General features: G+C 46.5%; 5 protein-coding genes across 11 annotated transcripts; all 5 read left to right on the forward strand.

Moving 5' to 3' along the window:
• Window positions 1–7,809: 7,809 nt before the first annotated feature.
• MSL1 (MSL complex subunit 1) lies at window positions 7,810–20,646 on the forward strand. 2 transcript variants are annotated; one of them, XM_024573339.3, is made up of 9 exons: window positions 7,810–9,232; window positions 11,793–12,016; window positions 13,046–13,428; window positions 15,338–15,385; window positions 15,849–15,913; window positions 16,784–16,851; window positions 17,279–17,403; window positions 17,576–17,648; window positions 18,058–20,646. In XM_024573339.3, exons 1-9 carry the CDS (start codon window positions 8,465–8,467, stop codon window positions 18,146–18,148), a joined length of 1,845 nt encoding a protein of 614 aa, XP_024429107.2. In that variant the 5' UTR covers window positions 7,810–8,464; the 3' UTR covers window positions 18,149–20,646. The 2 variants fall into 2 exon arrangements, with proteins under 2 accessions (XP_024429107.2, XP_045038344.1); XM_045182409.2 differs by lacking the exon at window positions 15,338–15,385.
• A 1,046-nt stretch (window positions 20,647–21,692) lies between these two features.
• On the forward strand, window positions 21,693–42,518 carry CASC3 (CASC3 exon junction complex subunit). The gene is made up of 14 exons (XM_024573083.4): window positions 21,693–22,017; window positions 22,412–22,439; window positions 22,782–22,819; window positions 33,584–33,742; window positions 33,833–33,972; window positions 34,505–34,681; window positions 34,829–35,514; window positions 37,486–37,550; window positions 38,058–38,172; window positions 38,405–38,503; window positions 38,733–38,947; window positions 39,557–39,679; window positions 39,840–39,903; window positions 40,884–42,518. Exons 1-13 carry the CDS (start codon window positions 21,787–21,789, stop codon window positions 39,861–39,863), a joined length of 2,100 nt encoding a protein of 699 aa, XP_024428851.2. The 5' UTR covers window positions 21,693–21,786; the 3' UTR covers window positions 39,864–39,903; window positions 40,884–42,518.
• A 3,075-nt stretch (window positions 42,519–45,593) lies between these two features.
• RAPGEFL1 (Rap guanine nucleotide exchange factor like 1) lies at window positions 45,594–59,047 on the forward strand. Of its 2 annotated transcripts, none has more exons than XM_045182506.3 (15): window positions 45,594–46,515; window positions 49,282–49,360; window positions 50,244–50,379; window positions 50,611–50,708; window positions 52,645–52,757; window positions 53,010–53,177; window positions 53,879–53,976; window positions 54,088–54,210; window positions 54,768–54,946; window positions 55,047–55,137; window positions 55,603–55,653; window positions 55,983–56,070; window positions 56,261–56,325; window positions 56,703–56,757; window positions 57,004–59,047. In XM_045182506.3, the coding sequence occupies exons 1-15, from the start codon at window positions 45,996–45,998 to the stop codon at window positions 57,126–57,128; spliced, it is 1,989 nt and encodes a 662-aa protein (XP_045038441.2). In that variant the 5' UTR covers window positions 45,594–45,995; the 3' UTR covers window positions 57,129–59,047. The 2 variants fall into 2 exon arrangements, with proteins under 2 accessions (XP_045038441.2, XP_053767735.1); XM_053911760.2 differs by having other exon boundaries at window positions 45,594–46,316; window positions 49,347–49,360.
• Window positions 59,048–66,761: 7,714 nt separating this feature from the next.
• WIPF2 (WAS/WASL interacting protein family member 2) lies at window positions 66,762–108,792 on the forward strand. Of its 3 annotated transcripts, XM_024572978.4 has the most exons (10): window positions 66,765–66,947; window positions 69,460–69,534; window positions 70,379–70,567; window positions 88,930–89,061; window positions 95,179–95,311; window positions 96,025–96,141; window positions 96,713–97,369; window positions 105,005–105,214; window positions 107,555–107,656; window positions 108,111–108,792. In XM_024572978.4, the coding sequence occupies exons 4-10, from the start codon at window positions 88,999–89,001 to the stop codon at window positions 108,149–108,151; spliced, it is 1,323 nt and encodes a 440-aa protein (XP_024428746.1). In that variant the 5' UTR covers window positions 66,765–66,947; window positions 69,460–69,534; window positions 70,379–70,567; window positions 88,930–88,998; the 3' UTR covers window positions 108,152–108,792. The 3 variants fall into 3 exon arrangements, with proteins under 3 accessions (XP_024428750.1, XP_045038234.1, XP_024428746.1); XM_045182299.3 differs by lacking the exon at window positions 69,460–69,534 and having other exon boundaries at window positions 66,763–66,947; XM_024572982.4 differs by lacking the exons at window positions 69,460–69,534; window positions 70,379–70,567 and having other exon boundaries at window positions 66,762–66,947.
• A 6,741-nt stretch (window positions 108,793–115,533) lies between these two features.
• CDC6 (cell division cycle 6) lies at window positions 115,534–126,932 on the forward strand. 3 transcript variants are annotated; one of them, XM_024572869.4, is made up of 12 exons: window positions 115,534–115,660; window positions 116,373–116,563; window positions 117,304–117,585; window positions 117,711–117,910; window positions 118,153–118,328; window positions 118,716–118,822; window positions 119,982–120,121; window positions 120,659–120,759; window positions 121,873–121,937; window positions 124,521–124,723; window positions 125,354–125,494; window positions 126,030–126,931. In XM_024572869.4, exons 2-12 carry the CDS (start codon window positions 116,386–116,388, stop codon window positions 126,117–126,119), a joined length of 1,683 nt encoding a protein of 560 aa, XP_024428637.2. In that variant the 5' UTR covers window positions 115,534–115,660; window positions 116,373–116,385; the 3' UTR covers window positions 126,120–126,931. The 3 variants fall into 3 exon arrangements, with proteins under 3 accessions (XP_024428637.2, XP_045038342.2, XP_045038343.2); XM_045182407.3 differs by lacking the exon at window positions 115,534–115,660 and adding an exon at window positions 115,748–115,796 and having other exon boundaries at window positions 126,030–126,932; XM_045182408.3 differs by lacking the exon at window positions 115,534–115,660 and adding an exon at window positions 115,882–115,938 and having other exon boundaries at window positions 126,030–126,932.
• The last annotated feature ends 12,511 nt before the right edge of the window (window positions 126,933–139,443 follow it).

Below are 139,443 nucleotides of genomic sequence, written 5' to 3' on the forward strand. Positions count from 1 at the left end.
AAATTACCATTTGTAAACCCCTTACCTCCAGACCCTGGCAGCTGAACCTCTCCTTCTAGCTACAGGCATTCTGGAACAGGGAAGTCAGGTTCTGAAATAGGTGCTTTTTCTCTCTCTGAGTATGAACCACACACAGTGTTCAGGGTGCCCACTGCCTCCAGATCGTGGATGTTTTGCCCTGGCAAGGAAATCCTATTGTAGGGGTAGGAAATTAGGTGGTGGTGACAGAGAATGATAGATGAGCCTTTTGAGAGAGAAAGAGAGAGAGAAAGAGAGAGAGAGAGAGAGAGAATGAATGAGCTCCAGCTGGTGAGCAAAGGGTGGCACTCCCATCCAAAGGGCTTCCCCTCAGCCAAGCCCCACCCCAAAGCCCAGGAAGTCCACAGCTTGGCACCCAGCCAGAATGAGAGCATTTCTCAGGACTCTGACAGGCTGGGGGGATGGTGGTGGTGTTCCCACCGCGAAGATGGGGGAGGGGAAGGAAACGCGCAGGGGAGGAAATGGCCACAGAGAGGAGGGTAAGAGGTAGGGAGCTGATTCTCTGCGCCACGAGTCCCTTTTAGAGAGAGTGGAGGCTGGACGCTTCCCAACGGCCGCAAGAAAGATCTGCCCTTTCAGAGCAGGTGACCCCTAGGTCACCTCTCTGCTCTCAGGGTCATTACTGACGTCCCACACTGTCCTCTAGAGATTGCCTCTCTCCCTCCCTTACTCTGGGGCTGTGGTTGAAGTTGAGCTCGGGAGCCCCCGAGTGGTGAATATCTGGAACTGCAGCTGGGCTGAGGGAGATCCCATCGGGTCTCCCTCGGTGTCTCTCTACCAGCGCCCCTCCCTTTCCTCCCTAAGGCCCAGGACTCTGGAAATAGCACCTGATAATGGGAACGCCGACAGATGGCTGAGTTTCAGGAAAGCAAGTGTCTTCCCTAGTCCTTAACGTTCTAGCTTGATTGTTTTTGAGTTGGTTCCCTAGAAAATAGGACACTATTACCCTATTTGCCCTAGAACTCCTCCCATTCCCTTCCACAAATGTGGAACTTGCCCAGAGGTAGCATGCTTCTTGACTTCAATGAGGTCCTCCTCCTTGACCCCAAGATTTGTTGCTCTTGGGCTACCTACTACTCGTGACTTCTATGATTTTGGAGGGACAAATGGCTCCAGGGATCATTCTGGTTTTAAATCCCTTCCCTACCCTTCCTTCTCTGACCACGGCCTGATACACAACTCTCTCCCAGTCAGCCTCTGACCACATACCTTCCATCACCCCAGTTCCCTTCCCAGTCTCCTAACCTCACATCTCCTGTGGGGAAAAGAAGTGCAGAGGAAAACGGAGAAACCCTAGGTCAGAATTTTCCCCAAGGAAACCAGTTCCCTCTGTTTTGCCTCATTTGACCTATTTTCTAGCTTTTTCTGGTCAGTCCCCTCTTTCTGCGCATCAAGCCTTCCCATTGGACTAATTTTTTGATGTCCTGCCCACTCCTCCTTCCTCTAACATGATCTCCTGGGGTTCTTCCCATCCAGGGCAAATGTTCCCAGTGCTGAAAGGAGACTCTGTTTTGGAAATAATTTATGTCAGCTTCAGGAGTAAGAGCCCATAGACGGATAACTACTTGGTATTGTTGGGGGAAGGGGTAGTAGTGAAGGAGGCAAAAAAAGCAGAACACCCACCCAGAAGAGGCCATGTTCCAGCTATCCAGCCCCTCACTAAAGAACTCTTGGTTTCTTGTCTGGTATTTGAGGATCTCAGAGAGCCCTACCAACATCATGAAGAACTCTAGGGGAAATGAAGGTAGAGTAGAGGTAACCAACTTTGCAACTAGGGGTTAACACTTTATCCAACTATACCCCCAAAGTAGTTTTCTTCTTCTTCTTTTTTTAATTGCTTTTAGAGAGAGGAAGGGTGGGGGTGGAGAGAGACATTGATTTGTTGTCCCCCTTAAAAAAAAGATTTTATTTATTTTTAGAGAGAGGGGAAGGGAAGGAGAAAGAGAGGGAGAGAAACATCAATGTGTGAGAGATATACCCATCTGTTGCCTCTTGCACACCCCTACCTGGGGACCTGGCCTGCAACCCAGGCATATGCCCTCACCAGGAATCAAACCTGAGGCCTTTCAGTTCACAGGCAGGCACTCAATCCGCTGAGCCACACCAGACAGGGCTGCTATCCTCCTTATTGATGCATTTATTGGTTGATTCTTATACATGCTCTGACTGGGGATGGAACTCACAACCTTGGAGCATCTGGACAAGTTCTAACCAACTGAGTTTCCCCTCCAGAGCCAAAGTAGTTTTCTTTGATGATATCCCTTTCCTTGAATTTGTCTAATTTTTTGTGTGATCCTTCATGTTATTAACCAGGGAACTATGTGGATATGAAATCACTTTAAGCAGAAACAGCCACATTCTCCCTATTGTACTCCAGGCCTCAATCAAATTTCATCTCCTCCCCAGGCTGCTGCCCCACACTCACCCTGAAGGGGGCACTTTTGTTCAGTCGTTAGTTGGTGCCAGCGAAAAAGCCGCCCCAGGAAGGAAACATAACAATTGGTCACGTGTTGGGGGTGGGGGATTCTCGCAGAGGTTGCTGGGACAGGGAAGGGAGGTCCACGTGGAGTGGGTGGAGCTCACTGAAAGTTTTGGCGGGGCTGGTGGAGGAAGAAAAATACCCAAATTTGAGTTGTGATTTAAAAAAATAAAAAAGCAACAGGGAGGGTATGCCCTGCCCTCGGAGAGGCCTAGCAGAGGGGAGTAGGGGAGCGGCACGTAAGCTTGCTGCTTGTGGATGCCTGGGATGCAGGGCACAGTGTCTGTGAAAAAGAGTTCTGGAGAAGGGGCGAAGCTTCGGAGCCGGAAACCTCCGTGGCTCTTTGCTGCTTCCCCATCCCCCATCCTCCCGAAGAAGGGAAAAGCGGCCTCTCCACCCATGGCCTTATTTCGGTGCCATGTAGGGTTGGGCTAATGCCAGCCATGCAACCCAGTCTTTATTTACCTTTCCAAGAGTCTCGGGAAGCCGCCCAGATGAATCCTCTCCCTGGGGAAAAAGCCAAAACAGGCCGCCTCTTTTCACTACCCAGTTCTGCCCTACTGTTAGCAGGGAAACACATCTTCATATAGTCTCTGAGCTGGAAGGAGCCTTAAAAATGTTCTATTTCAATTTTCTTTTTGGGCTGGGGAGACCAAGTCCCAGACAGGTGAAAGGGCTTGCAACATGGTATTTTCACCAAATAGGCATTCCCGTGAAAGAAAGTTAATTTCACTATTCCCAAAGTAGAGGAATGGCGAAAGTGGCTTTATCTCCTCCATCTGCGCCCTTAGCCAGAGGGCAAAAGGGAATGATCATTATGTCGTTAGAGATAAAACAGGCAGAAAACTGTTCCGGGACTTGACTTATGCACCCTGCCAGTTTTCCTAGGCTGCCTCGCAGCAAGCAGCTCCACTTTTCCCCTCTTGCCTTTTACTCTTGACGATCTACAGTGTTCTTGTCTATCTTAGTTCAGGGATTACCACGGTTTAAAATCTAACGGTTTGGAAACGAGAATTCTCTGCCCTTCCTGGAAGAGCTTCTGGTCCCAGGTTTCAGTGTTCTGGTGTAACATCCACCATATCCTGTGAATAGAGATCAGGAAGATTAGACTTCCAATCCCCAAATTCCAGCCTTTTGGCTTTAGGGAGAGAAGCATGTTTACTTCAACTGGAGCAGTGAAATCCTAGACTTTGGGTTTCAGACCTGTAAAGTTTCCAGGAAAAAAAAATGTGAGGGATTGATACAAGATTACCAGCTTTTTATTTTGCCAAGTAAGGGCATTAAAAAACTACTGGCACTAGTTGCTATTTACTGTCGCCATAATTTCACAAAAGAAAGTACATTGTAACACACACAAAGTGGGAAGCATGTACTCTTGGAATAAATAACAGTTCTAGGCCACCCTGCCCTGATTTACATGGGTACTGTATAGTGCCATTCCCCCCAGCTGCGCGCCCCCATTTTGTTGAAGATTGGCCCCCTTTTGCTCTATTGGTCTCTTGGCCAGTGGTAGACAAACTACAGCCTGAGTGCCAGACCCAGCCCAATGCCCGTTTTTGTATGTGCCACAAGCTAAGAATAAGCTCAGAATGTTTAAATAGCTGTGAAATCTAGACTATTTCATGACACATGAAAATTATATGAAAACCAAATTTCTGTGTTCCTAAATACAATTTCATGAAATGGTGGGACTGTGATTGTTGCTTGGTCTCACACCAGAGCCTTTGCTCCTGACCACTGAGTCTCCCGCCTGTCATCCCCTCTATTGGACTGGCCAAAAATTTCGTTTAGTTTTTTCCATACTGTGGCTCTAGTAGTGCTTAGTTGCTTTTAACTTCATTCAAAACAATTCTGTTAGATTGTATTATGACAGCTGTCAAATGAATTTGCGTGCATTTTTAAAAAAACATCAAAATTGGTGAATTTTTGTGCAGCCATTTTAATATTGAAGAAGGAAGAAAATACACAATATTTCGGCGTATTATGCTTTATTATTTCAAGAAAGGTAAAAACCAACTGAAACACACAAAAAGATTTGTGTAGTGTATGGAGGAGGTGTTCTGACTAACTGAACATGTCAAAAGTGGTTTGTGCCCTGGCTGGTGTGGCTCAGTGGATTGAGCGCCAGCCTGCAAACCAAAAGGTCACCAGTTTGACTCCCAGACAGGGCACATGCCTGGGTAGTGGGTTAGGTCCCCGTTTGGGGGTGTGCGAGAGGCAACCAATGGACATCTCTCACACTAATGTTTCTCTCCGTCTCCCTCCCTTCCCCTCTCTCTAAAAATAAATAAAATCTTAAAAAGAAAAAGTGGTTTGCAAAGTTTCTTGGTACTATTGACATTTTGACCAAATAATTCTTTGCTGTGTGGCTGTCTTACACATTGGAAGATGTTTAGCAGCACTCGTGACCTCTACCCACTAGAAGCCAATAGTGGGAGGTAGACGACATGCTCAAAAATATCCAAATCAATAAAGTTATTGGTGAAAATGAAGTATGTTTTTAATTTCATGGGAAGAACTAAATGGACTTTTTGGCCAACCCAATATGACTGTCACTCTCAGCCAAGGTAAAGGTCAAGGATAGATGCTTTCTCCTTAATATAACTAAACGGCTCATTCACTCATTTACTGAATATTAAGTGCCTACTTTGCCAGGTATGGTTCTAAGTGCTGAGGACACAGCAGTGAACGAAACATGAAGCTCAACATTCTAGTGAGACAGGACAATAAACAAGATAAATTACATGTTAGATGTTAATAAGTACTATGAATTAAAGCAGGTGCCCTCTCCCTCTTGGGGAGCATACCCACTCCTGTCCCTTCTCCTTCCCCAACAGGCCTGCACCTCCTCAACTTTTAAGGGGCCTCACGTGGGAACAATGAGCGGTGACAGATTGTCCTGGGCTAATCCCAGAACCTGTCTCCAAGGCTCCCTTTTCTATAACATTTCTAGAGAGACTAAGCAGCCCCACCTAGGCTCTCTCCTGTTGCTCCTTCCATCCTAGGTCCTTCTTTGTTTCACTGTCCCCAGTTTTAATAAATGTCCTCTCAGAATCAAAAGTAAAATAAAGCAGAAAGAGAGGGATTTTGGAAGGGGGTTGTGAGTTTACATAGGGTAGCTGGAGAAGATCTGATGAAAACATATTTAGAATGAGAGAGGAAGGCACCTGGGTATCTTGAGAAGTGATCTAGGTGGAGGGAACAGCAAGTGAAAGGGTCTAAGCAGACGTATGCCAGGTGTTTGAAAAACAGCTAAGAGGTGTGTGTTTGGGGTGGGGGGGTGTGGAGTGGAGAGGAAAGCAGTAGGAGTGGAAGTCATTGAGCAGTACCAGGGGGCCAGGTCCTATGTAGGCCATAATAATGATTTTATTTTCACTCCAAGTAAGATGGGAAACCATGAATTTACAGTGGAGGAAAAACATGATCTCACTCAGGATCACTATGGCTGCTGTGTTGAAAACAGATTTAAGTAGGGGAAGGCAAAGGTTGAAACTGAGAGATTAATTACAAGATTACTGCAATAAAAAAAAATGAGATATGGGTACAGCTTAGACCAAGGTTGTGGAGGAGTTGTAATGGTATGGGTTTCTGGATATATATTTTGAAGACTGATTGGACATAAGGTGAGACGGAGAGGAAGGCTGAAGAAAACGCAGGATTTGGGTGGGGGAAATTCAACAGTGTGATTTTAGGTGTAAGTTTGAAATGCCTATTACATACCCAAGTGGATATGTCTCCTAGGTAGTTGGATAAACAATTTTAAGAAATATTTATTTTTAGAGACAGGGGAAAGGAGGAAGAAAGAGAGGGAAGGAAACATCCATGTGTGGTTGCCTGTTATGCGCCCCCTACCGGGGACCCCTGCCTGCAACCCAGGCGCGTGCCCTAGGTTGGGAATCAAACCAGGGACCCATTCCGTCACCCGCCGGCACTCAACCCACTGAGCCACACCAGCCAGGGCTGGATGTACAATTTTGGAGTTAGGGAGAGGATACACATTTGAGAGTTGTCCGTGTAGAGATGGTGTCGAAAGTCTTGCTAATGGAAGAGATCACCCTATGAGATCACCTCCCGCCACACCCCCCTTCACGGGTATCCCTCACCCCAATACTTCCCTTGCACATCTGAGGCCACAGAATCTGGTGGAAGAGGACTGGCCCTCTCTTGGCTTCTTAATACACTCACACCCATTTGTTTCAGTTTCCAGTGCTTCATGCTTTGGGCCCACAAGGCAAAGACATAGTTTTAATTAGAGGTTTCACATTAGGCCAAGGATGTTAGTCATCTTCGTTTCCATATGGATTGAAAAAATACATATACATATATATATATATATATATGTGTGTGTGTGTGTATATATATATACTTCAGCAGAAAAGAGAAACAACCAATTAAAACTACTTAAAACTTTTTCCAGGAGGAATTCTGTGGGGACCTACTGGCTAAAGTTACCTAGAAATGAGACATACACACAATGAACACAGAGATGGGAAAAAGTGCTCAGTATAGCAGAATATCCTAAAGTATTCCTAGTCCCAGTAAAGGTTAAAAAAAAAAAATCCCTTCTGAGACTTCCTTTGCTTCAACCCTTCATGAACCTCTAAATTCTAGAAGATACTAGAAATGACAAGCAGGCTGGGGAGACGGCCATGGGGAGAGAACTGTTGGTAACTGGCAACATTCGCTCAAGGGAGGTCGTGGCAAAGTCCCTCGGCAGCAGACATCATGGGTTTCCCCCCCTCTGGGCACCAGAGGCTCTTCCGTTTCTGGTCTGGAAGCCTTGTGGAGCTGCCGGGGAGTGGAGGGGGTGGTGGGGTTAGAATTCTACCCCTGGGAAACACCCACAGGCTCCAAGAGGAGACTAAATCCTGACGCTGGTTCCGGAGGTTTGCAGGGCTGCGGGGCCGCTGGTCCGGGGAAGGGGCCGCCCAGCGCAGCCTGGGTGCGTGGGGCGATGGGTACAAGTCCACGAAGGGCGCCTGTGACCCCCGTAGCCCCCTTCCTTCCTCTCAACTCCATCCTCTCGCGTCCTCGTTCCTTTGGAGACTCCGCATTCCTCATCCACCGTCGCCATCCTCGCCCTTTCTTCCCTCCCTCGGCGGCCCACCTTCACCCCGCTCCTCCGCGGCCTCCGCGGTCCTCGCCCCCGATCCCCGGCCTCCCCTCGCCAGCCCCGCGCGGCTCCCTCCCCGCCCCCCTGGCGGTGGCGGCGGCGGCGGCGGCCCCTTTCACAATAGCGCGGCCCGCCTCCCTCCCGTCCGCTCCGGGTTCACTCCCGCCCGCTGCCCTCCCGGCGCATGCGCCCTCCGGTCAGCGGCGGCTGCGGCTGTGGCGGCCACGAGCGGCTCCGTTTTTTTAAAGGGAAACGCTGAGGCGCCGGGGGTGACTGTGGGGGGAGGGGACCCCGAGCCGCGGAGACCCCCGGGGGAGGTGACAGACCCCCCCCGCCACTCCCGGAGTAGGAGGGCTTTGGGCGGACCCATTCCTCCCACCCCCTCCTGAGGAGGAGCGGGGGGAAATGGAGGCTCGGGGCGGCTGAGGCGAGCTCCGGGGCGGGGGGCCGGGGCGGGGAAGGGGGGGTGTGGGGTGGGGAGACGAGGCGGGCCCGGCCGGGCCAGGGGGGGCCGAAGCGAGCTCCGGGGATGAGCTCGGGGGCGGCTGGGTGCGAGCTCCTGCCTCTGAGGCGAAGGCGGCGGCGGCGGCAGCAGAGGCGGCGGCGAGGCCCCCATGGGCCGGCGGCGGGCCTCCGCCGCGGCCTCCACTTCGCCGCGTGCCGGCGGGATGGCGCCCGGGCCCCGGAGGAGCCGCGTTAGCCGAGGCCTGCTGCCGCGCTGCTGAGGCGAGCCCGCCAAACTCCCCTCCCCCTCCTCCGTCCTCGACCCCCCGCACCTCGCCCCTTCCCCACCCCCTCCTCCGTCTCGGTCCCCGGCGCCGCTCCGGACCACTATGACCATGAGATCCGCAGTGTTCAAGGCGGCCGCGGCCCCTGCCGGCGGCAACCCCGAGCAGCGACTGGACTACGAGCGGGCTGCGGCGCTGGGCGGGCCCGAGGACGAGCCCGGGGCGGCCGAAGCCCACTTCCTCCCCCGGCACCGTAAGCTCAAGGAGCCGGGGCCGCCGCTGGCCTCGTCCCAGGGCGGGAGCCCCGCGCCCTCCCCGGCCGGCTGCGGCGGCAAGGGCCGGGGCTTGCTCCTCCCGGCCGGGGCGGCCCCCGGGCAGCAGGAAGAGAGCTGGGGCGGCTCAGTGCCCTTGCCCTGCCCGCCCCCGGCCACCAAACAAGCCGGCATTGGGGGGGAGCCCGCAGCGGCCGGAGCAGGCTGCAGCCCTCGACCCAAGTATCAGGCGGTGCTGCCCATTCAGACGGGCTCTCTCGTGGCGGCGGCCAAAGAGCCTACGCCCTGGGCTGGGGACAAGGGTGGGGCGGCTCCCCCGGCTGCCACCGCCTCGGACTCGGCGGGACCCCCACCACTACCTCTGCCCGGGCCGCCACCCCTCGCGCCCACCGCCACCGCCGGGACCCTGGCGGCCAGCGAGGGCAGATGGAAGAGTATGAGGAAGAGCCCTCTCGGCGGTGGCGGCGGCTCGGGAGCCTCCAGTCAGGCCGCCTGCCTCAAGCAGATACTTCTGCTGCAACTGGACCTCATCGAGCAGCAGCAGCAGCAGCTGCAGGCTAAGGAAAAGGAGATCGAGGAGCTGAAGTCGGAGAGAGACACGGTACGCGAGGGGTTAATCGGCGTTCGGGCCGAGGGGCGAGTTGTGCGCATGCTCAGGGGAAGGGGGCTGTAGGAGGTTAAGGTCTCCCTGGGTTAGGGGTAAGGAGGCTGGCCACCAGCAGAGGAGTACCTTAGGTGCCGGGGCCTTCGGAGCCCGGCTCAGAGACACGTTGGGTTGGAGGGAAGGGTTAAAGGGCACCCTCCCAGGGGGGTGGGAGGGGTGGGAAGGCTGCAGGTGCCAAAGGGTTAATTTAAAATGACAGCCCCAGACTTAGGGGAAAGACATGCAGAGTGGGGAAAGACCTGGTGTGTGAGGGGTTGAAAATGAAAAGGTGGGGTGAATATGTGGTGGCTTTATGGAGGGGCGAAATTAAAGAGCTTTTGTGTTAGGCGTGCATTCTGGAGGAGAGGACATAGCAGCTGTTGCTCTCAACGCTGCTGTAGCATCTTTGGATAGAAGAGTGGTAGGCCTTTTCATTGGCAGAGGGGTAGAGGTGATTCACAGTGGAATCCTGTTTTAGTTTTCTTCTATGATATTAAGAGAATTACTGCTTTTGATTGCAGGCAGTTATTAATAGGAGTCCGTTCTAAACCCTGACCCACTGACCAGCTCTCTTGTATCAGAGTGGTATTTAGAGGCTGGAAGATTTTAAGGCACCAGGGGAAAGTAAGCTTATTAAATGTGTTAAGTGGAACCCGCCCCCCCCCCAAAAAAAACCCTGTATATTTTAGAATCTTAAGGTGGTAGGGAAGTCATTTATTATTTCTTTGTACTTCTGAGCAGCGTGACTATTGGCTTGTTTTTACTGCAGCAGGAGTTAAGGGCACCTTATGTGTTGAAACATATTCCTTCAGATATCAGGAAAGCTGTGGTGATGGGGTATTACTGTGCTAGCATACCTTACAGCTGCCTAAAAATAAACATGGTTTCTACAATTGTGTTAAGGTTGCAGCAGCCTCTCTCTCCCCCTCTCTCCCCCTATCTCTCTCTCTCTCTCTCTCTCTCTCTCTCTCTCTCTCTCTCTCTCTCTCTCTCCATCCCTCTCCCCCCCTCCCCCCCCTCCCTCTCCATGGTTTGTGCCAAGGGCTGAGCGAGGGAGCAGAGGGCTATTCATTTTGTCTGCTCTCCAAATGAATCGCATCAGGCAGTGGCTGTTTTATTGGAGAATGCATTCTGCAAGGTGGAATGGGAGCTGGGGCAGGTCTCATTTAAGATATCTCATGGTGTTGATTTGTGGAAGTTACTCAACATGGAGGTGGCACTGCTCAGCTACTGTACTGCAGTTGAGGGGTGTGATGGTACTGTAATTACAACACAGCATCTCCTTACACTGGAGGGGGGTGTAGGAGAAGAAATTAAGGAAATGTCACCCACAAACCGTGGTTAAGTAATGGTAAGGCTGTGAATCAAAACAGAAGGGGATGAAATGAGAGTATGGTGTAGAGGGGGGTTCTCTCCTGATGGTGGAGGTTTATACTCAGTTCCTGAGGTAATGGCCTCTTTGCCGATTTTCCTAGGCAGGAAAAGTGGGGTGAGTTGAGGATAGAGTGTCAGTCTGAACTTGGCACTCACTGCTTCTGTTGTGTATTGCAGTCTTAGTGTTGCTTAAGCTCGATTCTCTTATTCCAGTTGTTTGGCCTCTACTGAAATCTGTGCGGCTAAATAGATGTAACAGAGGCAACATTAATGTCACTGTCTAACCCAAATAAAATTCTTATTATAGGGTATAAGTAGCACAGTTGGCACCTTTTCTCAGAACATTTTAATGTGCAGTTTTCAATGGTAATAGACATCCATTTTCTGTTTGATTATGTAGTTTTCCCTTTAGAGTTAAAAGACTTTGTTTTTCATCAATATTCAGATAAATAGATATAATTTTCTTCGGTTATCTCAAGTGCAAAGCAGCAAGGCAATGTGCATATTTCATCATTGATGGGATGTAGGGGTAATGGTTTCTATTAGAATTCTTCAAAATTGAGTGTTCATTGTTTAGGTGACAGCCCCCCATGCCAGGCCCCATTCAACTAACATTGCAATCCCTGTTGGCACCGTGGCTATGAGAGCTTCTAATTCCTTCTCAATGTACGCTTTGGACTTTGCCCTTGTGTATAGCATTTTGGCAAGTAGAGAGGATAGGATTTGGAGAACACTAGGGTCTCCTTAGAGAACCTAAGGTTAATTCCGGAAACTGCCAAGCTGACTTAGAGCCACATGGTTAGCCCTAGCAGAGACCATGCCATTTAAAAGGCATGTTGTGGCCCCTCCCAATAAAGAGGATCTTCTTTCAGAAGAATGAACTACAAATTCCCCCACGTCCCTGCCCAACTAGGTTAGCCCCTAAAATTAAGCAGTGTACTTTGTCTTCTCTATTGTGTTTAAGGAAACTATTTAGATTAATGTCTGTCTTTAGACATTAAAGACAATCTTACTTTAGATTAAAAGTAAGTTGATTATTATGGTCCATGGAAAGAGATAGAAGATCATACAGATTCCTAAATGGGACTAAGTATCTGCACTTAATTTTTTGTTTTAAGTCTGCATTTTGCCACTCTCTTTTTAGCTTCTTGCTCGGATTGAACGTATGGAAAGGCGGATGCAGCTGGTAAAGAAGGATAACGAGAAAGAAAGGCATAAGCTGTTTCAGGGCTATGAAACTGAAGAGAGAGAGGAAACCGAGCTATCTGAGAAAATTAAACTGGAGTGCCAGCCAGAGCTTTCTGAGACATCCCAGACTCTGCCTCCGAAGCCTTTCTCATGTGGGCGGAGTGGCAAGGGACACAAAAGGTGTGCTGATAACTTTGTTCTGCTGTTTGGCCGTGATGAGGACACTTGTTTCCAGTGACTGACAGTAGGGGATTGGGACTTCAGAATTAGTTTTAGTATAGTCATATTCTGAATTATGAGGTCTTCTGTGTTGAAAAAGTATCTTGAGACATTCTTGTACGGGCTATAAAAATCTGTTAGGAACATTTTGGTCACAGTAGTAATTACAGAATGCAGAGTACATCCTAAAGAGAATGGGCAACAAATGTGACAGCTGAGTTTCTTAAAGAAAACTATAGCAGTTCGCTTCAAGTTAGGAAGTGTTAAATTCCTTCATTGTGTTAGGCATCAGTGGATATAAAAAAAAATAAAATCTAACTGTCCTTGGACTCAAAGAGATTAGCTGTGAGGGTGGCATAAATTTTAAAAACTAAGAATTCAGCTGCAATAAAATAGGCAGATAGACAGCAGTGAGGCAAACTAAGTTTTGTAAGATTCAGGGATATTAAAGATTATTTTGAGTTAGAATAGTGAGACTTTAAGGAGCAGGTGGATCTTGAAAAAGAGGTATAAAATTTAGGTTGGTAAAAAGAAAAGAGGATGGCATTCTAGGAATGTGGGGTGCTGGAAGAAAGAGAGTGGACAGATAGCAAGAAAAAAAATTGAGATTGTAACTAGCATGGTATAGGATGGGGGTGTGGAATAAGAGACTGGTCTCTGGTTGACAGGAATAGAATAGGCACCTAATGTTAGCTAAAGGATCTTGAGTACCTTGAGATTTGCCGTACCTTTCCACCACAGAAATAGGGACCTTTTTAGGTTTAGTAGACAATAGGATACAATAGAGGTTTTTAAGCATGGAAACTCACTTTCCTAAGGGCCTATTACATATACTGTTAAGCACGATGCTGTTTCTGCTCATGACTGCCAGGTGAACCTAGATATTTAGATACCTGAGTACAAGCTAGTTCTCTTACCCCAAAATGAAATCAAATCAGATTTTATCCAAAAGTCAATGAATTGTATTATGTTTTCTTCCCTATCTAATAGGAAATCCCCATTTGGAAGTACAGAAAGAAAGATTCCTGTTAAAAAACTGGCTCCTGAATTTTCAAAAGTCAAAACAAAAACTCCTAAGCACTCTCCCATTAAAGAGGAGCCCTGTGGTTCCTTATCTGAAACTGTTTGTAAACGTGAATTGAGGAGCCAAGAAACTCCAGAAAAGACCCGGTCTTCAGTGGACACCCCGCCAAGACTCTCCACTCCCCAGAAGGGACCCAGCACCCATCCCAAGGAGAAAGCCTTCTCAAGTGAGATAGAAGATTTGCCGTACCTTTCCACCACAGAAATGTATTTGTGTCGTTGGCACCAGCCTCCCCCATCACCGTTACCATTACGGGAATCCTCTCCAAAGAAGGAGGAGACTGTAGCAAGTAAGGCATAGAGAACACTTGCTCTTATACCCTAGTGGTGGCGGTCAAGCTAACAAGTGTGAAAATGCCTTTGGCATTTTTTAAAAAGTGCAATCAATAAAGCAGAGTTCTGTCAAGAATGAGTAAGTTAACAGCCAGAGACAGACACTGTGCAGGCATTGCAAATAGATGGAATTACAGCAAAATGTGCTCAATGTATTTGCCTGCTTACAACACTGGGAGATGTGTTTGCCAGTAAGTTGCTCATCACAAGAGCACCAGACTTGGGGGTGTAATCTCCGGCAACTTGCATGCCCTCTGAAAGAAGGGTTTTCTGTGCTGTGAAACGCATAGAACTTATACTTTGCCGTGCACGACTGTTCCTGCAATTGAAATTGTGTGAAACCTGGGAGGGTGTGGTCTTTGGGTGTTCTCAGGGGCCAATGGCAATTTTTGGGTTGGGGAGACAGCGTGGGGTGGGGAATTTTTCCTGGGCCTCCGCTCTTTAACTATATAAACATTCATCTGTATCTCTGTGTCCCGGTCTGGGGGGGCAGGAGGAATCTGCCAAAGACCAAACAGTCTTACTTTATCTTACTATACTTCACAAAGGTTCTAAATGTGAAGAGTTTACTTGGATTGCAGTAGCCCATTGGTTGTTCATATATTTAAATAAAATGGTCTACAAACTATTTTTCAAACAATAAGGACTATCTTGGGATATCTGAGCTGCTTGGGGAGGGTGTGGGGTGTGGGACCTTGGTCTTCATTCCCTTTTTTTCTTTAAGGCTTCCACACAGAGATGCTCCCCTATCTCCTACATCATTCAGTAACTGCAATGTGCCTTCAATTGTGTAATGTTAGTGTATGACAGTCACTATGCGTGCTCTGGGGTGATGGTGGGGGAAGTTGTGGATAGAGCTGCAGCCCCAAGTTTCTACCACTGTGTCTTGCCCCAGCAGGGATGGGGATGGGAATCCATTCCTGTAAGATAAGAGCATTCTCCAGGTTTTGTTAGGCTGTTCTGGTGACAAAATTAAGCGGGAAAGATGGATTACTTTTCTTAATTATCTAAAATTCATTAGGGCTCACATTTGAGTACATGAAATAGTCCAGGATCCTGATCTAGGTTCAGGTTTTCTTGTTGGTTCAGTCGGTTGAACAGGTTCATCCTTAAGTTAACCTTCTTGCTGCCATGGCAATGCTGTGTAACAAGAGAAACTGTGAAGCAACTTCCCATCCGGGATTGGGAAATGGCTTGGTCCAGAGCTGTTCTGTGTGACTGGCTGTTTTTGAAAACCCTATCTGCCCTAGTACAGAAAATTCGAAGCACCTCTGAGATTGTGTGCATAGCAGTACAGAAGGAGTCTGATTGGGGGGGGAAATCCCAGCCCTTTGAGGAGCCTGAGTTGTGAATAACCTGTGAATCCTTATTCTTGATGCCCTATCTCAAGAGGAAGTCTCAATGGCTTGTTCTAAGGAAGCCAAAGTCTTTGTGCATGTTGTTCAGGCTGGACCAGCAAGGTAGTTTGTTTGGAGGGAGGAGGGAGCTGTTTAAGAAGACTACATATGTAAGTTTTGAGAACACTGATCTTTTATTTGAAAAATAGGGTCAACTTTTACTCACCTGCCATGTTCTGAGTTTAAGGTTTGATATCCTTGGCCATCAACTGTTGCAGGGAAACCACCCTAAATAATGAAGAAAAGAAGTCGTCTCAGTGTAAAAAAAAAAGTGGTGGGCTTATTTTCTTTTCTTTTGTCTGTTGTTCCCTCTTCCCCTCCCCCAGAGAGAAATTCTCAAAAGAACAACTCAAAAAAAAACCAAAATGGCTTCCTAGTGAGAACTTCAGTGATGATCCTTTCCTCCATTTTGGGTATGGGCTTTTTTTCTTTTTACACTGAGATGATTCTTCTCTCCTGCATTATTTAGGGTGTCTGATGCCATCAAGTGTTGCAGGAGAAACTTCAGTCTTGGCTGGTGAGTAGAATAGGAACTGTGCTGGCTGGGCCTGGGTGGGGGTCGGCGGGATGGTGGATGGTGGGGAGCTGCATTCCCCATCAGTTGGATGTGGGAGACTGAGACTCCTTGGTATGATTCCACTATAGACTTCAAAATGACTACACATTTCAGTTGTTTTTCAGGAACCGCAATAGCATCCATTATATGAATTGTCAGGTATTGGCTTAGGGCTTTTTTGTGATCCTGTGTTTGGCAGACTGCAATGGCATTTTAGGTTCTTTTATACCATAGCGAGGACACTGAATATGGCTTCAGGTGAGGCCATAGAATGGATTCCTATCACTTGGTAACTTTGTCTTACTGGGGATTGACCTCTTGTCCTAGTGAATAACAGGAGGGTTGTATGACCTTGGATTTAAGAGTGGTTCCACCCCTCCTCCTTTTCTTTTTCTTTTTCTTTTTCTTTTTCTTTTTTTTCTAGTTCCTTCTTGGAGGGACCACTCAGTAGAGCCTCTAAGGGACCCAAATCCTTCAGACCTTTTGGAGGTAGGTACCCAGGACCTGTCAGTGGAAGAGAGTAAGAGAAACAGTACAAATGGGGGTGTAACTTGAATATGTCATAATACCTGTACGGATGGATTAAATAAAACTTTAAAGCCAGAAGGTAACTTAAGAAATTACCCACTCCAACTCCTTTGGTGTGTAGATGAGAAAACTGAGGTCCAGAGTGGTTAAGTGATTTATTAAGAAATAAATAGTTAGGGAGTGTTCAAAGCTAGATTTCATGTTCAGTAGAAAAGTTAGCATGTACCACCCCTCAACAACAACATGATATATTCCAAACTTACTTGACTTTTGAAAGAGTGATATTTATTTTAAACTCAGATTCTTATAAAATATGGAGGTAGGGAGGGCTTATGACAGTTTCACAGGTTATTTCAGTTTGACGTGACTTTTTAAAAAAAAGATTTTACGTATTTTATTTTTAGAGATGGGAGGGAGGGGGAGAAGGAAACATCAATGTGTGGTTGCCTCTTGTGCGCCCCCTACTGGGGACCTGGTCCGCAACCCAGGCATGTGTCCTGACTGGGAATCCAACTGGAAACCCTTTGGTTCGCAGGGCACACTCAACTCACTGAGCCACACCAGCCAGGGCAGTTTGATGTGACTTTCACTTTGGAAAGTTATAGAAATGATTTTGAAATTTGGAGATTCTACAAGGGTGGGAGCAGGAGAAGGAAGGGGTATGTGTTTTGTTGATTCTGTTACCAGGAAGTTCCCATAATATCCATAGAACTCACAGGCTCAGGTGGGACCTGAAGGTGAAAGATTTTACCTTCCTGGAAGCTGGAAATGAGTTAGTATACATGTGTCATGTGTTGATAAATAGCTTATCAGTTGCTATTCTTTACACAGAACCTAGATGACAGTGTGTTTTCAAAGCGGCATGCAAAACTGGAGCTGGATGAGAAGAGAAGGAAAAGGTGAGGCTAGAGATGTTCATCCTGGGAACAACTGAGCCTTGGGACTCTGACACCTCTCTCATCCATGCTGTGGAGAATCTGAGAGCTCTTAGCACTCTTAAATTACTGGCTTTCCAGGTGGTTGAGTGTCTTTGTCGGAAGTGGTACTCGTAGGTAAAATGTGTGGCCTTTTTCTTTGGGAATGCCCTTCCTCAGTTCTACTCTTTGTGGAACACCAACACATGATTTGGATTGCTAGACCTAAACAGTCTTCCCTAACCAGGCAGGCAGTTCTCTCTAATGTCTCCCACCTCTAGCCCCCTAACCCCAATCAAGAAGAGTCAGCAAAGAACTTCCTAGCATCTGGATTGTGTGAGTTGCTTTTAGAGAGCAGGTTTTCAGTAATGTTGGGTTTGTTTGTTTTGTTTGTCTGATTTGTTTTTCCCAGATGGGATATTCAGAGGATCAGGGAACAAAGAATTTTACAGCGATTGCAGCTCAGAATGTATAAAAAGAAAGGAATTCAGGAATCTGAGCCTGAGGTTACCTCATTTTTCCCTGAGCCAGATGATGGTAAGTTTTGTCTAACTAAAAGTAGATTTTTTTAAAAGAAAAAAAAAAGGGGGTGTAAGGCTCCAGGTTACAGCTTGCTCTGAATGAATAAACAATATGTTGGAGCAGGTATAGTTGCCAGACGTTTCTCATCTATGTCACTAACAAGGTTGCATTTGGCTTTCTTCCATAGTCGAAAGTTTGATGATTACTCCCTTCTTGCCTGTTGTAGCATTTGGACGACCGTTACCAAAATTAACTCCACAGTAAGTATAAAGGGTTCTTTTTCCCCTTCCCTCTCAGGTAGTCAGCACTTCACCTCCCTTTTCAGACTGTATGTAAGCCTAGATAGTAAGTGGAGCCGGTGGCTTAGGGATAGCCATGGTTCTTTGACAGAAGAAGTGAGGCTACCGGGGCAACTGGTTTTTACAGTGATAAGATTCCCAAGCCTGGAATTAGGAGGATTGCTTTTTAAGTTAGAAATAGATTACTGAATCAGTTCAATAGCATACTATTTCTGTGGCTTTGAGACAGGAAAGGCATTCCAAACTTGGGACTTGGGAGTCAGGGCAGTGAGTGGTGAGGGACATTGTATCTTTTTTGGAGTTACTGTCATGCTCACACTGAATCCCTATAGTCTTGGAAGTTGATTTCTTTATCCTTTTTTTTTTCCAGCAATTTTGAGCTGCCCTGGTTGGATGAGCGTAGCCGATGCAGGTTGGAGATCCAGAAGAAGCAAACACCTCACCGGACTTGTAGGAAATAACTGTGCTGGCAAGAACCTTCTGTCTTCAGATAGTTGTAGCATGCCATTCCCAGAGAGTGGCAGAGACCTGTATGTGTGACCTGTGTCCTTACATGTGTTATCATTCACTGATAATGCCCTCCCATACTCCCTTGATCTTGGTTTCGTTTTCATCATTCTGATTTCACAAAATCTCTTTCATTGGGCTAATTGTGAATTATAGAGGGTGATTGGGATATCTTTTCCTCTTTGGGGGAAATGAGCTCTCAAGCCAAATCTCTAGGGTGGCAGATTTGGAAGCTTCCAGGATCTGCTTCTGTACATTTGCCTATGTTAAAGGGGTAAAAGGGCTCTTTCATTAGACTTGTGGAAGATAAAGCATCCCCTGCCTTTGGATCTGTGCTGCATGGCACTCTTGCCCTGGTATACCCTTCCATATAGATTGAATATAGTGGTTTTTACCCTATACGAAACAAAATGAAGAAAAACCTCACCATAAGCTTAAGGACTAGATGAGGAATAATAAGCGAAGTGATGAAGCAAGTCATCTTCACAGGGTAGAAGAGATTGGAGAGTTGGGTAGATGAATGTCTGAAAAGGCAGTTCTGCCTACGGCCATACCACCCAGAACACTCCCGATCTCTACTAAAAAGATAGTTCCCTTAAAACTATTCTGTGATAAGGCCCTGTGGGAAGGGATGTTTGGCTGTGATTGTGTTTTTAGTTAATGGGTAACTGAATTTCTTCCCCTACCCTTCAAAAAGTAACATTTTAGGAAAAGAGAATGGGGATGGTTAATTTTGGACAAGTTATAGCTCTAAAGGAAAGAGTTGGCATTTGGGGATGGCATGCCAGCACCTGTATAGATGTCCTTGTGTCCATCACTTCTCAAGTATTCCTTTTTGGGGCAATATCCTTTTACCTAAGCTGTTGGTGATGGGGTAGAGATTTAGGGAAGGTGGGAGGGTGTATATGGAAATGTGTGCTTCCTTTGGCTGGCAAATGTCTACATCTTGAAACAAACAGATGTACCTAATGAGCTTCTCCACTCACTTTGTAAAAACAGATTTGTATGTGTATGTGTACCACCTTGGTACTCCACCACCACCACCACCACACACACCTCTTTCGTTAAAAAATGGTCAGGACAGCACTCCAGGCCACTTTGGTCTCAGTGTAAGATCCCTGTAACTATCTGGAAGGAAAAGAGAGCCAAGACCTCTGGTCTTAACTATATAGGAATTGCCTTTCTTTAGTCTTCAGGACTACTGTGTGAAAACAAGTAGGGGCCTAATCTCCTAGAAGATAGGGGCTTTTATCCTTGAAGAGAATGTCCCCAGATTATTAGCACTTTTAGAGGAGAAGCCAAGGTATGTAGGGTGTGTGGCCGGCCCATCAGGGGAGCATGAGAGAATGGGATACCATTGTGGGAAGAAACGACAAGTTCCTCAGGGGCCTCCCACTGCTAAAGCTTTTGTGAGTTGTTGGTCTGTGCTCCCTGAGTTTGACTTTTAAAAAGAATTATTCCGGCAGCACATATAGTATTCTTGGATGATCTTGCTGCTCTTATTTCTCTGTGTGTGTGTGTGTGTGTGGCTTTGGGTTTTCATTTGTAACTCCATCTCTTAGGAGAGTGGACTCTCCACAAGGGAACCTGCTGTGAACTTCATTGCAGCAAGAATGTAGAGAGAAATAGGACTTACTCCACTAGGGGCTCTCATCTCACACCTTAAGTAAAGGAAGATTTCTAGAAGAACTGGGCCAGATCGTCCACATTCTCCATCATTTGAACTTGGCAAGTTGTTTGGCTTTCTTACTCTGGCCTATGTTGTTTCTTTATAACGTGCCCAAGCAGAAAAGACCAGTCAGTGTCTCTTTACTTTGTTCCTCGATTCCTCTCAGTTTCTCCTTGATTTTTAGCGTTTGTCGGATTCCTGCTTTGGATATGGATTAGCAAATTAACCTTTTCTTTGTGCCCTACCAAGGTGACTCCTCAGCTTCTGAACTTGAGCTAGACTAAGAAGAATCCATGAGGTGCTATCAGGCCAGACTTAAGTGGATTTTATTTCGTTGGTTCTCCCTCTACCTAGAACCTCTTTCTTTATTGTTTCCTCTTCTAGATTCTCCTTTGATTTGGATTTGTTGATAAGGAGGTTGGAGAGTAGATTAGCAAACTTCCAAAAATGAAATTACAGTGTGTTAGGGTGTGGGGGGAAAATTAGTCTTATTTTTTCCCTACATGGGGTACAACACTGTGAAATTCAATCTTCAACTGAAGGTCCTGCAGTTCTCTTAAAACATAGTTCTTTGTTTCTTTCTTTAACAAAGTTTAAGCTAGTGTTAATAAATTAAAAAGAGAAATTGCTTGTCTGTCCACTGCACCTTTGTTTTAAACCCATTTCATATTGTTGTCTGTGTTGTAATTCATACTTTTGATACCATTTCTGATGTGTAAAATTGGTTGTCTTGTAAATATCTTATAAAGAGTTCAATTGTAAATAAACTATTGTGGCTGTTAATTTTTGAACTTCTGCTTCATTTTATTTCATTGGGAAACATCAAACAATCCTACTTGTAGATTTTTAAAAAATATTTTATTTATTTTTAGAGAGGGGAAGGGAGGAAGACAGAGGGAGAGAAACGTGGGTGCCAGAGATGTCAGTCATTTGCCTCTTGCCCATCCCCCCAACTGGGGACCTGGCCTGCAACCATGGCATGTATCCTGACTGGGAATGGAACCTGCCACCCTATGGCGACCGTATGGTGCCCAGGCCGGTGCTCAGTCCACTGAGCCACACCCTCTGGCGTACAATAATACCTAATACAAGAATAAACTTTCGCGTACTCACAACTTGTAAACCTACTTTTCCGGCACTCTGCGCACCGATTTTTTCACTGCTGACAAATGCCTTGCCAAAATCAAAGCATTCCCTCATCTGGTTAACAAAAAGGAAAATCATGTCAGTATATTGAATCACCACGGTCCCTAATCATCTCTTACAAAATCTTGGTAAGACTAGCATCACACCAGGTGGCACTTTGGGAGAGGTGATGTAGCTGGGGTGGGAAGACACAGGAAGAGACGAGGAAATGAGAAACCAGGGAAAATGCTTCCACACTAAGTCCTCGGGCTTCAGAGCAGACAACTGGTTTTTCCGTCCTTTAGTTTAAAATGGGATGGCGTGGCAAATCTGATGCAGCACGACTTTAAAGTTTACCTTGATTAGTGATTTTGACAAAAATAAAATGATTTGCCTCAAACGTAGGCAGAAACCAGAAATCAAAAAATAAAACCATGAACAGCTCCAATGCCGCAGTGAAGCTCTGACAGGTCGACGCCTTCCACTCGGAAGCCCAAGATGGCCGGGCGCGGAGGCTACGGAAGCTGCCCAAACGCAGATCCCCTATCCCGGAGCCTACCCAGAGGAAGTGAGGGGACGCGCCACGCCCCCGCCTCGCGTAACCGATTACGTAATCCCGCTCGTCCACAAAACAAACGTGCCGCAGGGCGCCAGACCCGCCCCCAGCTCCCTATCTCCCGAAAAGCTAAGCGATCTGTACCGCACGTGAAGCATGCTGGGATTAGCTTTCTAGCCTCCCAGCAGCCCCTGCGACGGACGTACGTAAGGAACTAGCTGGCTACGGCCGTTCTCCGTAAGATGGCGGACCGGCGGCGGCAGCGCGCTTCGCAGGACACAGAGGACGAGGAATCTGGGGCTTCCGGCTCAGACAGCGGCGGTTCCCTGGCGCGGGGCGGCGGGGGCTGCAGCAGTAGCGCTGGAGGCAGCGGCAGCGGCTCTCTACCTTCCCAACGCGGAGGCAGAGCTGGGGCCCTTCATCTCCGGCGGGTGGAGAGCGGGGGTGCCAGGAGCGCTGAAGAGTCTGAGTGTGTGAGTGCGCGCGGGTGGGGTGGGCCGGGCCGGGTGGCTTGCCGGCCTAGGGGCGTGGTGTAGGTGATGTTGGGAGGCTGAGAGCTGGCGGTAGACGCCGGGGCTTATTGTGTCGGAGAAGAGCACGGTTATCCCAGTGCAGTTTCCATCCGGAGCTCCGAGGGAAGAGGAGGGGTTGGGGAGTTCTGGGAGGAGTGCAGAGCCGCCGCGGGTGGACGGCGAATGTTTTATCCAGAAACTACGGCTGATGGTGAAGGGACAGTATCTCCCTTGGAGGCTACTTGATAAAGATGTGCCATTCCTCATTTCCCGTTTTAACCATTTTGTGTTGAGTCTTCATCTCTCCACTCTCTGGAAATTACAAAACTAACCCATGACTTCTCCTTTCCTTCAGGAGAGTGAAGATGGCATCGAGGGCGATGGTGAGTAGCATCATGATGAGTTTTTTTCCCCAAACACCCAGGTCACCTATTTCCAGCAGTTGACATCCTCTCCCGCTTTTGTGGCTTTGGGGGACGGTGCTGCAGAGTGGTTCTCTGTAGCACAGTACTAAAGAACATACAGGTTTTAGTAGCATGATCTTAGTTACACAAGTCAGTCGTTGGGCCTGTTTTCCTTCTGTAACTGGGGACTATAATTTTAACCACCTCATAGGTTGCTCATATCAGAATTAAATGAGAATTTTAGCCTGGCCTATAGCACACAGGAAATGTAATTATAATAATTTGTTACTTTTTTCTTTACATATTTCTGTTTTCTTTCAGCTGTTCTCTCGGATTATGAAAGTGCAGAAGACTCAGAAGTGAGTGTGATAGGTTCTTTTTCCTTTGGTGTAGGTTAGAAGATGTTATGTATATGTGTGTATTTTTTATTTTGAAAATACATTTTAAAAACATGTATATATATGCCTGTGGTACAGAAGTACCATGACCTACTTGCTACTCCTTGTGCATTCTTCATTTATGCTTTTGAAAAACTTACAAAAGGTCTTGTTCAGTTAGAGCAAAGGAAACTTGGTGCAAACCTCTTTAGGCCATGTTAGTGTTCACCCAACTGAAGAAAAAGTTCTACATGAGAGAATGAGAACATCCCTGAAGCCCTTCGCAGGACATAGGACAGTTCATTTAATGCTGCTTGGGTAGTTAAGCCAGCCAGTTGGGTATTTTTTCTGAGCGTATCAGAAGCCCTCGGCGGGATTCTAACTGGCTTGTGTTAGAAACTTCCATCAGTTTATAGATGGGACTTTTCTCTCTCTTTTTAGGTAAAAATTTCCTTAAGCCAAGCTTTACTTGTTTTGATTGGTAAACTACTAGAGATGCTATCAGAATGGCTATTTCTTGGGATTGTCGAATAGAGTCCTGAATTCTGGATTTTGGTAATGGAATTATATACAAGAAGAATTGGATTGTGGATCAAAGGTTCATTCTATAAATTTTATAGAACCCTCACTACTTATCAGGCTTTCCGTTAAGATGCAACAGTGAGTACTAACAAAATTCCTAAATTTAGGATTCTTAGGAGGAAGGAGATCAGACACTCAGGCAGTCATAGGAGTTGAATAGGAACATCCTGCTGGAGTTCCTGCTGGATAGGGTTAAGTAAGGTGTCAGTTGCTGGGTACTGAATGCATCTTAGGCAGTCAGAAAAGAATAGATTGAAGTTAGACGGAACAATGGGCATGAAAGCCCAGAGGCAGGAGAGAAGATTACATATTTGGGAACTTGAAAGAGTTTGGTGTGGCCGGAAAACTGTTGGAACAGGATGGATACATAAAGGCAAATCAGTGAAGGGGCTTACCTGTACTTGCTCTGTGTGAGGAGCTGTGTAGGCACCGAATGCCAGGTAGACATGGTTCTACCTTCATGGAATTTACATTCTGGATCTGAGGGGGAAATCAGCAGTTAAGGAAATAATTACAATCATGTTTGTTATGGGCATGATTTTGGAAGCATAAGGTGTTTCGGGAGTGCAGAGCAGGGGCAACTAACTGAGCTGAGGTTGTTTGGAAAGCTTAGAGGATAGGATGTTAAAATAGAGACTTGACGGATGAGTGGGAGGTAGCCAGGCATAGTTTTCTAAGCAGAGAGAAGGAACAGTGTCTGGGAAGAATGTTTAGAAGTGACTGCATGATGAGTGGTTGGAATGTGATAAGTTTAGTATGACTGATAGTAAATGATAAGTCTGAGTCCCAATCTTAATTTATTCTAGGGAAGTGAAAAATATAACAAGCTTTTAAACAGGAATGAATGTTTAGACTTAAATTTTAAAGCTGTGTTAGTCAGATCCAAGGAGCACCTGCATCAGGAAATTTAGTGGCCAGTCCTCCTAAAACAGACTCTTGCAGAGGGAAGGAAAACTCAGACATTTATATTTTAACAAGATCCCAGTTTGATGCTTACGCACAGTAACATTTGAGAATTATTATTTTTCTGTAACAGTTGTTTTTATCTGTAATGGGGGGAGTTGATCTGAGGGCAACAAGATTGGAGACAGGAAAACTAGTTAAGAAAGCTGTTGTGGAAGTCTAGGGGAGTGGTAAGTGTGGCACGGAGTGGAGTGATGGCAGCAGAAATAGAAGTGGACAGAACCGAAAGTTATTTAGGTTATGGAATTGATAGAATGTAGTGTTTGATGAAGGGACTTACTTTTCTCTCAAGTCAGTGGTAAAGGTATCTGCAAAGAGTAAAACGGATATGAGAGATTTTGGAGTGAGGGATGGTGCAATAGTTCCTGGAGAATGGAAACAGTGGAAAGACTGCAGCCAGTTTGGAGTGTTCAGTGAGGTTTGGTGATTTTGAATTTATACAACTCACCATTCTGTATGTGAGTTTGAATGTTATTCTAAGAGGAAAGAACAACTACTGAAGAGTTAAGTATGAATGATGAATTGCAGGTGAGGCAGGATCGGAGGCAGGGAAAGCTGTTAAGAGGTTTTTAGGATGGTCCAAGGGACATGATGGTACCCTAAAGAAGGGACATGGCAGTGGGACTTGCGAGCTGTAGACAGATTGGAGAGATATTTAAATGGTGTATTAACAGAACAACTTGATTGGTTGAATGTGAAGCCTGAATTAAGAAGGAGTCAGGGGGATGCCCAGCTTAATGAATGGTGGTATCCACTGAGAGTGGGACTACAGGAGGGGGAGGTTTCAGAAGGGACAGTGGTGGGTTAAGTTTTGGATGTTTTGAGATTGAGGAACCCTATGTGAGCCACCAGCTGAATGTGGCAATTTAAATTCATTAAACGAGTTAAAACTTAAGTTCCTCACTTTTAATAGCTATGTTTTAGGTACTCATTATCCATATATGGCTGGTGGTCACTGTATTGGATAAAAACATTTTCATCATCACAGAAAGCCCAGTGGGATTGTGCTGGTCTAGATTAAGGTTAGAGGAGGAGGTCTGATATCCTGATTTTCATAGTAATCTATTACATGGTTGCATTTCTTTTTGGTTACTAACTGTATGTACTTAGATACTGCAGTTTAGCCTTGCCTATTTCTTAAAATTTGATCTCTTAGTCTACAGGTTAGTTTTTCATCCCTTTCTTTTCCCCACAATTTATGTGTTGAAAAGATTTTGATGGTTGTCCACTCGTGGTCCAGTACAATGTGCTCCCTCTGTCCCTTTGTATTTCCTGCAAATGGGTGTTTTCAGATTCTCGAAAACAGTGTGAGCCAAAGATTTTTATCTTGAGCAAAACTGATGACCACCTAGTTTTCTTTCTCTTACAAGTCACTTGCTGTTTTGTCTATATATATTTAGGATATTTTCTTTAAGGTCCAGTAATTCTACTAGAATTTTCTTGGTATTGGTCATTCTGGGTCAGTGTTCACAGATACGAGATGTGCTGCTCTGCAATATGTCATGGGGCTCCTAAGTATTCGTCTGTCTTCACTATTGAACCCTTTCTTTCTGGTCCGTTTTGTCTTTTTCTTCATTTTTTAAAAAAAAATTTTAATTGATTTTAGAGGGAAAGAGAGAAACATCGATTGTTGTTGTACTTATTTAGGCATTCTTTGGTTGATTCTTGTATGTTTCCTTACCAGGGATTGAACCTGCAACCTTGGCATATTGGGATGGTACTCCAACCAACTGGGCTACCCTACTAAGGCTCTCTTTGATTTTTTAAATGTTTTCTTTTCACCTTTTATTTCTCTTATGGCATTCTTGGCTTTATTAACTTTAGTGTTCCTTGTAGTTAGACTGTATTTGAAGTGGTTTTTTCCTTTAATTTTCAATACCTTCCTGAGTTGTTTCATTTCATTTTTGAGTTTTGCTAATTCTGACTGTTCTTTCATGCCTTATATAATTTTCTTAATGTCTTTTAGCTCATTTTGAAATATACTTTTGATATATGTGCATGTCTTTCTGGCATGCTTTTATTGTCTGCAGGAATGCTATTCTACTTTTTTTTCTCATAATTTTATAGGGGATTTGACCTCTGTATTTTTCTGTTGGTTTTTATGTAAAATTAGTTTTTTTGATCTCTTACAAGTGGCTCAGAATAGCTTTTTCTAACCTCACAGAACTCCCTCTTCTGTTATTTTCCTACAGTGTTAAGAAATACACAGTGGCTTGATTTTTGAGATTTCCTGCTTTTATTTCTCTTATTTGTTTTAGTCCTTTCGTTCTTTTTTTTTTTTTCCCTTAATCCTCATGGGAGAACATGCTTATTGATTTTTAGAGAGAGGGGAAGGGAGGGAGAGAGAGAGGGAGAGAAACATCTACACAAGAAAGAAACATCATTGCCTCTTGTATGTGCCCTGACTGGACTTTGAACCCACAACCTTTCAGTTTATGGGATGACACTCCATCCAACTGAGCTACACCAGCTAGTGCTCTTTGTTTTTTTAAATATGTTTTACTGATTTTAGAGAGGGGGGGTGGGAGGGAAGAAGAGAGAAACGTCGATTTGTTGTTCCACTTATCCATGCACTTACATTGGTTGATCCTTGTATGTACCTTGACTGGGGATCAAACCCACAACCTTGGCGTATCGTGACCATTCTCTAACCAACTGAGCTAACTGACCAGGGCCTCCTTCATTTCTTTTATCCCTCTTCTGCTCAATATGACTCTCATGTTAATAGTTTCTCTTCATTTGTGGGACCCTATCCTAGAAAGGAGCCATGGTAGCCAGGACAATTTCAAGGTTCAGTGGGGGTTAGACTTCTCTAGTCCCCGTCAGACCTCCATGTTGCAGGATCCTTAGGTTTGTGTGCTCCCAGAGGCAGCAATTGTCTCCTAGTTTTGACTGTTGTCAGTGCTGCTTTCCATTGAATACCTGTTGATTATTTCAGGGTTCTCCTGTTCTCAGATCCATTTACTTCTCTGATTTTGCTGGCACCGACACCAGTCTGATGCAGGTCTTGTGGCTGTTGGTGCTTTATTCTTATGTGCATATGTTTTGGGTGTTGGGGATACCTTGTAACGTAGTTTTGTTGTAAATCTTGTCAGAAGAGTTTGGATTTTATTGTCTAGATGCTCTCATTTCATGTGGAAATTTAAAGAGATCAAAAACTATGGTACTTCTATTTTCCCAGAATTCTTTTAAGAAAAAAATTTATTTTTTTAAATTTTATTTATTGCCTGCACCAGTCTGGCTCAGTTGGTTGGGCGTCATCCCGCAAAGTGAAAAGTCGTTAGTTCGGTTCCCAGTCAGGGCACATGCCTGAGTTGCAGGTAGCGTAAGAGAGGCAACCACTTGGTAGTTCTCTCTCAGGTTGCTATTTCTCTCCCTCCCTCTCTGTCTCTCTAAAAATGAATAAAATATTAAAAAACCTTTTTATTTATTAATTGATTTTAGAGAGAGAGAGAGAGAGACATCAATTTGTTGTTCACTTATTTATGCATTCATTGATTTACTGTTGTATGTGCCCTGATTGGGGATTGAACCCACAACTTTGGTGTATCAGGATGATGCTCTAATCTACTGACCTACCCATAAAAGGTTTCTTCAAGAAAATTTTTTAAAGAATTTTGACTACAAGGGGAGGCTAGAGAGATAGCTGGAAAGAAGCCTGTGAGGTTGAGAGAGAGTTTGGTGGTGTTTTTGTTGCACTGTTTTGTTTTGATTTGACTTTAGAGAGAGAGAGACATTGGTTTGTTCTACTTTTTAAACAATTAAAAATATATTTTTTTAATTTATTTTTTAGAGGGAAAGGGAGAGAGAAGGAGAGGGATAGAAACATCGATATGCAAGAGAAACATTGATAGGTTGCATCACACACACCCCAACCGGGGACCTGGCCTGTAACCCAGGCATGTGCCCTGACTGGGAATCAACAGAACCGACGACCTTTCTGTTTGCAGGCTCGTGTGCTCAATCCACTGAACCACACCAGCCAGGGCTGGTGAGTGAAGTTTTTTTAAACTCCTTTTAGTGATGGTCCAGTAGTCTGGTCATAGGCCTAGAGAAGGGAGATGTCTGAGTTGCTCCCATCTTGGGCACATGGGAGTGGCACGAGAATTGAGAATGTTATCAGTAGTGATTGAGGTGAATTGGCCACAGAATCTAAAGAGAGGAAAGTGAATGTGGGAAAGGACTGATCAATAGAGAGAAAGTGGGAAGGCCAAGGGAGTGGATATCTTGAGTTGTGGGTGAGAGGGTAAGGGAAAAGCTGGGTAAGAAGAGGAGTAATAGGGGTTTTTTTTAATTGCTTTATTGATATGCCATGCAGTTTATCCATTTAAATGTACAATTCTGTGTTTTTTAGTATATTCACAGATACATGTGGCCATCACCACAGTTTCAGAACATTTCCATCACCTCAGAAAGAAACCCTGTATTCTTTAGTTATCACCCCTGCCCCAGTTCCTCCGTCCGCATCTCTCCCAGCCCTAAGCAACCACAAGTCTACTTTCTGTCTTGAGATTTCCCTCTTCTGGAATTTTATATGAATAGAATCATATAATATATGGACTCTTGTGGCTGGCTTCATTCACTTAGCATATTTCTAAATTGTAGCACGCATCAGAACTTCATGCCTTTTTCTGGTTGAATAAGATTCCATTGTATGGACATACCACATTTTGTTCACCCATTCATCTATTGATGGACATTCAGGTTTCTAATTTTTTGTTATTACTGTGCAAGTTTTTGCGTGGACATACGTTTACATTTCTCTTGGGTATGTACCTAGGAATGGAATTGCTGAGTTATATGGTACCCCTGAATTGTTTGAGGAACTGCCAAACTGTTTTTTAAAGTAGCTGTACCAGTTTACATTCCCCAAAGCAGTGTATGGGGAATCTAATATCTTCACATACTAAACAGCACTTGTTATTGTCTTGATTTTTTTTTTTTAATCCTCACCTAAGGACATACTTATTGATTTTTTTTTGGGGGGGAGGGGTGGGCACGAGAGAGAAAGAGAAAGAAACATTGATTGGTTGCCTCCCATACCTGCTCCAACTGGGGACAGAACCTGCAACCCAGGTATGTGCCCTGATCAGGAATTGAACCCACGACCTTTCAGTTTATGAAACGACACTCTAACCAGCAGGCTTTCTTGATTTTTTTATTCTAGCCATCTTAGTAGATGTGAAATGGTGTCTCATTTTAATTTACACTTCCATGATGACTCATGAGGTTGAACCTTTTTTTCTTGTGCTTATCAGCCAATTTGGTACTTGGAAAAATGGTGAATCAGATACTTTGTCCATTTTTAAATGGGGTTGTCTTTGTACTGTTGAGTTGTAAGGGTTTTTTATATATTTTAGATTCAAGTTCCTTATCGGATATATGGTTTGCAAATATTTTCCTATTCTGCGGGTTATCTTTTCATTTTCTTGATAGTGTGAGGTTTTAATTTTGAAGTTCAACATATGTTTTTTCTTGTGTTGCTCGTGCTTTTGATGTTGTGTCTGAGAAGGCTTTGCTGAATTCATGCCAAATCCAAAGTTGCGAAGATTAACTCCTATGTTTTCTTCTAAGAGTTTCATAGTTTCAGTTATTACATTTAGGTCTTTTTGAGTTAATTTTTTTATATGGGGTAAGATAAGGGTCTAACTTCATTCTTTTAAATGTGGCAGTTTTGACCAAAGTCTGGGGTATTTAAATTTAAGATTTAAAAAATGGATCAGGTTTACTTTAAAATCTGCATAGCAGTACCAAGTATCGACGTTTTATGAGAGTTTTATTTGAACCAAACTGGCCACATATGCCAGGGAGTAAGATATCAAATGCTTCTTTTATGCATTTGAGGTTAAGGACGGAAAGTAAGGAAGATCACGTGGAAGTGGGGAAAAAGCGAGACAGGGATTGGATTACAGGATAGTGAACAAGATTATGTGCTCTCTTGAGGTTGCTTATTCAAAGGTGTATTAATGTAGATGCACAGAAACAATGGACAGGGCTTGCTTAAGGCAAAGGTAAACCTTTTACTAAAGAAGTTATAGACAGACCTGAGGTGTGACTGCCCACCATGCCCTTAGGAATTTATGATCAGTTCACCCTGTGAGGTTACTTTCCGTAGAACCCCTGTTTTCATCCACACGGGTAAGACTGGTCTGGAGTGTGGCTGTGGAAATGGATGCCTGAAGTGGAGGTGAGGGATGTGAATTCATTGCTGAAGGCTTCAAGTGAATGGCTGGGTAAGCCCAGGCAGGGGCATAGAGGTATAGCTGGGTGACAGGAGCGCCAGAGGAGCAGGAGTTTAAAATGAGGCTGGAGGAGTTGAATCTGGAGGAGACAATGAGAACAAGGAAGACACCAACTCCACCCTTTATTCTGAAATATGTGGGGAGTGGAAGGATGAGCTAAAACCTCTACAGTGAGAAATCAGCTAGGGAAGCAGTTGCTTCATGGGAGAGGTAGGCTTTAGAGTTGGGAACAGTGTGCACTGAAGTGGTGGAATCAGCAGTAGGGAAGTTTGTCTCTGGAAAAGGGTTTCTTGTTTGTTTGTTTTTAAAGACTTATTTTTAGAGAGAGTGGAAGGGAAAGAGAGAAACATCGTTCAGTTGCCTTTCACATGTCCTCAACCTGGGACCTGGCCCACAACACAGGCATGTACCCTCATTGGAAATCGTACTGCAACCTTTTGGTTTGTAGACTGGCGCTCAATCCACTGAGCCCCACCAGCCACGGCAAATTCTCTTCTGAGGATATGTTTATTGATTTGAGAGAGAGAGAGAACATTGATCACTTGCCTCCTGTACATGCCCCGACTGGGGATTGAACCTGCAACCTTTTGGTATTCAAGACAATGCTCCAACCAACTGAGCCACCTGGTCAGGGCTGGGATAGCACTTTCGCGTCAGTTAGACCAGACTTTCATTCTGATTTGGAATATTCTCGGCACTATGCCATTTGTATCTTTCTGTTCTGCCCTGGAAACAAAATTCGTTTCTCATTTGCAATAAAATAGTTGCCTCATTTGACACTCCACCACTAGATTAGAGGAGGTGGAGCATAAAAACAAACTTTCCTCATTAATTGTGCTGATACTATTTTAAGATGTTTGAATTCAGTCAGTGTGTGTGTGGGTGTGTAGTGAAATAAGGTCACATATACACACCAAGTAATATTCTTGCAATTTCTGCTGCAGAACCAGCAGGGAAAATAGGATCAAGGAAAGAACTAAATGATTACCACCTACCCATCCCCATCTCAAGAGGAGAGAAAACTTAACCACGGAGGCACAATGGGAAGAATCGAGGGCAGTTGGTGGTTAAGAGGCCCTGGGTAAAGGCTTGATTCTCACAGTGTGCCTGGGGTCAAACAGTCTTCCTCAGTTCTGTAGGTTTCATACCAGTATCACCTTTCTGATAATCTGACCCAAAATACTTAGAGACCAAAATATCCAGAGGTTGAACAGGGGGGAAATGGTGAAGAGAAATTAATTCGCTTATCTGGGCTAATCAGGCTGACTCAGCTCTATTTGAAAAAAGGGCAGAAACCTAGAGCTTCTTGCTTCATTAGGAATCTCACAGTGAGTCTGATCAGATTTCTAAGGCCAGCTTGGGTTGGAGTTACAAGAAGGTCTGGTTCCGGTCAAGTGTCAGACCCAGTGGGAGAATGAGAACAGTTATACACACATTTAACAGGTGGCAGAGGTGTTTGCATACCCTGACATGTTAATCCCTCAATGGGGACCAGACCACCTTCCCTTGAACTCATGTCTTTGTGTTCTCACAGTTCTCTAAACTCTGAGGTCCACATCCTGGGAGGACAAGAAGCTAAGACTAACTCTCATCTTAGCATGAGCCTTAGCTGCCCCTTTTCCCTGCCTAGAATTAACCCCACCCCTGTTACCTGACCCTTGCTAGTGACCCCTACGTAGAGGATGGCCTAAGGGCCCTCCTTTGTGTGGACAGACCCCCACTTTCTTGGTCACAGCAGGATTATGTAATCTTGATGTGTCAAGAGGGGAAAAGATGGTGGAGAGGAGACAGCACTTGGGCTTTCTTTAATTTTTTTTGTTTTGTTTCTAAGATGGAATTTTTGACTTGTTCTCTGAAGGTTTCCCAAGTCAAAATTTTCTGGTTATGTAATTTTGGACGGAGTTATTTGTTAAGGGGATCTCATGCTGCAGAAAATTTAGTGTGCATATCATAGACATCAAAAAGGTAAGCCATGGGAAATCGGAGTTAGGGGGAGTTTGCAAATCCACTAGCTCAGCTCTAGTTATCTATAGACTGACTGTACATCTCTCACCCTTACATACTACTATTTTGAGTATATAAAAATTAATGAAATATAAATTTAAAGTATCATTGAATATATTGTAGTTGTTTGTCATATGTTTTCTTAGTGGAAACTACTGACCCTCTTGTCTCAGAGAGAGTCATGAAAAGTTTAGATCCCTAAAAGGGGTTCACATAATCTAAACTGTTGAGTTAGAATCTCTGTTCTAAGTCCTTTTGAGATGAGAACATTCACAACTTGAGTTACAGCATAGTTATTAAGCACTGCATGTTTAAGAGACAATTCATGGAGCAGGAGAGAAACTATCAACACGGATTAAGCTTCTTCTGTATGCAAGGCACTTTACTTCCTCCCATCCATATTCCCTGGGCTCCTTCCCCAGAGGCTGCCACTGTTACTGTTTGATTGCGTATCTTCCTGGAAAGCTTATGTGGATCTGTGTAAGTGTGTGTATATGTGAATATATTTTATGTGATTTTGTTTTCACAGTGCCCTTATCTTCTAGAAATTTTAGTAAGAATATCTAGAAAATTTAGTAAGAATATTGATGTTTACCTTTTTTTTTTTTTTTTTTTTTTTTTTTTTTGGTCTTTTATTGATTCTAGAGAGAGGGGAAGGGAGGCAGAAAGAGAGGGAGAGAAACATCGATGTGAGAGAGAAACATAGATCAGTTGCCTTTCTCACATACCCTGACTGGGGACTGATCTGCAACCCAGGCATATGCCCTGACTGGGAATCGAACCCACAACCTTTCGGTTAGCAGGACGATGCCCAATCAACTGAGCCACACCAGCCAGGGCAATATGTTTGCTTTTAATTCTTAAGTTCCTTAGAAAATGTTTTCCTCAAGAATGGAAAATTTTAAAATGCACCTTTCAGATCTGACCTCCATAGTTGACAGGGAGACTTTTTCAGGGTGAAGAAGGGGAGTACAGTGAAGAAGAAAACTCCAAAGTAGAGTTGAAATCAGAAGCCAATGATGCGGCTAATTCTTCAGCAAAAGAAGAGAAGGGAGAAGAAAAGCCTGACTCCAAAGGCACTGTGACAGGAGAGAGGCAAAGTGGGGATGGACAGGTCAGTACCCACCAAAGGCCTCCATTTTGGGGGCTGGAAGAAGGGTCCTCAACTTTGGAGAGAGTAAGGAAGCCTTTGTCTGTCCTTCAGGAGAGCACAGAGCCTGTGGAGAACAAAGTGCCCAAGCACTTGGATGACGACGAAGATCGGAAGAACCCAGCATACATACCCCGCAAAGGGCTCTTCTTTGAGCATGACCTTCGAGGGCAAACTCAGGAGGAGGAAGTCAGGTAGTAGTCACTTGCTGCTGCTGTTTAGTGTGTATTTAGTGTGTAGTGTATGCTAGGTGCTTTGGTAAGTGCTTTACCTGTATTTTAATTACCACTCACAACATTTTTAAGGTTAGTATTACCTCTTGTACAAATGAGGAAAGTGAGGCTTAGAATATTTGGTAACTTTTGGTGCATCAGCTGGGATCCACACCTATACTTCCACTGCCTTTCTTAACCTGAGGATCAAGGCCTGTGCCGTATGAAGTACTTGCATAGGCTGCCTTACACGAAAGAAATGTTTTCAAGGTGCTGAGGAGTTTGAAGCGAAATCTTTCCTTATTTCTATTCCTCTTGCACTTGAGCGTGGTAGACCCTGAGGTGTTATGATTCACTCTTGCTCTGGGGAGACCTGTTTTGTACAGTCTATCAGGGAAGATGGAGAGACTACATGAAGTTCCTTCTGTTTCCCTGCCCAACCCTGTTTGTTTCGTAAATATCTTTACTTGACAGATTCTGCCTACCTAAGACACTTTTTCCTGGTTTTATCCAGACCCAAGGGGCGTCAGCGAAAGCTGTGGAAAGATGAGGGTCGCTGGGAGCATGACAAGTTCCGAGAAGATGAACAGGCCCCAAAGTCCCGACAGGAGCTCATTGCTCTTTATGGATATGACATCCGCTCCGCTCACAATCCTGATGACATTAAACCCCGAAGAATCCGGAAACCTAGGTGAGGAAATTTTGGAATCTAGACTATTGGTATTTTAGAAAGAACTCTGCTTTTTAAAATACCATTCCAGCAAATGATTGAATGAGTGAGAAATATGGGAAGTCTTCCTTACCCTCAATTTAAGACCTTTCTTTTCCACGTATTCAGATTTGGGAGTCCTCCACAAAGAGATCCAAACTGGACTGGTGAGCGGCCCAACAAGCCTTATCGCCACCAGGGTCCTGGGGGTGCCCTACCACCAAGGACATTTATCAACAGGAAAGCTGCAGGTACTGGCCGCATGTCTGCTCCCAGGAATTACTCTCGATCTGGGGGCTTCAAGGAAGGTCGTGCTGGATTTAGGCCTCTGGAGCCTGGTGGGCAGCACGGTGGCCGGTCTGGTGAGACTGTTAAACACGAGAGTAGTTACCGGTCACGACGCCTGGAGCAGACTCCTGTGCGGGATCCATCTCCAGAAGCAGATGCTCAAGTGCTTGGCAGTCCTGAGAAGGAAGAGGCGGCCTCAGAGACCCCAGCCCCTGCTCCTGACACTGCACCACCACCCCCTGACAGGCCTGTTGAGAAGAAATCCTATTCCCGGGCAAGAAGAACCAGAATCAAAGCTGGAGATGCAGTCAAGGTTGCAGAGGAGGTGCCGCCTCCACCTGAAGGGCTGACCCCAGCACCTCAAGTCCCAGAAACTACTACTCCTCCACCTGCTAAGACTGGGAACTGGGAAGCTCCAGCGGATTCTACCACAGGGGGACTTGAGCAAGATGTAGCACAACTAAACATAGCAGAACAGAATTGGAATCCAGGACAGCCTTCATTCCTGCAACCACGCGAACTTCGGGGTAGGTACCTTAGGGTTAGTAACTGGATTTTTTTTTCTCTTTGCATCATTGGGTTTGGGAGCATGGGACTTAAGTCTCTCAGGGATGTGGTGTCTGACAAAAAACAGATTCCTAGGTATATTCATCCAAGGACCTCAGAGCAGTTCTATCTGTTACCTAAGACTAACCCACCAGTTTGCCACTGTGAACTGGTTAGTCATCAGTCATGAGCTCCTGGGTACAGGATCCTTTACCACTCTCTGTAGAAAAGTGGAAGAAGGTGGCAGTGTTTTCATTATTGGAACTCATGGTTAAAGTTTGAAGGCAGAAACTTACTCATTTGAATTTGGATGAGAATCTTCTAATCTTTTTGAAAGGAAAGGCTGTCTAATTTCCTTAATTTTCTAGAGCCAGGCTGCTCAAAAGAGCTTTCTGTAATGGTGGTGTTTTTGAATACTTGTAACATCGAGTCTGAGTAACGGAACTTTCCAGTCCATTTTTTAAATTAATTAATTAATTAAAAAGATTTTATTTTTTAGAGAGAGGGGAAGGGAGGGAGAAAGAGAGGGAGAGAAACATCAATCAGTTGCCTCTCGTACACCCTCAACTGGGGACCTGGCACGCAACCCAGGCATGTGCGCTGACTGGGGATCGAACAAGTGACTTTTTGGTGTGCAAGCCAGTGCTCTATCCACTAAGCCACACCAGCCAGGGCTGACTTTAAATTTTAATAATTGAAATTTAAATAGCCACACATGTGACTAGTGGATATCAGATTGGACAGCATCGTTCTAGAGACTAGAACCTATCTACCACCCATTTTGCCCTTCTTCAGTCTTCCTCCAACCAGATAGATAAAAGGATCTTTTCCTTAGCTTCTGAAGTCTCTTTTTTTGTTGTTGTTATTTTCTTTCTTTTTTTTTAAATTTTTATTGTTATTCAATTACAGTTGTATGCCTTTTCTCCCCATCCCTCCACCCCACCTGAACCCACCTCCCTCCCCCACCTCCACCCTCCCCCTTGGTTTTGTCCATGTGTCCTTTATAGTAGTTCCTGTCTGAAGTCTCATTTTAATTTAAAGGTTGGAAGTCCTCATGTAGACTTCCTCATGAGAGTTTTAGCATCCTTCTCTGGTGTGCATGGTTTTTAAACAGCAAAACCAGTGCAGCCTAAACTGAACCTGGAGCTGCTCTTTGGATCAAGGGGCATACCCTTCCACTGATACCTTATTATCATTGGAAGACAGTCTCTAGAATGTATTTTTGTTGTTGTTGTTCTGAGTCATTTTCAGCTGGAGGGGGAATCTCTTCCCAAACTTCCAGGCCAGACCTCAGTGGCCAGAAATAATCAGGTAGATTTGCAGAACATCTCTCACTGTCCACTTGCTGCTCAGAAACTTTTGGGCTGAGATTTTTTTACTGTGGCTGATAATGTAATGTGCTGGTTGTGACCTACAAGGCATTCTGTACAGGAAAGCATTTGGTGGGCAATATTTGAACTTGTATATTCTCACTGAAATAATTTTTTTCATGTTCAGAGGCTTTATTGCTATATTAAGGTGATGGGCAGTGGAGGCAAATTTCCACATAGTGGCATTGGCAGGAAGCAGAGATAGTTTAAAAGGGATTTTGTTGTTGTTTTTTTTAATTAAAATTTTTTTTTAAAGATTTTATTTATTTTCGACAAAGGGAGAGGGAGAAAGAAAGGGAGAGAAACATCAATGTGTGGTTGCCTCTCATGCGCCCCCTACTGGGGATCTAACCTGGCCCACAACCCAGGCATGTGCCCTGACTGGGAATTGAACCAATGACCATTTCAGTTTGGAGACCAGCACTCAATCCACTAGCCACACGTGCCAGGGCAGGATTTCGTTAGTTTAAAAGCAGAAAGCCATTTACTGTGTTGGATTCTTCACCCTGTTGTTTTCTTGATGGTGTCTTTGAGTCTCACTTCTGTCTGCTCTGCAGGGGTGACTTTTTTGGTTTATTACAGGAATGCACAACCACATACACATGGGAGCAGGACCTCCACCTCAGTTCAACCGGATGGAGGAAATGGTAAGGAAAGGGGAAAGGGATAGATGGGGGCGGGGGGTGCATGTAATAGCTTGCTTTTTTTTTTTTTTTAAGATTTGTTCACTTTTATAGAGAGGGGAAGGGAGGGAGAAAGAGAGGGAGAGAAACATCATGTGATGGCTTGCCTCTCACATACCCCCAACTGGGGACCTGGCCCACAACCCAGACATGTGCTCCAACCAGGAATTGAACCCGTGACCTTTTGGTTCACAGGCTGGCACTCAATCCACTGAGTCACACCAGCCAGGGCATGCACGTAATAGCTTTTGAAGTCAGTTTTCCAATTACTCACATTTTGTTTAATTTGGGTCTCAGAAATGCAGGGGGTTTAGGTTCGAATCTTAATGTTTTTCACTGATTATTCAATTCATTTTGCAAATATTTTCTGAAGATATGCCACATACAAAGTCCCACCTAAGGAGGGTGGGGACTTGAATGAGAGTCAGCCATCTGGAAATCTTCTTGCTCAGGCCTGTTTCTTTATTTCAGGGTGTGCAGGGTGGGCGAGCCAAACGCTATTCATCTCAGCGGCAGAGACCTGTGCCAGAGCCCCCTGCCCCTCCTATGCACATCAGTATCATGGAGGGACATTACTATGACCCACGTGAGTTTTTTCCTCATAGTTGGGGTATCTTTTTTTGGCATTTTGAAGCAAACTAAGAGACCAGCCTCCTGCCTCCTGAATTTCCATTCTGACTTCTCACAGTGGTTATTGTCTGATTGCTGTTTTCTTCACACGGAAAATTGAGAACATAAAGGGTTTGGGGGACAGGGAGATTTGTCCATGTGATATGAAGACTGAGAATTTATGAGAATCCCAATGTGATATCCTACAGTGCAGTTCCAGGGACCAATCTATACCCATGGTGACAGCCCTGCCCCACTGCCTCCTCAGGGCATGATTGTGCAGCCAGAAATGCACCTTCCCCACCCAGGTAAGCACTGCACCTCTCCTTGTATGCTTCCAGTACATGAATAGGTGTGTGGGGTGTTTACAAACCCCCTCCTCCTGAGCTCTGTGCTGCTTGCCTATGAGACTGGCCACTCTGACTGCCTGGGCAACAAATCTCTTGGGTCCCTCCTGAGGACTTTTATCCTGAGCCTGTTTATACTGGAAATGCTGGTATTTTTTATTTCAATTTCTGTTTTCCTCTCCTTATCCAGGTTTACATCCTCATCAGACACCAGCGCCTCTGCCCAATCCGGGCCTCTATCCCCCACCAGTTTCCATGTCTCCAGGACAACCACCACCTCAGCAGTTGCTTGCTCCTACTTACTTCTCTGCTCCAGGAGTAATGAATTTTGGTAATCCCAGTTACCCTTATGCGCCAGGGGCACTGCCTCCCCCACCACCTCCTCATCTATATCCTAATACACAGGTGAGATGGCTAATGAGCAGATTTTTATAGGTATACATTCTTGAAATTGAACAGGAATGTGATATGGGGAGAATACTTAAGAAATTTAAGAAAACACTTCAGTGCCACTGATTTGCCTGTGGCTCCAGGACGCCTCTTGGTGGTCAGGAGCTGGAAATGCAGCTTATGTAATGCCCCTTGTCTGTCTATTCTCTTCCGTTTCTTTAATGGTGTTTCATTTAAGTGTTCGGTATATCTTAGGTGGCCATCTATTCAGCTGCATAAAGAAACACTATTCTATTTGCAGTCCTACCTCTCCCTCTGCCGTTTAACTCCCAGTAGGGTGAAATCATCTGGTATCTAGAGTGTCACCGCTGAGATCAGCCATTTGTCAGCTGATGTAGGAATTAGAGGACGTTGGCAGTGCTTTGAAGAAGCAGGAACCGGAGCATAATTAGGACATACTAAGACAGAAATGAGGAGTCGTTTTATTTTTAAGGAGGGCAGCTTAGAGGTTTAAAAAATTATAAATTCCCCAGTTCTTCTGCTTTTGTGCCTGAATGACGTTTTCGGTCCATCATAGTTTGGATGAATTCCTAACTTTCAATACTATCTTATTGGGGTATCCAGGCCCCATCACAGGTATATGGAGGAGTGACTTACTACAACCCCGCCCAGCAGCAGGTGCAGCCAAAGCCCTCCCCACCCCGGAGGACTCCCCAGCCAGTCACCATCAAGCCCCCACCACCTGAGGTATGAGAACTTCTTCCCGTACTTCAGGCCACATCTTACATCAGTGGGCTTTCTTTCTCTTCAGAAGATGTTCCTCCTGTTCTGGGTGTGTTTCTGTGGAAACAGTCTTTTTGTTTTGTTTTAAGTGACCTGATAACAAATTCTAACTTTATTATTTCAGGTTGTAAGCAGGGGTTCCAGTTAATACAAGTTTCTGAATATTTTAAATCTAACATGATACAAAAGTAAGTGTACAACTTCTATGCATCTTACCACATTTTTAAAACTAATGCTCATGCTTGCCTGCTTAACAAACAGTTGCCTCATTAAGCTTTAAGTTGCCATCACGAGTTATTTTGGGGGAGGGGGAGGCTTAAAGGAGTCTCAGAATTTGCCAGTTTCTTTGTTTTGCAATTGCATTGAACAAGATTGAAGTAGAAACCATTGTTAATTTGACAGAATTTCATTTGGGAAGCTGCAAGGAAAAGTACAGGAGGGCATTTTTTTACTAAGGGAAAAGGAAATCTAAATTTGATGTCTTCAGCCATGAAAAAGAATAAAAATCTTACCATTTGCAACAGCACGGATGGACCTAGAGGGTATTATGCTAAGTGAAATAAGTCAGTCAGAAAAGGACAAATACCATATGATTTCATTTATATGTGGAATCTAAAGAACAAAATAAATGAACAAACAAAATTGAAACAGACTCATAGATACAGAGAAGAGACTGATGGTTGCCAGAGGGGAGAGTGGCTTGGGGGATTGGATAAAAAAGGTCAAGGGACTAACAAGTACAAATTGGAAGTTACAGAATATTCATGGAGAATGTCAAGTACAGCACAGGGAATATAGTCAGTGCTACGGTAATAACCATGGAAGGTGCCAGGTGGGTACTGGAAATACTAGGGGGAACACTATGTAAAGTACATGATGGTTTAACCACTATGCTAAACACCTGAAACAATACAAAATGATATTGAACGTAAGCAGTAACTGAAAAACAATTACATATTTCAAAAACTTGAGGTGTTAAGAGCAGAGCCAATTCTAAATTAGGTCATGGAGGAGAAAGACCATCGAAGTTTTGTTTTCTAGGGACATTACTTTAAAACACATTGTTTAGAATGTGGTTTTTGTTTATTTTTTTAAGAAAACATCTTGTAAATACCCAGAAGGTCCACTAACACTTCGGTGGTTCTTCCCCTTTCCCCACCCCTGTCAGGAGAGCAAAGGTGAGAACCCAGGAAAGAAGAGAAATACAGCGGCTGTTTACTACCAGGAGGCCTCAAAGAAAGAGGGCGGCTCCTACCAGGAAGCAGCTAAATGAAGAGGACCCTTGCCTTCCTCTGAGGATAAGGTCTGTCAGAACAAGAAAGGGGGACACGAGCAGACTTGGACACGTCTCCACTCTTCACCTGAGCTAGCTGTGCTCGGAGGAGCAGAGGTCCAGACCGCCCAGACTTGCGCGTCCACTTCTAGAAGCCCAGGTTTTCGGCTCTTCTTCACTTTGTCCTGGGAAAATTTGTCTTCTCCCAGGGAAGCTCCTTCCTGTTTGTTTTGTTTTCTAAGATGTTTGTTTTGTTTTCTAAGATGTTTGTTTTTTAAAGCCTGGCTTGCTATTCTTAAATTAATATTCTTTAAGTTTTTCTTTCTTTCATTCTGTTTATCGCTCTGTTTCTCTCTCTCTCTCTGCCTTTAAATGAGACGTTTATTTTTCTGGTTTACTAGCTTCTCTGGTTCCCTTTTGGTTCTTCCCTGCAACCCAAATAACTGAGGATTTACCAGCTGATCTTTTCCCACCAAATCTACAGAGCTGGCCTTTCACTTTTGGTTGGCCTTTGTTATTATATACTTGGATTCTCTTAACTCCTCGAAGCTCAAAGTTTGTGGTAGGAGCCTTTCTTCTTGACTTGGTGGGCTTCAGGCGTCCACTGAGAGCAGAGTCTATAGTGGGAAGAGATGGCGAATCAAGTGTTTTTGTGGAAAAGGGAGGGTGGAGTGAGAGCCTTTGCACCTTAGGGACATGTATTCACAGAGTCCTCAGGGGGCTCGGTCTTTGAGGTAAGTGGAATAGAGGGCCCTGCATTTATTTCCATCCCTCCTATCACACCCCCTTTTCCAGTTGCTATGGACCAATGCATCTCTCTAGAGGCAAATCCTATCCAGCAAGCAGTCTACCTGACCTTACTATTCATCTCTGTTCTGCCACAAGTGTTGTAGATGTTACTACCTTATTTTTACCAAGTTCTTCTCCTGTCCTTGCAAACAGAAGAAGGTACCGTACCTGGGCTTAAGGCCTAAGGAAGCCAGGCACTTTTGCAGCAAGGGCTCCTTTCCTCCCTATTCATGGCACTGAACCACTCTCCTTCTGCTTCTGTGGAAGAGATTCCTATTATTGCCACACTCGTGTCTGCTGGGATGACTTGGCCACTGTCTCTGTCCTTCTGCAGAACCTAAGGGAGAAGGTGGCAGCTGTGTCTGTCCCCAAGTTGTGTCACTATTTCTATTCTCTTAAGCAGCTGGCCTGACCACTCTGAGTCACAGGTGTGTGGGGAGGGAGGAGAGGCACTCAAGTTGTAACCCTGAAGGAGGAAATAGCTAAGAGATTCTCCCAGAGGTAGCTGGTGGTTGTGCCTTTTGTAGGCTGTTCCTTTGCCTTAAACCTGATGATGTCTCCTCAAGCCTGTGGGCAGCATGCCCAGATTCCCAGACCTTAAGACACTGTGACAGTTGTCTCTGTTGGTTCGCTGTATTTTGTTGCAAGAATTTCTCCATGTGTGTTATTACTGTTTTAAATGATACACATTTGTGATGGGTATTATGACTTGAAGATAATAAAATTTAGACTGTAAACTTGGCTTTTTGCATGAGTTTTGATTTGAGAAGGAGGGAAAATGACTCCTTGGTTTCCCCAAAGTCAGTCACAACTTGTGCTGGCTCAGACTGGTGAAATGGAAGCCCACAGAGGTGGGGAGCCCCTGTGAAGCTTCAAGTCTGTCCATATTCCCCTTACCTTCCCTCACCACGTTGCTGCACAGACCCCAGGGTAGCCTGCCGTGCCTTCGTCTGGAAGTGTCGGGCAGGAACTAGTGAGATGCTGCTCACCCACGTGAACATCATGCCCCTTATGCCTGCCTTTGTCTGAAGCAAGCATGTCTCCCAAGGTGATGTACCAGATGTCAGTACAACTGTACTAGGTCCCAGCAGAGGGCGAAGCGCAGGTAGCTAGTTTTCTTCTTGAAAAGTAAAGACTCACGCTGGCACACTGAACTGTCAGGGACCACAGTCTCAGAGGCCCGTGTCAGTCTTAGTGCAGGCAGAGAGGAGGGGTAATTGAAAGAGCCCCAGCTGTGGCTCATGCTGCCAGGACCTCTGCCGCTTGGCCTCTGACGAGTGCAGGGCACTTCCTACCTTTGAAGGGATCGTTTACTCCTCCAGATCCTGGGTGGGTGGAAGTTCACTACAGAAGCTATCCACAGTGTGGGGGAGCGATTGAATTTCAGGTGGAGCTGGCAGCATCTGCTCTCGAGTCGCACAAGTCCTTGTGCACTGGGGGCATGGGCCTCATGGCACGTCTTAAAATGACAGTTGGGATTCCCCTCCACCCTTCGGTGGTGTTGCTACCGCAGGGTGACCATGGCTTTCCTGACCCCCATCCCCAATTCCTTTTCAAATCATGTCAGTTTGCTTCCCTTCTTCCCCACGGGGTGGTGAGTATGGGCCTGATCTGGGGTCATGCAAAGAATGCAGCCAGCCTTGGGGTGGGTTACTGGCAGGGAGGAATAACCGTTTTAAGATGCTTCCCCCTCACCCCTGCCTCTTGCTTCCTCAGTTAGATCCCATTGCTCTCTGTTGCCCTGGTAACCGGCTCAGCAAGAAGAAATTCAAGCTCAGCAAAGCCCCCAGGTTCTCTGCCTCTCAGTGGGCAGGAAAGAAGAGTGTAAGGGGCAGACAGAATTCGCCTTAGGTAGCCTCACTCCATCCCCTTCTAGAAGTCCGTGAACTTCTCACCTGCATCTCCTCACAGTTGTTAATTATACCACCATCTTTCCCTCCGTTTTTTCCATGATAGAGTATAGGTGCCCTGTCAGGCCTCGTCCCCTTTGGGGTCAGCACACAGGTCTGCTACCTTGTGGGTGACTCAGAACAGCAAAGATTTAGAATACCAAAGTCTCCCAGCATCTGCAGCGTCCTTGGTTTGGGGTGTCCTTCTGGGGCAGTGGTTTTCAACCCTGGCTATTTGAATTACTTGGAGATCTCTTTAAAAATACTAAAACCTTGGCACCATCTCAGTGTTTTTGAAGAGTACCCCTGGATTCCAGTGTGCAGTTGGGGCAAGTACCACTGCTGTTCAAGGAGGACCGTGTCTTGATGTTGGCTTTCCTCTGATTCGAGGTCTTGAACTTAGCCTCTGCCTGATATCCTTGAGTAGTAAAGGGTCCTGGGGTCTGCTCCCAAAGCTCCCAGTTTCTAGAAGTCTCTCTGCCCCTTTTATTTTCAGCCCCCACATTCTCCACACTCCCCAATTCTTCCTAACCGACAATCCCAAATCCTGCCCAGAGAGGAGGTTACCAAGGCAACCAGCTTAATCTGGTAACTGTGGCATGTGCTGGGAGTGGAGCCCTCCCCTCTTCTTATTTGGTTCATAAAATGCTTGGGGAGGTCCAAGCCACTGTAGCCAGTTTCCCCTCTTAACATCAGAGATATTGGGGTATCTAGTAAAGGGAGCCCGGGATGCTGATACTTGGATCTCTATACCAGCTTCTTAGCCAAAATTGTGCTCTGTATGTACTGTTCCCTTTCTAAATCCACAGACAGATGGGTGTGCAAGCTCATTTCTGTGAACACATGCTCTAGCGTACATAGGGCCAGAGATATGCACACACACCAGTATATGTGCAGTGCACGCCCTGTGCAGTTCTACCACCACTCCTAGCCTTCGGCATTCCTGTCCCTGGCTGGTCGCTGTACAGTAAACAGGGGTGTGGCAATGTCCAAGGGGCCTCAACCCATCTGGAACCTGCTGCCACTCCCCAACTTTGTTACCTTAACCTTAATGTGCTTGCACTGAGCGAATCTCTTTACCCACCTCCTCCTTAGGCACAGAATGCTCCTGGCATAGGCATCAGGAATACGGCTAATTTGGTGTGCAAATTTGGCCCCACTTTCCACACTCCATGGTTGTATCAACTCGGGGGGGGGGGGCTTTCTATGCCTGAGGATGTCAGATAGTGGCTCTGGAGCTTGTCACCCTTGTCACCCACCTCCAGTGCCCTGCTACTTCCTGCTGCCAGCCGGACTTAGGTGCCCTTGTACTCCTGTTCTCCTCCCCCTTGCCTACTGTCTCTTCTCACCCCAACTAGACCTGCCACAACCTGCTGCTCCCTGCCTGGCTCCTGCCTGCCTGCCAGTACCTGCCCTTCACAGGCCAGGCCTCCATCATCTATTGTGCCCTGCCAGAAAGGGCAGATGAGTGCCACCCCCAGGCGAGTGTCAATCCACCTAAGGCCTTCCCAACCCTTTTTACAAGAGGAGAGCTAAAGACCACATATTCCTCTAAGTGTGTCAACAGAGCCCACTATCTGGGTTGAGAGTGATCTTTGTAGGCCTCACCCGAGTTCAGATAGGTGAGTCAAGCATGCAGGCCAGACACCTGTCCTGGTTCTTTGAAATGGTACTAGAGTCCCTGTGAGCCCCCCAGCCAGGAATTCCTCTCCATTGGTATCGCTCCCTTACCTTGGCCCTTAATTTCTGCGTCTTCTCCAAACTCTCCACCCAATCCCATTCAGCCCCTTACAATCCCATGTGGCCCCATGATCTGCCCCAACACCCAAGTTCAAGCCTCACACGGCCCAGGGGGCGGGTCCAGGAAGGGCAGGGGCGGGGACTGGGCGGGGACTGGAGGAGGGGGCGCGGTCTCAGTTCTGCCACCTTCTCAGCGGTCAGGAGCGCCGCCGCTGCTGCCGCTGTGTCCTCTCAGCCTTGCACTCCGCCCGCTGCCTCTGTCGCCGCAGCCCGGCCCAGGAGCGCAGAGCCCGGGCACTAGCCCCGCAGCCTACCCACCCTTCGGGCTGCGTGACCACTGCAGCCGGCATGGGGGGCCGCTAAGGACAGGCACCCCTTCCCTCTGGCACCTCCCCCCGGCCACTGGCCACTGGCCACTGGACTCCGGCCAGCGAGCCTCGGGCACCTCTGGCCCCCAGTCCGGCGCCTGGCACGGCCCTCCACTCTGCCCCTCCGGCTCTGAGCATCGTGTCCCCGCCCCCCCGCCCGCGCCTGGGACACCTAGGTCCCCCGGCGGCCCGAGAAGAGGGGCGGCGGGGGGGGGGGGGGCATGAAGCCGCTGGAGAAATTTCTGAAGAAGCAAACGTCGCAGCTGGCTGGGAGAACGGTGGCGGGAGGTCCCGGCGGGGGTCTGGGGAGCTGCGGTGGGCCCGGAGGGGGTGGGGGACCTGGCGGGGGCGGTGGTCCAGCCGGGGGACCTCGGCCACTGCAGCGGCGTCAGAGCGTGTCTCGCCTGCTGCTCCCAGCTTTCCTTCGCGAGCCCCCCTCTGAGCCAGGGCTGGAGCCGCCCGCCGAGGAGGATGGTGGAGAGCCGGTGGGGGTCACGGAGGAGCCCGGCAGCGGGGGACCCTGTTGGCTGCAGTTAGAAGAGGTGCCGGGGCCCGGGCCGCTCGGGGGCGGGGGGCCCCTGCGCTCCCCTTCTTCACACTCCTCTGATGAGCTGTCCCCGGGCGAGCCCCTGACTTCCCCACCTTGGGCCCCGCTGGGCGCCCCCGAGCGGCCGGAGCATCTTCTGAACCGGGTTCTGCAGCGGCTGTCCGGGGGGGCCACCAGGGACAGCGCCGCCTCAGGTAAGGAGTCAGCTAGCTCATCCATCCCGGAGTAGGGGTTTGCCACCTGGGTCCTCTTCCTTGCCCTTGGAACGTGGGGGTGGCGCTATGCTGGAGCCTCGGTGTGGGGTTGAGTGGGCAGCTAAAGTGGGGTAGGAATCATCGGAGGAACAGACCCTTCTGCAGAAGGGAAGTGGCAGTGCCACCTTGCTCCCTGTAGCAGCGTCACCCACAGATGAACCTCTGTCTCTCCTTAAGCCATCTTATCCACAGTCTCTTGGGTCCCTGATGTTGATTACCTCCTTCTGGGGCCCAAAATTAGGGCTTGACACACTAAGATGGAAGCTGCCCAGAACAGCTCGTGCCCCCTCCCCCCACGGAGGTGCCCAAGCCTGAAAGACCTTCCAGGAGCCCCTGTTCTGTTTAGAAACCCAGGGCAGAGGGCTGGCCCACTCAGTGGGGCAGTGCCAGACAGGCACAGGGCATGAGCTGGCTTTGGGGCTCTGGCAAAGGAATTCATTGTCCTTAGCAGCTTGTGGGGGGGGAGGGGAAGGAGGTGCTCTAGTTGGGGGCTGACTCAGAGGTGTTGTTGAGGTGGTGGGGCAGACACCAACGTCTAGGGGGGTCTGAGCCTTTCCAACTCCTACCCTTCCCCTGGCAAGCCTCAGCACATGGCCTCTTTCAAAAATAATAACCACACCCTGAGAGGCTTACTCCCTAAATGCTGATGCTATTTCACCACTCCCCACTAGCACCCCTACAAGGGGACTTTGAGGAAACCAAGGCCCCAAAATGCTGGTTAGGTGCTGAAGGAGACCTGAGGTCTTTAGGTCTAGTTCTTGTCATTTCACTAAGCACAGCAGGGTCTGGTGATTGGGAGCCCTGGCTGAGAATTTCAAGACAGGGGTTTCCTTCTGTGTTCCCAGACCTCGGCAGGGAGCCCTAGTCTAGGTGTGTGAAAGAGGGTTGCCCTCCCCTAGACTTTTCTGAAGACCCGGGTCCTCTCCTGTGGCTCAGGCAGCAGGTGCCCTGGGGAGCTGACACCTTTTGGATTTAATTAGAAAAATATCAGACACACACAGCTCTCCTAACCATAACTTCCCGCCTACACTACACACCCCGTGTCTCTATGACACATTCCCTGGGGAGGCTGTGCATTGGACCAGAGCCTGCCTTGGAAGAGACAGACGCCAAACTGGTGCCCCCACAGCCATATCTCCCCCACTCCACCCTGTGCTCTTCTTCCTTCTCTCTGGCACAGTTCGCCTGTGGGATAAAGAGTATAAGAAGGGTGCTGGGCATCTCCATTCCTAGTCCCTCAGCCCTGGAGCTGGACATCAGGGTGGGAGGCGGGGGTTGACTGTCAGACTCACTTTGAGAACACGGCAGGGTAGCTGGGCAGAGCGGTAAAGGGGGAAACTCTTTTTGGTGCCTGGTGCCACAGACTCTGCTCAGTCTTTCCTGGGGAAGGACTCCTGAATTGATTGTCACCTGTGCTATCTAGCCTGGCAGGCTGGATTCCCAGAGTAACTGGTTTGGGGAACCCTAAACCAGTCTGAGAGAGAATGAAAATCAGCTTAACTTGTCACTCTGATACTCTCCAATACAACCAGTGTCATTAAAGCCATCTTGGTTCCCTCCCAAGGTGTGTGTGTGGGAGGACAGGGCTTACGGAAGGTACCCTACACTAGCCATTCTCTCAATAGTCTCTGCAGCCCCATTTTACTTGACACTGGTTCTCCCTGACACTGTTTGCCTCAGGCATTCTGAGAAAAAAAACAAAGGCTGAGGAGTGTGGGTTCTTAGTCCAGCTCCAGGCAAGCCTTTCCCAGCCCTGGGCCTGGGCTTCTTCTCATTTGTGAAATGAGAGTCGATGTCGAGGCCTCCTTTTCCACCTTCATGGTGAGGATTGGAGGCCAGGGGATGGGAGCCAAGGGCCCACAGAGGCTTTGGTTTTGTCCTGGGGCAGTGCCTGGGGACCTGGCCCTAACCTGTCTTGATGAGGACACCTGGCTCCCTCCCTGCACCCGGCCTGTGTGTGCCAGGCAGCCCTGCCCTGCCCCAGAGCTGGATGCAAGTCAGGGCGACCTAGTACCTGGCTAACTGGCTCAGCCAGGCAGGCCCAGGTGGAGGTGTGGAGGGGAAAGGGATGGTGGGAGGAGCCACTCCCCTCCACCCTTCCATCATTAACCCTACCATCTCTGGGCGTCCAGAGGACACAGGGTTTCTCTTAAAAGCCTTTGGGATCAAAGAGATGGCAGTTGCTCCATCTCCTTTTTAATGGGGCTGGTTCTTACCTGCCTAGTTGGAACTCAAAGTTGTTAGGCAGGGATTGGGGAGGGGGGGAGGGACACACACACACTCTGCTGACCCTGACCTCTGTGTTTAGAAGTTGTGTCTGTCTAGAGACCCTTCTGTGAGCTACGTCTATGGTGGTGGGGGCAGAGCTCAAGCTTGGTGTATTATCTGAATAGCTTCCCACACTCACTGAAGAGAAGTGGGCGTGGCCATCAGAGTGCCCCTTCCTACCCTCCAGCTGCCTTGGCAGCTGCCAATCCCACCCCCGCAGCGGCTGCCCAGAACCTTCACACGTGTGTGTGTGTGTGTGTGTGTGTGTGCGCGCGCACGCGCCTACGCTCGCATGAAGAGCATGATGGGGCAGGCGGCTGGAGCTCCAGTCTGACCAATGAGAACTCGCCCTTGGAGGCAAGAGAGTGGGATGGGGAGTGTCCGGTTGGGTCCTGGAAGTGCCCTCCTGACATCAGTGTCACCAATCCATCTCCACAGATATCCTGCTGGATGACATCGTCCTCACCCATTCTCTCTTCCTCCCCACGGAGAAATTTCTGCAGGAGCTACATCAGTAATATCCTTTTGTGGAGCTTGCAAAAGGGGAGGTCGGGAGGGCGCTGCTCCCACCACCCCACGTTGATGTCAGGACCTGAGCTCTCCCTTATGGAGCATACTTGGGTTTCAGCCCCAGTGTTTCTGCTCAGCAGCTGTGTGTCCTCGAGCAGATCACCTCACCTCCCAGGGCCTCAGTTTCCTCTGCTAGAAAATGAGGGTGAATAGCACCTGCTCTGCCTCCCTACTGGGCTGCTGTGGAGATAGACCTGATCGCAGGTGTGGGAGTGCTTTGGAGATTGCAAAGCCCTGTGCAAATGGGAGGTATCATTATTCTATTAAGAGTGCCTCTCTCCCCACTGAATTGTTGCTCCAAACATCTGGTTGCCCAGTGCATTATTACAGGGTCTGGTGTAAACACCATGTCATGGCCGTGCTTTCGTGGGGCCTACTGGAGACAAGCCTCTGGTTGGGCTATTCATAGGGTCTCATGTAAGCATAGGGCCTCTTACTGAGTTATTTTAGGACCTAATTGCAAATGTCAGGCCACCGAGCAGAATATCATAGGCCTTACACTGAGGTATGGTCAGGTTTGTGGTGAGTACCATTGGCCTTTATCAGCCTGCTGTGAGCTCCAGGCGTGGGCTGGTGGGGGTTGGGTGGGTCCAGACAGGATATCCTCAAGTGAATTTCAGAGGTGGGAGCTGGATGTGGTCAACTGGGTGTCATCCCTACCTACTCTGAACTGGGGCATGAGGGGGGTCTTGGTTTCAGGGACCCCAGGATCTCCTTTCTCCCTGGCCCCAAATCTAGAGAATATTTGGGAGTGGTTTAGCCTCCCATGTCTCCCTCCCAGTTCCCTCAGGTCTGCCTGACCAGGGCGTTTTTCTTAACTCAGGGGTCAGCTTTGTTTGGGCAGGAGGCAAGGAGGGCCCCGAGGGGCTGGGCCAGAAGCAGGCCTGTCTAGCCATGCTCCTTCATTTCCTGGACACCTACCAGGGGCTGCTACAGGAGGAAGAGGGGGCCGGCCGCATCATCAAGGTGGGCCTGGGAAGAAAAGGCGGGTGAGCAGGCTCCTGGTTCTAGAAGGAGGCCCCTTTGAAGGAGCTGTACTTGTCAAGCTGGGTACTAGAAGGAAAAGATGCCAAAGGGTCTTTGCTTATATGGTTCTCCTATGCTCGAAGGCGTGGAGCCCCTGCTCTGCCCCAGTCCTTACAGAGAGTGATGCTTGGGATGAGACCCCTGCCCTTACCACTCTCCTTCTCTCCCCAGGATCTGTACCTGCTGATTATGAAGGATGAGTCCCTTTACCAGGACCTCCGAGAGGACACACTGAGGCTGCACCAGCTTGTGGAAACAGTGGAGCTGAAGTGAGGGGAATGGGTTGGGAAGGGGACAGGAAAGAAGTCCCCCGTGTTCCTCTCTCACAGGGGCTGCCTCTGGCCTTTCGGCTGTAATACGGTTTTATTTCTGTCCCGTCTTGCTGGAGAGTAGCACAAAGCACTGACTCCAGTCACTTTTTTGTTTATTCCAATGGTAAATGGTAAATATTCCAATCGTTTATGCCAATGGTACTGGTAAATATTGAACAACCAGTATTTCGGGAAAAAACCAAACAAACAAACCCTGACTTGTAGCTTTTGCTGATTTCCATGGTATAAATTTTCTCACCGTGGCTGATTTCAAGCTACCAACATGATGTCACTCAGTGTGCAGTTGGGAAGAGATGTAAATAACCCAAAGAGCAGAGATAACAGTGAAATGTAGTAAAACAATGAAGAGACTACATTTTTTGGTAATAATTTGGACGTAAGATTAGAAACCCTCCACACATGCACGCTTTTTAAAAAAACCCTCTGTGCACTGGGTTGTTTAATGTCCGTGCATCTTTTTTTTAAATTGGTTTTGAGAGAGAGAGGGGAAGGGAGAGAGAGACACATTGATTTGTTGTTCCACTCACTGATGCATTCATCAGTTGACTCTTGCATGTGCCCTGACCGGGGATCGAACCCACAACCTTGGCATATGGGGACGATATTCTAACCAAATGAGCTATCTAGCTAGGGTCTCACACACACTTTTTAAATAGCTTTATTTAGAAACCATTTGGGAAAATGTAATGATCCACTTTCTTGAGCCAATATGAACTGGCTTCAGGGCTCCACTGCATCCATCATTCATCCTTCCATCCAACCATCTGTCTGTCCTTCTATGCATCCATACCTTCGGCCCTTTCAATTTCTCTCCCCTCCGTCCCCCCCTCCCCACAACCTCAGTATCTCTCACCTGGATTATTGCCACAGCCTCCAACCCAGGGCTTCAGCTAATGGTCTTGTGTCTGTCTCTCCCTTCTTATGTTGACACCAGAGAGATCTTCCCAACTTGACATCATGCTCCTGTTCCAAAAACATCATGGTTGCCCATTACCTACAAGACAAAGTTGCAACATCCCAGTGCAGCATTAAACACCCTTTCCTTTCCACCTCCTGTTAATCCTTCCCATCTCAATTCCCACATAGCTCTGTGACCACAACACTGCCGATACACCCCATTCCCTGAACTTCTGTGCTTGCCCAGCTTCCTGCTGTCATTTATATGGTCTATTCCAGAAGGACCTCCTCCCACCCCCTCCTCTTCCTGTTGTCCTTCAAGGGCCAGGTCACATGCCATCTTCTCAGTGAAGGTTCCCCAGATCCTCCCTTTTAGGAATAGCATTCTCCCTCCCCCACCCCAACGTAACTCTCTGTTTACCTTTTTTATATCACCTAACACTTGCCTTGTGTTGGAGGTAGCTGTCTGCATGTCTGTCTCCCTCCCAGACTGTGAAGTTCTTGTTGGCAAAATTCAGCAAACAGCTGATGACCTACACTTACCATGTGCCAAGCAATGTGCTAGGCCTGGAGGATGAAAAAAAAAAACTCAGTGAGAACTAATCCCACCAAAAAGCAAGAACGAATGCAGGCCTTGAAAGTGCTCAATCCTGCAGGAGAGAAAAGACACAAACCTAAACAAATATTAAACCATTGTCCTACTTCCCATCCCACCCCACCCCCAGCCAAAATTGACCTTTTTTTGGTGAGTGGGGTGGATCAGACGAGAATTCATGGAAAAGGTGGCATTTGATTTGGGTCACTTGGACAGTTGTCCCCTGCTGGCTCTTGTCCTCACTTCAAACCCCCTCCACTACTCTCTAAACCTGATGTCAGTGCATCCTTGACCCAGTTCTGATGTCCCTGCTTGATGTTGCCTGCCTGGTGCTCCATATGCCTGGCAGGGCTTCCTGATGCCCAGCTGTGTCCATGCCAGGATCCCAGAGGAGAGCCAGCCGCCCAACAAGCAGGTGAAGCCCCTCTTCCGCCACTTCCGCCGGATAGACTCCTGTCTGCAGACCCGAGTGGCTTTCCGGGGCTCCGATGAGAGTGAGTGTGGGCACTAAGAGGGGCAGGGCTTCCTGAGCGGCTCAAGGGGCCCTTTGGGATCTTGGGTCTTGGGTGCCCTCGACGGAGCCTCCCCATGTAGTAGAACCAGTCCTTTCCACAGTATCTTTTTCATAGGCCAGCCAATTTAGGGTTAGCAGTGGGATGAAGTGGGGAACACAGGTTTCCTGGAGGGCACTGTGACAGTGCTGTCATTCTGCCCTCTGATGACAGCCCCTTCCTGTCTCTGTCCAGTCTTCTGCCGGGTCTACATGCCTGACCACTCTTACGTGACCATACGCAGCCGCCTCTCAGCGTCTGTGCAGGACATTCTGGGCTCGGTGACGGAGAAACTGCAGTACTCTGAGGAGCCTGCGGGGCGCGAGGACTCCCTCATCCTGGTAGCTGTGGCCTCTTCAGGAGGTGAGGGTCAGGAACAGCTCAGCTAGGACCCCAGGACAGGGAACTCACAAGCCCGATGCTCTGGGGCTGGGTAAAGACTGACTTCTGGGTCCTGGCTGCTCAAACGGTGGGGCTGGGCTCAGCCGCACAGGCATCTCCTGGGAGCTTATTAAAAACGCAGTATTTCAGACCCCACTCCATACCTGTGGCATCAGAACGTGCATTTTAACAAGACCCCCAGGCTATTGGTTGAAGCACGTTCAAATTTGGGAAGCAGTGGTCCAGGACACTTGGGTGCTGATCGGAGTGCCTGCCTTACTCACTTTGGTATCTAGTCCTTTAATCTCATTGTTTTTGAAGCTAAAGACACAGGTTGGGCCTCCAACCCCTGGGGGAAGGCAAAAAGCCTGCAACGTCGCCACAGCCTTATTTCCCTCTAAGACAGGAGAAAGTCCTGCTTTTCTAGTGTCGCGGGCAGGAAAGACCACAGGAAGAGCTGTGAAAGAACATTGGGAGCAAAAAAGGAGATTTTAAATGCAAAAGAAGTCATTATATGAAAGTTTTCCTAAGAGTAGGGCGTAAACTGGCGATCGCACGAGTCCCGTTAGTCTGGAATCCGTCCACGCAGGGTGAGGCGTTTCTGGATGGGACGGCGACAGTGGCGGGCATGTGTGAGGGTGCAGGTGGCCAGGGCTGAGGCAGAGCAGCTCATTTTTCCGCAGAGAAGGTCCTTCTCCAGCCAACTGAAGACTGTGTCTTCACCACCCTGGGCATCAACAGCCACCTGTTTGCCTGCACCAGGGACAGCTTTGAGGCTCTGGTAAGAAAGCCTATGCCAGGCCTTGGCTGGGAGTGAGGGCTGTGAGGGGCTGTGAGCAGAAATTTGCAAGCCCGAAGGGGAGCCCAGCCCTGTACCCATGCCTACCACCAGGTGCCCCTCCCCGAGGAAATCCAGGTCTCTCCTGGAGACACAGAGATCCACCGAGTGGAGCCTGAGGATGTGGCCAACCACCTTACTGCTTTCCACTGGGAGCTATTCCGATGTGTGCACGAGGTGGGCACAGAGGCTGGTGCTGGGCGAGGGGCCAGGAGGGAGAAATGTGCCAAACGTGGGGGCCAGGAGTGAGGCAGTTTCTGCAGCTGAAGTCCCCGGTTAGAACACTCACTCGCCACATGCTCTGGGGAAATGGAGCACCAGAACCTCTCTAAGCTTTTGTCCCCCTCTTCTGAGAAAAGAGTAAAGAGAGAGACCCCCCCAGCACGGTGATTCAGGGCTCAAAAAGTGTGGCTTACACAGACCCTGAACCGTGGTTAGTGTTTTTCAAACACCCACTATTAAAGAAATAAAATATGGCAGCGACAGTAGTGTCTACAGATGGGGTGAGTGCCTGGCATCTTGTAAGTCTTCAGTAAATGGTCGAGTATTACTCATGTTGGTTGTCCGTCCCCCACCCCCAATCTCTGTTGCATCCTGTCCTGTCCCCAACTTTTCTATTTTCTACCCCTCCCGCCCCCACCCTCCTGCCGTTCCCTCATCACCGCCTTGCACCGCCACCTTCCCGCCACACCATCCATGCCCTCGGCACCCCTCTGCCGCCTCTGCGGGTGCAGCTGGAGTTCGTGGACTACGTGTTCCACGGGGAGCGCGGCCGCCGGGAGACGGCCAACCTGGAGCTGCTCCTGCAGCGCTGCAGCGAGGTCACCCACTGGGTGGCCACAGAGGTGCTGCTCTGCGAGGCTCCCGGCAAGCGCGTGCAGCTGCTCAAGAAGTTCATCAAGGTCGCCGCCATGTGAGTGCAGCTGGTGGGGGGGGAGCACTGAGGCGGGTGGGGGCGAGGACGGTGCCATGGCCACGTGACTGCCCTCTGACCCTCGCTCCCAATCCCGCAGCTGCAAGCAAAACCAGGACCTGCTGACCTTCTACGCTGTGGTCATGGGGCTGGACAACGCTGCCGTCAGCCGCCTGCGGCTCACCTGGGAGGTAATGTGGCCCCTTTCCTTTCCTCTCCTGCCAGCTGTGCTGGCCCACCAGGCGGTCTCAGCCTCCAGCCTCGGTCTTGATAGCCTCGGCTCACCCGAGTGGGAAGGAGGCGCCCATGCAGTCCCAGGGCAGGCCACTTTGGCCTTGCTCAGACTAGTAAGAAGGCCGAGTCCCGCCTGAGTGGGAGGGCAGGTAGCCCAGGCAGTGGGATTTCCGCCAGCACTCAGTGAGATGTCTCCGTGCATGGCAGAGGCCTCAATTTCCCCAGAATAATTAATTTCTCTGGGCTGCTTCTAGCTCCCCAGACCCAGTCAAGGATGCCTCCACGTCCCCAACCACCTCCTGCCCCTGCCACTGCAACACATTCGGGCCCTTTCCCCTCTGACACCTGGGGGTCAGTTCAAAGCTCCCAGGAAACTCAAGGGCGCCACTCTGACATTCCTCCCTCCTTCAAACTCTCTGCAGAAGCTGCCAGGGAAATTCAAGAACTTGTTCCGCAAATTTGAGAACCTGACAGTGAGTGGGTTTGGCTCTTTTATCTGCCCCTGGGCTTGTACACCAGAGACTCTCAGTTCCCGTAAACCTTCCTCAAGCTTCCCTTTCAAGGTTTTTAGTGCCAAGACCCCCCTCCCCTCCGCACCATGCTGGAGGATTGCTACCCTATTTTCTCTGGAGGTGGGGGAGAACAATCAAGGCCCCCAGGGCACCCCCAGCTAGACACCCCTTCACGTCCCTTATCTTGATGGAGATGTAGCTAGGGGAGGGGATGGAGGGAGGGAATGGGGGATGTCTTTGGGGTACCCCGGGCCCATCTGTCCCTTTATCTGTCTTCTGCGGAATGCCAGGACCCCTGTAGGAACCACAAAAGCTATCGAGAAGTGATCTCCAAGATGAAACCTCCTGTGATCCCTTTTGTGCCTCTGATTCTCAAAGGTGAGAGCTGTTCCCGAATTGTGCCCCCCTGTCCGCATTCTTCGTGTGCCAGGTCTGACTCTCGTCCTCGCCCAGCTCAGCTCTGAGTGCCCAGACGAGAGAAGCCCCCAAGACAGAGTGGATTCCAGGGGTGGGGAAGGGCTCTTTGGACTTCCTCTCTTACCCTCTTGCTTCTCTCCCCATCCCCTAGACCTGACTTTCCTGCATGAGGGGAGTAAGACCCTTGTGGACGGTTTGGTGAATATTGAGAAACTGGTGAGTGGCACTGCCAACCCCAGTCCCGTGACTTGGGGGATGGCCTCCTCCCCCTCTCCTGGCACCCCCTCTAAAGACAGCAGCTTTTCTCCATGGTGCCCAGCTTGCCTGACAGACTCCCGACTATCTCCCTGGTAGCATTGCTGTAGCAACCCGCCCCCGGGTGGCAAAGCAGGACAGGCAGCTTGGGGGGCAACTCTACCTCCCCCTCATCTGGCACCCTGTTACACCCACTTCTTTGGTGCTTTGGAGACCCTCCAGATTGGGGGACTGGAGGGAGTAAACCCAATGGAATTGGAAATTGGAGGAGAGGAGTCTAAGTGGGTGGGAGCGTCTTTCTGTGCCCTTTGCAGGGCTCAGTCCTTGTCATCTTGCAGCACTCAGTGGCTGAAAAAGTGAGGACAGTACGAAAATACCGGAGCCGGCCCCTTTGTGAGTACCCAGGGTTCCGGGAGCACGGCAGGTAGAGATGTTGCACCACGGGAGGGTTCTGGGGAGAAATCCCTGCTCAAATGTTTATGTCCTTCAACTCATCAGTTTTCCATTCTCTCCTTGGCCTCCCCGGGGCCCCCTTGCTCAGCACCTGTCCCAGTCTGCATCCTTGTCCTCTGGCCAGTGTGTGTGGAGAGGAAGAAGAGAGTCTGGCGGCCTAATCGCCTCTCTCTCCTTGTACCCCAGGCCTGGATATGGAGGCGTCCCCCCATCACCTGCAGACCAAGGCCTACGTGCGCCAGTTCCAGGTCATCGACAACCAGAACCTCCTCTTCGAGCTTTCCTACAAGCTGGAGGCCAATAGTCAGTGAGAACAGAGGTTTCAGCCGGCCCCCACCAGGGTCCTCGGGCACCTGACACTCAAGCACTTTGCACGATGTCCCAACCCACCTCCAGCACCTTTCCGCTGGAGCAACTTTCCATCCCTCGGGGAAGAGTCGGATGGACTTACCCCTGGACTCACAGGCCTGTTCATCCTGCTGAAGTCCTCTCCCCCCTCCCCGCCCCAGTCCTTCAAACCAAAACCACACTGCTGGTTCCTTCCCCTGCAGGGAAAGGGAGTAGAGAGCTCCTTCCTCTGTCGCCTCCCATTGAGGTCTGTTCCCGATATAGAATTTCCAACCTCCCTTCCCAAGCAGGAAGGAAAACTGCCCACCCTTCCGTCTAGTTTTGCAAAACTGAATAGGAGGAGAGACTGGCAACCTTCCTCTCCAGCACCTGTCCCCTTTCATTTCTCCCTGGCCAGGGCTGGGACCCCTGGGTGTTAACCCCCCAACCCCAATACTATATTGCCCGTTGCCTGTGTGTGTGCGTGTGTGTGTGCACGTGTGCCCCCGCCCCCTTAAGCAGCAGGAGTGAATCTGGTAATTGAGGGAGGGTGTTATGTGCCAGGGTGGGGGGAGGTCTTTATGTTGGTGCTACCCTTGTCTACTCTGCCCCGGGTTGGTGCAGTGTGGGTACTTTCCCCACCCCCACCACTCCCTGCTCAGTTACTCCTGCTGCCCTGCATCCCAGGCTTGTGGGCAAAGCTGCTCTTGAGGACAGGGAGCAGCAGCAGGTGGGAGGGGTTACCCACCACCCCTTGTGAGTCCCCCAGCCAGGCCTCCCGAAGGTCCCTGGGTGGGCTTCAATGAGAGGGTAAAAGATGCTCAGGGAAACACAGGCCTAAGCTGCCTATAGGACCCTCCCTCTGTGTCACAGTGGGGGGCGGCATGGTGGTATCAGGAGTTAGGGGTACCTGCTCCCCACACTCCTGTTTCTGGAGTGTCTCATGGCTAAGAAGGGAGTGGTCATTCCCCTTCTGGCTCTGTCTGACGCAAAGATCGTGATCTGTCCTTTTCCCTGTCCTGACTCTCCCTTGGTCCTCCCCATCAGAGCTGGGGTCGGGTGGATCCCTGTACCTGAGGGCAGGCAGACCCGCAACGTGGTGGGAGGGAACGGCGGAGACTGTAAAGGCAAACTGGACTTTTGCGATGCCTGTATTACCTCTCTGTCTCTCCTTCCTCTCCCATCGTGGGCCTCCAGGGCTGAGGGGTGCAGGGGCTCCTGGCAGCTACGGGGTGAGGTTTCCTGGCGCATCCTCACCCTCCTTTCTGGCACCACCTCTTTCCCTTCTGAAGAGGCAGCAGCAGCAACAGCAGCAGCAGCAGCAAGAGCAAAACGGCCGCTGTTCCTGCTCTGAGGGTGTATATATTTTTTACCAAAAGCTCTGGAATTGTAAATTTATTTTTTAAAACTCAAAGAGGGAAAGAGCCTTGTATCATATGTAAACAATGTATCATAGGTTCTGTTGTACAGTCCCTTTTCTACAGTGGCCTGTCTTGTTCCTGCCGCAAAAAATGTCTATGGACTCCCCACCCCCACCCCCACGGACGCAGTCACTGTGTCCCACCCCCCTGCATCCTTTATAGACAGTGACCAAGACCCCCCTCTTGCTCCCTGCTTCCTCCCTGCAACTGCTGATGTGCCCTCTTCTCCCTGCAGCTGCCCCTCCTCCCCAGCCCCCTCAGCCTCCTTCTCACTCCAGCTGCCACAGCTCTCCTCCCACATTGGGGCCCGCTGGGCCAGTCTCCCCCAAACCTTGACACCTGCCCTGCTGCCTCCCTGGGGCCTCCGGACCTCTCCCCGTGCCCACAGCTTTAACAGAGTGAGCCATGTGCACTGTACGGGCTCAGTTGGCTCTGCAGACACTGCAGGGTGGAAAAAAAGCCAATAAAGTCTATGAATCAACCCTCCTGCTGTTCTCCATTATGTTTCTTTGAGGCTGGGGAAGGGCTGAGGGCGGGGAGAGGGGACTGCTGCAGTGTGCGGGGCGCCTCAAAGACAGTTCTGGAGTGACTTTGAACATGTGGATGAGAGGAGAAGGTGCCGAACTCAGGAGAGAGTCACATCGCGTCCAGAACTTGGAAGACAAGTGTTTCAGTTCCTTGTGTTCCAGGTGCCATGGATACACGATCTTGTTTAATTATAATACTGTAAGGATGAAGATGGAGGCTGGGCAGTCCTAACTTAAGATCCAAGTTACAGGGTAAGCGAGGATGGCAGATCTGGGCACTGCAGACAGCACGCACTACCCACACAACCAATATTTACCAGTTATGTGAAAGCGCGGGGCATCTGGAACCTGAGGTCCAGGAGACGTCATATACGCCAGCTGTAGCGTAGGAGCCCTTCACTTTTCCTCGTCCCGTATCTGTTATTTTCTCAATCTTCTGTATGTCAGAAAAGGGTCTCCTTATCCACCCAGGTTTTCCAGGCAAGAAACAATATAGGACTCACGCTTAATGGCTCTCTCTCTCATCCTCACTCGTTGGCTAGTCCCGTTCGCTACAATTCCAGAATATATCCGGGATTGGCCCGCTGTTGCTATGACTACGACTCCTCTATCACCACCCAGTCCAAACCGCTTTCATAGCTTCCTGGGAGGACTACACTAGCCTTCTACCTGTGCTCTCAGCTTCCTCTCTCCAACCCACCCCTACCCCCAACCCCAGTTAGTTCTCCACACTGCAGCCAGGGTGCTCTTTTAAAAACCTAAATCAGATCGTGTATGGCTGAAATTAAAAAGAGAGGCAATGCCAAGTACCAGTGAGGATGTGGAGCAGCTGGAACTTTTATACACTGCTGGTGGGAGTGCAAAGTGGTGTGACTTTAGAAAACTGTCTGACCTAGCGTTTCCACTCCTAGGCGTACGTCCGAGAGAAACAGTGCTTCTGTCCACCAGAAGACATATGCACCAATGGTCATAGAACTTTTATTTGCAGTACAGAAATTGGAAAAAACCCCAAGTGTTCTTCAACAACTGGATGGACAAATCAGTTGTGGTACAGTCCTTTTTTAAAAAGAGTTTATTTATTTATTTTTAGAGAGGGGGAAGGGAGGGAGAAAGAGGAGAGAAACATCAACATGTGGTTGCCTCTCTCGTGCCCCCTACTGGGGACCTGGCCCACAACCCAGGCATGTGCCCTGACTGGGAATTGAACCGGCAACCCTTTGGTTCGCAGGCTGGTGCTCAACCCACTGGGCCACACTAGCCAGGGCTGTTGTATGGTCTTAAAATGGAATACTACATAGCAGTAAGAAGGAACAAACAACTACTACCTGCAGAAATGAATATTATAGACATAATATTGAGTAGAAGAAGCCAGACATGTAAGACTAAATACTGTAGGATTCCACTTAAGGGAAGTTCAAGATCGGGCAAGATTAATCTATGGGGATAGAAGTAAAAATAGTGGTTACTCAGTGGAGTGGGGGAGAGTATTGGTTGGGAAGGGGCATGCAAAGCCCTCCGTGGCTGTGGGAATGCTCCACAGTCTGACCTGGGGCTGGCACGTGTGTGTGTTCATTGAGTTGTTCATGGGAGATTCATACCTTTCAGTGCAGCTATTTTATACTTCAACAAAAACAATTTGGATCACAACACCCCCTTTTCTGATAATGCTTAGGTTAAAAACCAAATTCCTCTCTCTCCAAACCCGGCTCCTACCCCCTCTCCCCTCACTGACTCCACCCCAGCCACACCGACCGCTTTACTGACCCTAACACACATAACACTCATTCTCGTCCCAGGGAGTTTGCCTTTGCCCTTCCCTGAGCCTTTCCTGACCTCTCTGAGCCCGGCCCTCCTCAGCCCTTACTCTCCCTCCCTGTATCCTTTCTTCAAGGTACTTATACTACCTGGCATCGTGCATACCTTGTGCATTTGCTTCGTGGTTACTCCCCTGCCAGAACGCTAGCTCCACAAGTCTGTCTTGTTCACTGTTCAGCACCTAGAACAATACTTGGCAGGGAGAAGGCACTCAATACATATCCGCTGAATGAATAAACTAGGTTGGTGGCAATAGGAGCTGTGAGAGCGGCACAAGACCTAAGATGACAGGTGCTCTGGGAATTAAGCCAAGAAGACTCACTACTGGTCTGGGGAGGGTGGTGGGCACTACAAGAAAACACTTTTTGGAAGAGATGAGCCAGTTCTCAAAGCAGCATAGGGTTTGATAGCTGAAGTGTGGAAGCGGGAAGTCAGGAGGGCGGAAGAAGGGGTTTGGGTTATTCTCCTCATCCCCATCTCAGCTGTGACCAGACCCATCACACCTTTCAGGGGTGGTGATAAAAGCTTGACATTTGGAAGAATGTCCTTTGCCACTCACTATGCTGGGCATCGTGCGCATTCTCTCATCTAATCTTCTCAAGAAACCCGGGAGGCTGGCTCCACCAGCTCTACTTTCCGGGTGAGAATTGAGGTCTGGAGAGATTTCTCATCAGACATACAGAGAAGCCAAGTCGCCAGCCCTGAGCCTCACAGTCAGCAGGGATTTGAACCCAGTTATTCTGACTCCAGAGCCACAGTTTAAGCTCTGCACAATCCCGGGATCTTGAAGAGCTGAGAGACGTCCACCTTGTGCTCACCAGGCTGCAGTGGCCACCTGACTATCGCTGAGGAGACCACCCTTTCGGCTCCCTTCCCTCCAACCCACCCGTGTTCTGCTTCCTTGTGGGGAGAGTGGCCAAGAGACCTGACAGGTGATCCAAGGGTTACGTGGGATGGATGGGGGGAAAATAAGCTTACTAAGTAGCATGGCACCTGCTAGGCTGTCCTAGCAATGGTGACAATAATTTGGGACGGTCGGAAGAGCAAAGGAGTAAGACGCCTGCTCTCTTGATCAGGTGTTATGTAAAGAGAAGGGTGAAGAATTTAAGCAATGCCCTATTGATCCACTAGATGTCGCTACCAAGACTACTTTCTCACCAGGCTTGGGATAGGGAAGAGGTACCCACAGGGAGAGTGGGTTAGAGCATTTCCTGGGGGTGTCTTGAATCTGTCTGAGAGGATCCGTCCCCAAATATGAGTAAGAAGTTTGACTAGAATAACCTGTATCTTTTACTCTCCTCATTTCTACTGGCTCTTTCCCATTTAGTATTTAAACCCTCTCAGGTCTTTACTTTTAAGAACATGTTCCTTGACCCCACGTGCCTGTTCTAGCTCCTGTCCCCTCTCTCACTTTCATTCGTGGCCAAACTTGTTCAGAGGGCTGGTTCCACCTACTGTCTCCACTTCCTCATCTCCCATTCATTCCTTTTTTATTTGGTCTTGTTTCCCCAACTTTTCATCATGAAATATTTCAAACATAGAAATGTTGAAAGATTAGTACAATGAACACTCTTAAACCTTTCTAGATTCTATAATTAACATTTTGCTAACTTGCTTTTGTTCTCTGTGTGTGTCTTTCTACTTATACGCACACACACACACACATACACACATTTTTTCTTTTGCCAAGTGATCTGAAAGTAAGTCACCTCAGTGATCTCCTAAGCAAAAGGACATTCTCCTACACACACGTCCACCACACCATTATCACACCTTAAGAAAGTCAATATATTTCTATATCATTTAATTTCTAGTCTATATTCACTTTCCCCAGATTGTCTCAAAAAATCTTTTACACACTTAAACCCTCCTGATCCAATCTAGTCCCACGCATTGCATTTGGTTGTTACATCGCTTTAGTCTCTTTTATTCTAGACTAGCTCATTTTCTATTCTTCTTTTTCCATTACACTGGCTTTTCAAAGTCTAGGACAGACACCTTGTGAAATGCCCCAAATTCTTTACTTGTCTGCTCGTTTCCCCGTGCCCTTGCCTGCTTGCACCTTCTTCCCTTCTGTAGAGTGTAAGTTCCGTCTAGAGCAGCACTGCCCAGTACAGCTATTGTGTGAGCCACATATGTAGTTTCAGTTTTTCTAGTGGTCTCATTAAAAAAGTAAGAAGAGGGTCCTGGCTGGTGTAGCTCAGTGTATTCCGTGCAGGCCTGTGAACCAAAGTGTCGCTGGTTCGATGCCCCTGCAGGACACATGCCTGGGTTGCAGGCCAGGTCCCCAGTAGGGGGCATGCTAGAGGCAACCACACATTGATGTTTCTCTCCTCCTCTTTCTCTCTCCGTTCCCCTCTTGATAAAAATAAATAAAATCTAAAAAATAAAAAAGTAAGAAGAAATAGGTGAAGTTAATTTTAACAATATATTTTATTGGACTCATTATATCCAAAATATCATTTCTACATGTAATCAACATAAAAATATTAGTGAGGTATTTTACATTCTCTTTTGTATTGTCTTTAAAATCTGGCGTGCATTTTATATTTACAGCATGTCTCATTTGGACAAGTTACATTTTAATTGTTCACTAGCCACAAGTGGCTAGTGGCTCCCAACTGCACAACATAGTTCTAGTGGTTTCCTGGAGCATTAACATTCTAGAGAAGAACATAGGCAATGCTGTTAACAGCATTGCACTGAGAGGGTGGCCCCTATCAGCGATGTCTGAGTTTGACTCCTGGTTAAGGGGGCACTACCAGAGCTCTCCAGTTAAAAGACACTTTTTTTCTTTGCAGTTAATGTCTGGTAATTTTTGCATCAAATCCCCTGTGTATCCCAACCATTCACTCTTGTTAAAAACTTATTGTATAAGTTTTTGTTATACAATATTATTGTATAACATATTGTTATACTTATTGTTATACATATAAACTTATTGTTAAACATATTGTATAATATTTCGATTACACACAACGTTTAAAGACTAACATGATGAAGACCTGTTTCTCCACCACCCAACTTAACAAATGAAAACTTACCTGGTACCTGTCCCTGATCACATCTCCTTCCTTTCTTGTCAAGGACAACCACTTTCCTGAGTGTGCTATTACTTTCATGCATTAAAAAAATTTTTATTTATTTTTAGAGAGATGAGAAGGGAGGGAGAAAGAGAGGGAGAGAAACATTTATGTGTGAGCGGTTGCCTCTCGCATGCCCCCAGTTAAGGGACACTGGCCCACAACTAAGGCATGTGCCCTGGCTGGGAATCAAACTGCTGACTCTGGTTCGCAGGGCAGCACTCAATCCACTGAGCCACACCAGCCAGAGCTCATTTTCATGCATTTTTGTGAACTTTTATTATATATGTACAGATCTCAAAACAATATAGTGTTTTGCATATTTTTGAGTAGCAGTGTTCTTGAAATATAATTCACACACCATATAACTCACCTATTTAACGTAGAAGTCCAATGACTTTTAGCAAGCCCACAGAGTTGTGCGACCATCTCCACAATCGATTTGAGAACATTTCCATCACTCCCCAAAGAAACTCTCTATACAAGGATGTTCGAAGCAGCCAGAAAGTGGAAACAACTCAATGTCTGTCAGCTGATGAATAAAGAAAATTATTCTGGGTAAAGAAAAATGTGGTGTATCCGTCAAACAGAGTATTACTCGACCATAAAAAGGAATAAGGTACTGATACATGCTACATGGGTATACCTTGAAAATATTACAAGTGTAAGCCAGATACAAAAGGTAATGTACTGTATGATTCCATTTATATGCAATGTCCAGAACAGGTAAACCCATAGAGACAGAGAGTGGATTACTGGTTAATAGGGGACGAGAGGAGGGCAAATGGGTACAGGGTTTCTTTTGGGGGTGATGCAAATGTGCCAGGATTAGACAGTGGTAATAGATGCATAACATTGTGAATGTACTAAAAACCACTCTAAAGTGATTAAAGTGATTTCATGTTATGTGAATTTTATTTACTTGACTTGCAGACACCCTAATCTCCACTTCCATCTTCACACTGTGTTCTCCTGTGGGTCTCCGAGTCCTCTCCTCTTCTTATAAGGACAGCAGTCATTGAATTTAGGGCTCCCCCTAACCTAACGTGACCCCATCTCAATCTAGCGCGACTTCAATTCAACTAATTACATCTGCAGAGAACTAGTTCCAAATAAGGCCAAGTTCTGAGGCTCTGGGAGAACGTGAAGTTTTGGAGGGCACTATTCAAGCCACCGCAAGATCCTTTGCCCATTTTTCACATTTAAAAAAAATTATTGTTAGGGAGAGGGGAAGGGAAGGAGAAAGAGAGGGAGAGAAACCTCAACATGTGGTTGCTTCTCGCCAATACAAAGGCCTTGAGGGACCACCTGGTGTGTTGCTGCAACAGAAAGCAGTTCTGCATAGCCGGGGAGGATGGGTCAGAAGAAAAATAAGGCCGAAGGGCTGGGAGTGTAGATCCACCTATCACCCTAATTTTGGGCATGTAAGACTACATACCTGAAAATCTTTCCCTCTGCACCCACAGATCCCTATGTCTGGAATGTGTTCCCTGCCTTCTCTGATTAATAATAAAATTCTACTCATCCTTCAAAGCTGAGTTTAAAACTGTTTACGAAATCTTCTCCCATTCTTTAGCAGGAATTCATCACTCTCTGGCTTGATGTTCCAGAGCCCATATGTCCCCACAGCACTAATCACATGCTGACTTACATCTCAGCTAGCTGTTGACATGCCAATCTGCCCACCGCACAGAGTGCCCCAGGGCAGAGGCTCTGCCTTAGTCACTTCCGCAGACATCCCCTGGTGCCTAGCCCAGTGCCTGGCCCACAGCAGGTCCTCAATGAGTGCTGTGACATTTACTCGACTAGTGGGTGGTGCTCAGTACGACTCATGGCGAACAAAAATAATAATAACTTCTGGCTTATCATATGCTTTCCCATTCATTACCTGATTTGAGCTCATGGAACAATCGAGACAGGCACTACTAGCTCCATTTTACAGATGGGGTAGCTGAGGCCCAAGGGCACACAGGTAGTAGTCCCAATCCTGTCCCCTTACTTCAGATTCGGAGGAGGGGAAGGATGGTGGAGAGCATTTTGAAAACAATGGACTTGGTTGAAGTAGAAAGGTACTTTCGTGGGTGGACTCGAGAGGGATCCTGTGAACTGGGATGGAGTTAGCAGCCCCAACAGGGAGGAGCACAGTATTCCAATCCCAGACCCGAATAGCCGTAGTAGACTGCGGCACCATCCTCCAGCCCCGGAATCCGGGGAATCTCCGACCCTGGAAAGAGGAGACCAGTGTTCACGGGTGTTCTAGTCAGGTGGTTAAGTTGACGTTAATGATGACTTGTTGGCAAAAGGCCTGCCTCTCAGTTGCTATGACAACCGAAGCTGGACGACTGGGCCCTTGCAAGGTTGACTGAGGCGAGGTCTTCGTTAACTAGAAATTAGGGAAGGACAAGGTGTGTGTGTATACGCGCGCCGTGGGATAAAGAAAAAGAGATATTCAAGACCCTGTTTAGCTCACTGATTCGCCACCTCGGCAACAGTTGAATCATCTGCGCAGTTTTAAAGGGCCGGATGCCTACAACATCCCCCAGACCAATTAAATCACTCTCTGGGAGTGCAACTCGGACATCACTATTTAAGTGTTCCCACGTGATTACAAGTGGAATCAAAGCTGCAAACCTCGCTCTTAGCTAGGAGATGAAATTCTTGCGACCTTCCCAAGATGGCGGCTACCGAACCGCTTCCGCTTTCACAGCCGCCAGCAGGAGGCGGGTTTTTCAGAGACGCATGCGTGTTGCGTCTCTTCGCTCCCGGTTCTCTGCTCCTTTCCCCCCGCCTCCATTTTGTTCGCGGACGCTGGGGACGGTGGGAGCAGATCCATTTCCGGGTTGGCAAAAGGGGCGGTGGCGGCGAGAAAGGGAGCTTGCCGGGCGGGGGTCGAGCAGGACGGGACAAAGCTGGAGTGGAAGTGGCGGAGGATTTGCTTTTGGAGCCGCTGGGGCCAGGTCGGAAAGGGGCGAGGGAGTCTGGGTCTGTCGCCGAGATGACCTGCGGACCTGAGTGGGAGGGAGAGCCGGGGAAGAGGGGGGTTGGGGCGGGGCTTCAGGGGAGAGGGGCGTTGGAGGAGGGGCCTGAAGGAGTGAGGGGTCCTGGGGGCGGGGCCTGAGGGGAAGGAGTGCGGGGGCTGGGTCGGAAGAACCTGGGGAAGAGGGGGCGTGGGGAATCTAAGTGGGGGGAGTGATTGGGAATTGGTGTGGGGAGAACGCTGCCTGTGAAAATGTGGAGGAAGATTATTAAGAGGCAGGAAATAAAGGATCCTGAGGGTTGGGTAAGGTGAGTAAGACAGCAGCTCAGAGCGCGGAACGAGGTAACCGTGCGCAAAAAGGGAGATGGGGAGGGAGGACCTGTTGGGAACAGGTAATTAACAGGATGCTGCGGGTGAGGAGGCCACTGTGACATTTTGGGATTGAGTTGAGTGAGAACCAGTGGTTGAGAGGTTGGTTCGGGAAACTGCTTACACTGGAGGGAATCTTGAGAGCGTTCGTTTAGTAGGAATCACGATTGAGTAAAGGTTGCACTGAGAAATGTTGAGATGCACATGGCCACAGCCGAGTCGAGGCTTCAGTTTGGAGTGGTGCGAAGTGAAGGAAGGTGGAAATCCGAGTGCTCAGCGTGGGCTGTGCGTGCTGTTGAGTTACTAATCAGGAAGGGAAATTCTCAAACGATAACACTGGGGTGACAGACTGGAAGAGCTGTGTGTACTGGAATTGGTCATTTTAAAGGGATTGGAATAATCTGTTATGGCTTTGGACTCCCCCAAGATCCACCTCCTTTTTCATGCTGTTCTTTTTGCCTTAGGCTTGCTCTTTCTGAATGATTTACTGAATGTTTTTGGTGACTCTTTAATCCTTTTACACATCGCAAAAGAACCTCAAAGAATGACTGTTCTGGCCCACCTAAGGATTAACCAAGATTAACAATTTGAGGCCAATTGTTAAACTGTCTCATTTTTTTCCCTTTGAAATACAGGTTTGGTCTCCTCACTGCCTCTAAAAGATTGTGTCCACCAAACGGATCTTTAAAGTGGTTGTAAAGAAGTGATCTCGGAAAACAGGATTGGCATACTGATGTTTAGAAGACAGGCCTTTCTCGTTTTCTTCCTCTCAGCCTTGCTGCATGTCTGTGCTAGAGAAGAGTTGGTGATTTACTTATTTTTTTTACTCCTCCCCCGAGGATATGTTTATTGATTTGAGAGGGAAAGAGAAAAAGAGGGGAAAAAAAGAGAAAGGGAGAAAGAAACATCGATGTGAGAGAAACAGCCACGACCCGTTGCCTCCTGCACATGCCGGGACCAGGGATCGAACCTGAAACCTTTTGGTGTATGGAGCCCCTGGGCCAGGGGAGTGGAGATTTGATACATCTCCATTTTTTAAAGCTTTTCTCAACTTCAACTTATAGTAGCCAAAAATTTCCTCTTACTGTGTTACATTGTATTGGCTGCCATCAAGATCGAGATAGGGAAATTAGAGTTAGGGTGAATGAGGTCTGTTGATGGAGAATATTGGAGAGTGCAGTCTGCCACCAGAATATTTCACTCTTTAAAACTTTTTTTTTTTCACTTTTCAATCACTTTACTCTTGACGAACACTGACGTTCCTCAGGATCTCTTTGAAAATTCACGGGAGTGTAGTATTTTAGACAGTTGCTTTGGTCTAGTCACTTTGGCCCCGTTGCCACTGCGCCTGTGGACAGTTTGAACCCTTCTGTTAACCCTTTGAAATACTGACTGATTGAGCTTTTCCTTTGGGCATCATACCCTAAATACTTCGCTCTAGGTGAACTTGTTTGGCTTAGAAGTGTTCCTGAAAGTCTTGGCATTTCTGAGGTCTGACATGGATTTGCTTAAGAGGGGGCAGTTTCTCACTCTCTCCTACGCTTCCTATCAGAGTAGTGTTTACCTTAGTTGCTGCTGATTAATTATGCGATGTCAGCACAGAGGTGAAATGCAGGGGAAGGGGGAAGGTGTTGAGAACGGTGGAATTTTCAGGTTTTGCTTTTAAGAAGGGAAGAGAGGAATCCTGTTCCTATTGAAGAGAAAATTGTCAGACGTTTTTTCTGGACTTCTTGGGCTCTTTGATAGTCTGTTTTCCTATTGCTCTTGAAATAATTCTGAAAATCATGGTCTGCCGGTTCAGGCTGTTTCAGCAAAACGTAGTCTTCATACCAGCCTAGGAAGAGCTAGCTGTAGGCTATGAAGTATATACACTTACTTGGGAGTAAAAACTTGCTCCGTATTTTGCTATCGTTTCAGCCTACTGTGTGTGTTTTTGGTTTGTTTTTAAGAAGGTTTTGAAATAAGTTATGGAGGCTCAGAGCTTTGGGAAGGCTGTTGGGTATAGCCTGCATGTTTAACATAATTTTTCATTTTTTCCTATCCTGTTAACGTCTTCCATCGCTCTATGTGATCCAGTCCTAAGTGGAAACAGCAAATTACATATTTTTTTTCCTCCCTTTTAGTCTCTGGTGGACATCTTGTCTGTGTCACAGTTTGATACCACCAAACTGAAAGGATTCTTGACTGCTTCACATGAGGTGGGTGACAGAAGCTGCGATGGGTTTCCTGGCCGGAGAATGGGCTCTGTCAGAGCAAAGAATAGTTGCAGAAACGCAAACCGGGACCTTGAAGCTGTGACTAACGTTTTGGCAACATGCTTCTTTCTGCCAAATAACTTCTTTTCTTCTTGAATGTGATTGTTGATCTCCTTCTCAAAGTAGGCCCTTGTTGCTACCGTTCTTCACACAGCTCCTGAGCAGAAGTTGGCAGAGTTCCGGTCGACTGTCTCTTGAGGGATATGCCCTAGATTAGAGTAGATGGGGTGTTCCGTGTCAAAATGAGGTTCACGGGCACATCGTGAGAGCTGCTCTGCAAGGAAGTGGAGGCAGTACTCGTTACTGAATGTTTTTGTACTCCTCTGTTTTTTCTGAATCCAAATCTGTTCCTTATTCATCTCGTGATTAAATGCAGAATCATTGTCTTTGTCTAGCTTTGAAAGTCCAGGGCATTGAGGAAGAGAAAGAGAGTATTTCCGACTTCTTTTTCTCCACTCTCACTCAGCCTTTGGGCTTGGGGAGCCACAGGCTAAAACCATGGGCACTGTTTGGCATCCTATATAGGAGGGTATTTAAAATGCTGCTCAGAACTTTATGGAGAAAAACAATGTTAGTAGGGGGAAAAGGTGATACATTGGCTAATGCAGAAAGAACCTGTGGAGGCCAATAAGTTATCAAAGAGGGAAGCCAGGAATTGGCTTCTAGCTTGCCATTTAGGCTTGGCAAAGTTACAACAATTTAGAATGGCTATGCTAAATACTTTGTTCTGCTTAGTAAATGCTCTTTTCAGTATGTTCTACTTAGTAAATACCCTTTTGTTTTTCAGGGGATAATTAGTTGAAGATAACAGTGTCTGCGATAGGTCTTGGGATGGAGTATGAAGATCATTTCTTGCACTATATGACAGTGGTTCTTGTAACATTGGAGACCCCAAGACGTATCTTCTCGTTGGTGGCCCTGGATTCGGCTTTCTCCTGCCATCATTAGTCCAGCGTATTCTGTTCCTGATATGCAGGTTTGGGAAACTTTACAGGTTCAGAACCAAAGGTTTTAACTGTGGTCTGGGGCTGCTCCTATTTATTTATTTATTTAGCATAGATTTGAGAGAGGGGGAGAAACATCAGTTTGTTGTTCCACTTATTTATGCATTCATTGGTTGATTCTTGTGTGTGCCCTGACGGGGGATCGAACCTGCAATCTTGGTGTATCAGGACGATGCTTTAACCAGCTGAGCTATATGGCTAGGGCTGGTCCAGGGCTTTGGTTGTGTTAACAAATATGATTATTGGAGTTGTGTTTAAATAAGTTTCAGGCCTTTCTTTCCTAAAGAGTATCTTAAAGTTTGGCAAATCTGTACTTTAAGGAACACGTGTAGCTTTCCTCCCTGTTCTTAAAACTGGTTTCCAAAAAATTTAGTTTCTTAAACTTTGTGGATTCAAATTAAGCTCCATTTAGATTTTGAGGCCCTTCAGTGAAAATAATTTATTTTTAGTGTTTATGATATTTCTTCGGTACAGACTCATCAACTTATTTTTGATGCTTATAGAAATGCTGAATCCAATAATCCCTTTTCATTTCTCCCAATAATCCCTTCTGACTGAAAACATTCTCCGTATGTCCAGATTGGGACATTTGGTTCCAAAAAAAATGGAATTTTTCTTCTAAAGCAATGTAATCTAACATGGGGAAAGCTGTCTGAGATTTATGGCTGAGTTTCCCTCCTTTCGACTTCCGCCCTGCCAGTGCTCAGCTAGTGGGCCAGACGTTTGTCATCAGAGATCCAGGTGTAGAACATTTAAACTCTTTCCATGACTGCCTTAGAAATAAGGACAGGACTGTCTTTAGCAAATTTTACTTTTTAAATAGGCTACATTAACGTGGTTCAAATTTTGAAAGATAAAAAAGTTGTACAGTGAATAGCTTACCTTTTATCTTTAGTCTACTCATAATCCAGTTCGTTTTCCCAGAGGCAACTAATGTTACCAGTTTCTTAAGATCCTTTCTAGAGATACCATGTACCTATGAAGCAACTAAATATATTTCTTACTTTTTAAAAAACAAGTGTAGCACACTATTAATACACTATACTTTTTTCTTTTTAATAATAATATAAGAATAAAGTCTGTGTTTTGTGTACTCACAATTATAAACCCACTTAGCCCACCCCTTATAAGTAGAATTGCTGAAGCTGATTTTTGGGGGGGCTGTGTTATTCACTTACTTGGTAAGAATTTTTGAGCTGCTGCTGTGTGCCAGGCACTGTGCTAGGTGCTGGAGATACAGCAGGGAACAAAACTGACTCAGTCCCCACATTCATGCAGTTGTGGTCTAGAGGGGAAGATCCATTAAACAAATAGTTACTTTTGCTGTAAGTGCTGTGGAGACAGCTAATTGGAAGCCTAACCCAGGTTGACTGGGAAGGAGGACAGTCAGGGAAGGTCTATGAGGGATTGACTTTTAAGGCTGAAACCTAAAAGGTGAGGGGAGGACCAAAGACTGTGCTGGGCAGAGGAAATGGCACAGGTGAAGATCCTGAGGAGGGCAAGCACGGGGCTGTTCTGAAGAGCTGAAGGAAGTTCCAGTGTGTCTGGACCTCAGGGGTGAAAAGCAGAGAGGTAGGAGGCAAGGCTGCAGAGAGTATGAGCTCTCCAAAAATGAATAAATAGCATAGTGAACTTTGAGCTCAACCTTTATAGTAGAGATTTTTTTTTTCTGTCAGTTCTTTCCACAGATACTGGTTTACTGGTGTTAATGCTAAACTCATCAATATCATAAGGAAATCTGATGTTATGCAGTGGAACATGTTTTCTATAAGAACTTCCCCGGATAAAGTCTAGTTTAGTCTTGATTTCTTTTAGGTCCTGCAAATTAAACTTGTGTGTCTGGGTTAGGTCTTAAAACTTGGGTGGCTGGATTAGGTCTTAAAATTTTAGGATCCTAGAAATTGGTGAGGAGATGAGTGATTATTGGGGAGCAATTCTTAGATTATGGGGATAATGGAGTGTTAGCTTGCCAGACCTGCTATTTAGGAAACAGAAAACCTATTTACTTCTAGGGAATAGTACTATTTTTTAAGCCTTATGGGACTAGGAGAGAGCACAGATGTTCTTACCACACCCTTCATCTAGGCCATATATCTTAACGTGGCGCATGACTCCTGTTGGACATACAAATGAATTAGTAGCCAAAGGGCTGTTATAAAAAAACATGGGAGCATTTTTATGTGCAGGTATGTTGACTTTTGTTCAGAAATCACAGTACTCTTCCTCCAAGCCCAGATGGACCTGTTTAATTCAGTACCTTGTGTGATTTGATCATCTTGCCCTATTTTCCTAACTTGAAGTAGATTCTTGGTTTAGCTGCCCATCACTAGTGATCAAGGAATGAAAATATGAAAATTTTTCTAGCATTTCAGTAAGAAACCTCCGTGTATCTGATGGCTTAAGGGTGGGAGAGAGAGAGAGAAGAGACTCGTGAACAGTGGAAGTCACAGCTTTGGTTTAGATTATCTGTGGCAAGTTGGAACTTACGATACTATCTTCGAAATGTGGCGTGACACTTCTGTCCGTGTGAAGTCTGGGTCAGCATTTCACGGAGCGTCCGTTTAAGTTTTCTCTCAGGCCTTTTCATATGGAGGCTGTGTTCGCTGGATTTTCCTTATTCCTGACTGTTCTCTGTATGTGCTTCTCTACTTTTGTATTCGGGGTGTGCTAATGAGGGATGGCCCATGGAAGTTGAGGGTGTTAGGAGACCTGGCTAGCCTAGGGTGAGAAGAGTCCTTTTGTGATCAATAACTAGGTTGCAGCTCTCCTTGTCATCACCTTTTTAATCTAATTAATAGTCTCTTACAACTTCTAAAGATGTTTTGTTAGCAGATGTTGATAGTTTTTGTTTTTCAGTTAGTGCACTTAATTAAAAACAAGTCCTAAAAAGGATCTAAGGTGACTGATTTTTAGATTTACCCCTCTTATTTTTGTGTTTACCTTTACAATTAATTTTGGTCACAATTTCTGATGGTGACCTGGAAGTCCCTCACATAGTTGACCTGTGACGTGGGGTGAGCTCTGGGGTGGTGAGCACTGGTCACACCCAGGCTGTGGCAGAGATTCAGGTCACATTAGGCAGCCTGCTTCCATTAGTGCTGAATTCAAGGTACAGGTTCTAGAAGCGAGCATAATAGCCTTTCAGTTATTTTGTTTTGGGGAGGATTTTCTACTGTCCTTAACTATATTGGTAACAGACCCAGTATTTTTTAAAAATTTTATTGATTTTAGAGAGAGAGGAAGGGAGAGAGAAATACGGATTTGTTGTTCTGCTTATTTAAGCATTTGTTGGTTGCTGCTTTTATGTGCCCTGACCGGGGATTGAACCTGCAACCTTGGTGTATCGGGACAGATCGAGTATAGATAGATCTTATTTTTTAAAATGTTGATCAATCTGAAGCTTGGTTTTCCTTATACAGTGTTAGAATTTTGGGGGGTTTTGTAATTAAATTAAAAAAATTTAAATCAAAATAGTAAGACTACATAGTTTAAAGAGTCAAATAGTACCACAAGTCTTATTATTTAAAATATTGCCCTCCATTTCTCCTTGTTTGTCCTCTGTTACTTTTAGTATTTTTAGTGTTTTTTCCTGATGCGTATTTCTTTAAAGATTTTATTTATTTATTTTTAGGGAGGGTAAGGGATGGAGAAAGGGAGGGAGAGAAACATTAATGTGTGGTTGCCTCTTGCACACTCTCCCACTGGGGATCTGTCCCAAAACCCAGGCATGTGCCCTGACTGGGAATCGAACCAGCGACCCTTTGGTTTGCAGGCTGACACTCAATCCACTGAGCCACACTAGCCAGGGCTCCTGATGTGTATTATCTTCATGTTTCTACATAGTATACTTACACTATTATTTCTTGAATTTTTTTTTTTTTTTTTTTTTTTTTTGTGACCAAATTCAACCAATTCCGTGAGCTTCCTGATTGCCAGTGTTTTGAACTGTGCATCTGATAGGTTGGCTATCTCTTCGTTGCTTAGTTGTATTTTTTTCTGAAGCTTTGATCTGTTCTTTCATTTGGGCCATTTTTTTTGTCTTGGCGCACCTGTTATGTAAAGGGGCGGGGCCTTAGGTATTCACCAGGGTGGGGAAATGCTCGTTGCTGCACTGTGACACTGTATGTGGGGAAGGGGTCCAATAGGGATCAGTGGCGCTTGCTCCACACTCTGCTAGTTTTCAGTCACTCCCTCTGCTACCCACAATCGAATTGGGCCCTTCTAGTGTTGCTTCCTGGGGGGGTGGGTTTGTGTACATTCTAGGCCCCTGTGGGTCTCTCCAACGAACTCTCCTGTGAGGCTGGGAGTTTCTCCCACTGCCACCTCAACCCCCACAGGTGTTTTCAGTCAGTGGTTTGAGGCTTTATTTCTCCGCACTGGAGCTCTGGGTTGCACGGTCTGTCACTTGGTCCAACAGCTGCTGCCTCACCGGCCAGCTGCAGCTTTGCCCACCCCGCTCCACAATCCACCACCTCCCTGACTCCGCCAGCCTCCACCTTGTCGCAAGTCCTCTCCTGCCCGGCTGCCCATCTCCGCCCCTCCTACAGGTCTGGATAAATGTTTCTTCTTTATCTTCTTGGTTGTCGGACTTCCATACAGTTTGATTTTCTGTCAGTTCTGGTTGTGTTTGGTTTTTAAATTGTTGTTGTCCTTCGTTTGGTTGTGCGAGGAGGCAGAGTATGTCAACCTACGCCTCCATCTTGGCCGGTTATTTCTTGATTTTTTTTCATTCATAGATACTGCCTCTTGAATTTTTACTATGGAATATGATTTTGCATTCTTATACTTCTACCTACCCTCAAGCCTTTCTGCTAGCTTCCTAATACAGATACATCACAATCTTGATTAAATCAATATTTTGTGTTTTTATAGTATATATCAGGATTCAGTCAGAAAAACAAACCATTCTTGATACTTCAAAGAGGATATTAGATGCTTACGAAACCATTGGAAGGCTATGGGAACATAGGTGAGGAAAAACCATGTTATAGGCATTTGTAAGAAAGTGTTACCTTTAATAATCTTGTCTGCTTTAAACACCAAAGCAGGCAATTTGCAGAATATTGGCAACTGCTGCAAACCACACGTCTCATCTGTCCGACGCTACACACCTTCTCACAGCTATTGGAAGAGCAGTAGTAGCATCTACATGTTTCCTATCTTCCAAATTTTAAGTGAATGACTTGTATTCTCGGAATTTAAATCACAACCCCATTGACGGGATTCTGGGAATGTAGTTTCCAGGCCTCCAGCCGCCTCCCACCTGCCACCCCATGAGTCCAGAAGAGAGTAGTGGTAAATGTTACCATAAGAAAAAAAAATTGGGGCCTGGCTGGTGTAGCTCAGTGGATTGGGTGCCTGCCTGTGAACCAAGGGGTCACTGGTTCAATTCCCAGTCAGGGCACAGGCCTGGGTTGCAGGCCATGTCCCCAGCTGGGGGTGTGCGAGAGGCAACCCATCGATGTTTCTCTCACACATTGATGTTTCTATCCCTCTTTTTCCCTCCTTTCCCCTCTCTAAAAATAAATTAATTAAATATTTTTTTAAATTTTAAAAAAGAAAAAAATTAGCATGCAATAAAATGACTGTGTACTATGATTATAGTACCTTCTTTATACATTTTTCTCTAAATGTAATAATTGCCATTCTTTTCTTTCTTTTCCCCTCTCTTCCCTTCCTCCCCTTCCCCCTTCCTCCCTTCTTTGTTTTTTCTTTTGCTTGATTTACTGACTGTTAATCACTGATTCATCCCTAAACTCAGGCAGAAGTATAAATCTCTTTTCAGTACATTCAAACACATTAGTAGAGCCTCTTCCAGAGGCTTTATAAAAAAGGGGTCACTGGAGGGGGTGCCGTTTTTGAGGCCTTGCAGCCTTGCATGTCTACATCGCCTCTTTTCTACCTTCATGCTAGTTGATATTTGATTAAATATAATATTTTGTTGGAGATCACATCTCATTGGAAATTTTAAGCCTTGCTTTGTGGTCTTACAACTTTCAATAATGGTGTTGTGAAGTTCGATGCTTTTCTAATTCTGGATTCTTTGTGTAGGATCTGTTTTTTTCTCTGAAAGGTTTGAGGATCTTGTCTTTACCTGGAGTGTTCTGAAATACAGTGATGTTGTGCCTTGGTGTGGCTATTTAAAAATTCACCATGTTTGGCATTTAGTGGGTCTTTTCAGTCTAAAACTTACTTCTATTCTGTTAAATTTTTGTGTATTCTATCTTTGATAATGTATTCCCTCTTCCATAATTATTTATTTCCTCTCTCTTTCTGGAAACCCTTGTTATCCAGATGGTGAAACTCCTAGACTGGTCCTCTATTTTCTCCTTGCAAATTTTTTTATTTTTATTTTTTACTTATTCAATTTTCAAATTTCCTTAGCTTTTCCATATTTTTTGTTGTACTAACTTCTAGTAGTAATTTCTTAAATTTTTTTTATGTTGTTGGGAATTCTGTTTGTTTACTTTGATTCCTACTTTCAGAGGTTTTTCTTCAAATATCTGATAATTCTTGGCTATCTTTTCATTTTTAAGAATAAGGCACTAGCCCTGGCCAGTGTGGTTCAGCTGGTTGGAGCGTCCTGCACACCAGAAGGTCAGGAACTCAATTCCTGGTCAGGGCACGTGCCTAGGTTGCTGGTTTGCTTCCTGGTCAGGGTGTATATGGAAGTCAGCCAGTTAATGTTTCTCTCTCACATCCATGTTTCTCTCTCTCTCTCTCTCAATCCCTCTCATCCCCTCCCCTCTTCCCCTTCCTCCCTAATTTTTTAAATTAAAAAGATAAGAACAACGAGGCGCTAATACTCAGAGTATGAAGCCCTGGCTCATCAAGTGATGGGCATCACTTCAGGGTGAATTGGTGGCTTGTTAGTTTCCTCAGGGTGGATCCTCCAGTCTCTTGCCTGGAGAGTATAAGCCCAGCATCTCGTGTTTCTGGAGCCAAGTCTGAGAAGAGAGACGGGAAAGGAGAGTAAGTTAGACTTTTATTTGATCCCTTGTCTTCAGCTTGGCACTCCTGCCCTTAGCTCTGACTGGTGCCTGGTTCAGAGGCCCTCTGATTCAACTTGCCCAATCTTCTGCGTGGCAGAATGGGGAAGGGAAAGAGGATGGAGTTCTCTGTTTCTTACTCAGATTTTCAACCAATTCTCCTATTTTAGCCCCTCATATTCTCCTTCATCCAGAGGAGGTACTGGGTTCCTCCAATTTCTGAGCCTATTCTGAGATTCCGTGGTAGGAATCTGCTGCTTTCCACTGCAGGCGTTTGAAGTTATTTATCACTAGTGCGTCTGCTTTCCAGCTTCCAAAATGTTGTTGGCATCGCTCTTTCCGCTGCTGTCTCCTTTCCTATTTTCTTTGTTTTGCTTTTTATCTTTAAGATTTTAAGAAAAAGATCCCTTTGTGTAATTTTAATGATGTCTTATGATAAAATGCATGCAGCATATTCGTGTTTAACCAACACAGTCATCAGCTTTTTCTCGCTCTGCAGATAGCGTCTGTGTAGTTGATTACTGATACTCCTTTACTGTTTTTCAGGCTTCCCTAACACCGGGAATTGTTGAACATACAGATACCCAGATCTGGAGAATTTATGATTTTAGAAGGTCAAGGTTTAGGGCTTAGGAATCTTTGTGTGTGTGTTTGTTTGTTTAACAAATGCCCTGGGTTGTAGCTTGTCTTCAGGCAAGTTTGAAGACTGTTTTAGAAGGGTCTTCTAAACTATTTATTGCCATCTTAAATCTTCAAAGCAAACTCCTGAGACTTCCCTTAATTTTGCTTTTGTATCCAGACTGTGTTTTAGTCTGTTTAGCTTTGGGCTGGATTTCTAAATTAGAATTTGTCTTCTTAATCTGATTAATTCTTTTCTTTAGTCAAATGTTGGCTGGTGGTAATAACTTTGGCTCCTTTTTTTTTTTTTTTTTAAAGATATTATTTATTTATTTTTAGAGAGGGGAAGGGAGGGAGAAAGACAGGGAAACATCAATGTGTGGTTGCCTCTTGCGTGCCCCCTACTGGGGACCTGGCCCACAACCCAGGCATGTACACTGACTGGGAATTGAACCAGTGACCCTTTGGTTGGCAGGCCTGCGCTCGGTCCACTGAGCTACACCAGCCAGGGCTTGACTCCAGTTTTTTAGGCAACATTTCTAAACCCACTGGTTCCTGGGATGTGTGGGTGGGGAGAAAATATTAGTTATGAAGATTGAGCTACTTTCTGCATCATTTCACTGTCCAAATCCAGGAGTCTTAATTTTTTATTTTTATTGTTTTGTAAAATGAGAAATTAACTCAGGCTTTGAAAACAGATGTACTAGTGATCTGCCTTGGATGTATGCCGCATCGTTTTTGGAGATGTTCATGCACCGTGATTGGAAGTTTATTTTTAACTTTGACAGTATGAAAGGGCATATTCTCTTCTTGCGTGTATTTATAGATCCCTAGGCCTAAAAGGAAACTTTCACTGCCATTCTGAAGCATCTGTAAATGAGATGTTTGCAGCTGTGCCTAGGTTTCTGTGATTTGCTTGGAGGTCAGGAGCCAAATAGTGCCTGTCTTAGTAATGTTGTAGAAGCCAGGTGTAGTACCCTAGTTGTCAGTTCTTGGAAGTCTGGTTGTTACTGGCTGTTGACTATTAGCAGTTGGCTATTTTTCTGTACACGTTCCCCCACCTTCCCAATACTTAAGTGCTTTCAGGTTAACAGGTTTTCTCTTTGCTTTAGGGTGTGGTAGGGGATGGGGATGTTTGGTGAGGTCATTCCATATTATCTGTTTAGGATGATTTTCAGACATTTAATTTACAGTTGCTCTGGCATTAGTTGTCTTTTTATGAAGCTGTTCTTTGCAGCAGTAGTTATTTAATTGAACACGAGAATAGACTTCTCATTGTTTGCCATCATTTTAGAAGAGAGGACTTGGCTCCTGGGTTGCCCTGTATCAGGGAATAACCTGTGGTACCTAATATTTACCACATCAAGTAGTATGTGAATAAGTAGTCTCCTGAGTTACGTTTTTAGGGCTTTTAAAAAATGGGGACAAGAGGAAAGAGTCATATTTTGGGGGGAAAAGCCTCATTGTTGGGATGTATACTTATGTTTTTATTACAGAAATTATATTTGAAAGGATTTCATTATGTAGTTATCTTTCTTCTGCCTTCTTCCTTTTCTCTTCCAGGGTTATGTGCTGTTTGTGACTGTGAAAAATCATTTATCTAAAGAGTTTGCCCTGGCTGGTGTGGCTCAGTAGATTGAGTGCTGGCCTGTGAACCAAAGGGTTGCTGGTTCGATTCCCAGTCAGGTCACATGCCTGGGTTGCAGGTCAGATCCCCAGCTGGGGATGTGTGAGAGGCAACCACACATTGATGTTTCTCTCCCTGTCTTTCTCTCTCTCTTTCCCTCTCGCTAAAAATAAATAAATGAAATCTTTTTAAAAAAAGAGTAAAACAACCAGGTTTAGTTGTAGGAGTCACAGAATTTTCAGTTTGAATATTCACAATGGGTATGTGATATTTTATTATTTGTTGGGTCAATCAGATTTGCTGCATAGTAGAGTTGTCCATGATTGAAAAATGCCTGCAGTTGGAAAAATGATTTTTTCCCTCATGGAGCTAACCTTAGAATTTTGATTAATTCCATCGTGATAGAAATCTGTTTCATCAGAGGTTTGACTGAATTGAACTTCAAGGGGGAAATAGCACCTTCTCCACTCAGAGTGCTGTGGATTATTTTCAAACTGTACAAAGCCTTTGGGGGTGAGGAGGCCTTTGTATAACACAAAGGTTACTCTAGTCCGTTTCCTTGTATTTTAAACTAAAAATGATTTAGTGGAGACCCTCTACGGTATTCTGCCCTAAAGCACATGGAGGTGTGTTCATAATTCTGTGTTGACATGAGTTCCTGTGTAATTATGGGAACCTGTTTGACTCCTGCTGTTTGTTGGCCTCCTGGAGTGGCATGTGAATACTCTTAGGTGGCTTCTGGCTCTTCTCCCATGTTGGGGTTCTTTGGCTTAGGAGCTGGATGCCCTAATGCTACTATGGTAACGAGTTCCTACCTCCCCACACTGTGCTGCTTTTCAGGAGCAAAGGTGAAGGGCAGGTGGGCACTCAGGCAGATTACCATCAGGTAACTTTTAACCCTGGAAAGCTTCCAGTTAGTACATAGGTCCTTAGCTGTGCTTAAGCTACGAGATCAAGTGCAGTCTGGGATTAATGAAATAACCGAATGAATTTATGGTTTCCATGAGGTATGACGCTGTTGGTTCATTTAGACTTCTTTGGTATTACAGGCATAATAAATGGAGAAGGATACTACTTTTGGATTAGGAGGATGATCTGCAAGGCCTCAGATTTCATATCCTACCACTCTCCTCACTGTGTTCTAGCTACCCTGGCTTTCTTACTAGTTCTGTAACACATTGAACCCATTCCCATCTTGTTGGCTTTTCACTTGCTGTCCTAGAGCAGCTGGTTTTCTGTCAAACGTGTATGTTCCATCTCTGATACTGTTAGATTTCTTCCGATTTGAACTATGGGATCAGAAGAATTCCAGTGGGGAGAATGTCTGGAATCTTCTCAAGACACAGCTGTCTTCTCTTTAGGATATCTAGAGACAGTAGGAGAGCCATTGGTCCAACGAAGATCTTGAAATGTCTCTTTACCTATTTCTCCTTTTCTTTATATTAGGAAGAGGTATAACAGGATATTAAAGAATCGAATATGTATCTAAAAAAGGAGAGATACTTTTCTTGTTGACATCCCAAATTCCTATTCATATAACTTCTTTTTTTTTAAAATCCTCACATGAGGACATGTTTCCATTGATTTTTTTAGAGTGAGAGGAAGGGAGAGAAACATCAGTTGGTTGCCTCCCATACGCAGCCCAACCAGGGATCAAACACAAAACCTAGGTATGTGCCCCGACCAGGAATTGAACCAGCAGCCTTTTGGTGCACAGAATGACGCTTCTCGCACAGCCAGGGCCATATAACTTATTCTTGTGAGGTGGAGCTGAAGCCTTTGAGACTTTGCTGAGGGGAGGCAGGCTACAGTTTAAGGTCAGTTTTTTTTCCCCTGTAGGATTTTGTTGGGTACTTCGACACTGTAATTTACTCTGTAGTCAAAGCCAAGATTAAAGGAAAGTGTTGTTACCTGAGATCTGTTGGCATGAAAGTAGATAGCATTAAGATTTAGATTTTTTTGGATTTTTTTTCTTTTTAAACTAACTTGCAATTGAAACTTGAGTTTTATAACAGCAGAATGTCATTTGAATAAAGGTCCCAAATTGTTGTGGTAACTAGGAAACCTCTTATTTTAAACATATGAAAAAAGCAACAACCAAGTTGGATTCTTTATTTCTCAGATGCAAAATGCAATCGTCAGTACCTTTGTACTCAGAAGTCTCCTCCTAAAACAGGAATATTTAGATGAAATATTAGGAAATTTAATAGAAAAATAGTTTTGGTCTTTTGAGGAATAGAAGAAAACACTTTTCAAAAGTTCATTTCATGGTTTTATGAAGACATCTCTGAATTCTTTGATAAATTTGACATCAGGAAGATTTGAAATAATGCTCTCTGATCTATATTTAAAAGAAATTGAGCCCTGACTGGTGTAGTCCAGTGGGTTGGGCTTTGTTCTGCTGACCAAAATATTGCCAGTTCAGTTCCCAATCAGGGAACATGCCTAGATTTCAGGCCAGGTCCCCAGTTGGGGGCGTGCAAGAGACAACCAATCACTGTTTCTCTTGCACATTGATGCTTCTCTCCCTCCCTTCCGCTCTCTCTGAAAATAAATAAATAAAATCTTAAAGAAAAAACCCTGTATCTTAAAAAAAAATCCTGCATTCTTTTCCCTCCCTCCCTCCTGTTCCCTCCCTCCCTCCTTTTCCCTCCTTCCCTCCTTTTCTCTCTCTCCCCCTTTCATTCCTCCCTCCCTCCCTCCCTCCCTTCTTTCCTTCCTTCCTTCCTTAAAAAGAAATTGACTCTTGAGGATGCGGAAAGCTTATTGTATCATGGGGTAGATGGAAGGGCTTAAGAAGGGAATGAAAATTGCTGTATTACTGAACTAGAGGCAGTCTCACAATATTTCTGAAAGTCAAGGACTCTGAAGAGCACAGATGGCGAGGTTTGTTGTGCTAATTTAATAGAAAGGAAAGACTAGAAATTCTGTAGCGAACCCTCTTTTTAAGTTTAATCTCAGGAATGTTAGATTCTTAAAATTGCAATAGACAGTGCTCCAGGAGGCCTGAATTTGTCCTTTGACTAAAAATAGTTGGCCACTAAAATTTATTTCTGTCATAAAACCTTATGGACTGTTTTTGGTTCATTTAAAAATTCTTGTTATTTTTCAATTATAGTTGACATACAATGTTATATTAGTTTCAGGTGTATGACATAGTGATTAGACATTTATATACCTTACAAAGTGATCACCCTGATAAATCCAGTACCCATCTGGCTTTGGTTCACTTATTTTTAAGTAAAAGCAGTTCTCAAAGCAGATTCTCTGCATTGAATTAGTGATGGCATGTGTCAATCCTAAATTCATTGTAATAAAGCTTCTTTGGGACTCTCATACAAAGGAAAGTTGTATTAATTTAATTTTACATAAGTTTGGCTTCTTTTGGAAAACAGAACCAATTGTATTCTAACACTTGGATAGAAACTGGAAGTGGGTTGAATTTTAATTTGGAAAAAATAGTAGAGGATTTGTTAAATCCAACCAATTTCCATGGAGACTTCTTTTTCAGTGATTAATGAAGTAGAACGGGATGAGACGACCTAAACTTGACTCCTAACTTTGTAGTTTACTTCTGAGTGAGGTTAGGCGGTCACCCTCACATCATTCAGTTTTGCCCCTTCTCTCTGGTGTGCACGTACGTACTCCCACTCCTGGGGCTTCAGGGTCCTCACCGTAAAATGGACTTGATACCGTCCTACTGCAGTGATGTACCGTTGCATAGTAAATGTCACTGATTGGAGCATGGCATACATGCAGTCTTTATGGAGGCAGAAGAAAGGTTACAAGCCACTGCCAGTAGTCGCCACTAAAGTCAGTCACGTGATGAAAGTGATATATATATATATATATATATTTTTTTTTTTTTGGATGGATCTATTTTGAAATTGGAGTTTGAATTGAACCTACTTTAAGAAGGCATCTGACTTATGCTCAAGATGGAGGTGTAGGTAGACATGCTTTGCCTCCTTGTGCAACGTCGGAGAGAATTACAACTATTTCTCAAAACAAATAACAACCATTGGAAAATGGAGCCATATGGAAGTCCAACAACCAAGGACTTAAATAAGCCACATTCATCCAGATGGGTAGGAGGGGTGGAGTTAGGGGCACCGAGAGGCGCAGAGACACAGTGTGGCACGGAGAGGCGTGCAGCGGCAGGATGGGCAGTCCCATATTCACTGGTGTGGTGGATAAAAATCGGGAGGGATACCTTGGGAGCAAATGATCCCAGCTTCAGGCCAGACCATACAGCTCAGGGTTCCAGCACTGGGAGATAAATCCCCATAACTTCTGGCTATAAAAATCAGTGGAGGTTGGGGCAGCGGAAGAAACTGCCAGATTTTCAGGAAAATTTGTTTAAAGGGCCTGCATGGACTTACGTGGGGAAACCTCTAGAAGCCAGAAAGCCGCATTGTCCCCTCTCTGAGCTCTCCCCCCACGGAGAGCCACAAAGTGGTGAAGCTGTTTGCCCCAACCTGGAGATTACCTAAGGCTCCACCCTACGTGATTTACAGGTGCCTTTTACAGGGAGTCAAAAGCCTCTCTACCTAAAGCACAGGGATGCTGCCAAATTGAGAAGACAAAGAAATGTGGCCCAAGTGAAAGAACAGAACAAACCCCAGAAAAAGAACTAAACAGAACGGAGATAACCTATCAGATGCAGAATTCAAAACACTGGTGATCAGTATGCTTAAAGACCTCAATGAGTACAGTAAAAACAAGGGAAGAAATGAAGGTTACACTAAGTGAAATAAAATCTACAGGAAACCAACAGTGGAAGGGAGGAAGCTGAGAATCAAGTCAACAATTTGGAACACAACGAAGGAAAAAGCATTCAGTTAGAACAGCAAGAAGAAAAAATAATTCAGAAAAAACGAGGACAGGGTTAGGAACCTCTGAGACAACTTTAAACATATCAGTATCTGAATCATAGGGATGGCAGAAGGAGAAAAGGACGGACAAGAAATTGAAAACTCAGTTGAGAAAATAAGGAAAATATCACTAATCTGATGAGGGAAATAGACATACAAGTCCAGGATGCACAGAGAGTCCCAAACAAGATTGACCCAAAGAGGACCACACTAAGACACATCATAATTAAAATGCCAAAGTTTAAAGATAAAGAGAGAATCTTAAAAGCAGCAAGAGAAAAATATTCCCCTACAAAGGAGTCCCCATAAGACTGTCAGCTGATTTCTCAAAAGAAACTTTGCAGGCAAGAAGGGACTGACAAAAAGTATTCAAAGTGATGAAAAGGAAGGACCTACAACCTAGGTTACCCTTTCCAGCAAGGCTATCATTTAGAATGGAAGGGCAGATAAAGTGCTTTCCAGACAAGGTGAAGCTGAAGAAGTTCGTCATCACCAAGCCATTGTTACATGAAATGTGAAAGGGACTTATTTAAGAAAAAGAAGAAAATAAAAACTATGAACATAAAGAGAGCAACAAACTCACAACTGTCAACAACTGAATCTAGAAAAACAAACTAAGCAAACAACCAGAACAGGAACAGAATCATAGATATGGAGATGATTTGGAGGGTTATCAGATGGGAGGGCGAAGGGGGAGAATGGGGGGAAAGGTGCAGGGATTAAGAAGTATAATTGGTAGGGACAAAATAGACAGGGGGATCTCAAGAATAGTATAGGAAGTGGAGAAGCCAAAGAACTTATATGCACAACCCATGGACATGAACTAAGGGGGTGGATTGCTGGAGGGAAGGAGGTTACTGGGTGGAGGTGGGGCAAAGGCGGAAAAAACTGGGACAACTGTAATAGCATAATCAATAAAATATATTTAAAAAACAAAAAAGAAGGCATCTCTAGCTGTGTGATATATTAGAGGTCTGTCGTATTAGAGGTCGTCTTTTGCTCAGTTTTCAATCAGGTTGCTTGTGTTTTCTTATTGTAGAGTTTTAAGACTTTTTGTATATTTTGGCTAACAGTCCTTTATCTGTTGAAAAAGGGTTGACTTCAGAAAAAGATTTCCCGTGCTAAGGATTACTGCTTTGCCTAATAAGTGGCGCTCACTGTCAGGCAGAAGGTTGTTCCTTTAGGTCATTTCTTACTTTACAGCATGTAAGCTGGATCACCTGGGGATATGGGGAGAATTAGGGGCTTGTCTGAATCTCTTTTCCTTTCATTTCCTGGAATGATCAAGGAGATCATTTCAACTGTGGCAATGGCAAAGGTAGAACTGGAAACTCAAAAAAGTCAGGAATGGAGGTGATTGGAATTAGGTGAAAACATCTGTTCCCGAATAGACTATTATTTTCCCTATGTTTCTTGCTAGCTTTTTAAAAGAATGCTGTGGGGGGCTTTGGAGTAGAATAGTCATAGAGAACCCAGAGAATTGAAATAGAAAAAATTTTTTTTCTTCATGTTTTATTTTCAGTTTGTGTCCTGTTCCACTCCCCCCTCCCCCCCCCCCCCCGCTCCACCCCATGATAAATGGTCTGCTTATGAGAATTTACTATTTTGATCAGTTTTAAAAGCCTAGTGTGTTCAATACTTGGCAAAGAAATGCTAGCCTTAGTTTTGAAAGCAGCACCAGAAGGTATTTCCCCTGGAGGGCAGTTAGCTGCTTGTTTCTTGAGTGAGTTCTGACACCATCCCCCTTGGGAACCATGGAGCTAAAGTGCTGTCCAGTTCTTGTGTGGTTGGAGCCAAAAGCCCTGTTGGCCAGCCAGCCTGTAGTGGCCTTACACTGGGAGGAGTTGGCATTTTGAAGACCTTCACAGTCGTGTTTCTGATCAAATCCTACCCACCTATAAAGGTTCTTGGTTTTATAGAACCTTTGAAATATTTGCCTTTTCCTTTCGTGGTTCCCAGGGCATTGAGAGACGTGTTTAAGTGGTTACTCCTTTAATCACAAAGAGATTTTGATCACCCTTTTAAAGAGTTCAGAACCAAACCTCTCCAATGGATTGCCAGACTGGTTGGATCTTTTAGGCTTGGCTTGGTACACATGGTCACCCATCTGTGCTAGGGGCTGCTTGTGGATTTTCCTGGGTCCTAATTTCATTAATGACCTTGCTTGGGAGTAGGTCTTCCATGGGTTAATTAATGAAGTTGAGTACCCTGTCTTGAAACTTTCCTGTCATATGTAAGTTATAGTCTCTGGTAGTCATGGTATTTTGACTTTAATTTTGTTGGGTGTGAAGATCTGGGATTTTGGCCTGGACAGGGTGGCTCAGTTGGTTGGAGTACTATTCACTGAAAAGTCGCTGGTTTAATTCCCAGTCAGGGCACATACATACCCAGGGTTCAGATTTGATCTCTAGTTGGGGCACATGCAGGAGGCAGTTGATCAATGTTTTTCTCTCACGTTGATGTTTCTTTGTTTCTCTTGTTCTCTCTTTCCCCTCACCCTTCCCCTCTCTCTCAAATGAGAATAAAAAATAAGGCTTTAAAAAAAATAAAGAATTGGGATTTCCTTGGGATAGCTTTTTGGGGGTAGCTATTGTTCCTGAGTTTTGGACTCATTCATTCATTCATTCATTCATGCCTCACATGAGGGCATTTTTTCATTGGTTTTAGAGAGGGGGCTGGAGAGAGAGAAACATCGATGTGGGAGAGAAACATCCATTAGTTGCCTCCTGTGCACACTTGGACCGGGGATCAAACCCGAAACCTTTAGGTGTATGGGACTTTGTTCCAACTGGGTCATGTTGGCCAGGGCCTGAGTTTTGGTTTTATCTTTGCCCCCTACGTTAATATCTTAGGGTAAGACAGCTCACTGGCACAATGAGGGTCACCTACACGCTACAGTAGATGGATAGCTCTGTGTGTGTGTGTGTGTGTAAATATATATATATATATATATGTTTTTCTGGTAACTTGATAACTAGCTAAACTCTCACATGGTATTTATGCTGTAACAAGATTCCAGTGATGTGATTATTTCAGGGGCCAGTAATCTATGGCCAATGAGTCAGATATGATCCATGATCTGTTTCTGTATGGCCCATGAACTAAGAATGTTTTTTACATATTTTAAATGTAAAAGTCGAGAGAATGAGACAGGACACAGACTGAGAAAAAATATTTGCAAAATACACACTTGATAAAGGACTGTTAGCCAAAATATACAAAAAGTCTTAAAACTCTACAATAAGAAAACACAAGCAACCTGATTGAAAACTGGGCAAAAGACGAACAGACACCTCACCAGATACACAGGTGGCAAGTAAGCATATGAAAAGATGTTCAGCCTCCTTTGTCATTAGGGAATTGCAGAGTAAAACAATGAGACGCCACTACACACCTATTAGAACTTATGTCCACACAGCGTTATTCATAACTGCTAAAACTGGAAGCAGCCAAGATGTCCTTCAGTAGGTGAATGGATAAATGAACTGTGGTACATCCAGACAATGAAATAGTATTCGGCGCTAAAAAGAAATCAGCTATCAAACCATGAAAATACATGGAAGAAGGTGAAGGAAGACAATTTGAAAAAGCTGCCTATTAAGATTCCAACTATATGACATTTTGGAAAAGGCATATCTGTGGAGACAAAAGATCAGTGGTTGACAGGTCAGGGGGACGGAGGGATGAGCAGAGCACAGGTTATTTTTATGGCAGTGAAACCATTCTGTATGATACTGCAGTTGTGGGTAGTTGTCTATATTCTTTATCCAAACCCACAGGATGTGCAATACCAACAGTGAACCCTAATGTAAAGTATGTACTTTGGGAGATAATGAGGTGTCAATGTAGGTTCCGTTGTAACAGATGTACCACTGCAGGCTGTAGAAAGTGGAGGAGGCTGTGTATGTGTGTGGTGGGAACGGGTATATGAGTGCTGTCTGTACTTTCTGTTGTTTTGCTCTGAACCTAAAATAAATAAAGGTTGTTAATTTGAAAAATGTCAAAACAAAAATAATGTGTGACAGAGACTATATATGGCCTACAAAGCCTAAAATATTTATTATCTGGCCTTTTATAGGAAAAGTTTACTAAGTCCTGGACTCTGTCATAGTGGAGCTAGGAACAGAGGTGCTTAGTTTCTCTGGTGTCATGCCCCATCCCCTAGTTCTCCTGGTACTCAGTGTCTTTAGTGGCAAAGTTCTCATGAATTTCTGTTTCATTTGCAGGTATATGAGTGACCTAAAGCTGCAAATTAAAAGAGAGAGAGAGCAGTGCCAACTGCAAGCAGGGCAAGGATGCCAATTCCTCCGCCCCCTCCGCCCCCTCCTGGTCCTCCTCCGCCTCCCACTTTTAATCAGGTAGGTAATCATTCCATTCGACTCTCTCAAAACCTTAGCAGATAGTTGCATTTCCATGGTATAAGACTCAAAGACTTGTGATGCGGGAAGATGGAGAATAAACAAGTCAAGTCTGCCCTTATCAACGAGTCTGATTCCCGAGAGGTCCTCCTAGGACAATAACGACTTGTGTTCTTGTTCTGGTTCAGTCTGGAGATTTGGACAGGTGGCATCAGAGAGCAACTGGTGTTCCCCCTTCCCCAAAAAACTGTTCTGAAAAAGGTCAGTGCATGATTCTCTGGCATCTTTGAGAACAGGGATAGCAGTTGCTGGTGCTTGTTTCTTGGTACCATTTCATCTCTTCTTCCTCTCCAAATGAGTTCATTTTAAAGCCAAGTCCATGAAGTCTAACACCCCATCGAGAAAGAAGGGAGTTTGTGGAATGTATTAGTAAGAAGACTTAAAAGGTTTGATAATGAGATTTTAAAAAACAGTGTGGCTCTGAACCCAGGAGGCAGCCACTTTTACTATATTTGGGTGGTGTCACACGAGAAAGAAGCAACCTGGGTGCTTTATTTTTGTAAAATTTAGAAGCAAAAGTAAGTCTAGAGAATGACTCTCGCAGAGGTGTGTGTGTATGTGCCGCTGCGTTAGGTGTTTAGCAGATGAGAAATTGTGCTTACGGAGGACAAGTGACTTGCCTAGCTAATTTATTTCTGACCTAGGACAAGAGTTCGGGTCTGCCAACTTGTTTTTTTCCCCATAACTTCTGCTTTTCAGCCATTTTGTTTGAGAATATGCGTGAACCCCCTTTTTGGGTGAAATTTTATGTGGAAGCCCAGTGAGTAAAGATAAAAGCAGAGCTGCTCTGCTTACAGTGAGATTCAAGGACCCAAAGCACTTCCTTCGATCTCTATAACCTCTTGGACTAATGTCCTGCATCATGCTATTTTAGTCATTCACTCAATAGCCTTTCGTTGGGGGCTTACTAGGTGTCAGGGACTTGGCTAGGCGTGTGTGTGTGTGTGTGTGTGTGTGTGTACAAATAATTAAAAGAGAAGGAAAATATGCAAATGAACAAAAAGATGCAAATAAAAGTCATCTGTAATGCCATTGCCCAGAAATGAGGGAGTTTCTGCCTTCCGGGGCCCCCAGCATAATGGGCAAGACAGAAAAGTCAACAGGCAAATTCTGTGCTAGGCACAGATGAATAGTGCACAAAGCAGGACACCTCACCTGGTGGTTGGAGAGAGAGGAGGCTGTCAAACGAGGTCTCTGGGGGGAAGTGATGCTTGAACTGAGTCTTAAAGGATGAGAGTGAGGTTTAGCCAGAAAGAGAAGAGGGAGAGGACACTCGAAGTTGCAGAAGCAGAATGTGGAAGGGTGCCAATTTGTGAGAAAGCACACAGAAGTTTAGATTATTGCTTGAGAAGGGGGTATAGTGGGAGGTGAAGCTGGAGGTGTAGGCTGAGGGTTTGGATTTTTCTTGCAGCGATGATGGGGAAGTGTTGAAGTATTTACAGAAACAGGAGTAACCTGATTGAGTTTGTATTAGAAAGATCACTCTAAATAGTATGGACAGTGGATTGGGAGTTGAAACAAGGAAGTCAAGACTGGAGAGAGAAGCCAGGTGCAACTGAAAATTGAGGGCCTGGACTGAAGCAGTGAGGATGGAGAGTGGCGATGAGAGACACTTAGAAGGTAAAGCTGTAAAGAGTTTGATGATGGATGGAAGAAAGAGGAAGAGGAGAGAGATTTGAATGACTGGCTGTGGTCTGGGGGATTGACTGAATGAAGGTGCACCCAGGCATTCCCAAATGCAAAATGATGGTGCTGTTTGTGGAGGAGGTTATAGCCTCAATTTCAGTGTGCTTAGTAATTTTTTTTTACTCCTCACCCAAGCATATGTTTATTGATTTTTAGAGAGAAAGGGAGAGAGATAGAGAGAAACATCAGTGTGAGAGAGAAACATCGATCGGTTGCCTCCTGTAAATGCCCCAACTGGGGATTGAACCTGCAACCTAGGATTGTGCCCTGACTGGGAATAGAACCCGCAACCTTTTGGTGTATGGGATGACACTCCAACCAGTGAGCCACCAGGCCAGGGCAATACTTTTTTAATAATATTTTTTTCTCTTTTTATTGTATTTTTTTCATTACCATTTAGGCCTCTTATATCCCATTCTCCCCTCCTCAGTCACCACACTGTTGTCCATGTCCATGAGTTTTTTCCCTTTTTGCTCAATCCCTCCATCCCCTCCCTCCCCTCCCCCTTAGCCGTCATCCTGCTCTCTATCTGTAAGTCTGTCTCTGTGTTGCATGGTAGTTGCAGTTTGTTTTATTAGATTTTACATACGGGTGAAATCATATAGTATTTGTCTTTCTCCAACTGGCTTATTTCACTTAGCCTAACATTCTCCAGGTCCATCCGTACTGTCACAAAGGATAAAATTTTCTTCTTTTTTATAGCTGAGTAGTATTCTGTTGTGTAGATGTCCTATAGTTGTTTTATCCACTCATTTACTGATGGCCACTTGGGCTGCTTCCATATCTTAGCAATAACGTTGCAGTGAACATAGGGTGCTTATGTTCTTTCACGTTAGTGTTTTGGGTTCTTTTGGATATATTCCCAGAAGTGGGATTGCTGGATCAAAAGGCAGATCCACTTTTAATTTTCTGAGGTGTCTCCACACTGTTTTCCACAGTGTCTGCACCAGTCTGCATTTTCACCAACAGTGTAAAAGGGTTCCTCTTTCTCCACATCCTCCCCAGCACTTGTTGTTTGTTGATTTATTGATGAGAGACATTCTGACAGGGGTGAGATGGTATCTCATTGTGGTTTTAATTTGCATTTCTCTCAGGATTAGTGATGTTGAGCATCTTTTCATATGTCTATTGGCCAGCTGTATGTCCTCTTTGGAAAAGTGTCTACTGAGGTCCTTTGCCCATTTTATAATTGGGTTGTTTGGTTTTTTGGTGTTGAGTTTTGTAAGTTCTTTATAAATTTTGGATATTAACCCCTTATCAGATATATCAGTGAATATGTTCTCCCATTGTGGGTTTTTTATTTCGTTGATGATTTCCTTTGTTGTGCAAAAACTTTTTAGTTTGCCGTAGTCCCATTTGTTTATTTTTTCTTTTGTTTCCTTTGCCCGGGGAGATGTATCTGATAAAATACTGTTAGGAGCCGTGTCTGAGATTTTGCTGCCTGTGTTTTCTTCCATAATTTTTATGGTTTCAGGTCTTTAATCCATTTTGAATTTATTCTTGTGTGTGGTGTAAGAAGGTGGTCTAGTTTCATATTTCTGCACGTATCTGTCCAGCTTTCCCAACACCATTTATTGAATAAACTATGTGCTTGCTTCCTCCGCTGAATATTAATTGACTGTAAAGGTGTGGGTTTATTTCTGGGCTCTGTGTTCTGTTCCATTGATCTATGTGTCTAATAATTTTCTCATTATAAAAGTAATATGTTCAAGAAATTTATGAACTGTGGATAAACAAAAAAGAGCAATTACTCATACTCCAGTCATTTATAACAGTTTTGTGTACACCCTTGTACTACCTCCCTCCCTCTGTATCTTCTTAAAAAAAGAAGATGCTTTTTAAAAAAAGAGAGATTGTGTTTTATATACATACTCATTTCTAATCTGTTCTTCTTACTCATTAATACATCATGAATGGTCATGTTATTAAATAGTAATTAAAAATTTTTTTTTACTATACTAGAAATGTGGAAAAAAATTAGAGAATATCAGTAAACAGACAACGTTAAAGTATCTATAATTAACTTTTGTTAACATTTTGTATGTCTTATGTATTTATTGTAGGGAAACTAGGAAATATGGATAAGCATAAATAATTACTACAAGAAGTTAACTTTTGGTAGTATCAATGTGTATTCTTCCAGAAATTCGCTATGCGTGTGTTTTTTCTTCCAGATGTAATCTGGGTGTAGTTTACTGAGCTTTCGTTACACACAAGGCACTGTGCTTAGCTCTTGAAAAGTGTTACCTTGTATGTGCTGGCCGGGTAAGCCAGTTGGTCAGAGCGTCGTCCACATATGCCAGGGTTGTGGGTTTGATCCCTGGTCAGGGCACCTGCAAGAATCAATCAGTGATTGCATAAGTTAAGTGGAACAACACATCGATGTTTCTCTCTCTCTGTTTCTTTTCTCCCTTCCTCTCTCTACAGTCAATTTTTTAAAAAGTATTATCATTTAATTCTGTGAGGTAGGTTCTATTGTTGCTCCTATAGAAGACAAAACTGGAATCATACTACATGTATTATTTTAGAATTTTTTTTTTACTTGGTTGTGGCAAACATTTACTGCCATGAAAAGATATTTACTTACACTTTTTTTTTAGATTTTATTTATTTATTTTTAGAGAGAGGGGAAAGGAGAAAGAAAGAGGGGGAGTGAAACATTAATATGTGGTTGCCTCTCATGTGTCCCCTACTAGGGGACCAAGCCCGCAACCCAGGCATGTGTTCTGACTGGGAATTGAACCAGCCACCCTTTGGTTCGCAGGCTCGCGCTCAATCCACTGAGCCACTCCAGCCAGGGTGATATTTACATCTACTTTAAGAGTGTGGTTATCATTGTTCTTTTTGGTTGAACTTGTAGATAATTTTCAGTTTTATGCTATTAAAAATCATTTTTTGCCACATTATTAACATCTCTATGCACTTACTCAATTATTTTCTTAAAGTTAATTTCTACAAGTAGAATTCTTGTGCTTGACTTTTAAAGGCATTTAATATGTAGGTTACTTTCTAGAAAGATCATACCAATTTATCTTACTGCAGGTAGTGCCAAAGCGAACCTGTTTCCCTCAGTCCTTAAGACCGCCATAGGGCGGTTATTTGTTCTGTGCGTTTTTTGAACATCTGCAGTGTGCAGGCACTGTGCACCGTTGCCCACTGTGGTTCCTGCCTAGGAAGCTAGCAGTCTCTTGTCAAAAATTGAATAACCTTTACCAGTGTCATGGGTAGATAATGATACTGTGTTTTTCCCTACATTTCTTTTGCTATAGTTGATTTTTTTTTTTCATATTTGCTGGCTCTTTGATTTCTCTTACACAGTGTTCGTATTCTTTCATTATTATCCTGTTGATTTCTAAGTCGTCTTTATATGTTAATGCTCAGTAGCAGGGGTGTCAAACTCATTTTCACCGGGGGCCACATCAGCTTCACGGTTGCCTTCACAGGGCCGAATGTAATTTTCGGACTGTATAAATGTAACTACTCCTTAACTGTTGAGTGATAGCTCGGCGCTGCCGCTGGGTAGAAACAAGGTGGCGGGCCTTGTGTCTGCCACCTGTGCTCTGTAGACTTAGGACACTACCTCTGTGCCTCTCATATGTTACATTTGTCACAGATGGTTTCTCCTCCCAGTATATCATCTGTTTACTTATATTTCTAATAAATAGTTTTTACTAAGCAAATCTATCTTTTCCTATATTTTAGTTGTCATGCTTAAAATGTACTTCCCTTAGCTATTTTTTCATATAGTTTTTTAATACTTAAATACAGCTAGAATTCATTTGAGAATAAGCTGAGGTAGGTATCTAACTTTATTATTTTTTCCAAAAATTACCAGTTGTTATTAACCTCTTGTATTTAATAATCTATCCTTTCTGATGAAATACACTTTTATTTCATGTACAGATCTGGGTCTGTCTGTTTCGTCCCACTTACCTAGCCGTCTCTCCCTGTGCTCCTGTTGTAGTTGGACATGGCAATGCCGGTGTTCCAAGATTTAAATGAGATAAGAACATGCTTAGCACAATGCCTAAGTTTAGCAGGGGCTCGATAGATGTTTGCCTTGATGGTGCTGATACACCTAACGCATCTGACACACAACAAGCCTAGCGCGTAAGTACTTGGTATTAGTGCAGGCCTCCTATCAGAGGCCTCTGAATAGGAAGGAGACCTTTACCCATCACAGAAGGCACAACAGGAGAAAAAGGACTAAGAACAATGGTAATACACACTACCATTATGTGCTGTGTGGCACATATATCTGTTTAGGTTAGACAGGCGTCTCATGGAACCCAGTTTGGCTCAAGGCGTTTCTGCTTAGCTTGTGATGAAGGGGACTATTTAGGGTGAACTTACATATCCCTCTTCCTCTAGGCAAATACCGAGCAGCCCAAGCTGAGCAGAGATGAACAGCGGGGGCGAGGTGCCCTCTTACAGGACATCTGCAAAGGGACCAAGCTGAAGAAGGTGACCAACGTTAATGATCGGAGCGCTCCCATCCTCGAGAGTGAGTCTGAGCTTCATTTCCTAGTGAACTGCCGGGATCCTAGGGCTGCTTTGGAGATGTGGCTGGGCTATTGTTTTTATTGTTGGGCTTCAGTAGGAGAGTTTTGTCCTGGGATGTTCTTTGGCTGTCTTCCCATCTCTTCATCTGAATACCTTAGAAACATCTGTTTGACCTTTGGGAAGTATTCTCAGGGTTAAGACTTCATCCCCTCCTGTCACCAGTGCTTGTTATGCTTGTTAGAGCACGTCCTTGGCTGTTCTCTTCGGAGACCACCACAGTCCTAAAAACCGCTCAGCTGAAGCCAGTGATGATTTCATAATTGCTACAAGTGTCCCTTCTCAAAGGCTTCTGTAAAGTCTGTTCATACCCAGGTCCCTGAGCCATTAGCCCCCTTACTACCCCAGGCTATGAGAGCCGAGCCCAGAGAATTCTGCTGAACAGGTCTTTATCCAGGTTGTCCCTCGGGCCCAAACAAGGGAAGATTGGCTCCTTGTTCCTTTTGTTCTTTTTCTTTCATCGTAGTGGAGAGTTTCATCTCTACATGAGGCTGTGGAGTAGAAGGGCTTCAGTTTTTCTTTTTTAAGTGGAAAGGCAAAAGCAAGATTGGTTTGTTTGCAAACTAGAACCCAAGTAGAGGAGGAGTTTCTCGTCAGGATTAACTTGGTCACAGCTTGGAGCATATGAAATGAAAGCTCTAATGGTATGCTTTCCAGAACCCAAAGGAAGCAGTGGTGGATACGGCTCTGGAGCAGGTGCCCTGCAGCCCAAGGGAGGTCTCTTCCAAGGAGGTGTGCCGAAGCTCCGACCTGTGGGAGCCAAGGACGTTTCAGGTACCTGGAAAAGACATGTTTTTTTTTTAAGATTTTATTTATTTTTAGAGAAAGGGGAAGGGAGGGAGAAAGAGAGGGATAGAAACATCGATGTATGAGAGATACATCAATCAGTTGCCTCCCGCATGCCTCCAACCAGGGACCTGGCCCGCAACCCAGGCATGTGCCCTGATAGGGAATCAAACTGATGACCCTTTGGTTCACAGGCCAGCCACCGAGCCACACCATCCAGGGCTGAAAAAGACTTTCTTAGAGTAATTTGCAGGTGCATTAATTTCTGACTGGTCCCACGCTGTCCATCTGGGGTTGAGGAGTGTGGTAGAGGTGGGAGGAAGGAATGGGAGCAGGGGTGGAGTTAGAGAGTAGAATAAAGCAAAGGCATTAAATAAAAATGTATTCAACACATACCAACAGTATTTGTTAATGGTCCCTGCGCCAGATTAAAGACCAGTACTATACAAATATTGTACTTTCCCTGCTGCTGTGCAGGGAAATGAGGCTGGATGAATTAAGAGATCTGACCAACATATCTCTAGCTTTGTTGACCCAGTGCTGTCTGGTGTGTTTGTAGAGAACCTAGCTTGTAAGCCAGCCCTGCAAGTCCCCAGTTCTCGAGCTGCTGCCCCCAGGCCTCCAGTGTCTACAGCCAGTGGGCGCCCTCAAGATGATACAGACAGCAGCCGAGCCTCACTCCCAGAACTGCCCCGGATGCAGAGACCTTCGTTACCGGACCTCTCTCGGCCTCATTCCACCAGCAGTACGGGCATGAAGCACAGCTCCTCTGCCCCTCCTCCGCCACCGCCAGGGCGGCGTGCCAACGCACCCCCTACGTCTCTGCCTATGCACAGCAGCAAAGCCCCAGCCTACAACAGAGAGAAACCCTTGCCACCCACACCTGGACAGAGGCTACACCCTGGTCGAGAGGGACCTCCTGCTCCACCCCCTGTCAAACCACCTCCTTCTCCTGTGACTATCAGAATGGGACCAAGTGGCCAGTCTCTGGCTCCTCCTCCTCCGCCTTACCGCCAGCCTCCAGGGGTTCCCAATGGACCCTCCAGTCCCACTAATGAGTCAGCTCCTGAGCTGCCACAGAGACACAATTCTTTGCATAGGAAGACACCAGGGCCTGTCAGAGGCCTAGCACCTCCTCCTCCCACTTCAGCCTCCCCTTCTTTACAGAGTAATAGGCCACCTCCCCCAGCCCGAGACCCTCCCAGTCGGGGAGCAGGTAAGTGCCTGCAGTACCTTTTCTTCCTATCATACTGAGAGTTGAGCTTATTTTTTCTCTTCACTCTTTTCCCAAAGTTCTCCTTTAGTGATTGAAGATAAGAATTCACTTACTCATTCAACAGGTTTATTGAAAGCATTTTTGTGTGTCAGACACTATTGTTAGGGAAACAGCAATAAATAGAAAATGTAAGGAATTCGTGTTCTCCTGTATAAATAGGCAAATAATTTAGTGTGTGTGTGTATATATATATATAGTCCAGAAGGTATCCTGGCATATAATCTGAAAACTAGAGACATTTATTGAAGAAGGTACAAGATACAAGAAACATTGTACATAGGGCAATGATGCCTCAGTCCCCTTCAAAGTAGGCACCTTGGGACCTCACACAGTGCTCCCAGTCGCCATCAGCTGCCCCGTTGTATTTTCTTGAGTCTCGCTGATGGTTTGAAATCTCTTCCCCTTCAAAGGTGATTTTAGTTTTGGGAAAAGCCTGAAGTCATAGGGTGCCAAAGCTGGGCTGTAGGGGGGCTGAGCCACCTGGGTGATTTGATGTTTTGCCAAAGATCTCTGCATGAGACATGATACATGAGCAGGTGTGTTGTCATGATGAAGCTGCCAATCACCATTTGCCCATAGCTGTGGCCTTCTGAATCATCCAAATAGTGTCCATGGAGGAATGTTCAAGCTTAATGCAAAGTTTGTTGCAGACTTGTTGCTCTACTCACTCAGTCATTTTGAATGCAATGGCCACACAGTACACATGCTCACTCAACAGTGTCTGCCACCCCCACTGATTAGTACAGTAAAGTTGGCATCGTTCACACGTGTACATTCCAGCCTACTCTCCTTGGCTGCCAGGTTACACTGATACTGTGCAAACCATTCTCATTATTTTAACAATGGTTGAACTTTTTCTGGACAGACCTCATATAAATATATATATATATACACACACACACATATATATGTATATACATACATACAGACGTATGTACCTATGTAATACATAGGTAGTAAAGAAGGGGGATAGGATATAGTGGGGTGGGGTGGGGTGAGGTGGGGTTAGGGTCAGGGAAGGCCTTACTGATAGAGTGACAATTTGGCAAAGACCTGAAGACAGTGAGGGAACAAGTTAAGCAGGCATTGAGAAGAGCAAATGCAAAGGCCCTGAGATGGGACTAGAATGAGTGAGGGGAGGAGTGGCAGAACACAGGGGTCGGAAAGCTAGATTTCCACGGGAGAACATTGTACGACTTGGTAAAGACCTTGGGTTTTACTTTGTTGAGATGGGGAGCCACTGAGGGATTGGAACAGAGACGTAGCATTGATTTACCTTTTAAAAAGAGCACCAGCTCCTACATTGAGAATGGATTGTTGCAGGAGGACAAAAGTGGCAAAAGGAGACCTCTTGTAAGGCCTTTGTAAGAAACTGGGCAGGTGGGTAGGACCATGGCAGGTTTGCAGGAAGATAGGAATTTGGTTTTGGACAACTGAAGTTTGAGGTGCTTATTAGACTTTCAAAAGGAAATAATTCATTGGTGATTGGCTATCAAACTCTGAAGTTCAGGGAAGAGCGGTTGGCCTAGAGGGAGAAATCTGAATGATATTGAAAACCACGTGCTGGGTAAGATCACCTAGGGAGAGTATAAAGAAAAGGTCTAAGGCCTGGGGTCCTAATTGGAAGTCAGATGAAGAATACCAAGCAGGGGAAGCTGAGAAAGAGCCTCTAGTGAGGAAGAAAGGAGGGAAGTGAAGACAGTGATGGAAAAATTCCAAGACTGAGCGAGCCAAAATTCCTGGATATAAGAAGGCCCCAAAAAGCTGTCATGGCCTCCCTCACTCTCGACTGTCAGTCATGCTATTTTGTAAAAAGAGTACACAGCCTCATCCACCTCTTCTAGGGTGTGTCCAGTGCTACTGCTAAGTCAATTAAGTTGGAGCCTGAGAATGACATTGGTCTCAGCAACATGGGAGTCATTTCTGGGGACCCCAAACAGCATGGGACCTTTTGGGGTATTAGTGGAATGGTGGAGGGAAGGTGAAAATGAAAGTCTAATTGGGGTGGGTTTGCAAATGCAGGAATAGGAGGGGGATTGGAGATAACAATGTAGAAATCCCTTAAGGAGTTTTCTGTAAAGGGGACTAGGGGGTGCAGATAAATGGAATGGTTGCTGGAGGGGATTGAGAGTTAGACTTTTTTCCTCCCAAGATGGGAAATATTTAAGTATCTGTCTGTCTGTATACTGATGGAGTGATCCAGCAGAGAGGGGGGAAATTGCCTGTGTAATGCCCTTGAGGAGGCAAGAAGGAGTGGAATCTGCTCCATAGGTGAGGGGTTGACCTTAGAGAACACAGGTAATTTGCCCTGGCCGGGTAGCTCACTCAGTTGGTTAGAGCGCTGCCTTGATACGCCAAGGTTGTGGGTCAGCAAATCAATGTTTCTCTCACTCCCTCCTTTTCTCTCTCTCTCTTAAAAAAAAAAAACAACCCCCCCCCCCCCCACAGATCTTACATAGTAACAGGAGGGAAGGCATAGCACGAAGGCATAGAAGCAAGTGGGTCAAGGGTGCATAGTGGTAGGAGCATGTGAAAAGTTTCTTCTTGTTTGCTTCTATTTTCTTGGCGAAATAGAAAGCAAGGTGAGGAAGATTTGAGGAGAGAGAGAAAAGGGCATGAAATGGTCATCTGGGAGCTTGGGAGAGTGCATGGAGTAGGGAAGTGTGCTTAGGACAACCAGGAACATGAAAGGCCCACTCAACACTAGGGTTCACCCATTTCGAGTGAGGCTAATCAGCTCCATATGTGTTCAGCTATGCATTTGCATGTACTGAGTCAGAACAGAGTTGTATTTAACTAGGGATTAGCGTTTTTAGGCACAAGCAAGTGAGGTAAGAGAGTTAAGTGTGTAAGGGAGTGATTATAACAATTGACCGTGGTCCTAGACTGGGTAAGAAGGAGATTAAGGAACCCTAGAAGAAGTAGATGAGATTGTGTAATTTTTTTTCAAACATTTTGTTTGTTTATTTTTAGAGAAGGGAGGGAGACACACATCTATGTATGATAGGCTGCCTCTTGTACACCCCAACTCGTGACCTGGCCCACAACCCAGGAATGTGCCCTGACTGGGAATCGAACTGGTGACCTTTCAGTTCATAGGCCAGCACTCAATCCACTGAGCCACACAAGCCAGGGCAAGACTGTGTATTCTTATTACAAAATAGCCTGACTGAAAGCCCCATGACAGTTCTCTGGGGGCTTTCTTAGACCCAAAAGTTTTGACTCCCTTATCTTGTATCACTGGACTTTGAGCCAGATCTTCCGCAAAAGGCTTTTGAGCTTTTATTTTAAACAGTCAGTCTCTGTAGATGTAGATCATTGATTGAGAAGTTATGTCATCAAGACGCATGAATTAGAAGCCTATTAACTAGTGCTGCTGCTTGGCTAGGTACATAGAGATTGGCACTCTAGGAGCTGGCAGTTCAACACATAAGGTTATCATCCAGTAACCTTGTACTTTCCTGGTTCCATATCTCCCTGGCTTTAGCCATAGTCCTAAAGTGGCCTTTGATTCTACAAAGTTTAGATTAAAATTTTTTTTTTCCAGTTACAAATCTTTTTTAAAAGACCCTTTATCTGAACAGACTCCATATCTTTCTAACTCCATCCAGGAATAGAAGTGGAGAAAAATGTAATTTCTGTGGATTGAACTGAGTAGTTTTAAATGTCTACAGACTTCTTGCTTCCCACTTCTCAGTTCTTTTTTTATTTTTTCAGATTTTATTTATTTATTTTTAGAGAGAGGGGAAGACGGGGAGAAAGAGGAGACAAACATCAATGCGTAGCTGCCTCTGTACCACGTGTGCGCCCCCTACTGGGAACGTGGCCCGCAACCCAGGCATATTCCCTGATTGGGAATTGAACCGGTGACCCCTTGGTTCTCAGGCTGGCGCTCAATCCACTGAGTCACCCCAGCCAGGGCTCTTTATGGTTTCTTTAAAAATATGTGAAGTAATCAACATTGTTTTTCTGTCACCAACTCTGAGGTCTGGCAGAGGCCTCAGCCTGTTTTCCATATCAGTAACCACAACAGCAGTTCTCAAGAGTGATACACTAAAAAAAAAAAAAAAGGCCTAGGGCACATGCCTGGGTTGCTGGCCAGGTCCCCAGTAGGGGGCGCACGAGAGGCAACCACACATTGATGTTTCTCTTCCTCTCTTTCTCCCTTCCCCTCTCTAAAAAATAAAATAAATAAAATCTTTTTCAAAAATTTAGATATTTTAGTCAGAGATCTTTGGCACATTGGCTCTATTTGTTGCGTGACATTGGGCTGGTCACTCTCATTCTCTTTGATTCCTCATCTGTTAAATGGTGTTCACAGTGCTTTCAGAGGTGGCGATAAATAAAAAGGTACCATATTTTGCCGTGTATAATGTGCTGTCATGCATAATGTGCACCCATGTTGTGTGCACATTATACACAAGATTATTATACCCATGGTATGTATCGTTACACCCATATATAATGCGCATCCTTATGTTTCTCTCAAAAATTTGGGTAAAAAAGTACCCCTTACACAGAGCAAAATACAGGTATGTATGAAAGTGCTTTAGAAACTGTTGTATGCTGATGAATGTTAGAGGTTTGATGCAAAGGACGTCCAGGTAGATCATGGATTTATCTCTGTTATTAACTTATAGTACAGTATTATGTGATGATGTATTATTGTTTCTATATGAATTATGTACATTTGAAGGAATATGGAGTCTTTTGCCTTCTCGGGATGCTCAGGGATCAAGAAAAAAAAAACCCTCAAATAATTGGTCCATAGAATTTGTGTCCTGAATTTTTTCCTTTGCAAAGTAAAACACTATTTTTCAGGGAATTTTTTTTTCTTCTTAAAAGAATTGATCCCATCGTGCTTTCCTCAAAGTTAGGTTTATCTTGGGTTATAAAAAGGCATTCTCCTGCTCCAGGCTTTCTTCTACATGTTTCTTAGGGCCCTTGGGTTCCGGCTCTGTCACTTGAAAGACTCTTAAAACTGGACGTTACAAAGAACTCAGAAACTTACTGCAGACGGCAGACCCTGGCGGGGTGGCCATCCCTGAGGCGGGAGCTGAAGGGAGCCAAGTGCTCTTGGTCCTGCTCGCCAGGTCGGCTCTAATCACTGCCGTCTGCTCCGTGTCTGGCTGGTGTCCTTTTGAGCCTAGCTCTTTCTGTCTACCTTACTCTCCCTGGCTCAGCCCTAGGAGTAGATACAAATTCTCAGGGCCCTAAGAAATCTGGGTTTTAGGGAAATAGTTTGAGGATGACCTGAAAGAGCTTTGGTTTGGGCAGGTTTGGAGTAAAAAACAAGGTTCAGAGATCTGGGAGGTGGTAACATTTCCCTTTAATTATTGCCTCAAAGGGCCCCTGTCCATACTTAGACCTTGGAAAGAGCGAGGGAGAGTTGACATTCTGAGTGTGTCTTACGGGAAGTGAAGCTAACACTCACTGGGCCTACTCTGCTGCGCTCCTCGCCTCTGCACGTCATCTCGTTACTGTTTCATGCTTAACTGTGGTTACTCTACAGAAATTCTGGCAATAATTTAGGAGGAATAGTAAGATATGCTCATATTACTAAAACAGTGTTGTCTATTAAACCAAGTAATCTCTTCGTGTATTATTTAGATAACAATTATTTATTGGACAAGGCCTAGGTACCAAAGACACACTTCCATCCCCCTGGGTTATAAATTTTTTGAGAAGATACATACGTATGTGTAATACTTGCAGTAGTTATGAAAAGTAGTGTGGGGTCGTGGGAAGAGCAGACATGCTGGGTCTATTAGATCTGTGACCTTAGACAAATAACCTGAGTCCCAGTTTCCTTGTTTGTAAGATGGAAATGATACCATCATACTTTGTAGGGGTGGCTTCAAGAATTCCTTTTTTTTTTTTTTTTTTAAGACTTTATTTATTTTTAGAGAGGGGAAGGGTGGGAGGAAGAGAGGAAAACATTGATATGAAAGAGAGCGATGGGCTGCCTCTCACATGCCCCCAGCTGAGGACCTGACCTGCAACCCAGGCATGTGCCCTGACTGGGAATCAAACTTGCGACCTTTGAGTTTGCAGGCCAGCACTCAGTCCACTGAGCCACACTGAGCCACACCAGCCAGGGCAAGAATTCTTAAAGATTTAATGGCTATAACTCACCTGCGAAGGTAGTGGATACCAAATGAATAGTAGTTGCTATTGTTAGGTGCCTGGAAGGTAGTGGATACCAAATGAATAGTAGTTGCTATTGTTAGGTAATGCAAAGCATAGAAGTAATATAACTTAAACATATTAGAACTTACTCCAGTGGTGTTTCCATTTCTTCAAACATGCTTTTGATGTTTCTTTCTACTTAGTGGCAAATTTTGTCTTTTAAGGGTGAATTTGATTTTTGAAAGTGTCCAAAAGCAAGAATCAGACTTAGGTATGAATGATTTTGTTATTGGTGCAACCTCAGAGATGAGATATGACCATCGCATAATAATATTTATGGGTTTGTCTCATAAACCGGGTTTGAAGGCAATGCTAATAGAGGTGTTCCCAGTGTTGGGGGGCAATGAGATATATAACTTATGCAGATGTTCCTACTGTACGTATTTTTTAAAATCACTCACTTTAGTCTGTACTACTACATGCTAGAATAAGTGACATACCCTATAATGCCTTGGGACCAGAGAAGGAGGAGGGGGTTGGAATAGAATGGCTTGCTTTGGGAAAGCCTTGAGAAGAAAGAACTTGAGTTGAACCTTAAAGGATAGGTAGAGTTTGGTAGCAAGGGAAGAGAGATGGCATTGCCAAGTATTGTTGGGGAGTCACAAGAGCAAAACATACGGAATTTGGTTTATTCAGCAAAGATTGATTGAGTACCTACCATGTGCTGTATATGTTTGGCTGAGCTTGGGAACTTGAACTTGGATGCAGCTCTGACTTTAAGGAATATACAGTATACTGGGGAAGAGGCACATCTAATGAATAATTATGGTACAGTACCTGTAGAATAGAGTGGGAGAGAGCTACAAAGCAACAGTGAGAGTGCAGAAGAGGGGTCCCTAACCCAGCCTAGGAATTAAGAAAGGGAGAGAAGAAGGTGAGGTCAGGCTGACTGACCTGGTGGGCCGCTGTGTAAGAAAGGGGGTAAGTGGGTGACACCCAATCGGGTTGGAAGCTAAGGATTTGAAACTTGATAAAGTAAGAAATGCAAAGCCCTTAGAAAAAGTTTGAGCAAGTATTTTGGGGAGATTAGTGAGTTGGTGGTGTGCAGAATGGATTGGCAGGGCAAGAGATGAGAAGCAAGGAGAACATTTGGGAGGCTTTTTGCAGTAGAACAGACTAAATATGAGAAAGCCCTGAATTAGAATTGTGGAGGAAGACATGGAAGAGCAGGAAAAAATTCATTAAGAATAGGTAGAGTTCTCGACTCACTTGTCTTGGGAAATGAGAAAGGGCCACGCATTTATTCGGAACTTTGGTATCTGGAAGAATGGCGATGCTGTTGAAGACGCAGGGATGAGAGGAGAGTGAATATGATGTTTAAGCTGATGCTCAGAGTCTCACAGAGCTTCTACATCCAGACTTAACTGCTTTGGATTTTAATTGCAGCCCCTCCACCCCCACCACCCATGACCCGAAATGGTGCCAGGGATGCTCCCCCTCCCCCACCACCACCATACCGACATGGGTCAGAACCTCTGAGCCGAGGAAAGCCCCCACCTCCGCCCTCAAGGACGCCAGCTGGGCCACCACCTCCTCCTCCACCACCTTTGAGGAATGGCCACAGAGATTCTATTACGACTGTCCGATCTTTCTTGGGTAAGTAGCTAGCTGTTTTAGTGTCCTAGGTCCTGTGGAGACTTACTCATTCCAGTGGCTATGGTAGAACAGGAACGGTCACTTGATATCCATTGGTCACAGCAGTTTCTCTCCTGCCTTCACCTCTGACTTCTAGGCCCTACCCATTGATATCCCTTTCCTTATGCAGATTCTAGGCATGGTTGCTTTGGGATAGTTTGGAATGCAATCATTAGGCGTCATGCTAACTCTGAAGCCATCTCTTGCTCCCTAAGGATGGTTATCTGTAGCTACATTTTAAGTCAGAGACTTTATCCTCTTCGGGATTATTCAGACAGGAAGTACATGTTCTCCTAAGGAGGAGAGCTCCTTCCTAGCCCTTTAAAAACAAAACACGTTCTTTCCAACTTGGGCCTGGCATAATGGCTCCCACAAAGAAGGGTGGCGAGAAGGGTCATTCCGCCATCAGCACTCACAAGTGCATCCTTGGAGTGGGTTTCAAGAAGGTGCCCCTCGAGCACTCAAAAGAAATCTGGATATTTGCTATGAAGAAGATGGAAACTCTGGATGTACTTATTGGTGCAGACTCAACAAAGCTGTCTAGGCCAAAAGAATAGGGAATGTCCCTTGCTATAGTGAGGATGAAGAGTCACCAAACAAGCTCTATACATTGGCCACCTACATACCTGTCACCACTTTTAAAAAATCTACAAAAGTTAATGTGGATGAGAACTAACTGATGATTGTTGAATAAAGTTACAAAACTGCCTCACACACACACACACACACTCTCTCTCTCTCTCTCTCTCTCTCTCTCTCTCTCTCTCTCCCTCTCCCTCTCCCTCTCCCTCTCCCTCCCTCCCTCCCTCCCTCTCTCTCTCTCTCTCTCTCTCTCTCTCTCTCTCTCTCTCTCTCTCTCTCTCTCTCTGAACATGTCGATTATCTAGTAATCCAAAGCCACTAACTAGCTTTGTACTTTGAAGAAGTTGCTACACTTTGCTTGGTCTCACTTCCCTTATCTGAGAAACCAGGAGGTTGACTAGATCAGGAGTGTGTCAAATTAACTGTTTCAAGGTTATTGGTGAGTCTTAGGCCCCACCTAAGATATTTTTTTTGAAGCAAAATTTTATTTAGAAAGTCACAGAGGTAGAAAGGTGAGCCAGCTGGAGTGTGTGGGCTCAGGAAACTAGTTACAGATGCAAAAGAAGGGCCTTTGGAGGTTAGGAAAAAGAAAGGCAGAGAGAATGCACCCGCAGGAAGAAGATGGGGAAAGGCTCCCCACCCTGCTCCAAAACAGAGAGAGGGTGTGCCCTGGGGAAAGGAGGGAGAAAAAAGGTGGGGAAAGGCGCTGGCGTGCTTGAGAGGGAGAAAGAGGGTGCCCTAAGAAATTGTAATTTATGCCCTGGCTGGTGTAGCTCAGTGGATTGAGTGTCGGCCTGTGACCCAAAGGGTCACTGGTTCGGTTCCCAGTCAGGGCACGTGCCTGGGTTGCAGGCCAGGTCCCCAGTTGGGGGCACGCAAGAGGCAACCACACATTGATGTTTCTCTCCCTCTCTTCTCCCTCCTTTCCCCTCTATCTAAGAATAAGTAAATAAAATATTTAAAAAAAAAAAGAAATTGTAATTTATTAGGCCTGGGATGGAGTCCCAAGCAAAGGTTATCCAGAAGCTGTCACTAGACCCTCTTTTGAGGACTCCTGGAAAGATCAGTACAATCCCTTTCAGGCCGAACACTCTGGATTCTTTAGTGGTTGACTCTTCTCTGCCCTTGCTCTAGTGGATTCTGATTAGGTAGACAAGAGTTTTTGCTTTGAAGGTAAGTCCTTGCAGTGTCATCAAGCCACACGCAGCGAACTTTTGAGCCTTCTTGTAGAGGGGCCATAGGGAAAGTGGGAGCAGGGATCACGAGATGGCTGTCCCAGCTCTGCTGCAGAGCTGAGTGAGGGTCACCTGGGCCAGAAAGGAATTATCTGGTCAGTGCTCTCTGTAGTTGGTGACAAGTATTCCCATTTTAGGTTAATTTCTACCAATTTTGGGATTCAGTTTGGTTGGTTTCCCATGGTGATAGTCTCTACGATGACTGTTAAAGAACTATATTTCTTTCTCGTCCCATACAAACAGCTGAGCTCCTTTCCTGCGCCTGATTTTGGGTGGAAATGTTCTAAAAACCTCTGTGCATATGAGGCACATAGAGTGATGCTATCGCTGTCCTCAGGAACCTTGGTTTAGTGGGGAAGGCAGACCCTCACGTACATCAGAGCGCACGGACACTAGGAAGGGAAGGGTCAGAGGTGGCACAGACATGTGCAGGAGCATGAGGAAGGGTCAGCTGGTATGAATTAATATTCTTTTCTTTCCGTAGATGATTTTGAGTCAAAGTATTCTTTCCATCCAGTAGAAGACTTTCCTGCTCCGGAAGAATATAAACACTTTCAGAGAGTATATCCCAGCAAAACAAACCGAGGTGAGAAGAGCAGTCATGAAAGCTTTTCCGTAGTTGCATAGAAAATAGAATTGCTGTGTTTTTCTTCGGTTCAAATTTGCTTCTCCTCACCTGCACTTTCTTTAAAAAATCAAAAAACAGCCCTGGGTGGTGTGGCCCAGTGGATTGATTGCCAGCCTCCGAACCAAAGGGTCGCTGGTTCAATTCCCAGTCAGGGCACATGCCTGGGTTGCGGGCCAGGTGTCCCCAGTAGGGGACATGTGAGAGGCAACCACACAGTAATGTTTCTTTCCCTCCCTTCTCCTCCCTCTAAAAATAAATAAGATCTTTAAAAAAGAAAATCAAAAACAAAGCCAAAACCTAGTCCCGAGATTTCATAGGTTAGCTCGAAGAGCCTGTCTCATTTTAGGAATGTTTGGGTTATATGGGATCTGGTAGGTGACCTTGTATTTGTGGTTTTTATTATTTTTATCAGCTGCCCGTGGAGCCCCACCTCTGCCACCCATTCTCAGGTGAAGCCTGGCTTGGTCCTGTTCCTCAGGAAAAGGATGGACCCTCTCCTCTTCTCAGATGGTCCCTTTCATTCCCCGGAAACCTGCATGAGAACTCCTAATGTGTCTCCAGTGCAACCAACCTCTAGTCTCCCAGCTCACCTCCATCTATGCATTTTGTCTTCTGGACTTGGTGATCGGACACCCTGTACTGACAGTAGGGTCTCAAACCCTGCATCCATCCCTCCTCTAGCAACCCCTGCTGGCCAGATGAGGAAAAGCTTCCATGTCGCCTGCTTTCCTCGTGGGGAAAGGTGCCTTGTTGTGATGAACTAACTCACTGTTGGGGCAGGGTGGAGAACAGTGCTCCTGCCTCCTCCCGCCCACTTTGGGGGGAAGCTTGGCGGGTATATTTCACCATTTTGGAGGCTGACATGGCCGGGACTTGGTGGGGCGGGGGGGCATTTTTTAGTGAAACAAGAAAGGAGTTTGCAAAGAAGTGATCTGTTTTAAAGGTCAGGTTTGGAGAAAGGGCAAGAGAATGGGTCTGCTTTATTTTTAGGGGTATTTTGGTTTTGCTCTTACCTCACTCCATACCCTCACTCCAGGGATAAGTTGGATATAAACACTAAATACTAATCGATTAAACTAAACATTTAATAAGAAGAGAGGGTAAAATAAACTGGGGGCCCTCTAGTGCTAGTCAGTTCCTCTGCAGCAAAGGGACCAGGAGCCATGTGAGTCCCCTGGGGCTCCCCGCCGCATTTCCGCAGGGTACTGAGGCTGAGAGGTGTGTCTCCTCCCCCCCACCACTCAGACCCTGAGGAGAAAAGTCACTTTCGTTCATTCCAGATAGGAAGATAGGGCCAGGGTCTTGGCCTTAACCTTGACCTTGAGTCCATAAGAGTCTTTCCTGACTGGCCCCAAAAGACTCTGGCCCTTTCAGTCCTGTCCAGAAACTTCAGCCCCTGTTGGGTGCTCCATGATGACAAAGATGGGAAGGATGAAGCTTGTGGCGTTCACAGCCTCCTGGCTGAACAGGTTCTTCCTATTCTTTTCCAAGACTTGCCTTTCCCCCTGCCTTTCCAAGACTGCAGGGGTTAACGGCAGAGTAGAGAAGGGTGAGGATGTTTATGGGCACAAAGATTCCTCTGTGCCAAGAAGCACAAAGACTTCAGTGAGGCGTGTCTCAGCCCAGCTGGTCTTCGGCAGCCAGCAACAGGTGGTTTCTTCATCTTCCAGGCCCCAGTTAAAGGACAGAGAAAACGGAGGTTCCCAACCCAGATAGGAACTGAGCTTGGCTGGTAGGACAGGGGTTTCCCCTTCTCAGACAGCAGAGGAGGGTTCCTGGGCTGCACGCACAGGTGGTGTGGTTTGCCATAGCTCTGGCCACATGCAGAGGCTACTCAAAGCTTGGAGTAAGAGCAGGGAGGCCATGGCGATTCCTCGAAGTGGTTGGGAAAAGTTAGTTTAAAAATTTCACCAGATACATCACAGGCTTGAACTACCATAGGGACCTTGCCAGTTTATTGGACCACAGAGTAAGGATCTGCATGGGTGCTGGGTGAAACCCAAGTCTCCCCAGTGCTAGAAGAGAGGGGGCTCAACCTGGGTTATTTGTATGGGGACTGCTATCCTCTCTCATCCCCTGGACCACATGGACTCCTGGGACAAAATGATTAGGTCTGCCATCAAACTTTTTCTAATCATTATCATTCTTATTTTCAAAACTGTTAGTAGTTACCTCCCAGCAGTATTCCTGGCATCCTGAAGTGAACGGAGCCAGTAGAGGGAACGCTAGCGGAGGGCGAAGGAGAGAGTACCAGAGGGGATACTGCAGCAGACTTCCAGGGTAGATGCTGACCAGTGACAAAACTTGGACTGTGAAGTCTTCCCATTTATTTTTGAAATGGGAGTTGATGCCTTTTGTACAATGTTGTCAAAGTGTATTTTTCCCCTTTCCTCAAACATACAGCATCAAAATAAGTATCACAAGTAAAAGCCAAACCCCCAGCTTTTCACTGGGGCTGATATCTTCCTCCCCTGTGACCTGCTGCCCCTCATCTTCCCCAGCGTTTGGACTGTGTCACATGGGTATCGAGGTATTTTTATTTTCTCGGTCTCGTGAAAAGAGGCCTGGGTCTAGATCTAGTCAGATGCATTTTCTTCAGCGCATGTTGGTGACACAGTACTTAATTTAAATATCTTTGCCTTATACGTTATTTGGTCCCTCTGTTAAGAACAGATTTATTATCATGTATATTTACTATCGAAGAATGGGAATGTGATCTTCATAATTATTGATCTATTTTGTATGTTGTAAAAAGCTTGTAATACAGATTTAAGGTGGGCTGGCTGCAAGAGCACTGGAACTTCTCACCTTTTAAACTGCTCTTTTTATCTGCTTATGGGAATGTCGTCTCTTCAGCGGAAGATTGGGTGGTCTCATGTTGAGGCTGTTGCCCAGTCCCATTAATCCCCTTACCCTCCCCCAGAAGGAGGAGGCATTGCCCAACTAAGCGTCAGGAAGCTGCGTTAAAAGCCCTTGTGTGGGTTTGGTTCTATGATGTTTTTCTCTAGTGGGGAAAAGTTAATACTGTAGTTGTTTCTTACCACCCTTTCTGGGGAGCAGGGCAGTGGCCTCCAGGTTAAGCCAGCTAGATGCCCCTCTTCAACCCTCCTGTGGTCACGAAACTTGGATCAAAGCACTTTGATATTCCAGGTGTGGTTTTCTCTGTCGGGGAGATTTCCTCCAGCAGTAGAGCCCCATTATTTTCACAGCCTGGGCCCACAAGAGAGCATCTATGGCTACCCTACCTAGTGGATGTGAAGCAGCTGTCTCCAGAAATTCATCCCAGCCCTCCCAGCTGGCAAAGAAAGGCAAGGAGACTAGCCACTGGGGGCACCTCCTCACCCCACGGCTTTCCCACTTTGAAACCCAGATTTACCTCCAGGAAGAGGTGAGAAAAAATTGTAAATAGACTTGTTACAGAGCAACTCAGGTTGGGGTATGTTTTAATTCTCCTGATCACTTGAAATAATCTGTAGGCCGAGTGCTTAGAGGAGTGGGGGAGAAGTGTGACTCCAGGGTCTTCTGCGAAGCTCTGGGGGTGGAGTACAGGGCATCTGAGGCCCTTTAATGGCACTACACGGAGCTGTCTGTCCTTCTGGAAACCCAACCTGCAATCAACTGCAAATCAAATTCTTCGCATTTCAGTTGTTTCTTTCCCTATTAAATCTCAGTCCCTGGCTGTGTAGTCAGGGTAGCTTTCTGTAAGCGACCCTAACTTAGGGACTGGAAGACATTATAACTCTACCTTCAAGACTCATCAAAATGAAACAAAACTACAGCCACTCTCAAAACATACACAAATAAAAAAAGGATAACTATTTAACTGAAGGAAAGGTTTGGTTCCATTCAACTCCACGTTCATTGTGCCTTTACTTGTGTTAGATTTCTGTGCTTTCTTCCTCTCTTCCTCTTTGAAGCAATTAAAATCTTCCTTGATAATGGCTGTTTCCTTGTTTCTACTCTTGGTTCCAACATGTTAGTGGGTTCCCTATTTGTCTTAAACCTCACTCCAGCGATGGTAGAGGGGCAGGGGCAAGCTTACCTGTCTCATCTGTCTTGTATCATTTCCCAAGACAGCCGGCATGGAAGTCGTAGTCAACACTGAATAAAAAACTAGAATGACGTGTGAAGAGTGTGAATGTGCGTGTGTGTGTGTCCATCTTTGCACGTGGGTCAATTTCTTTTTAAAAAATAATTTATTGTATGACTTGTTTTGGAGTTATATTCTGATTACAATGCTCCCTCTTCCAATTAGTGTTGATTTTTTTTTCCGGCTCCCTCTAAAATACATAATCTGGTCTCAGGTTGATTATTTGGTACACTTGTTTCTTCTGGATGCCGTGCAGTTTAATTAAACCATGCTTAAAAACAAAAACAAAAAGTCAAAAACTGTGTACTCTTGTCTGGAATACCGCCTCATGTAGTGGCAGAGAGAGGGGAGAAAATCTGTTGCCTCCTATTCCAGGTTGTGCAGTGGTTTGAACCCAGGTTCTTTGAGGAAGTTGATACATTGACTTGGGCAGAAGCATCTGCAGCTTCTTAAGGGTTTTCTCTCCTCCCCTCCGGCTGTATTTTGAAAATCGCAGTTCTAGGTAGCCACACTGACTGGGTGATTCTGATAGACTTGGTCATTATTTATATCTGCTACCTAATTCCCCTTTGCTTACGATTTCATGAAACCCAGGACACCTTCTGGCCTTGGGTCCTTTCTTTAGGACACAGCAGATTCTCACACCGAGGTGCAGAAGGATGGGAGGGGCAGAGCATGCAGACCCTGTGTGTCTATTTGTATGTGCGTGTTTACTGTTTTTCTTCACTGCTTTTTAGGTTGAAGTCTTGAACTGGCTTTCTTGAACTTTGACGTTAGGTGTAAAAATTAAACCAGACGTTCTCTGCTTACTATGGTCAGCTGACATAATCACCACAAAGACTTAATGAGCTTAACTTGCGCTTTCATCACTAGCAAAGGTCTTGAAATTGCTTCCCATACTGATTCATAGTGGGGGGTGTATGACTCACGTAATTTAGATATCAAAATCTATGAGGGGGAGGGAGGGAGGGAGGGGAAAGGGGCCCTTTTTCATCCATACTTGCCAAATTGGCTGAATTCCTGATTATTTGACCCATCATTGTGATTAATATGATTAATAAACTACTTATTTATTGATTTAATTGTTCCTCCTGTGACTTTCAATAGCCCTCAAATGGAGCTTGCTTAAATGTCTCCCCACATCTAATGCTATAAAGTATAAGCTTTCTCCATCCTATTGGGATGGTATTTGTGTGTGTGTGTGTGTGTGTGTGTGTGTGTGTGTGTACACTCACAACAGGATGCTAGACAGGTCCTTCCACTTGCTATTTGACCTTGGGGGGTTCCTTCCCCCATGATACTGTGTATAAGCAGATGGTAAAGACAACAATGTACCCACTTTAATCATTACTGAGAACTGCTGCTTGCTGTGAATGTGTCAAGTATTTTCTGGCCCAACTCAGCCACAAACTGCGACTCACTGCAAAGAAAGCTCCTGTCTGACTTCCTATTACTCTGCAAAGGTAGGAGAACTAAAATAACAACCTCAGAATCCTAACCACCCCAGAGAATAACTGGGGGGGAACATGCTTCACCTCTGACATCACTGGAGCCCAGTCTGGATCGTTTTTACACATATATATTCTCCACTTCCAGGTTTAGGTGTGTGTGATTTAAAGGACTATATGATACCTGTCCACAAAAAGTGTTCATGAAAAAGCTGGATACCCAATTTGCAGGAACATCCTGTCCATTCAGCAAGCGTTTATTGTGTGCTGTACTCTGTGCCAGGCATCTACATTATGAAGATGACTAGGACATGGCCTTTGCTTCCAAGGAGCTCTGAGTCTAGATTTCAGCTACCAGGAGAAAACTATGCAGGGTACTCAAAGGCCTTATGGTAATTAGCCAGGGAAGGAGGATGGTGAGCAGTATTCCAGACAGAGGAAGTAGCAAGGACAGACACAGAAGCAAGAAACAGCCTGGTGGTATGTATATACGTCAGGTTACTGGAATATCAGGAAGGGAAAGCTTCAAGTAGGTAGCATTTTAGAGATTTTTCAATCCTGATATTCTGTGGTTCTCTACCTGCCTCCACAGTGGTCATTCACTCTTGCAGACTTTTTTTGGACCAGTGCTATATTTGCTAGTGAGTGTTCTCATAGGCGCCAGTTTGCATGTTAAGTACTCATAGTTTCCTGTGTTCCCTCTCTGCCTCTGTAAGTGAGGGAGGTGGTTCACCTCCATCCCTTAAAGCTGCCTGGGCACGTGTTAACCATTTCATGTTACTAAGAACAATTTTTAGATGCCCAGGTTTAAAAATAGACATGAACAGTATAGGTTGCTTCCTAGGTTCTGTTGCCCTATTAAGAGACCAGAAATACCATCTGGTTGAAAGCCTGCATTCTAGGATAACACTTCTTACATTCATGGCTGCCTAATCTCTTCACTCATGGTTTTCAGCTCCTAGAAAGCCTTCCCAAAATGTGCTCCTTCAGCATCTCTTCCTATTTGAAAGGCCACTTTAGAAACTGCACCTAATTCTCCCCCAAGTTTAAGTGGTCAAGTTTGATCTCCTGCCAGACTTTCTGAGTTCAAATTCCAGTTCTCCGATTTCCTAGTTGTGTGACCTTGGGAAAATTTACTCAACCCCCTCTATTTCTATTTCCTAATTTGTAAAATGGAAATAATACCAACTTCACGGATCCTTATGAGAATTGATAAGGTGATACAGGTAAAATGAGCTCAGTCCCTGGAATACACTTAAGCACTCAGTATTGGCTAAATAAAAGCCAACTACAATTAACTGATGGTTGTAATATTGTTTTCCTATTTCTCAGCTTTATTGCTCTGTTTGATTTGATATTGAAGGATGAAAGGTAAATGCCTACCATCACCTAAAATTGGGTTTTGGCCTTTAATGGAACCTGAGGCTTAGCTAGGTTATTAGCTTTGGAAGCTGGCCTGTAAATTACTGCTCTAATTTATATTTTTCATTAAAAGCTCAGCTTGCCTCTTCTATAGCAGTCTTCTCTGGCCCTGGAACCCTAGTGTTTAGCCATTAAAAAAAAAAAAAGATTTTAAAATTAAGGGGTCATAATTCTCTTCACTCCCCATAGTGTTGATTAATGGGATTAATGATAAGAAGGTACACAAATTCTATTCTTTACCTTTAACAAAATAAAAGCAAAGGCCTGGCTTTATTTCTCCTCTTTGAAATACAAATAAGGGGATACTGTAATAAGGTGTAGGGTATTTCTTTATGCGTGTGTAGAGCTTTACAAAAAACCATTGGTTTGGGTGTTAGGAAGCCTTCAACAGGATTGTGTGACCTGTAATGAACCCTCTGCACATTTGCTTTGTGGCTTGCAGGGTTGGGCGTTAGGAGTGCCTAGCATCATACCTGGCACCCAGAACCGCACCCAAAATGGTAGGTATTATATAATCGCTCTGTAAAAGTGTAGCCCATTAGGATAATGAAAATGGGTAAATGCCGCAGTTAGAAGGGGCAACCACATCTTTACAGCTCCCTTCAAGAGAAAGGCGTAGAAAGAGAGTCGCATGCGGCAAAGACTACAACTCCCGCTAGGCTTTGCGCACAGTTCTTACCCAGAGTCGCTTCCTCCGCTACCACGAGACTTTCCGTAGTGGACCCGGATGTAGCTGGGCCTTGGGCTAAGTGGGCGTGGCTCACGGGAACTCTGGAACTTGGGGCTCTCTTATTGGTTGTGGAGTAGACGCGAAAGGTAAGGTGGGCGTTGGCCAAGGCGCGCGGCATTTATACGACAGCCAATCAGAAATCTGGCCGGGCTTTGGCGGGAGGCCGCAAAGCTAAAACTGTGCAGATTTGGCGCGAGCCCGTCTGGGTTTTACTGCTGTTGGTTTGTTCAGCAGCTTGTTTGGGATAATCTCTGAAGCCTTGTGCGAGAAAGGTGAGAAGGACTCGGCAGTGAGGTGACGCAGCCCTGTGGCTTGGAGAGGATGGGATTGCCCGGGGAGGTCTGGGGTCAGGGTAAGTAGCGGAGTTGGGTGGCAAGGCCCGCAGGTATCGATCACGCCCGAGATGAAGTGAGTGGAGGAGAGCTCCGTTATCGGGATATCCGGTTCGGTAGGGGAAGGGAAATGTGCGTCCTCGGAGTAACCTGGCGGCTGTATCTACGTGAAGGAGCTGACTGTTGTAGGACGGAGAAGTTCCGGCGAGGAGTTGAGAGTTGTGTAGAGTGAGATCTGGGGGGATGGGGACTGTAAATGTGGAAGGTTGCTGGGCGAAGCTTTCTTTCTTTCTCGAGTGGGAAAGAACTTGGAGACAGAGTGCCTGGTTTGCTGGAACTTTGGGCCTCTGTGCCTCTCAGTTTTCTCACCTTCAAGTTCATTTCAGTAACAGTTCTTCCTCTAAGGTAGTTGTGAAACTTAGATGAAACAGTACCTAAAATATTTATAACAGCTGCTTAAACGTAGTTGGGAGACATGTTTTCGCTCTTACTGCGTAGATTTGGATGGGAAGCAGAACTGAATGCTGAAATACGGTTATAACATAATTTACTCATGAAATAGGTGTCGGTCATCGGTATAAATTCCATGTTAGTTATTTTTCCTTCAGTTTCATGTGTTGACTGGCCGTCCTGTTCTCTCTTTTGTGCCCAGCTGTGTTGCCATCATGCCTCAAACCCGATCCCAGTCCCAGGCTACAATCAGTTTCCCGAAAAAGAAAGTGTCGCGGACATTGGACAAAACTAAGAACTCTTGTGACACCATACTAGAACTGACGAACGTCCAGGCCGTACCCCGTTCTCCTTGTGTAAAAAGTCAACCTCTCAGCCCCAGGAAACGTCTGGGTAAGCTATCCACTGTACAATATAAGTATTTTGACTGGTAGCTCTTGACCTCCGTTTATTCAATAATAAGATACCTTTGAAGCAGCTACATTCTGGTAAGACCACTCACTGTATTCACCTTGGTTATTTTCAGGATGGTTGCTAAGTTCCAAGTGAACTTAAGAGTTAAAGTCACTTTCTGGAATGCTGAGTAGGTCTGATCTTCAGTTCCTTAACTGAACTTCGTTCTGCCAGTATTTTAAATGACCTCGCATTGAGCTGTACTGTATATTATTTTGAAATTCGCCTTATTAGTGGTGAAATTAAGAGACCCAGGTGACATTCTTGTTTTAGATTGGTGGTTGGTAATCCTTTCCTGTGTTGGATAATTTGTTTTTAATGCGGGGTGATTGGGCAGTGTCCGGAGACATTTTTGGTTGTTACAGCTGAGGGGTGCTAGTGGTATAATGGAAAAAGACTAGGGATGCTGCAAACATTCTACACTCCAGTTGAGAAGCCCTGTTTTGGAACCGTCTGAGACTTTGATCCCACTAAAATCCACTTGGTTTCTTCCAAACAGTAGTAAGATTCAGTGGTGCCATCTGGTGGCCAGTATTTGCTTCTAAAATGAGAGGCATTTTATTGTGGTGGCTTTGACTGCAGTAGAAATTCACCTGTTTCCGGGGGAGGCCGAGATTTTTGCAAAGCCTTTAACTGACCACCGCTACAAATGACCATGTTTTGGTTTTAACATGTTTCAGGTGATGACAACCAGTGCAACACTCCCCATTTGCCACCCTGTTCTCCACCAAAGCTGGGTAAGAAAGAGAATGGCCCCCCGCGCTCACACACACCTAAGGGACGCAGATTGGTATTTGACAATCAGCTGACAGTTCAGTCTTCTAGCAAAACAGAACGAGCCAGAGTTCACCAGAACAAAAAGTGCTCCTCGGTTCGAAAAGGTCAAGACATCACAACAAATTCTGAGCAGAGACGGCCAGTGGAGAAAGAATCTGCATGTGTGAGGCTGTTCAAGCAAGAAGGTTTGTTCTTACACAGCAGCTGTTAACGCAGCCTTGTAAACAAGGCCGGTAACTCCCAACGAAACCCCGTTGGGTCTTCTCAGTCACCTCTGTTATATCTAATTGTCCTTTTGTGTCTGGCACAGGCACTTGCTACCAGCAGGCAAAGCTGGTCCTGAATACAGCTGTCCCCAGTCGGCTGCCTGCCAGGGAAAAGGAGATGGATGTCATCAGGACTTTCCTGAGGGAACACATCTGCGGGGGCAAGGCTGGAAGTCTTTATCTTTCTGGTGCTCCCGGAACTGGAAAAACTGCCTGCTTAAGCCGAATTCTGCAAGACCTCAAGGTACTTGGAGAGTCTGAATTATGATGCTCTTGCCAAAATGACAGTTATTAAGGGTTAAGAAACAGTGGAGGTCTTAGGTGAAGTTTTCTCCCAAAAAGTCATTTTAAGTTTCATCATCTAAATCTTTCCAAATGAAAGTAGAGGTCGTTCTTTTATAACTGTTAACTCCTCAAAGACGCTTCAGGTTCCATCAAGTCTTTATCTGTGGCCAAAATAACTCCTCTATGTTTGCATTTTTCTAGAAAGAACTGAAAGGTTTTAAAACTATCGTGCTGAATTGCATGTCCTTGAGGAGTGCCCAGGCTGTATTCCCAGCTATTGCTCAGGAGATTTGTCAGGAAGGAGTATCCAGGCCAGCTGGGAAGGACATGATGAGGAAACTAGAAAACCATTTGACTGCAGAGAAGGGCCCCATGGTGTAAGTATTGCTCTGTGAAGATCTTCAAGGTCTGTTACCCACAAACTCCCATTTTAATCTCTTCATCGGTTTGCTCATAAGAAATTTTCCTATATTCGCTCTATGAGAGGTAGTTATATAAGCTTAAAGGGAAAGGCGAAAGGAAAATTACACCTTCTAATTTTAAATTGGAAAACTGTTTTTAAACAAATTGCTTGAAAAATCGAACTGCTACTTTTTCATGATGGTGGAGGGGGGATCATTTGTAACAGTGACAGGAGAGAGGACAAATTATGACCTTTAAACTGGTCTCAGCTGTAGGAATGTGACCTACAGTCATCCCAGATCAGACAGATCGGAGAGTTAAGACGGTGAACGTGGGTACCGATTGTCTCTCTTTCTGTATAGCGTGTTGGTGTTGGACGAGGTGGATCAGCTGCACAGCAAAGGGCAGGATGTATTATACACGCTGTTTGAATGGCCCTGGCTACACAATTCTCGACTGGTGCTGATTGGTTAGTGCTCAACTGTTACTGTTACACGGTTATTCTAAATATAAGTTGTAAATATAATTTAAGTTCTTTTCTTAAAAAAATGTCTTGCCCTGGCTGGCGTGGCACAATGGATTGAGCGCCGGCCTGAGAACTGAAAGGTCACTGGTTCGATTCCTAGTCAGGACACATGCCTGGGTTGTGGGTCAGGTCCCTGGTTGCGGACGTATAAGAGGCAACTATTTCTCACACAGCGACATTTCTCTCCCTCTCTTGTCTCCTTCTCTTCCCCTCTCTCTAAAAATAAATAAAATCTTTAAAAATTTTTCTTTCAATTTATTGATTTGAGAGAGAAGAAATGAAAGAGAGAGAGAGAAACATCAATTTGTTGTTCCACTTATTTATGCTTTCATTGGTTGATTCTTGTATGTGCTCTGACTGGGGAGCGAACCAGCAACTTTGGCAAATGGGGATGATATTCTAACCAACTATGCTACCCAGCCGGGGCAAGAATTCTTTTTTAATCTCTAAAGCCTATTTATTACTTATTTATTTTAAACCAGCATTCTGCTTTCTTATCAAAATAAGAAAGTAGCCATAAAAGAATAGTAATTGTAACCTAAGGAAAATCAGTTTAAGCCCTGGCTGGTGTGGCTTGGTGGATTGAGCGCCGACCTGTGAACCAAAGGATTTCTGGGTCGATTCCCAGTCAGGGCACATGCCTGGGTTGCAGGCCAGGTCCCCAGTAGGGTGTGTGTGCAAGGCGGCCACACATTGATGTTTCTCTTCCTTTCTTCCTCCCTCCATTCCCCTCTCTCTAAAAATAAACAAAATCTTTAATTAAAAAAAAAAAGAATTTCAACTCACAGTTAATTATTTAGAAGAAAGAAAATCAGTTTTAAGTCTGAATAGAAATGAAATAATACAGCATTTCAGAGACCATTGACTTTTGGAGTATCTGATTCTGCTTATCAGTGAACAATTCTAACTTAAAAGAGCATTCTATGATGACTATACATCTTACCTAATGAGTGTTGGGTGGGCGAGGGGGGGCAACAAGTGGGAAGCAGCCATTGGAATGCTGGATTATACCTGGAAATTTTATTCAGGTTTCAGGTGGTTTATTTATTTCTTTTAGGATGATTTAACCAGTGGCGGTTACTGTTCCTTATCTCCTCCTCAGGCATTGCTAATACCTTGGATCTCACAGACAGAATTCTGCCGAGGCTTCAAGCGAGGGAAAAATGTAAGCCACAGCTGTTGAACTTCCCGCCTTACACCAAAACTCAGATAGCCACTATCCTGCAGGATCGACTTAATCAGGTGAGCGACAGCCATCGTGCCCAACTGTGTGTTCCTCGGGTCACCTGTGTTGGGGGAACGTGACTGTAGCTCCAAAATATTTCGTTTTGATGGCATTACAAAGCGTGGAGTTCCTATGGGCCATCATGAGAACATTTTTATGAGAATTTTTACCCCACGGCTCCATTTATTGGGTGCCTCAGTGTGGAAATGAAAATAAAAGAGGAACCACTCAAATGCTTCTTTAATAAGTCCTTTCAAAGTAGGGCCTATGAAAAACTTTTCTCTTTTGAAAATGACTAAATAGGTTTTAATTTAGATTCGCTAATTTGCTTCCCCCCCCCCCCCCCCCCCGGTATATGAACCTCTACTACATTCCTACAAAATGCTTAAGTGTGTAATCTCATTTATGTATAAGCAGAAAAGGCATCTCTTAGACCCTAACGGGTGGTCAATCAAGTTTAGACTTAAGTGTGAAAATATGTACGTCGGGGATCTAAATTAAAGAGAGGGGGGATGTTACAGTTCAGACCGTCACCTTCTGTGCCTTGCCCAAAGGTATGCAGAGATCAGATTCTGGACAACGCCGCAATTCAGTTCTGTGCCCGCAAAGTCTCTGCTCTTTCGGGAGACATTCGCAAAGCACTAGATGTTTGCCGGTGAGTTATGGCCCTGTTGGCTGCTTTTATTAAAAAAAGAAATGCTCTTTAATTGTCTCATGTAACTCAACTGAATGTGGCTTAAGAGGCTCTATTCTGCCACTTTTTATGCTCAGAAAAGAGGACTTGTTTCTCAGTGGGGAGTTCTGCCTTTCTACCGTGTTAATGTCTGAAGCATTACCAGTCCATTACCTACAGAGGGAGGAACAAATGAGATGTTGCTGGCACTCCCTGTGGTGATTATAGATTGGTTAATTACATTTGTATTAAAAAAGACTCCAGTTTACTTTTCCATTAGCTGATCTCAAGCAGGTTTATTTATGGACCTGAACCATCTTTGCCTTTAGACATTTTTTTCCTCCCTTTGCTTTTTTGTGAGCACCCCTTCCTTCGGTTGGTGGTCCCCACAGTTGTGCTCCAGACCTCTCTCCCTTCCCATCCCCTTGTCCCTCCTGCTGGGGAAAGCCTCTGTGCTGACTGATGAAATTTCTTCCTTCCCAGCAGGGACCCTGGGTCCATTAAAACGATACTCGCTGTGCTGGCCCGCTGGTCCTGCCTCCCCCTACTGCCATGCAGTAGGTCCAGGAGTGGCTTATGGCTTCCTGTGGGCCAAGTAGTTTGGAGAGAGCAGTGGGAGAGTAAGCTCTTCCTGTTGCTAGACGGCGTGATCCTGGATGGGAAAGTTTCCCCTAGTCAACAGACTCCTTGGGGAAAGACTGCAGCTGGGGGCCATAGTCGTGCGGGCTGCGTATCTGTGCCCGAGGGCGCCCTTCTAGGTCTGGTGTGGCCGTGTCTTGTCAGCTGCCCACACTCCGTGTTCTCTCGCCTACCACAGACGTTTTCCCCCATCCAGACGGTCACTGCTCGCTCACTGCATGATGACCCGCTTGGCGTCTACAGGAGGGAAGCTTGTAGCGCCCAAGTGCTCAGGTTCCCCGGTCTGGGGCTCAGTTCAAGGCTACTACGTCTCCTTTAGCTGAGACATACTCTAGCTTTGTGTGGGGGCTTTAACATGATAAAACATGTTGTTTTTTGTTAATACGTCTGTTTTCAAGTTTGGTGTGGTGTTTGGTTTGGCTCAGCCTAAACTAATTTTAGAAATATTTTTCACAGGAGAGCTATTGAAATTGTAGAGTCGGATGTCAAAAGCCAGACTATCCTCAAACCACTGTCTGAATGTAAGTAGTTTATCTCCTTCCTGTCTTCCTTTGTAATGGAAGCTTAACTCTTCTGAGGAAAGAGCTAGAAAGGTGTAAGGATGGTTAAATCCACTTCTGTGTGTGTGTCTGTGGTCTACTTCGTCGGCGTTATTTCCATCTTGCCTGCCAGTACCGTAGTCCGTGCGTTACTGGAAGTGCGTTCCCCTGGGTGTTACATAAATGGTGGGGATGGAGTAAGTTTTCTTTCCAAGCTCTAGGAATGAAAACTGAACAATAAGGTTTGATCAGCTTCTCTCTGGGTGCCTAGGTTGTGTGCAGTTTAGTTCTCAATACAGGTGAACGCGGGGCCTGGCCAGTGACAGACAGACGGTGAAAGAACTGAGTTCCACTTGGAATAGCTCAAGCCTTTAAACCCGTCTAGGCGGGTGGAGATAGAGAGGTGAGATAGCTGCAGGACACACAGGCTGTTACAAAGATGCAAAAATTCATTTTCCTTTCCCTCAGCCTTGTTCTCGTAGCTGTGGCAGACTTGAAATGACCGTGAACTACGTATCTCCTCAGCGTTGAATGTCCAGTGTTAATCTCTAGCAACAGTCTGATTTGATTGTTTCTTCCTTCACTCCTGCACTGGTTGAAAATTATTAAAATTGTTTCCAGCACTGTAGTTCCACAGAGAATACTTTCTATTTTTCATTACCTTGTTAAGAGAAAGTTAATAAAAATACTTCAGAAGTAGCCAGACTTAGTGCTTAGGATGCTGGTAGGTAGGTAATACATGCCAGTGCATAGACTAGATACCGGTTTCTATTCAGCTTTCAGATTCTTCTGTTTTCCCACCACCACGTAACATTTACTGTGGGTGTGTCGGTGACCAGTGAGCACCACCGGCACACACGTAGCTAAAAGAGGTTTAAGTCCTGGTATAAATTATTAGATTAATGTATTCCTGTCTTTTGACCTCTGGTATATGTGATTAGCTTTTTTTAATTTTTATATTTTCTTTTATTGATTCTAGAGAGGGGGAGGGAGGGAGAAAGAAGGAAACATGGATCGGTAGCCTCTTGCATGTGCTCTGGCTGGGGACCAAACCTGCAACCCAGGCGTGTGCCCTGACCGGGAATCGAACCCTTGACTTTTCAGTTTTTAGGAAGACACCCAAACAACTGAGCTACGCTGGCCAGAGCTGTGATTAGCTTTTCATGGCTCTAGAAAGCTATAGGGAGACTGATTTGAACTATATACAGACTGGGAAAAAAGCTTTATAGTTGTTTGTATAGAAAATAATATAATAATTAATGAATAATAATACAAGAATAGCCCCTACTGGTGTGGCTCAGTGGGTTGAGTGTGGGCCTGCCAACCAAGTGGTCACCAGTTCGATTTTCAGTCAGGACACATGCCTGGGTTGCGGGCCAGGTCCCTGGTAGGGGGCACACGAGAGGCAACCACACATTGATGTTTCTTTCCCTCTCATTCCCTCCCTTCCCCTCTCTCTAAAAATAAATAAGATACTTTTTTAAAACATAATAATAATAATAATAATAATAATAATACAAGAATAAACTGTAAACCTACTTTTGCCCCACCTTGTATAAGAAGACACTTCCTAGTAAGTAGCACTAACTGGGCCTCTTTGGCAGATGGCAGGTTCCCAGCACTGAAGACATTCAAAGGAAAGTTGGATAGAGGACCACTTGTTGGGACTGTTTCAGAGGGGACTCAGCCATGGGGGAGGGAGCAAGAATAGGCCTCTTGAGTTCCTTTTGACCTTAAGATTCTGCTACTCGATCTGTGATCTCCAGTTTCGCCACCATTATTAGTCCTCTGCAGCATCCCGTTTGCTGTAACAAAATAGAAGCAAGTGACAACCGCACATGATCTCAGGAAGTAACTTTAGGCAAAGACTGTTACAGAGTGAGTCCCTCCTCTCTTGCAATCTGCCTGTAACGCAGACAGCGAGGCCGTAGTCCTGTGCAGCTCGTTGGCTGTTCCCAGCCTCCGGCCTCCGAGATGGAGCTATATGCTAAGGGATCCAGTGACGTTTTCTCAAGTGTTGCTCCGCTAGAGATCAGTGTGGGCGAGTGCCCGAGACCTCAGAGGTCGTCTGCAGAGGCTGTCTCGAGGACTCACATAGGATTGGCTGTACTGTTTACGTTAGGCACGCATTTGGTTCAATATATTAGGTAGTTTCTCCGAGTTTTTTCTTCCTTTCTCACTTACGGGGCGTAGCCGTCTTTGTTTCAAGGTTCTGTTCTTCACCTTTGATATTAGACCCTTTCAAGGCAGGATACGTAGTTCTCTGGCCTTGATTCTTTCATGACGTGGATTTTTGCCTCTGAAGTTGTGTTCTGCAGAGAGAAATGGCTCACCATTCGGCCCGGAAAAAGGATAGCCCTCCTTTCCAAGTCAGCCCACATTATTTGGTCTCTTTCTGGGAATAGCACTGTCTGTCATTCTTTCCTTTCTAGTTGTAGAGTTGGGACCTCCGCTTTGCCACTGCGTGACTGCGCTTGAATTTTCTTCAGCTAAAACTTAGTATCATCTGTCCCAATACACATAACTTTTAAAAACCTGATTAAGCCTGATTTATTTATTTTACAGGTAAATCGTCCCCTGAGTCACTGGTTCCGAAGCGGGTCAGTCTTAGTCACATATCCCAAGTCATTTCAGAAGTTGACGGGAACAGAATGGCTTTGGTCCAGGAGGGAGCACAAGATTCCTTCCCTCTTCAGCAGAAGATCTTGGTCTGCTCTTTGCTGCTCCTGACCCAGCAGTTGAAAAGCAAAGAGGTCACTCTGGGGAAGGTTAGTTGGCCATGTCAACAGATGGAGCTGGGGTAGAGATGGGAATCTGCTTGGCAGAGCAGTTTTGTATTTTTTTTTTTTAAAGAGAGAGGGGAAAGGAGGGAGAAAGGAAGAGAAATATCAGTGTGGGATAGAAACATTGATTGGTTGCCACTCACACACCCCCAACTGGGGACCTAGCCCGCAACCCAGGCATGTGCCCTGACTGGGAATTGAACCAGCAACCCTTTGGTCTGCAGGCTGGTGCTCAATCCACTGAGCCACACCAGCCAAAGGTGCAGCTGTTTTCCAAAAGACGTATTATGCTCCAGCTGATAGGAATTTAAAATGGATTTTAATAGTAAGAAAAAATACTGATACCATATAAAAGGCAGCTGGCTTTATTTCCGTTGGGTTGTAGTTGAGAATTTACCATTAATCCTCTCCCGCTTCTGCCTCAATTAAATATATAAAGCCCCTTCCTTGCATTATAGTACAGGTTTTTGGCAATATCTACAGAATGCCTGTTTGAGAATTTTATTGAAAAGAGGGAGAGTTTTTGCAAACCCAGACTCACATTTTTTAAAAGATTATAAAGTCACAAGAGATATGGCTTATAAGCAACATTTGTTTTCCCTTGTTTCCTCCCAGTTGTATGAAGCCTACAGTAACGTCTGTCGCAAACAGCAGGTGGCAGCTGTGGACCAGTCAGAGTGTTTGTCACTTTCAGAGTTCTTGGAGGCCAGGTGCATTTTAGAATTAAAGAAAAACAAGGAAACCCGCTTCACAAAGGTACAACCAACTGCTTTTAACTGTTTTGTTTTGGAGAGCTTATTTTATTTATTTATTTTTTAAAGATTTTATATTTATTTATTTTTTTACAGAGGGGAAGGGAGGGAGAAAGAGGGAGAGAAACATCGATGTGCAAGAGATACACCAATTGGTTGCCTCTCGCATGTCCCCAGCTGGGAAGCCAGCTCACAACCCAGGCATGTGTCCGGATTGGGAGTTGAACCGGCAGCCTTTCGGTTTGCAGGCCGGCACTCAGTTCACTGAGACACACCAGTCAGAGCAGGACAGCTTATTTTTTGTTAAAGTAAAGAATTTAAAATGACCTCCGTTAGACAAAGTCTGTTTTTGTTCGGTAGAGGTGAAGGTCTGTGGGGACGGGGCTGTAGCATGAATGAGGTTTGGGGGCCATTGAAGAAGCGGTATTTAACTCGCTTGCCTCTGAGGAGAAAAGCTCAATGTGGTGGACTTTTCATGTAATAAAAACTTTGCTTATGTGAGTTCTCCACTGTTAAATGCTTTTTCCTCTTCTTTCCAGGTGTCTCTGAAGATTGAAGAGAAGGAAGTAGAGCGTGCTCTGAAAGACAAAACTTTAGTTGGCAATATCTTAGCTACTGGATTGCCTTAAATTCTTTTATTCTATACTAACACCCGACCCGAAAGTATCCAGTTGGAACTTAAAAAGCTATGAAGTCTTCATTTTAGTACTTTATGTATTCAGATCTGAAAACAAATACTACTTACTGTTACTTGAAAATGATCAATTTTAATCTATAGGTTCACGAATATTTGCACAGAATAAAACATCTTTGGGTCTTATTATTTTTATGCATTAAAAACTACCAAGTAGACCCTTTTAAGTTATACTTACTACCTGGACGTGCTGGCAAGGACACAGCTTTGCACGGAGGGGTGCGGGTGTGTGCGCCTCTCTGTTTCCGCACACGTTGGTGCATTTGAAGGACTGCCGGGACTGGAGTCCGGAGAATGGAAAAGGGCGACCCAGGAGAAGAAGCAGGTCCGCGTGGAGATTTGGAGGACACTTTGTGGTCACGGGATTTCTTTTTGGAGTGTCCTGTGTTCACGTTGCAGATGCTCCCACACTGTGACGTTTTAGAGACTCACTGAGTTTCGTGGGCACTCCCAGGGCTGTGGGGGTAGCCAGGAGATGTGGCGCTGCAGGCTGTGAATACATTTATTCTCGAGTTGCATTCTCGGTCCCTTGGAGCAATCACATTTCCAGAGAGCTCCAACTTCCAGAAGGCGATGTGAAAATTCCTCCCACAGTCTTGCTGCCTTTGCATGAAGCTACTTGTCTCAAGATGCCTTAGTTTGGGGCTGGCTTTTGTTTTTACCTAATCTCCTATTTTTCTGGTCTTGTTATATAAATTGATTCATATGGGTTACTCAAGTCTCCCCTTTTCTGGGTTTGGTTTCTAGTGGCATAAAAGTGGCGCTTTGCGATGGGGACACCAGAGGGCGCCATTACAACACCGACTGCCTTGAAAGTGCAGGGGCAGTTTTGCGGGAAGGGGGAAGACTTCAGTTTGATTCATTTGGGAGATTGCTGTACTTTTGTAACTCAAGCAAATTCTTGGAATGCAAACCATATGTGATATGAGTGGTCTGAGAACCAGTGAGCAAGTCTGCTCTCCGAGCTCTTCTGCCTCCTTCTACCTTTCTGATGTGGACTTGAGTTTGGGAACCTGATATGTGTACAAATGATCTGTTGGCCACTGTTTCATTCACGCTGCCCACTGTATCCTTGCAATCTGATCTGGGCTGCAGCAGGTGGTATGGGATAGAAGAAGGACACACGGAGAGAGCCCTCTGAAATGAACACTACCCACGGGTGTGCGGCAGAGCATACTCTGTAGCTGGGAGTCTGAATATTGTTTTCACGCTCCTTTGGCGGAGAAGTCATTCCGTCTGGTGGTAATTTGCGAGTGGAGAACACAGTTCTATATGTAGAAGCCTGGGAAGTGTCTGGGGCTGTAAGGGTTAACCAGCATAATTGCAAAGATTGTCCGAAGGCTGATGGAAAGCAGAGACTAAAGGGGATTGAGAACAGATGCGAGGCTTGATTTAAATTACATTTTATTGGATGCTGCAGCCTTAAGAGACGTGACTGCTTTACAGTTTGTTTCCACACTGTGGGCAGCTGCTGTCTGTTCTGTGTCCACAGTAGGATCCTGCCCAAAAAGGAGCAGCCTCCCCACCTCGTTGTGTTTGAGGCTTGGCGCCTTCCTCCCAACTGTGGGGCTTGAGTCAGGAACATGGCTTGACTCGCAGTGGGGCTGCTGTGTATCCTCCGTGGCTCTGAGCCAAGATTGCCTCTGCAGATTCAGAGGGGCCAAATTTCTTTCCCCTCTACCTCCTTTCTCTCCCTTTCCCCTGGTATTTGGAAATAGGGTTTTCTGTGTACTGGTTTGTTGGTTTCTTTTCCTTAGGGTCTCCCCCCACTGTCAATTTCTAGGTCATTGCTGCTCTTTAAGACTTCAGCAGTTGGAACAGGGTTGGTTCTGTCAATGATGCGTGACGCCGACTTAGAGTCCCCGCTTGGCTTCCGCTGCCCTTGTGGGAGCAAGAGCTGATGTATGTTTGTCAGTGAAGTCTTAAGTGTAATGCAGACAGCCAGGGAGCAGATTGAGAGGAGGAGGAAAGTCCTTTTCTTGCTGGCTTTTCTCACCGAGGCTGAGAGCTATGGGAAGGAGTGGGATTTTTAGTGGGATGGGATGGGCTTGTGGTTACTCGCGTTTGCCAGGATCAGAGGCTGTTTCACAGAGAGCGATGGCAAAGATGCTGACCTACATTCTTCCTCCTGAAGGTGGTGGGGTGTGTGTCTGTATCCTGGTTTACTTATTTATGTTTCTTCAAAGAAGCAGATTAAGCTTCCATAGAGAGTGTTGTGGGGTATTACCATGGGAAGAACATAGACACAATAAAATCGGAGCGAGTTTCAGCCCCAGAGCTGCCACTGATGTTTCTGGCTCGATGAAGACTGGCTTGTGGCTAGATGACTGCCCAGAGAGCAGAGGATTTGGCAGAGCTCGCCTCTCTCCCCCACCAGCCACTGTTGCTCCCTGCCTTTATTAAGCGCCCTTTTAAGATACACCAATAAGAGCTTGGAAGTAGGAATGAGACAGACTTGGGAGATTGTTTAAAATATCTATAGAGAAGTGTCACCTTGACCATCAGGGAGCAAACTTGAGATTTTATTCACATTTGTATCTGTCCCTAGCACTTAGTGCCTGGTACCTGGTAGGTATTCGGTAGATGTTGAGTGGACAGATAAATAAGCCAAGGAAGATGCCTCTCCTAAACATCGCTGGTGCTTTTGCCCCGAGGTGGACAGGCCCCCCCCCGGGAAAGAAGGGTGCTTCATCTTACAAAATAGGTCTTGGCACAGTGGTGGAGGTTTATTGGCCTCACAGATGCGTTCCAATCGCTCCCTCTGATGTAGTGGTATTTTGCTTGAGGCAACTTCCATGTTGCTCCTAGGAGGCCTTGGCTAAGGATAGAGTCCTCCAGACAGGCTGGGGGGGAGGGGCGCCTGTCTGGTGGTTACCTGGTGTCCCTAGAGCTCAGCCAGCAGCTCTGCCTCTAGCTGGCAAGGGATTAAGGAAGAACCCACCTTTGATATCCCAATTTTAACTTTTGTGGAAAGTTGTAACCTTAGGTTCTTCCTGAAAAGGTGTCCTCTAAAGACATTCTCTTTTAAGCCACACTTAGCGGCAGGTCTCCCTCGTCTCAGAAAAGCGCGCTCGCGCTGTAGGGGAGAAGGCTGTGCCCTCTGGTCTCGCCTTGGTTGTCAACCCCGGCCCCAACACTGGCAGTAGAAACTAATTGGGTGCAAGGGGCCCGGGTAAGGAAGGCCGTCTGAAGACTGGCAAGAGGAGAGACCTAGCTCCTTTTTTAAGAAGCTCTAATTGAGTTCTGAATCAGCTTCGCTCCCTTTGATCCCACCTCTTTTTCCCACACTGCCTGAAAGCGCTAGGTCAGCACTTTACAACAAGGGTGCGCCCGCTCCCCGTACCCACCCCCCGCTCCTGATGCTCTGCTGCCGCCATCCACTGCTTGTCTCCTTCAGTTAAGATAATGAAGATGCTGAGAGATAAAATGTGTATTTAATAAGGGTGGGGGTGGGGAGGCAGAAAGGGGCAGCCAGGGCCTTCCCTCGTTTGGGGCCTAGCCAAGACTGGAGCTGAAAGCAAAGCTAGAGTAAGACTTGGCCCCAGGGTGCGGGGGTTTCTGGGCCTCCGTCCAGCTGACTTCACTGCCTGCTGTCTGCCCTAAATTCCCCCACCTCCACCCTCTCACCCCCACACTCCTTTCTCTTCTCTCTGCTTGCTCCTGGTGGGAAAAGGGAGTCTTGCTTCAACTTTATTTTCAGCTGGTAACGTGGCCTTTGGTGTGGTGTCCCCCAGCCCAGAGTCAGCGGCAAGGTCGGGCTAGGGCAGCCCCCTCTTGCCTGAGCCTGGAGAAGCTGTGGGCTCACAGTGTGGGGTGAGAAAAGCTGGCGTTAATGAAGACCAGCTGCCAGTCTGGGTTGTGCCTGCAGTTAGCTGGAGGCCAGGCTTTGGTGGCGGGTAGAGGTACAAGGGTGCGTGACCTCCATCCCTGGGCACAAGGATATCCTGTGGCAGCTAAGGCTTGTGCTCTCTGAGCTTGGTTTTATCCTTAGTTTGTAAGAGAGTAGTCTGTTTCCCTCTTCCCCTACTCCTCCCCTTCCCAAATAACATTCAGCCCTTATTGAGCTCTATAACTGTAGTGGTGGCCCAGCTGAGATCTGAGGATCTCCAGGCTCTTTTGTAAACACTCATTAACTCCCTGGGAAGAACCGAGAGCCCTGTTTAACAGCTGGGGGAGAACTGAGGCACATGAGGGTGAGGGACCTGACCTGAGCTCACCCGACCACGGGCTCCACCCTGGGGCCCTCCGTCCGGGCCGTCTGGCTCCTTTCCCCAGTTCTTCCTGCAGGACACAGAAAGAGGTAGTGGCACTGCTGCTGGCCTCTCCCCTTCTAGGAAGAGGCCGTGCTTCCCCCCCTTCCCTCATTTCTGTCTCTGACTTTCCCTGGCCCTTCACCCCATGACATTTCCCCAACTCCGCTGCTGGGGCTGTGTGCAACTCTCCTTGCAAAACGTTCTTAATCCAGCCCTCCGAAGACTCCCCGGCCACCTCTCCCGGGTCCGCCTGGCCCACCAAACCTGAGGTCTCCCTTCCGAGCTGCTGAGAGGATCAGCGATCCTAAGCTGGGTCTGTAACCTTGAAATTGATGTAATTGCGTTAAGAGGCCCTTCTGCCCCCTATATTTATCCCAAATGGTACCTGGGGAAATAATCTCTCTAACGTATTCATTCTGGAAAAGTTTCAGGATCCCATTAAGGACAGGGGAGGGGCACTACCTGACTCCTAGGAGCTGCATCTCGTTCTTCTACTGCCAGTTGTCTTTCCCAGTGGTGGACGTGACACAAGTCCTTCAGCCCCCCCCCCCCCCCCCCCCCGCCCTCCTGCTCGGCTCGTGCTCTCACAGGTGTGCGTCCGTCTGCACATCTCAGCACACTCTCGGGCACCCCTCAGTCTAAGAGCATGAAACTCCATCAAGTCATACTGTCCTTTTTACTTGCTGGAAATCAGTCCCCCGCCTTGGGGTGGCCTCCGAGGCATTCAGGAATAGGGGGAGGGGTGCTATGTCAATGGAGGAGGGTAGAAGTGAGGGCCCATCCAGAATGAATGTCCCCTTCCCCAAATTCTCAATAACTGAGCTGCTTAGCAGGAGGGGTAAGGAAACTGATCTTGACCTCATCTTCAGCACCAAAGCCCAAATTCATTTTGTCAGAGCAGGCAGGAAGAAATCTCTTTTCTCCTGTCTCATCCTCAGCTGAAGTCATCCGTGTGCTGTGTGTTTGAGACGGGACTTTTCCTGACCCTAGCCCATGACTCAGACCCCTGTCTTTCTCCCAGTGAGTTCTTCCTTCCCCGTTAGTCCTCAGCGCTGCACCCGTTGACCCAGTCCGGGCTGGTGGAAGAGGGCGGGAGAGCCAATGGCTGCGGAGTGGGCTTTAGGACCCAGCGGAAACCCGTGCCTCTTGCAGCAGTCTAACCCAGAAGCAGGGGGAATCCTGAATCGAGCTAAGAGGGCTTCCCCGGTTCTCCTGGGAACCCCGTTGCCCCCCTGCCAGCACACACCTGAGCAGGTAGGACCACGCGCACCCCTTCCCAATTCCCCCTTGGTCGCCTTCTGCCTGGCCTCTCCTCTTCTGATCTGGCGGTTCCCTCCTGCCTGTTCAGGCTTTCCCCATCCCTCCTCCCCCACTGTTCGCTGTAGTCCTGCGAGGTGGGAGCCTGGGAACAGTGGGGTGTCTGAACCTCAGAGCCTCTCCAGCGCCCTTCCTGCACTTCCCCGAAGCAGTCCGCTCTCTAGCTAAGAATGGAAATTGGGGGGAAGGACTGCCCAGGCCCCACGCCCTTGCACCCTCCTTTGCAGTATTGCCCAATCCCCTTCCCCCACCTCACCGTGATGGGAGACTTGGCGGTGCCGGGGTGATAGAGAGCGGAGGGAAATGGAGCAGGATGGGGGGGCCTCCCCGGGGGATCTCTGTCTCGCTTCCCCCATGCCTCCCAGCCCCAGGAGCTCAAGACTTTGCCCCCGCTCCCTACCCACCTTGGAGAAGTAACGTCTCCTTCCAGTCACATCTCACAGAGCCCGAGGCTCTGCTGGAGCGCAGTAGAGGTTGTGTGTGGGGGGTGGGGTGGAGTGACCTTTCCTCTAAGGAAAGTTCTTTTAGCTTAGAGCCCCATCCCTGCCAAGACCTAGTGCAAAGATTCCTCCAACCCCTGCATGTGTGTGTGTGTGTGTGTGTGTGTGTGTGTGTGTACCATGTGGTTTGGTTGTAAGATCTATAAGCTCTGGCTAGAGGTGGCTGAGAGCACTGCTCAGGAGAGATCCCAGAGTAGGGCCCAGGCCAGAACAGGCTCAGCCCAGATGTCTGGGAAGGGGGTGTGGACCAGATCAGGGAGGTCACCCAGCCTTGCCAGCTCCCTGGGCTCCTCCGCTGTCAGAGCCTCCGGCTCCTGGTATTACCCTTGAAGCTTCTTCCCTCCTGCAAGCTCCCTGGAAGAAGGGCTGTACCTGCTGGTGACAGTGGCTTATTCTCCCCTCCAGTGTGGACTCTGTTCTCTGAAGGTCTAGGGCGTCTCGTTCAGCAGGGAGTATGACTTGTCTGAGGAGCTCTGTGTGTGTGTGTGTGTGTGTGTGTGTGTGTGTGTGTGTCCCTTGCTTCTGGGCGCAGTAGCCTGGGGAGGGGTGTGATGGGAGACACTGGTCACACTTCAGGGGAACCCCTCTGGGTGCTGGGGGTGAGTGGCATGTCCTCCATGTATCCATGTGTGGGGGTGCGCTCTATGTATCTCCATAGCTCTCTGAATTCCCTACGGGTTGGTTTTGGAGGAAAGGGTGGATACAGTCTTAGTTCTGCTCTTGACTCAGAAAGAAAAGTAGTGATTCTGAGTGTGAGCAGTGAACTGCGAATCCGAGGCCTGGATCCGAGACCCAGCCTGGTCATTTCACCATGCGCACGTACATAATAGTTTCTTCATCTGTAAAATTGGCGATCAGTAACAAGCCCACTCACCTGATAGATACCGGGCCAAGACCCCATAAGACGATTTATCATAAAGCTCAGTGCAAATGCTAGCTATGGCTGGGGGAGCGTTCTAGGATGGGATTCTCTCCCTGAATCTAGGTCAGTCTCTCTGCCTTCAGCGTCCTTCCCCCATCCTTGCCCATCTGTGGGATGGAGGAACCCGGCAGGGCTGTTACCCCAGGGGCTGCAGAATCCCACTAATACACGTGGTAGCTGTTGCCAGAGAGCCTGTGGTCAGAAAGGACAGATTCTCCATCAGACTTTTCTTCCTCGGGCTCCACACCTTCTCCCCTGAGTCCTGTCTCTACTGCTCTTCTGCCATTACTGTTCCTCGTCCTTGTCCCTGTCTCTCCCCTGCCCAGTGGCCTCCTTGTCCGGCTCACTGGGCAGGAGACCTAATCAGATTCGACAGCTGAGATATGTGCGGTGGCTGAGAGCAGGTGGGAGGGAAGCCAGTGGGAGGGTGGTGTGAGGGCTGCCCCTGGCACTACCCGGGCCTCCCAGGCACCACCTTGTATCTGCTGACTCCTGGCTTGGCTTGGCCCTGGGAGAAGGGGCATAAGGGGAAGCTCAGGAACAAAGGGGCTGGGGTCTAGAGATTAGGAGGGGAAGAAACACTCCTCTTTGGTATTTGGTGGCCTGAATGTCAGTATCTCAGAGTCTGACAGGGAAGGGAGGACCACAGGTGAGAGCCAGGCTGGCCCCTCCCTTCCCCATCCCCATGACCCCACTTTTTTCTCTCTTCTTGTTCAGAAATGTGTTCACTTTCCCACCCAGCCCCTTGGGCCGGTTGCTCCTTATGGGTCACATCTGGGGGCCGCTGGGGGCACCATGCGTGTGCCTCACTCTGGGCTGCATCCTCCTCTCCGAGGTATCTCACTCTCCGGGCTGGGTGCCAGGACTCCTGGGCTTCCTGCCTGCCCGTGGTGCGGGGCTGCCCTGCAGGCCACCAGAGAGTCGCTGAGCTGGTTTGCTTCCTCGTGTGTGGGAAGGGCCATCTCCCAGGGCGGGAGGTGTCAGGAATCCCAGGTCGGACAGGGTGGGGGCACTCTGGTTCCTGGCCCCGTAGCGCTGACTCCTCCCTCCCAGTCTCTGACTTAGCTTGGCGGCTGCTTGGGCCTTTTCTAGCCTCCAGGCTTCCCTCTTCCCTTGCGGGTAGCCAAAATCTTCTGCAACCCTTTTTAGCTTATTTCCCATGGTATCTGGGGGTGGCTGTCGAATCCCCTATATCTGCACCCATACATTTGGGGGGGGCAGGGGTTTAGCATAATTGAGGCTGGGGCACTATTTTGTCTTCCCTCCTGCTCCACCAGGATGAAGGAAACCAGGACAAACTTCCCCACGCCAATTGCCTCTGCCCTCAAAAGACCAGGCAGCGGAGCCAGACCCTGCCCTCTCGGTGCCCACAATGTGGCTGGCACTGATTTGTCAGAAATTGGGAAGGTTTCCCTGCAGACCGCTTGCCTCCTCTCTTTTCCTCTGGCGGGGCTGGGACAGTTCTGTGATTGTAGGCACTTATGGGCAGGCCTCCCCCTAGGGGAGGGGTGTGGGACGTCCCCGAGATGGCCAAGTTGGCACTGGTCCCGGGCTGGAGTGCTGGACATGGCTCCGAGCTGGGAGTATGTGGGGGAGAGCAGGACATGGGCCTCTCTGCCCCCCTTGTTTCCTGCTCTTCGGGCAGCTGTGGGCGAGAAAGGCTGCAGGGACTATTTTTAGTTGGTCTGTCCCCTGGCAGGAGGGACGTGCAGAAAAGCACGGGGAAGGCAGAGGGTCTGGCCAAGGTGAGGGTAAGGAGGCAGGCTGAGGCCTAAGGAAGGGCCAGAGGGGCAGCAGACAGAGCAGGGAGGCACACCGGGCAGGCGTGGGGCTTTGTGGAGAGGGTCCTGGCCCAGATGCATGGGCTGGGGTGAGCGGGGGAGTCCTGGGGGCCCCTCAGGCCTGTCTGTCTCTGTCCAACAAGAACCAGACTTCAAGAGAGAGGAGGCCATCTAGACAGTCCCCTTACAGAGGGGAAAACTGAGGCCCAGCGAGGGGCCGTGACTCACCCTAGCACACTCAACTAGTCCTTGGCTGCCCAGGCCACTCACACTGCTTTTCTGTCGTCACGGTCCCTCAGCACACCTGTTGGTGCCTGACTCCCTCACCACAGCGAGGAGGGCCCTGGGCCAGGTGCCCGGTCCGTCTCCCTCTCTGCTTGTTTGTGCAGGGTCTCTGGTAAACCCCAGCTTGGTTTGTTTGTAAGTCTCCACCGTGTGGAGAGAGTCTGCGTCCCGGCTGGAAGGAGGTCAGGACTGGGGTTTGTTTAGGTGGCCTGTGGCCGCTGGTGTGAACAAGGTGCTGGGCAGGTTCCAACAAGCGCACAGGCTGGCGAGCTGTGGGGCTTGGAGACAGTTTAGAGAAGGAGCATCCTGTCTGACTCCATTTTAGAGACCTGGAGAGGGCCAGGCATTTGCCTACGGTGGTCGGATGGGTTGGGGACAGACTGAGGACTAGGATCTCGGGTGTGGGCTTGCAGGCTCTCTGGTCCCCTTTGTGAGCCCCCATCCTGCCATGCCCGGGTCTTGGTGGTGGTTTGCCAATTCCATCAATGAAGGAAGGGAGCAGGCTGAGGAGCCAGGAGATTATCACGGGCCTGGAGTCCCCAGTTGGAAGCGAGAACTCCTCGGAAGCCCAAAGGTAGGGCAGTTGGTGGAGGCGCTGGGGGCAGAAAGGACCCTGGAGAGCATGGTTCCTCAGAATTCAGTCTCCTGCCTCAACCCCACTCCCGGGGCCACCGTGTTGCACAGCCGCAGGAGGAGCCAATCCATATACTGATGTCACTGGCGCCCCCTGGAGTTGTTCAGGGCTCTGCTTGTGTAGCCAAATTTGGCACTTCGGCCCCCACCTTTTTTCTTCAAATTCGCTTCGGATCCAGCTAGCAGGAAGTGTTCCGGATGGACCTTAATCCGAACCCATTCCCCCACCCCGCCTCTGCCACTCAACGTCTCCTGTTCCTCGGCAGCCCCCCCCACCCCCCAAGCCTGTGTCCGTGGGCCACAAATGGTGTCGAAGGAGCCCTTCCCCCTCTTTCCACACTGTTTCTGTCTCTGGGGGGCTGATTTATCATGCCCCCCCAATCAGGCTTGCTGCAGTGTGTGAGAAATCAATAGTGCAAATGGATTGATGCTGTTCAGCCTGTCGACACCCCTTGGGCCACAGCTGCTCTCCTGGGACTTGGGGAGTTACTCTGTCCCCTTCTGGCTCCACATCCGCACAGACATACACACCGCGAGGAGGTTGCTGCCAGAGCACTGAGCACAGGAATGATTCTTTCAGTCCTTCTCTGTCTCCGTCTTGATCTCTTTCTCTCCTGTACTGGGCTGGTCTTAGCATGATACATACTCCTGTACGCTTCTTTTCTAGCTTGGGCGGAGTGAGGGTGGAGGGGCTTAAAGGGCAGTAGGCTGCCAGCCAGCGGTGGGAGGGAAGCAGGTGGGTGAGGGGAACTGTGCCCAGAGAGGGGGACTAGCTGGGGAACGGATTGGGTGACAGCCCACCCCGTCAGCCTCTGGTAACTCAATCCCTGCACCCCGCCCTCCTGATTCCCCTCCTGCTCAACAACTCCAGCAGCTGCTGGCAGAAGCAGGGCTGGCAGAAGCGTGTATGAGTGCGTGTGTGTGGGGGGGGAGAGGGGCTGTGGGGGCAGGAGGTGCTGCCAGGACATGTTAAAGGAGACTCACAGCCCCGGTACAACTTGGGTGGCAGGAGGCGGTAGGGCTGGTGGGAGAGTGGGTGGTGATGATGGGCAGGGGCAGGCTGTTGAAGGGGGTGCTCGGGGCAGCCCAGGGGTCCCACAAAACTTGCCTGCACTGGAGCAGGGCCCAGTGTGGTGGGGGTGGGCACGGTGAGAGGCAGGGGCACCCACAGCCATGACTCGCCCAGGATGCTTGTTCTTCGCCAGGGGGCGCATGTAACCATGAAGGACACAGCCTGTCCCTGTCCTCAGTCCCTGGGCTGTGCCTGCTGGGCATCACAGTTTGGGTGACTAAGTCACTTCTGTCCTGAGGCTGGCAAAGTGCCAGGCTCAGCTCTTCTCGGTAGGTGAGTCACTGCCCTGGCATCTCCCCCGGATGCAGCTGAGTCACCCGGCTGTGCCTGCTGGGTAGGTGGGCACTGTGCTTGGGGTGGGGCTGGGGGGACCCTGTGTGTCGTCTCGGTGCCTTCTCTGATCTTTCTCTGGCATGCCCTGGCCCCAGATGTAGTAGACCTGCAGAGCCAGGCAAGGACAGTTTTTCTCCCCTGTGCCTGTTGTGGGGGTGAAGGAAGAGGTGGCAGGGTGCTGCATGCAAACAGATTGGATTTGGAGTAAAGGGGGGGGGGCAGTTAAGGAGGCAACTATGGGTTTGAATCTTAGCGCTGCCACTGACAAGCTGTATGACCTTGGGCAAGACAATTTCTTTTTGATCCTCAGGTTCCTCATCTGTACAGTGGAACCAGGAGTCCTACCCCAGAACACCCTTCTGGACTGGAGAATCAAATGGGGTGGGGCCAGGAGGGTGCTTGAGGGAGGAGCTCCTTTGGGGAGGAGCTGGGAGCCCCCCGGAGGCTGGGGAGGGGAAGAGGCATCAGCTGAAGCTCCTGGCAGTTCCTGCAGACATCTCCCACCCCACCTGCCTTCAGGTGGTCTTGGCAGACTCTGTTCAGATGGCCAAGGATGCAGTTCTCTAGGAGCTCCCCAGAGGCTGTGAGGGAGGCCTTGTTTTGTTAGAAGTGTGGGCCTTCTTGGGGTGTCCCAGAGCTATTTTGTATCTCCTTTGACTATTGCGGGTTGCCTCTGGCCTTGCACCTATCAGGGCTCTCGGGTTTCCCAGGAGGATCCCTGTCTTGGAAAACAAGTGGCTCAGGCTTTTCCTGCAGCCCTTCTTCGGAGTGCTGGGGGGGAGGGTGGGCCCCCAGGAGTGTCTTTCCTAAAGAGTGAGGAGCCCCTAGGCCTGTGGCTTTTCCCCCTCCACCAATCTTCTGCGGCCTCCTGTACTCCTCTCCCCTCCTGCATTAGGGTCCCCGGAGGATGGCGGGTAGGAGCCCGGTTGTGGCCCCAGCACAGCTGGAATGCAGCTGCTGCTGCAGATTGGACTCCTGGCCTCCCACCTGGGACCTCTCCTGCCTCCCAGAGTCAAGCCTGGGGAGGGCTAGGTATTGGAGAGGCAGTACTGGGTACCTGGGCAGGAGGGAGTGCGCTGAAGCTGTGCAGGCTGTGTGCTTGTTCACACGGATGCCAGTCTTACGTGCACGTGCGTCTGACTCCCCGTGGCGAGCAGGTTTGTGGGTGCATGCATTTCTTCCTTCGTCTGCATATGGGCCTGCTGCTATGTCTGTTTAGGAGTGTGCCCCACCCTCTGCTTCATGTCCTTGTGTGTCCACAAATGCCTGTCTTGCAAGTGCTTGTTCTGTGAGCTTATGGATGTACATATGTGGGTGCCCTGGGCGTGCACGTGGGGGGTGCACACATGTGTGCTCTGAATGTGCACGTGGGTGTCCTGAGTCTGCATTTGCACACCTGTCAGTGTGCACAAGAGTACCTGGTACCATGTGCCAGCAGGTGTATGTGAGTCGGAAGGCAGTGTGCCTACAGTTATGCACACTTGCATTTTTGTGTTCATGATCCTTCCCCTCTGGCCTCAGCTGGAAGGAAGACTGGTGGAATCTAGGCCAGGGGCAGCTTGTGCGATCTGGGGGTGGCTGACGCTGAGTCCCCTCACAGGCTGGTCCCTCACCAGGGCGGCACCCCCGGCTGCTGGCTGAGCTCAGGTTGAAGGCTTTTGGGGGGTTCGGGGGAGAAGGGGTTAAGCGTTGGCGTCCACATCTGGGAGCCATTGGCGCATTCCTGCCGGCTGAGCGCATGTTTGCGGATGGATCTGGACAGGACAGGGCGGGAGGGGCTGGGCAGGCGGTTCACACCGGCGGACGGAAATCCAGACAGGAGCGGGAGACAGCCGGGCCCAGCGGGTGGGAAGGGGCCTGGGGAAGCGCTGCCAGGCGCTGTCCGGGCACCTTTCCCCTGCGCCAGACCTCAGGGCAGAGCATCCCGCAGACCTGGCTTGTCTTACCTTTCCAAGGCTGGGGGCCAAAGCTGGAGAGAGACAATCAGATACCTCAAGTCTAGACCTGGCTGTGCAAGCAAAGCGACAGTGGACAAAACCTCATGTCCGCTCCTGGTCTTCGGGTTCCTCCGTCTGTAAAGCGAGGGGGGGTGTTGCATGGGACCGGTGGGTTTGGGAGCTCTGCCAGTCGGGCCAGTCCTCCAGGGCTGGAGGCTTGGGAGTG

Source organism: Desmodus rotundus, chromosome 9 (assembly GCF_022682495.2).
Source record: "Desmodus rotundus isolate HL8 chromosome 9, HLdesRot8A.1, whole genome shotgun sequence".
Taxonomy (NCBI): Eukaryota; Metazoa; Chordata; class Mammalia; order Chiroptera; family Phyllostomidae; genus Desmodus; species Desmodus rotundus.

Excerpts from the sequence above, each read along its gene's own strand:
- MSL1 (XM_024573339.3), top strand. The coding sequence starts at position 8,465 with ATGACCATGAGATCCGCAGTGTTCAAGGCGGCCGCGGCCCCTGCCGGC. Across the intron at positions 13,429-15,337 it reads GAAGGAGGAGACTGTAGCAA|GGTGTCTGATGCCATCAAGT; the intron begins GTAAGGCATAGA and ends TGCATTATTTAG. Across the intron at positions 15,386-15,848 it reads AGAAACTTCAGTCTTGGCTG|TTCCTTCTTGGAGGGACCAC; the intron begins GTGAGTAGAATA and ends TTTTTTTTCTAG.
- CASC3 (XM_024573083.4), top strand. The coding sequence starts at position 21,787 with ATGGCGGACCGGCGGCGGCAGCGCGCTTCGCAGGACACAGAGGACGAG. Across the intron at positions 33,743-33,832 it reads GGCAAAGTGGGGATGGACAG|GAGAGCACAGAGCCTGTGGA; the intron begins GTCAGTACCCAC and ends TCTGTCCTTCAG. Across the intron at positions 38,173-38,404 it reads GGGACATTACTATGACCCAC|TGCAGTTCCAGGGACCAATC; the intron begins GTGAGTTTTTTC and ends GATATCCTACAG.
- RAPGEFL1 (XM_045182506.3), top strand. The coding sequence starts at position 45,996 with ATGAAGCCGCTGGAGAAATTTCTGAAGAAGCAAACGTCGCAGCTGGCT. Across the intron at positions 54,947-55,046 it reads TTCATCAAGGTCGCCGCCAT|CTGCAAGCAAAACCAGGACC; the intron begins GTGAGTGCAGCT and ends CCAATCCCGCAG. Across the intron at positions 55,138-55,602 it reads GCCTGCGGCTCACCTGGGAG|AAGCTGCCAGGGAAATTCAA; the intron begins GTAATGTGGCCC and ends AACTCTCTGCAG.
- WIPF2 (XM_024572982.4), top strand. The coding sequence starts at position 88,999 with ATGCCAATTCCTCCGCCCCCTCCGCCCCCTCCTGGTCCTCCTCCGCCT. Across the intron at positions 89,062-95,178 it reads CGCCTCCCACTTTTAATCAG|GCAAATACCGAGCAGCCCAA; the intron begins GTAGGTAATCAT and ends CTCTTCCTCTAG. Across the intron at positions 105,215-107,554 it reads GACTGTCCGATCTTTCTTGG|ATGATTTTGAGTCAAAGTAT; the intron begins GTAAGTAGCTAG and ends TTCTTTCCGTAG.
- CDC6 (XM_045182407.3), top strand. Across the intron at positions 116,564-117,303 it reads CAGCCCCAGGAAACGTCTGG|GTGATGACAACCAGTGCAAC; the intron begins GTAAGCTATCCA and ends AACATGTTTCAG. Across the intron at positions 125,495-126,029 it reads AGGAAACCCGCTTCACAAAG|GTGTCTCTGAAGATTGAAGA; the intron begins GTACAACCAACT and ends TCTTCTTTCCAG.